At 40.1% G+C, this 137,429-nt stretch overlaps 5 protein-coding genes and 2 long non-coding RNA genes across 7 annotated transcripts in view; 6 read left to right on the top strand and 1 right to left on the bottom strand.

Moving 5' to 3' along the window:
- The first annotated feature begins 16,816 nt into the window (after nucleotides 1–16,816).
- Nucleotides 16,817–85,508, top strand: LOC109204094 (protein SMG9). Its single transcript, XM_019364297.2, has 8 exons — nucleotides 16,817–16,975; nucleotides 17,743–17,849; nucleotides 17,933–18,040; nucleotides 18,916–19,041; nucleotides 19,133–19,277; nucleotides 19,946–21,446; nucleotides 84,553–84,687; nucleotides 85,144–85,508. Exons 2-6 carry the CDS (start codon nucleotides 17,762–17,764, stop codon nucleotides 20,022–20,024), a joined length of 546 nt encoding a protein of 181 aa, XP_019219842.2. The 5' UTR covers nucleotides 16,817–16,975; nucleotides 17,743–17,761; the 3' UTR covers nucleotides 20,025–21,446; nucleotides 84,553–84,687; nucleotides 85,144–85,508.
- Nucleotides 24,996–26,761, top strand: LOC102083292 (urokinase plasminogen activator surface receptor-like). The gene is made up of 5 exons (XM_005463433.4): nucleotides 24,996–25,344; nucleotides 25,615–25,731; nucleotides 25,809–25,955; nucleotides 26,291–26,401; nucleotides 26,490–26,761. Exons 1-5 carry the CDS (start codon nucleotides 25,299–25,301, stop codon nucleotides 26,690–26,692), a joined length of 624 nt encoding a protein of 207 aa, XP_005463490.1. The 5' UTR covers nucleotides 24,996–25,298; the 3' UTR covers nucleotides 26,693–26,761.
- LOC102075554 (urokinase plasminogen activator surface receptor) lies at nucleotides 53,766–55,474 on the top strand. Its single transcript, XM_019364958.2, has 5 exons — nucleotides 53,766–53,875; nucleotides 54,155–54,271; nucleotides 54,348–54,494; nucleotides 54,833–54,943; nucleotides 55,031–55,474. Exons 1-5 carry the CDS (start codon nucleotides 53,830–53,832, stop codon nucleotides 55,312–55,314), a joined length of 705 nt encoding a protein of 234 aa, XP_019220503.1. The 5' UTR covers nucleotides 53,766–53,829; the 3' UTR covers nucleotides 55,315–55,474.
- A 2,420-nt stretch (nucleotides 85,509–87,928) lies between the features above and the next one.
- LOC102083025 (urokinase plasminogen activator surface receptor-like) lies at nucleotides 87,929–89,479 on the top strand. Its single transcript, XM_005463429.4, has 5 exons — nucleotides 87,929–88,033; nucleotides 88,292–88,408; nucleotides 88,484–88,627; nucleotides 89,001–89,111; nucleotides 89,200–89,479. The coding sequence occupies exons 1-5, from the start codon at nucleotides 87,988–87,990 to the stop codon at nucleotides 89,400–89,402; spliced, it is 621 nt and encodes a 206-aa protein (XP_005463486.1). The 5' UTR covers nucleotides 87,929–87,987; the 3' UTR covers nucleotides 89,403–89,479.
- A 4,599-nt stretch (nucleotides 89,480–94,078) lies between these two features.
- LOC109204065 (uncharacterized) lies at nucleotides 94,079–96,220 on the top strand. Its single transcript, XR_002063649.2, has 3 exons — nucleotides 94,079–94,162; nucleotides 94,667–94,741; nucleotides 95,836–96,220. It is a non-coding gene; the product is annotated as an uncharacterized LOC109204065 (long non-coding RNA).
- A 5,686-nt stretch (nucleotides 96,221–101,906) lies between these two features.
- LOC109204064 (uncharacterized) lies at nucleotides 101,907–104,049 on the bottom strand. Its single transcript, XR_002063648.2, has 3 exons — nucleotides 103,966–104,049; nucleotides 103,387–103,461; nucleotides 101,907–102,291 (listed from the first exon to the last, which is right to left on the bottom strand). It is a non-coding gene; the product is annotated as an uncharacterized LOC109204064 (long non-coding RNA).
- A 28,798-nt stretch (nucleotides 104,050–132,847) lies between these two features.
- Nucleotides 132,848–137,429, top strand: part of LOC102082169 (urokinase plasminogen activator surface receptor) — a 13,068-nt gene continuing 8,486 nt past the window's right edge. Inside the window, exon 1 of the mRNA XM_005466226.4 lies at nucleotides 132,848–133,000. Coding sequence (XP_005466283.1) covers nucleotides 132,955–133,000 — 46 coding nt within the window. The 5' untranslated portion in view covers nucleotides 132,848–132,954. The remainder of the gene's footprint in view (nucleotides 133,001–137,429) is intronic.

The following is a 137,429-nucleotide window of genomic DNA, read 5'->3' as shown; positions in this document are numbered from 1 at the left end:
AGCTGCAAGCAGCGATATGAGGGCCCTCGCACCCCCGGCGCGTCGAGCCAAGCCCAACACCTAAAACCAGCGCTTCGCGATCTGATGTCACATTGATGGAATTCATGCATTTAACCACCAGCTAAATTTCATCTCATTCAACCATTATTATAGTCGTCCCACTAGGTGGCGCTCTAACATTACTGACAAATGGCATAAAAACATTTCCGAGCTCGAGTCTCATCACGCCTGCGACCTTTGGGAGAGATTGGACATTGTGTTTTTGAGCGACAGCAGGTTACTGCTTTTTGCGAGTGATTGAAACTCCACGTGCCGCCATGACCACCCCGTTTCCCTGAACGTAAAAAGCTTCGCAATTTAACATCACAAAGGTCTTTAGATTCCACACACAGGAGTCGCGTAAATCTAATGAAATCCCTTGGAGGAGTTCCGAAAGTATGAGGCCTGAAAAGAGGGGAAAATGTCGCCAAATTTACACATTAATTTTAATGGCTGACTTCCTGTTGGAATTTGGGATATTGCTCCAAGAGACTTTTTTGTACATCTTGATATCTCCAATAAGCTTGCCAGGTTTCAAACTCATACATAAAACACAGAGCAGGGGCTGTTGTTTTGAAATTTTGTAGGGGGCGCTGTGGAGCCATTTTGCGCTGTTCAAGGAAAATGAACATATAAAAATCCCTCATCACATTAGAGGTGTGCGCCAAATTTCAAGACTTTTAAAACTTTTCAAGCCCCTCAAAAGCCACTTCATCTTTCATGGTGAACTGCGTTGCCACCAGGGTGCGCCGTTCAGTTTAGTCACAATTTTCTCACTGAAGCATCAACAGGGACTGATGGTGATATTCACCGCTTTTGAGGTGGCCACGATGAACCTGTGAAAATCAGTACAACAAAATGAAAAGACATGACATTTCCTGTGCCACTAGGTGGCGCTCTACTGTATTCCTGACAATGGGCATATCAATCTGTTCAGGGCGGGTCTGACATCATCCTGTAAAATCTGGTACTGATCAGATTGGATTTCATTGAGTTACACTAATTTGTTTCTTCATGGCGAGACCTCAATGTTCGCCATGCTGCTGGGGTCACACCCTTCAGCGAAAACTCACAGTTTCTCTGTAACCCAAGACCAACTCCTTAAGGCTTTCCTGGAGAAATTTGAGGCTGCAGATGTCACCCATTAACAATACTGTACCCAAAGTGTAAAACATGACATTTCCTGTTCCCACTAGGTGGCGCTGTCCCTGGTGTCAAATATGCAGTTGAAATATGTTCAGGGGTGGAGCCTTATCATATGTGTCCACTTTGGTCAAGGTCGGGACAATGTATGACAGAACCGAGAGGCAATAAGATTTTCATGGCGAGTCATCGAAATTCGCCGTGGCGCCACGGCCTCACAGTAACCCGAAAACTCAAAAGCTCCGCAATTTAACATGGCCCAGGTGTGTAGTTGACACTGACCAAATATGAAGCTTGTACGATGAAATTCCAATGAGGAGTTCGCAAAAGTTCGAGGCATGGAAATGGCAAATTAGAGCCAAAATGTCACCTTCACTTCCAAATGGCGGACTTCCTGTTGGGTTTAGGACATGGCCATAATAGACTTTTTTGTGCGTCTCCGAACGTTAGATATGTGTTCCGAGTTTTATACATGTAGGTCATACCCATCTCGGGGGCTCGCGTTTCTCATTTTTCTAGGTGGCGCTACTGAGCCAATTTTCCCTGGACATGTCTAAGGACATTAAAATACGTAAACTTTCATCGAGTCTCATCACGCCTGCGACCTTTGGGAGAGATTGGACATTGTGTTTTTGAGCGACAGCAGGTTACTGCTTTTTGGCGAGTGATTGAAACTCCACGTGCCGCCATGACCACCCCGTTTCCCTGAACGTAAAAAGCTTCGCAATTTAACATCACAAAGGTCTTTAGATTCCACACACAGGAGATCGCGTAAATCTAATGAAATCCCTTGGAGGAGTTCGTCAAAGTATGAGGCCTGAAAAGAGGGGAAAATGTCGCCAAATTTACACATTAATTTTAAAATGGCTGACTTCCTGTTGGATTTGGGATATTGCTCCAAGAGACTTTTTTGTACATCTTGATATCTCCAATAAGCTTGCCAGGTTTCAAACTCATACATAAAACACAGAGCAGGGGCTGTTGTTTGAAATTTGTAGGGGGCGCTGTGGAGCCATTTTGCGCTGTTCAAGAAAATGAACATATAAAAAGAAATCCCTCATCACATTAGAGGTGTGCGCCAAATTTCAAGACTTTTTAAACTTTTCAAGCCCTCAAAAGCCACTTCATCTTTCATGGTGAACTGCGTGCCACCAGGGTGCGCCGTTCAGTTTATAGTCACAATTTTCTCACTGAAGCATCAAGAGGGACTGATGGTGATATTCACCACTTTTGAGGTGGCCACGATGAACCTGTGAAAATCAGTACAACAAAATGAAAGACATGACATTTCCTGGTGCCACTAGGTGGCGCTCTACGTATTCCTGACAATGGGCATATCAATCTGTTCAGGGCGGGTCTGACATCATCCCGTAAAATCTGGTACTGATCACATTGGATTTCATTGAGTTACACTAATTTGTTTCTTCATGGCGAGACCTCAATGTTCGCCATGCTGCTGGGGTCACACCCTTCAGCGAAAACTCACAGTTTTCTCTGTAACCCAAGACCAACTCCTTAAGGCTTTCCTGGAGAAATTTGAGGCTGCAGATGTCACCCATTACAATACTGTACCCCAAAGTGTAAAATGACATTTCCTGTTCCCACTAGGTGGCGCTGTCCCTGATGTCAATATGGCAGTTGAAATATGTTCAGGGGTGGAGCCTTATCATATGTGTCCTTTGGTCAAGGTCGGACAATGTATGACAGAACGAGAGGCAATAAGATTTTCATGGCGAGTCATCGAAATTCGCCGTGGCGCCACGGCCTCACCGTATCCGAAAACTCAAAAGCTCCGCAATTTAACATGGCCCAGGTGTGTAGTTGACACTGACCAAATATGAAGCTTGTACGATGAAATCCAATGAGGAGTTCGCAAAAGTTCGAGGCATGGAAATGGCAAAATTAGAGCCAAAATGTCACCTTCACTTCCAAATGGCGGACTTCCTGTTGGGTTTGCGTCAATGGCCCAGACTTTTGTTCGTCTTGCATGATACACATGTGTGCCAATTTCATACATGTAGCTAAACGATGTGTTCGTAGGGCTGCATTTAACAAGGCATAGGTGGCGCTACAGAGCCATTTCCCAGTGCTCATATGTAAAACCATTAAAATACAAAATTTTTCACCAGACCTGGCATGTGTGCAAAATTTCAAGAGTTTTGAGCATGTTAAAGCCCTCAAAAAGGCCCTTCTTTGCCTGAATAATAATAATAATAATAATTAAAGCTGCAAGCAGCGATATGAGGGCCCTCGCACCCCCGCGCGTCGAGCCAAGCCCAACACCTAAAACCAGCGCTTCCGATCTGATGTCACATTGATGGAATTCATGCATTTAACCACCAGCTAAATTTCATCTCATTCAACCATTATTATAGTCGTCCCACTAGGTGGCGCTCTAACCATTACTGACAAATGGCATAACAAACATTTCCGACTCGAGTCTCATCACGCCTGCGACCTTTGGGAGAGATTGGACATTGTGTTTTTGAGTGACAGCAGGTTACTGCTTTTTGGCGAGTGATTGAAACTCCACGTGCCGCCATGACCACCCCGTTTCCCTGAACGTAAAAAGCTTCGCAATTTAACATCACAAAGGTCTTTAGATTCCACACACAGGAGATCGGTAAATCTAATGAAATCCCTTGGAGGAGTTCGTCAAAGTATGAGGCCTGAAAAGAGGGAAAAAGTGGCCAAATTTACACATTAATTTTAAAATGGCTGACTTCCTGTTGGATTTGGGATATTGCTCCAAGAGACTTTTTTGTACATCTTGATATCTTCCACAAGCTTACCAGGTTTCAGACTCATACATAAAACACAGAGCAGGGGCTGATTGTTTTGAAATTTTGTAGGGGCGCTGTGGAGCCATTTTGCGCTTTCAAGGAAAATGACACATAAAAGAAAGCCCTCATCACATTGGAGGTTGGCCAAATTTCAAGACTTTTTAAACTTTCAAGCCCCTCAAAAGCCACTTCATCTTTCATGGTGAACGCGTTGCCACCAGGGTGCGCCGTTCAGTTTAAGTCACAATTTTCCACTGAAGCATCATGAGGACTGATGGTGATATTCACCGCTTTTGAGGTGGCCACGATGAACCTGTGAAAATCAGTACAACAAAATGAAAGACATGACATTTCCTGGTGCCACTAGGTGGCGCTCTACGTATTCCTGACAATGGGCATATCAATCTGTTCAGGGCGGGTCTGACATCATCCCTGTAAAATCTGGTACTGATCAGATGGATTTCATTGAGTTACACTAATTTGTTTCTTCATGGCGAGACCTCAATGTTCGCCATGCTGCTGGGGTCACACCCTTCAGCGAAACTCACAGTTTTCTCTGTAACCCAAGACCAACTCCTTAAGGCTTTCCTGGACAAATTTGAGGCTGCAGATGTCACCCATACAATACTGTACCCCAAAGTGTAAAACATGACATTTCCTGTTCCCACTAGGTGGCGCTGTCCCTGATGTCAATATGGCAGTTGAAATATGTTCAGGGGTGGAGCCTTATCATATGTGTCCACTTTGGTCAAGGTCGGACAATGTATGACAGAACGAGAGGCAATAGATTTTCATGGCGAGTCATCGAAATTCGCCGTGGCGCCACGGCCTCACCGTATCCCGAAAACTCAAAAGCTCCGCAATTTAACATGGCCCAGTGTGTAGTTGACACTGACCAAATATGAAGCTTACGATGAAATTCCAATGAGGAGTTCGCAAAAGTTCGAGGCATGGAAATGGCAAAATTAGAGCCAAAATGTCACCTTCACTTCCAAATGGCGGACTTCCTGTTGGGTTTGCGTCAATGGCCCACTGACTTTTTTATTCGTCTTGGCATGATACACATGTGTGCAAAATTTCATACATGTAGCTAAAACGATGCGTTCGTAGGGCTGCATTTAACAAGGCATAGGTGGCGCTACAGAGCCATTTCCCATGCTCATATGTAAACATTAAAATACAAAATTTTTCACCAGACCTGGCATGTGTGCAAAATTTCATGAGTTTTGAGCATGTTAAGCCCTCAAAAAGGCAATCATTTCGTAAAAATAATAATAATAATAATAAATAATAATAAATAATAAAAAGCAGATACAATAGGGCCTTCGCACAGTCAGTGCTCGGGCCCTAATTAAAGCTGCAAGCAGCGATATGAGGGCCCTCGCACCCCCGGCGCGTCGAGCCAAGCCCAACACCTAAAACCAGCGCTTCCGATCTGATGTCACATTGATGGAATTCATGCATTTAACCACCAGCTAAAATTTCATCTCATTCAACCATTATTATAGTCGTCCCACTAGGTGGTGCTCTAACCATTACTGACAAATGGCATAACAAACATTTCCGAGCTCGAGTCTCATCACGCCTGCGACCTTTGGGAGAGATTGGACATTGCGTTTTTGAGCGACAGCAGGTTACTGCTTTTTGGCGAGTGATTGAACTCCACGTGCCGCCATGACACCCCGTTTCCCTGAACGTAAAAAGCTTCGCAATTAACATCACAAAGGTCTTTAGATTCCACACACAGGAGATCGCGTAAATCTAATGAAATCCCTTGGAGGAGTTCGTCAAAGTATGAGGCCTGAAAAGAGGGGAAAATGTCGCCAAATTTACACATTAATTTTAAAATGGCTGACTTCCTGTTGGATTTGGGATATTGCTCCAAGAGACTTTTTTGTACATCTTGATATCTCCAATAAGCTTGCCAGGTTTCAAACTCATACATAAAACACAGAGCAGGGCTGTTGTTTTGAAATTCTGTAGGGGCGCTGTGGAGCCATTTTGCGCTGTTCAAGGAAAATGAACATATAAAAAGAAATCCCGCATCACATTAGAGGTGTGCGCCAAATTTCAAGACTTTTAAACTTTTCAAGCCCTCAAAAGCCACTTCATCTTTCATGGGTGAACTGCGCTGCCACCAGGGTGCGCCGTTCAGTTTATAGTCACAATTTTCTCACTGAAGCATCAAGAGGGACTGATGGTGATATTCACCGCTTTTGAGGTGGCCACGATGAACCTGTGAAAATCAGTACAACAAAATGAAAGACATGACATTTCCTGGTGCCACTAGGTGGCGCTCTACGTATTCCTGACAATGGGATATCAATCTGTTCAGGGCGGGTCTGACATCATCCCTGTAAAATCTGGTACTGATCAGATTGGATTTCATTGAGTTACACTAATTTGTTTCTTCATGGCGAGACCTCAATGTTCGCCATGCTGCTGGGGTCACACCCTTCAGCGAAAACTCACAGTTTTCTCTGTAACCCAAGACCAACTCCTTAAGGCTTTCCTGGAGAAATTTGAGGCTGCAGATGTCACCCATTACAATACTGTACCCCAAAGTGTAAACATGACATTTCCTGTTCCCACTAGGTGGCGCTGTCCCTGGTGTCAAATATGGCAGTTGAAATATGTTCAGGGGTGGAGCCTTATCATATGTGTCCACTTTGGTCAAGGTCGGACAATGTATGACAGAACGAGAGGCAATAAGATTTCATGGCGAGTCATCGAAATTCGCCGTGGCGCCACGGCCTCACGTATCCCGAAAACTCAAAAGCTCCGCAATTTAACATGGCCCAGGTGTGTAGTTGACACTGACCAAATATGAAGCTTGTACGATGAAATTCCAATGAGGAGTTCGCAAAAGTTCGAGGCATGGAAATGGCAAAATTAGAGCCAAAATGTCACCTTCACTTCCAAATGGCGGACTTCCTGTTGGGTTTGCGTCAATGGGCCCACAGACTTTTTTTGTTCGTCTTGGCATGATACACATGTGTGCCAGATTTCAGACATGTAGCTCAAACGATGTGTTCGTAGGGCTGCATTTAACAAGGCATAGGTGGCGCTCTAGAGCCATTTCCAGTGCTCATATGTAAAACCATAAAATACAAAATTTTTCACCAGACCTGGCATGTGTGCAAAATTCAAGAGTTTTGAGCATGTTAAAGCCCTCAAAAAGGCCCTTGTTTTGCCTGAATAATAATAATAATAAAATAAATTAAGCTGCAAGCAGCGATATGAGGGCCCTCGCACCCCCGGCGCGTCGAGCCAAGCCCAACACCTAAAACCAGCGCTTCCGATCTGATGTCACATTGATGGAATTCATGCATTTAACCACCAGCTAAAATTTCATCTCATTCAACCATTATTATAGTCGTCCCACTAGGTGGCGCTCTAACCATTACTGACAAATGGCATAACAAACATTTCCGAGCTCGAGTCTCATCACGCCTGCGACCTTTGGGAGAGATTGGACATTGTGTTTTGAGCGACAGCAGGTTACTGCTTTTTGGCGAGTGATTGAAACTCCACGTGCCGCCATGACCACCCCGTTTCCCTGAACGTAAAAAGCTTCGCAATTTAACATCACAAAGGTCTTTAGATTCCACACACAGGAGATCGCGTAAATCTAATGAAATCCCTTGGAGGAGTTCGTCAAAGTATGAGGCCTGAAAAGAGGGGAAATGTCGCCAAATTTACACATTAATTTAAAATGGCTGACTTCCTGTTGGATTTGGGATATTGCTCCAAGAGACTTTTTTGTACATCTTGATATCTCCAATAAGCTTGCCAGGTTTCAAACTCATACATAAAACACAGAGCAGGGGCTGTTGTTTTGAAATTTTGTAGGGGGCGCTGTGGAGCCATTTTGCGCTGTTCAAGGAAAATGAACATATAAAAGAAATCCCTCATCACATTAGAGCTGTGCGCCAAATTTCAAGACTTTTTAAACTTTTCAAGCCCCTCAAAAGCCACTTCATCTTTCATGGTGAACTGCGTTGCCACCAGGGTGCGCCGTTCAGTTTATAGTCACAATTTTCTCACTGAAGCATCAAAGGACTGATGGTGATATTCACCGCTTTTGAGGTGGCCACGATGAACCTGTGAAAATCAGTACAACAAAATGAAAGACATGACATTTCCTGGTGCCACTAGGTGGCGCTCTACGTATTCCTGACAATGGGCATATCAATCTGTTCAGGGCGGGTCTGACATCATCCCTGTAAAATCTGGTACTGATCAGATTGGATTTCATTGAGTTACACTAATTTGTTTCTTCATGGCGAGACCTCAATGTTCGCCATGCTGCTGGGTCACACCCTTCAGCGAAAACTCACAGTTTTCTCTGTAACCCAAGACCAACTCCTTAAGGCTTTCCTGGAGAAATTTGAGGCTGCAGATGTCACCCATTACAATACTGTACCCCAAAGTGTAAAACATGACATTTCCTGTTCCCACTAGGTGGCGCTGTCCCTGATGTCAAATATGGCAGTTGAAATATGTTCAGGGGTGGAGCCTTATCATATGTGTCCACTTTGGTCAAGGTCGGACAATGTATGACAGAACGAGAGGCAATAAGATTTTCATGGCGAGTCATCGAAATTCGCCGTGGCGCCACGGCCTCACCGTATCCCGAAAACTCAAAAGCTCCGCAATTTAACATGGCCAGGTGTGTAGTTGACACTGACCAAATATGAAGCTTGTACGATGAAATTCCAATGAGGAGTTCGCAAAAGTTCGAGGCATGGAAATGGCAAAATTAGAGCCAAAATGTCACCTTCACTTCCAAATGGCGGACTTCCTGTTGGGTTTAGGACATGGCCATAATAGACTTTTTGTGCGTCTCCGAACGTTAGATATGTGTTCCGAGTTTTATACATGTAGGTCATACCCATCTCGGGGGCTCGCGTTTCTCATTTTTCTAGGTGGCGCTACTGAGCCAATTTTCCCTGGACATGTCTACGGACATTAAAATACGTAAATTTTCATCGAGTCTCATCACGCCTGCGACCTTTGGGAGAGATTGGACATTGTGTTTTTGAGCGACAGCACGTTACTGCTTTTTGGCGAGTGATTGAAACTCCACGTGCCGCCATGACCACCCCGTTTCCCTGAACGTAAAAAGCTTCGCAATTTAACATCACAAAGGTCTTTAGATTCCACACACAGGAGATCGCGTAAATCTAATGAAATCCCTTGGAGGAGTTCGTCAAAGTATGAGGCCTGAAAAGAGGGGAAAATGTCGCCAAATTTACACATTAATTTTAAAATGGCTGACTTCCTGTTGGATTTGGGATATTGCTCCAAGAGACTTTTTTGTACATCTTGATATCTCCAATAAGCTTGCCAGGTTTCAAACTCATACATAAAACACAGAGCAGGGGCTGTTGTTTTGAAATTTTGTAGGGGGCGCTGTGGAGCCATTTTGCGCTCTTCAAGGAAAATGAACATATAAAAAGAAATCCCTCATCACATTAGAGGTGTGCGCCAAATTTCAAGACTTTTTAAACTTTTCAAGCCCCTCAAAAGCCACTTCATCTTTCATGGTGAACTGCGCTGCCACCAGGGTGCGCCGTTCAGTTTATAGTCACAATTTTCTCACTGAAGCATCAAGAGGGACTGATGGTGATATTCACCGCTTTTGAGGTGGCCACGATGAACCTGTGAAATCAGTACAACAAAATGAAAGACATGACATTTCCTGGTGCCACTAGGTGGCGCTCTACGTATTCCTGACAATGGGCATATCAATCTGTTCAGGGCGGGTCTGACATCATCCCTGTAAAATCTGGTACTGATCAGATTGGATTTCATTGAGTTACACTAATTTGTTTCTTCATGGCGAGACCTCAATGTTCGCCATGCTGCTGGGGTCACACCCTTCAGCGAAAACTCACAGTTTTCTCTGTAACCCAAGACCAACTCCTTAAGGCTTTCCTGGAGAAATTTGAGGCTGCAGATGTCACCCATTACAATACTGTACCCCAAAGTGTAAAACATGACATTTCCTGTTCCCACTAGGTGGCGCTGTCCCTGGTGTCAAATATGGCAGTTGAAATATGTTCAGGGGTGGAGCCTTATCATATGTGTCCACTTTGGTCAAGGTCGGACAATGTATGACAGAACGAGAGGCAATAAGATTTTCATGGCGAGTCATCGAAATTCGCCGTGGCGCCACGGCCTCACAGTAACCCGAAAACTCAAAAGCTCCGCAATTTAACATGGCCCAGGTGTGTAGTTGACACTGACCAAATATGAAGCTTGTACGATGAAATTCCAATGAGGAGTTCGCAAAAGTTCGAGGCATGGAAATGGCAAAATTAGAGCCAAAATGTCACCTTCACTTCAAATGGCGGACTTCCTGTTGGGTTTAGGACATGGCCATAATAGACTTTTATGTGCGTCTCCGAACGTTAGATATGTGTTCCGAGTTTTATACATGTAGGTCATACCCATCTCGGGGGCTCGCGTTTCTCATTTTTCTAGGTGGCGCTACTGAGCCAATTTTCCCTGGACATGTCTACGGACATTAAAATACGTAAATTTTCACCAGACCTGACGCGTGTGCAAAATTTCATGAGTTTTCGAGCATGTTTAGGCCCTCAAAAGCCGATTCATTTGCCGAAATAATAATAATAATAATAATAATAATAATAATAATATAATAATAATAATAATAATAATAAGAAACAGAGCAGATACAATAGGGCCTTCGCACTTTTGTGCTCGGCCCTAATTAAAGCTGCAAGCAGCGATATGAGGGCCCTCGCACCCCCGGCGCGTCGAGTCAAGCCCAACACCTAAAACCAGCGCTTCCGATCTGATGTCACATTGATGGAATTCATGCATTTAACCACCAGCTAAAATTTCATCTCATTCAACCATTATTATAGTCGTCCCACTAGGTGGCGCTCTAACCATTACTGACAAATGGCATAACAAACATTTCCGAGCTCGAGTCTCATCACGCCTGCGACTTTGGAGAGATTGGACATTGTGTTTTTGAGCGACAGCAGGTTACTGCTTTTTGGCGAGTGATTGAAACTCCACGTGCCGCCATGACCACCCCGTTTCCCTGAACGTAAAAAGCTTCGCAATTTAACATCACAAAGGTCTTTAGATTCCACACACAGGAGATCGCGTAAATCTAATGAAATCCCTTGGAGGAGTTCGTCAAAGTACGAGGCCTGAAAAGAGGGGAAAATGTCGCCAAATTTACACATTAATTTTAAAATGGCTGACTTCCTGTTGGATTTGGGATATTGCTCCAAGAGACTTTTTTGTACATCTTGATATCTCCAATAAGCTTGCCAGGTTTCAAACTCATACATAAAACACAGAGCAGGGGCTGTTGTTTTGAAATTTTGTAGGGGGCGCTGTGGAGCCATTTTGCGCTGTTCAAGGAAAATGAACATATAAAAAGAAATCCCTCATCACATTAGAGGTGTGCGCCAAATTTCAAGACTTTTTAAACTTTTCAAGCCCCTCAAAAGCCACTTCATCTTTCATGGTGAACTGTGTTGCCACCAGGGTGCGCCGTTCAGTTTATAGTCACAATTTTCTCACTGAAGCATCAAGAGGGACTGATGGTGATATTCACCGCTTTTGAGGTGGCCACGATGAACCTGTGAAAATCAGTACAACAAAATGAAAGACATGACATTTCCTGGTGCCACTAGGTGGCGCTCTACGTATTCCTGACAATGGGCATATCAATCTGTTCAGGGCGGGTCTGACATCATCCCTGTAAAATCTGGTACTGATCAGATTGGATTTCATTGAGTTACACTAATTTGTTTCTTCATGGCGAGACCTCAATGTTCGCCATGCTGCTGAGGTCACACCCTTCAGCGAAAACTCACAGTTTTCTCTGTAACCCAAGACCAACTCCTTAAGGCTTTCCTGGAGAAATTTGAGGCTGCAGATGTCACCCATTACAGTACTGTACCCCAAAGTGTAAAACATGACATTTCCTGTTCCCACTAGGTGGCGCTGTCCCTGGTGTCAAATATGGCAGTTGAAATATGTTCAGGGGTGGAGCCTTATCATATGTGTCCACTTTGGTCAAGGTCGGACAATGTATGACAGAACGAGAGGCAATAAGATTTTCATGGCGAGTCATCGAAATTCGCCGTGGCGCCACGGTCTCACAGTAACCCGAAAACTCAAAAGCTCCGCAATTTAACATGGCCCAGGGTGTAGTTGACACTGACCAAATATGAAGCTTGTACGATGAAATTCCAATGAGGAGTTCGCAAAAGTTCGAGGCATGGAAATGGCAAAATTAGAGCCAAAATGTCACCTTCACTTCCAAATGGCGGACTTCCTGTTGGGTTTAGGACATGGCCATAATAGACTTTTACGTGCGTCTCCGAACGTTAGATATGTGTTCCGAGTTTTATACATGTAGGTCATACCCATCTCGGGGGCTCGCGTTTCTCATTTTTCTAGGTGGCGCTACTGAGCCAATTTTCCCTGGACATGTCTACGGACATTAAAATACGTAAATTTTCACCAGACCTGACGCGTCTGCAAATTTCATGAGTTTCGAGCATGTTTAGGCCCTCAAAAGGCCGATTCATTTGCCGAAATAACAATAATAATAATAATAATAATAATAATAATAATAATAATAATAATAATAATAAGAACAGAGCAGATACAATAGGGCTTCGCACTTGTGCGGGCCTAATTAAAGCTGCAAGCAGCGATATGAGGGCCCTCGCACCCCCGGCACGTCGAGCCAAGCCCAACACCTAAAACCAGCGCTTCCGATCTGATGTCACAGTGATGGAATTCATGCATTTAACCACCAGCTAAAATTTCATCTCATTCAACCATTATTATAGTCGTCCCACTAGGTGGCGCTCTAACCATTACTGACAAATGGCATAACAAACATTTCCGAGCTCGAGTCTCATCACGCCTGCGACCTTTGGGAGAGATTGGACATTGTGTTTTTGAGCGACAGCAGGTTACTGCTTTTTGGCGAGTGATTGAAACTTCACGTGCCGCCATGACCACCCCGTTTCTCTGAACGTAAAAAGCTTCGCAATTTAACATCACAAAGGTCTTTAGATTCCACACACAGGAGATCGCGTAAATCTAATGAAATCCCTTGGAGGAGTTCGTCAAAGTATGAGGCCTGAAAAGAGGGGAAAATGTCGCCAAATTTACACATTAATTTTAAATGGCTGACTTCCTGTTGGATTTGGATATTGCTCCAAGAGACTTTTTTGTACATCTTGATATCTCCAAGAAGCTCGCCAGGTTTCAAACTCATACATAAAACACAGAGCAGGGGCTGTTGTTTTGAAATTTTGTAGGGGGCGCTGTGGAGCCATTTTGCGCTGTTCAAGGAAAATGAACATATAAAAAGAAATCCCTCATCACATTAGAGGTGTGCGCCAAATTTCAAGACTTTTTAAACTTTTCAAGTCCCTCAAAAGCCACTTCATCTTTCATGGTGAACTGCGTTGCCACCAGGGTGCGCCGTTCAGTTTATAGTCACAATTTTCTCACTGAAGCATCAAGAGGGACTGATGGTGATATTCACCGCTTTTGAGGTGGCCACGATGAACCTGTGAAAATCAGTACAACAAAATGAAAGACATGACATTTCCTGGTGCCACTAGGTGGCGCTCTACGTATTCCTGACAATGGGCATATCAATCTGTTCAGGGCGGGTCTGACATCATCCCTGTAAAATCTGGTACTGATCAGATTGGATTTCATTGAGTTACACTAATTTGTTTCTTCATGGCGAGACCTCAATGTTCGCCATGCTGCTGGGGTCACACCCTTCAGCGAAAACTCACAGTTTTCTCTGTAACCCAAGACCAACTCCTTAAGGCTTTCCTGGAGAAATTTGAGGCTGCAGATGTCACCCATTACAATACTGTACCCCAAAGTGTAAAACATGACATTTCCTGTTCCCACTAGGTGGCGCTGTCCTGATGTCAAATATGGCAGTTGAAATATGTTCAGGGGTGGAGCCTTATCATATGTGTCCACTTTGGTCAAGGTCGGACAATGTATGACAGAACGAGAGGCAATAAGATTTTCATGGCGAGTCATCGAAATTCGCCGTGGCGCCACGGCCTCACCGTAACCCGAAAACTCAAAAGCTCCGCAATTTAACATGGCCCAGGTGTGTAGTTGACACTGACCAAATATGAAGCTTGCACGATGAAATTCCAATGAGGAGTTCGCAAAAGTTCGAGGCATGGAAATGGCAAAATTAGAGCCAAAATGTCACCTTCACTTCCAAATGGCGGACTTCCTGTTGGGTTTAGGACATGGCCATAATAGACTTTTATGTGCGTCTCCGCACGTTAGATATGTGTTCCGAGTTTTATACATATACCATCTCGGGGCTCGCGTTCTATTTTTAGGTGGCTATGACAATCTGACATGCTACGGACATAAAATACGTAAATTTCACCGACCTGACGCGTCTGCAAATTCATGAGTTTTCGGCATGTTAGCCTCAAAGCATCATGCGAAATAATAATAAAAAATAAAATAATAAAATAATAATAATAATAATAATAAAAAAAAAAGATACATAGGGCCTTCGCACTTTTGTGCCGGCCTAATAATAATAATAAGAAGAAGAAAACAGAGCAGATACAATAGGGCCTTCGCACTCTCAGTGCTCGGGCCCTAATAATAATAATAATAATAATTAAAGCTGCAAGCAGCGTTATGAGGGCCTCGCACCCCGGCGTGTCGAGCCACGCTCAACACCTAAGACCAGCGCGTCCGATCTGATATCACATTGATGGAATTCATGCATTTAACCACCAGCTAACATTTCATCTCATTCAATCATGATTATAGTCGTCCCACTAGGTGGCGTTCTAAGCATTACTGACAAATGGCATAACAAACATTTCCGTGCTCGAGTCTCATCACGCTTGCGACCTTTGGGAGAGATTGGACATTGTGTTTTTGAGTGACAGCAGATTACTGCTTTTTGGCGAGGGATTGAAACTCCACGTGCCGCCATGGCCACCCCGTTTCCCTTAACGTAAAAAGCTTCGCAATTTAACATCACAAAGGTCTTTAGATTCCACACACAGGAGATCGGGTTAATCTGATGAAATCCCTTGGAGGAGTTCGTCAAAGTATGAGGCCTGAAAAGAGGCGAAAAAGTGGCTAAAATTACACCTTAATTTTAAAATGGCTGACTTCCTGTTGGATTTGGGATATTGCTCCAAGAGACTTTTTTGTACATCTTGATATCCTCCATAAGCCTACCAGGTTTCAGACTTATAAATAAAACACAGAGCAGGGCTGATGTTTTGAAATTTTGTAGGGGGCGCTGTGGAGCCATTTTGCACTATTCAATGAAAATGATCACATAACAAGAAAGCCCTCATCACATTGGAGGTTTGGGCCAAATTCCAAGACTTTTTAAACTTTCCAAGCCCCTCAAAAGCCACTTCGTCTTTCATGGTGAACCGCGTTGCCACCAGGGTGCGCCGTTCAGTTTAAACTCACAATTTTCGCACAGAAGCATCATGAAGGACTGATGGTGATACTCACTGCTTTTGAGGTGGCCACGATGAACCTGTGAAAATCAGTACAACAAAATGAAAGACATGACATTTCCTGGTGCCACTAGGTGGCGCTCTACGTATTCCTGACAATGGGCATATCAATCTGTTCAGGGCGGGTCTGACATCATCCCTGTAAAATCTGGTACTGATCAGATTGGATTTCATTGAGTTACACTAATTTGTTTCTTCATGGCGAGACCTCAATGTTCGCCATGCTGCTGGGGTGACACCCTTCAGCGAAAACTCACAGTTTTCTCTGTAACCCAAGACCAACTCCTTAAGGCTTTCCTGGAGAAATTTGAGGCTGCAGATGTCACCCATTACAATACTGTACCCCAAAGTGTAAAACATGACATTTCCTGTTCCCACTAGGTGGCGCTGTCCCTGATGTCAAATATGGCAGTTGAAATATGTTCAGGGGTGGAGCCTTATCATATGTGTCCACTTTGGTCAAGGTCGGACAATGTATGACAGAACGAGAGGCAATAAGATTTTCATGGCGAGTCATCGAAATTCGCCGTGGCGCCACGGCCTCACAGTAACCCGAAAACTCAAAAGCTCCGCAATTTAACATGGCCCAGGTGTGTAGTTGACACTGACCAAATATGAAGCTTGTACGATGAAATTCCAATGAGGAGTTCGCAAAAGTTCGAGGCATGGAAATGGCAAAATTAGAGCCAAAATGTCACCTTCACTTCCAAATGGCGGACTTCCTGTTGGGTTTGCATCAATGGTCCCACTGACTTTTTTTTTCGTCTTGGCATGATACACACGTGTGCCAAATTTCATACATGTAGCTAAAAGGATGTGTTCGTAGGGCTGCATTTAACAAGGCATAGGTGGCGCTACAGAGCCATTTCCCAGTGCTCATATGTAAAACCATTAAAATACAAAATTTTTCACCAGACCTGGCATGTGTGCAAAATTCCAAGAGTTTTCGAGCATGTTAAAGCCCTCAAAAAGGCCCTTCTTTTGCCTGAATAATAATAATAATAATAATAATAATAATAATAATAAGAAACAGAGCAGATACAATAGGGCCTTCGCACTCTCAGTGCTCGGGCCCTAATAAACAGAGCAGATACAATAGGGCCTTCACACTCTCAGTGCTCGGGCCCTAATTACAATATATTAAATAATCCAAAGTGTTCAGAATACGTTACTCTCATTGAGTAACTTAATGGAATACATTACAGAATACATTTTGGGGCATGTATTCTGTAATCTGTAGTGGAATACATTTTAAAAGTAACCTTCCCAACACTGGGGATTCATTGTTTGATGTTGGTTTAGTGATCGTATTTATTCTTTTCTACAAATAAGGCATGTTTGTACTCTGTGTATAATTCCTCTACAGTCTCTTCAGATCGCTGCCTTCCTGTTTACAGTGTGCCATGTTGTAATTGTGGTTCAAGACTGGTTCACTGATTTGAACCTTTACAGGTAAGTACTTTAGGTCTGCGATGGACCTGTGCTCTCAAGATGGTTGTGATTATAATTTTAAAGCCCCATACTCTCAAAGGAATGCTGAGCATTTCATGCTGTATCTTAAAAGGATATTTGTTTTTGCTTTTTCATAAGCTCAGCAATGTGGTTCTTTCAGTCGGTCTGACATTTTAAACAGGCAAATCCAGACCTGGGTAAAATCTCAGACTACGTGCCCATCTAACATGTGCTGACATTCATTACTTTTAGTACACCACAATCTGTTTGGAATCAGTTCATGACTCATTTTCTTCACACAGCATCATAAAAAAAATAATCTGAGCAACTCTGGCTATGTGATTAAAAACCTTTTCCCTGTGCATAGCATTCTTGCCCAATGCTGAAAAAAGCAGGTTTTCACTGACTTTGTACATAGCTTAAAATGATATCTCTGTAGCAGAAAGCTGCAGTTTTAATCAGCACAAATATTGATATGAATATGTATTGTTTTGGCTTCTTTTGGTGAAACATCGATGTCAGATTACCAAACAATTTTCTTTACCAGGGTTATCACTATGTGACATCTCACATTGGCACAGCAGGAAAATATATTTACATAGTTTCATATGTAAATAGTTACATAGTTACATATGTAACTATCCAAGCAAATTTTACCTGTATTCTTCCCACTCAGCAAAATGATCTAATTCTCATTATTATTACGTCTTGTGACACAAATTGATTCCACAGCTGAAGTTATATCATTGTGTCACCTTTGTGTACAGGTTTCTTCAGACTGCTGAGATGCTGAAACCTTCCACACCGTCTGCAAGCCACGACAGCACTGGCTCTTCAGGCAGTGATGATGGAGCAGAGTATTATCCACATATAGGTGGCTGTTTAATGCTGATGCGCTATATTTGACACACAAACCAATTTTAAGCATGTCGAAGTTTAAATTTCTTTCTCCCCCAGTTTTCCTCCAGAACAAAGCCAGACGGGATGATTTCTGCCCAAGAAATCTGAAGAACATGCATATGGTGGTCGACAAATTAATGGCTCATTCTCACCTCAAATACAAAGGTGCAAAACTACAACAAATTTATGTTTATGTTAATGTTTTATGTGTAAGTAGCAATGAATGCCAGTAAGGGGTCTGGTAGAAGAAAATGAAGACGTTGGGAGATGTTGACATGCAGGGTTTAAAACAGTCTTAATTTTGCAGTTGAATAAATTTGTGGTACTGATACCTTTAACGGGCATAATTTTACAGCATCTTTTGCAAATTACCACATTTTGTTTGGCATCCTCCTTGTGAAATCCAAACGACAGCGAGTCTCATTCCCTTCCTCATCTGAAACTCATGCTGTTGCTTTATTTTTCCCTATCCAGAAGTATATAAACACATATTCTCAGCGCAGGGTAGAAGATTTTCTGGTTGGGGTGGGGTATATTGCCCACCCCTTGGCTGATAGTGTTCCTTTGAGTGTTTTTCTAGCCAGGTATGCTTTTACGCCAGTGTGTTTGGGATCATTCTCACATGATCAGTGTCAGAATTTAATCCTTTTCTGCGTTCGTGACTCTATCAACAAAGCTGGCTGAAATACGTCCCCAAACTGTGATGAGCCTCTACCATGTTATACAAATGGCTGTAGACAATCACTGTTGTACCTCTCTTCTGACCTCCTTCATACATATTAAGAATGATTTGAACCAAAAGTTCCAAATGTGGATTCAGGACTGGTAAAAGGCTCCATCAGGTTTATGGTGTTTCTAGGTGAAAACCTTTTGTTTGCTTTGTACTTATGAGCAATATGACAATATGGCAATATGACTGTTTTATGACTGTCCAAAGGTTTTTAGTGAATGTGTTTCGTTTAGTAGTCCTGTAAACAAAGCAGTACGTCCGAAGTGGATTAACAGGCAGGCAACACCTATAACGCATGCTTTATTCTCAGGAACATTATCCATGCTCGACTGCAATATCTTCCCAGGCCTGGGGCAGGACTATCTGACAACCGAGGTCAATATGTTCTTGCTTCCTGTGCAGGAAAACGACGGGGAGGATAATTTGACCAAAGCAGGTTACAAAAAATGTTTCTTCTCATAAGGTAAAACTCAAGTGACCTCTCGTGTGTTGTGTGAAAAATAAATAAATCTTTGCATGTTGTTTAGGGTCAGGAACATACCCACTGTTCTCTCTGCTCCCCGGCTACAGAGGACACCCGGCCTTTTCCACCATGGTTTCAAAGCTCCGCAGCCAAATACTGGCCATGCCCCGCTGTCAGCTGTCACACACTATTCTCACTGAGAAAAACTGGTAAACATCATATTGTACTATTTATATACAAATGAATAATTATTTTATTCATATTCCAGTATTTAAAAAGTGTAGGTGACTAATCTGTGGGAAAAAAGCAAGACAACCAAGTATAAATGAGGAAGTATATCCTGCACTCAGGTTGAGAATCAATTTTACATTTTAAACTGGTTTTCTCAACAAAGCCATCATAAATGTCATTATTTTTGAACTCCCATAGAAAGAGTTTCTAATCCCTTTGGAAGAAATGCTGAATTTCTATTAGAGACAAAGGGGTCTCTCTGTTCTCTGTTTGTTTTTGTTTTTTAAACTAAAGGAAATGAGCGCTGGTGGTTTGTTGTGAAATAGTTTTCTGAGGCATGGTGCAACCTGCTGCATGTACCTACAAGCACAACACATTCAGAGTGGTGAAAAATATTTCATGCTGTGGGATATCAGGTTAATTTTTTTTTCTCAACATGCTTAACACAATATCAATTGAAAATGAAATACTACAGTGAAAAGAAACATATAATTCCATGCCATATAAAGAAAGTAAAAGTGTTAATAAGTAAGGTTGGTGCAGAAATACATACTATTTGGATTTTTGGTGAAATCTTGAGACATTATTGGGATTTTGTTTAAGTTTATCCCTCCGTTTCCTGTCTTAACTTTCTTTGTTTTCACAGGTTTCACTATGCAGCTCGTATCTGGGATGGTGTGAAAAAGTCCTCGGCCCTCTCTGAATACAGTCGTCTGCTCTGCTGACACGTGTTGAACTGCTCTTATGTACAGTTTTATTTCACTGATCAGATCACACAAAGACAAAAGAAGTGCAGCTGAATGAGATGTTTAAAATAAGAGTCAGTACGAACATCACTGGAGCATAAAATAAATATAATTACTCAGACTTTGAGTCCTGATTGTTAAATAGTGTCCTGGGACTGTCCTCAGGAATTTTGATATTTACAGATAAACTTACAGCCTGTGCAGAGGTGGTGAGCAGGAAAAGAAAGTGTCTTCTCTCAGCAGATCTGTAATAAAAATGCGAGAATAGTTTTTAAATTCAAGTCATTCTTGACTGTGTTTCAGTTTTGATGCACTGATAGTTGAAAATACAGATTTCTGTCTTTTTATTACCTTTTTGAAAAGATAAGGGGAAATATGCAAGTGAATAATACACCACTGAAAACTGGTGTGTCTGGTTTTTATTGATATGTGCTGTAAGGTAGAATGTATGTGGCAATAACGGTTAAATCAGTTTGTGTGGTGGTCAGTAACTTTCATTTCTCATGAATCACAGTCAGTTTTGTTTTTCATTCAGTGCAAGAAATGAAGCTGTCTTCAAGGACTACCACACAGAGTGATTACATGGTTAAAGCATACTCTGCTGACATTTAAAACAGTCACTGGTCATCAAAGACAAAAAAAACAATTTACGTCTGTTCTTAAAGAAAATGATTTGCAGCCTAAATTATTTCAGCAATAGAATTAAACAACTTTACAGAATATTCCTTTAAATATATGATACAAAAATCCATAAAGCAATTTAATAACATTAAAATTTCAAACAAATACACAAAATTAAAAACTAAAACAACATGTTTTCAAACTAGTTTTAATAGAATCCCATCGGGACTAAAAGAAAAACGCAGGAGAGATGTTATTCTAATTTAACAGTGAAGATTTCTAACTAATACCAATTTAATTATTTAGACTCAAAAACAGTGAGTTATAGGTTCTTTGATGTCTTTGCCCAGTTGGTTATTTAACTTTGCAAACAAAAGAAGAAAAGCTACATGGAACACAGAGGTCATATTACAACCTTTAAGAAGCAAAATACGGATGTGTTATAATGTTCACATGAATAAATCTGCAGATTGCAATTTTGTAGTAGATTAATGATGTTGGTACAGTATATTTGCACAACAGTTTTGTACCTGGATTTTAAGTCATTAAAAGCTAGTCAATCCTTCAAGGTAACCAAACCATATTCAAAGTATGAAAAGTTTTATTGTTGGACTAGCCTTCTCTTTGAAATAAAGACTGATGGAACTATGCTTCCGTATTACCGGCTTTAATGAGATATCAGAAGCATCTCTAAAAAGAAATCTAAAAATCTCATTGAGGTCAATATGTTCTTGCTTCCTGTGCAGGAAAATGATGGGGAGGATAATTTGACCAAAGCAGGTTACAAAAATCTTTTCTTCTGATAAGGTAAAACTTCTGAGGCCTGTTGTGTGACAAGTAAATAAATCTTTGCATGTTGTTTAGGGTCAGGAACATACCCACTGTTTTCTCTATTCCCCGGCTGTTAAGGGATTTCTTAGGATTTTAGGATTTTTATTATGTTATGCTTAAAAGTACATTTCATTATCTAAATGTGTTTGCTCTTTCTTATTCAGCTTAACCTCTGCAACTCTGTGCAGACTCCTAAATGGGGAAGTTAACCTCTGCAACTCTGTGCAGACTCCTAAATGGGGAAGTTAACCTCTGCAACTCTGTGCAGACTCCTAAATGGGGAAGTTACACAGGAAGCCTGCAGTTCTATTTTCTCTCTTCCTGTATGTGCTCTCTGAATAAAGACTCTTCCTTTTTACTGCAGCGGTGCGAGTCTCCCTCGACCGTGTACACGTAAACCTGTCTGAGCCTTTTTATTCCGACCTGGGTTGCAATACAGGAAAACTCCTGACATTTCTTGGTCCTTCGAGCCGGATGGGACACAGCGACCTTTGTGTGACCCCACAGGAAAGCCTCATCGAGCCCCAACGTCGTGAGAAGCCCGCGCTGAAGTCTGTCGACAGCTCCTGTCCAGGTACAGGATAAAGTCCAGAGACGTGAATTCGGGTTCTGGCCAGCGTTTTTATAAGTGGTCCACGGCGGTGGGGGTCGATGAGGTAAACCTGAGAGACCGGCAGCAACCAGGTGAATATTAACACTCAGACACCTCGCGTAAAACGTTTAGGCTCGCCCAGAGGGGCTGGTAGCATTCCTAAAAGTAAAGGCTCGCCTGAAAAAGGGCTGGAAGCATTTTTAGAAGGGTTTCTAGAAGTAAAGGCTCGCCTGAAAAAGGGCTGGAAGCATTTTTAGATAAACCTCGTCCATAAAACGTAGTACGCGTTGAAAAGGTATTGTCGTTGTTTTATTTTTGTTGGTGGAATAAGTTGATTTTACAGCACAATAAGGAGGCTGAACTATTCCACTATTTTGTTTGCTGTTGGCCACCCAAGTACTGGTGAAAAGAGAGAAACAGGTTGTGTTGACACCGCTTTCAAGAATAGCTTGAAAGTAGAAGGCCGTGTCAACTACCTCTCTCGATTCTCGTGCCAGAGAAGGTGCCGCGGTTGTGTAGTTGTAAAGTATTAAAAATAAAAGGATTAAAATGGGTAATGAAGCTTCAAAACTCACTGCTGACGAGCAGTGGTTAGAAAAAAAATGTCCAGGTGCCGGACAAATTAGTGCATATAGATGGAGAAATCCAAAGAAAACCTAAATGTCCCACGTGGGAGGGAAAATGCATTGACTAAATTATAAGAAACCCTCCAAGCAGAAATAAATACTGAAAAGGAAGCTAAAAAGAAAACAAAGAGTACACAAGAGTTGTAATATTTTAAAGCATGGAAAGAGGAATGAAGTGGAATAAACAAAAGGTTAAATTAGGGTTAACTTAACTTAAAGTAGAGCTTATCTAGTGATAAGCATGATAATAGGAGATCATAGGAAGGTTAACAACCTGTAAACTGGTATTAACAATGAAACATAGTTGGCATGACGACCGTGCCTAGAATGAATAGAATGCATGAAACCAGATAATTCACACGAAAATATATCAAATAAAAAAGAGAGATGCATAAGGTATTATTATGGCTGTGTCATTGTTCAGCCAAGGAAAATGTCTCCAGCTTGGGGAGGTGTGAAGCTGCAGATTCACACAGACCCGTGATGGATACATAATAAAATATAAACTAATATACTATTGTATATTAGTAGTAAAGTAGTGTATTGTAATATACTATTGCTGTTATAAAAAAGGAAAAACAATACAATGATAACATTAACAATGACATACTATTAATAAGAAGAGGCACCTCAGTCAGTTATGATGTGAGGTGGAAGATTGTTAAAAGTAGTCTGAGTCAAGCTTAAGGTTTGCTCAAACTCAGTACAATGATATATGAGATGAAGGAAATAAGGAAATAACTACACTAATCAGGTGCATAGAGACACTTGACCTGCTTGTAAACCTGTCATCTTAGATGGTTTATAGAGGACACCCGGCCTTTTCCACCATGGTTTCAAAACTCCGCAGCCAAATACTGGCCATGCCCCGCTGTCAGCTGTCACACACTATTCTCACTGAGAAAAACTAGTAAACATCATATCGGTACTACTTATATATAAATGAATAATTATTTTATTCATATTCCAGTATTTAAAAAGTGTAGGTGACTAATCAGTGACAAAAAGGAAGACAACCAAGTATAAATGAGGAAATGCATCCTGCACATTTTAAACTGGTTTGCTTAACAAAGCCATAATAAATGTCGTTATTCATTGAGCTCCCACAGCTTCCCTGTGGAAAAAATGCAAAATATCTATTAGAGATGACAGGGTCTCTGCTTCCCTTTACTTTCAGTGACCACAACCTGCTGTTTTTTTTACAACAGAAAATGAGTGCTGGTGGTTTGTAGTGAAATAGTTTTCTAAGGCATGGTGCAATCTGCTGCATGTACCTACAAGCACAACACATTCAGAGTGGTGAAAAATATTTCTTGCTGTGGGATATCAGGTTAATATTCATCTCAATATAGTTACAACACAGTTTTATTTCACTGATCAGATCACACAAAGACGAAAGAAGTGCAGCTGAATGAGATGTTTGAAATAAGAGTCAGTATGAACATCACTGGAGCATAAAATAAATATAATTATTCAGACTTTGAGTCCTGCTTGTTAAATAGTGTCCTGGGACTGTCCTCAGGAATTTTGATAGTTACAGGTTAAGTTACAGCCTGTGCAGAGGTGGTGAGCAGGAAAAGAAAGTGTCTTCTCTCAGTACATCTGTAATAAAAATGCGAGAATAGTTTTTAAATTCAAGTCATTCTTGACTGTGTTTCAGTTTTGATGCACTGATAGTTGAAAATACAGATTTCTGTCTTTTTATTACCTTTTTGAAAAGATAAGGGGAAATATGCAAGTGAATAATACACCACTGAAAACTGGTGTGTCTGGTTTTTATTTATATATGCTGTAAGGTAGAATGTATGTGGCAGTAACGGTTAAATTAGTTTGTGTGGTGGTTGGTAACTTTCATTTCTCATGAATCACAGTCAGTTTTGTTTTTCATTCAGTGCAAGAAATGAAGCTGTCTTCAAGAACTACCACACAGAGTGATTACATGGTTAAAGCATACTCTGCTGACATTTAAAACAGTCACTGGTCATCAATACACTGATACAAAAATTCATAAAGCATTTTATTAACACTAAAACTTATACTAAATAAACAGGTTTTTAAACTAGTTTTAATAGAATCCCATCAGGACTAAAAAACCCAGCAAAGATGTTATTCTATTTTTACAGTGGAGATTTATAACTAATACCAATTTAATTATCCAGATATAGGTTCTATGAAGTCTATGTACATATATATATATATATATATATATATATATGCAAATTTATGTATTCTGTTTTTCAGTAAGAACATTTATTTACAAATTGAACAAAGGGAGATATCCTCCAAAGATCATTGTTACAAAGGCCCAGTCCTGATAGAGAATTAAGCAATTCAAAAACTTTACCATTCACCTAACTTGAACTGTGGAAAATAAAATAAATACATGGACAAAAAGAATTGCTGCAAAAGTAGGAAACAAACTTAAATTCTGTTTCAAAGGCTTGTTTTTGATACTCAGGTTCTTTCACTGTCAAAGGAAGAGTTAAGGAGTGGTCACAGCGAGAAGACCACTCCCCCAATAAGAATTACTTATAACCTGAACAGAAACTGAACTAAGATTCACTTCTATCTGACCATCACACGATGCAGATCCTTGTGCTGATCCTTGGGATGGTGCTGCTCCCTCCAGGCAGGTTTTTGTTCAGTTATCTGTTCTTTAACATTTTTAAAACAGTAAGTTTTGTAATATTCGATGAAACGTTGTTTTTTTTTAAATCTTTTACAACAAGGATTATTACGTCTTAGTAAAGGGTTGTCTATGTTCTACAAATGATTGTACTAATTATTGTACTGTTTGCCCTCTATTTTTTAAACTGTTTGTTTTAATGAATATTTTAGAATATGTCCATGCATTGGAAGCAAGAAAATTTTTTACTTATCTTTATCTTGGTTTTATCAGCCTGTGCTTTGAAATGTTACGAATGCATACCGGGACCATCAGGAAGCTGCACTCAGACAACAAAAGATTGTCCTTCCAACACTCAGTGTGGATCAGTCAGACTGACTTCATATGCAGGTTTGATTTTTTATAGTTTTTATTTTATTCTTCTGTTGAACTGGTTCAGTTTTCAATGGTTCCTCTTTTTCTTGCAGGTGATTCAAAACTGTTTGACATTAAGGGGAAAAGTTGTGCTGCAGCTGAGGAGTGTGTTCAGGCCTCACTCAACTTTGGAGTTTCTCGAACTCTAATTAACACCAAGTGTTGCACCTCTGAGCTTTGCAACTCTCAAGATGTCCCTGGTAATTTCTATCATGTTTCTTGGTATTTTGAAATGTAATTTCCTGTCCTTGAAACTAAAAAAAAAAAATAATAATAAATTTTTTTATTAAATATGTTGAGAAAGTTTTGAAATGAGTCAAAACCTTTCTCTCAATCGTCGTATTCGCTTGAATAGATGAGGGCAAAATAATCAATCTGTGAAAAGTTTGAGATTGAAAAATCTCAAACAATAAACATACTATTAACATAAACGGTTTTACTTTTGTTTTCTGTTGTTTTTTTCATGCTGATGTTTTTGGCACACAGCTAAAATAAGCAGTGAAACAAATACTACAAATATTTCTGTATTCAACAGAGGGCAGCCTCTCCTCTCCAAATGGGAAAAAGTGCTTCCAATGTGATGGAAACGATTGCGCAAAAACTCTAAACTGCAACGGAAATGAGGACTACTGCATCTCAGCAGCAGGTAACAGGCCGTCAGCATTCAGTGTCTGCATGTTTGTTCTTGTCTGCTCAGAAAAACGTTCAGTGATTCCCTCTTTTCATTTCCTCAGTGACTGCACAAGGGCAAAAGGCGACTCTAAAAGGCTGCGCCTCCAAGGTGATTTGCTCAGGCACGCAATCTGCACAGATCGCAGCAATCACTGGAGCAGAAATCAGCTGCTGCCAGGGTGACCTCTGCAACAGTGCCAGCAGTACAACTGCTGGCCTTCTGCTCTTTGTCACACCGCTGATCTCTCTGGTCTTGTTCTCTTAGCTGATGGAAACAACAACATCACAGCCCAGCTTTTTATATGACTGTCACAATGTTTCCTCCCATTTCACCAGAGCTTAATTTTGTTTTGGGAAATTTTTGTAACTAAACATAATTTTCAGTTTGTGGAAGAAATAAACAAATACATTTCTTAAAATCCTGTACAGATCTCTGTTTTCTTTAAGTCTCAAAAACATTTTGCATGCACATTTAAAAGTTATGGTAAGATAAAAGGAGTCAGTGAGACATTTTCCTAAATTAATAGAAAAGTAAAATACAAATATGCTGGATTTTGACAAATATGTGTAAACAGAATAGCACAGAGTTTGTGAAGGAGTGCTTACAGTGCAAAGTGAACTCATTATTCTTGTCTTCCAAACTGTCACCCACTAACTGCCTTTCAAGTTTGCGTGACTGACACACAACCAGATGATGATGTAGAGTCAAAAGTGTAAATACACTCATCGTAGGCATTAATGGTCCAGCTAGGTTTGGGTGGTTTGCATTTTGTTTGCCGTTTTTATTTACTCTGATAATCTAATATAAACTAATATAAGATTTGTTTGATGGTTCTGACATAAACACACATATAAATACATTCTTAAAATGTATGTGTATGTGATAGTCAATATTAGGGGTTATCAAATTAATAAGACATTTAAAGAAAATATGGCTGAACTAATCTACACTTGCCTAACTTTTATCATAGATATTAGCTTGTTAGATTAAATGTTACTCACTGTTTTAAAGGTTAATGTTGGAAGTGGGTAGAATTAGATGTTATATTTCTCCATCTAATGGACAAATATTTTTATAGTAGGCAGTTTAGACATAGACTTTATTAACCCCACACTGGGGAAATTCACATGTGACAGCACCACATGTGTCAGGAAGAAAAGTGAATTAAAGATATCTTAGAAAAATAAAAAAAAATAAAATAAGAAAAGATAGTGCACAAATAAAGAGCCACAAAAAAACTATAAAGAGTAATTTGTACCATATACAAATGTACATGCTTGTAAAATATACGTGTGTGTTTTAGAAGGTATCTATTGTGTGTATGTGTGTTGTTACATGGTCAGTCACGTTTGTTTCCATCATGGTCCGGGTGAGTTGGCTGTTTTTTCCATGTTCTCACCCCTGGGCGGAGCCTCATCCCTGCCCCTGTTTGCTCACCTTTCAGTGACCCAGGGCTAAAAACAGGCAGTATTAAGGACCCGTGTCCTTATCTATTTCTCAATAGTTTGTCAGCTAAACTGTATTGGTAACAGGCTGCCTTTGCACCTTGCAATTTATGTCTATGATTAATTTACTTCATTCTCCTTGTGCTCACAGTAGTTCCTCAGTTCAGAATTGCCACTGTCTCCCCAGCCTTCTCCTTGCTGCGGCCCCTCTAATATCTCTCTCCCTCTGTTCACAGTGCCACCTGTTTGAGACCTCCACGCTCAGTAGTTTCTCCCGTGTGCCCTTGTTTAAACTTCCACGCCATGCAACCTCTCCTTATGCCAATGTTTCATTTAATGTTTTTGCAGTAAAGCTTGTGTGAGAATCAGTGGCGTGTCTAGAAAATTTTTGTTGGGGGGGCCAGGTAGGGGCACAGATTTGGAGAAGGGTGGCAGATGTAATTGGCAGATAATGTTAAAAAAATTCTACCAACCGTTAACCATAATTCAATAACCCTGTAAACCTAATAACTGAATTAGCTTTTGACTCTTATTAGAATGAGGTTTTAACCACTACATTGCAAAGTTTTTAGATACTGCGTTGATGAAGTACAAGAGATATAATCAGTGCTTTGTCAGTGTTTACTCAGCATTCAAGGACAGCAATATTTGCATAGTATTTTTACTGACATATAGGGCACATATGTTTTGGGCAAAAACATTTTTGAATATTAAAATATGAACATTTTTAACATACAATTGGCAAATTAGCCAATGCAAAACTTTATCTGCCTATTAAAAAAAGAAGATAATCTTCTTACAAACTGGTGTTTGATTTTGAAACGGGAAAAAAGTGGGGAAACAAATGAAAAGACTAACATTTAATGAAACCTGAAAGCAAGTAAATACTTTCTATGCTGCCTTATGGTAAACTTATGGTAATATTGATGTATAAAGAACAACACTGGCTGATGATGAAATACAGTCAGCTGGCACGGTGACACTGTCAGTATTAACCTGCAGGGCTGGACTGGGACAAAAAAGTGGGCATTTTGACCAGAGACCGGCCCACCAGGTATTAAAGCCATAAAGCCTTTGAATGAAAACAAACGCTGTTGTGACAGTGATGTACACTGTCTTTTTGGTATATGTATGATTTCTATAAATTTTATGTCAGATAAAAACTTTGTTCGCAAGATTCAGATAATTATTTAATAAAAGCTAGATATTTTAAATGAGAATAAGTAAGAAAAGTATTTCTTTGTGCCCCTTTTCCCTGTTAATGCCCTACCTGGCCCCCTGGCAAAACTTTGCTAGACCCACCCCTGCACAGTTACCAGCTGTCAGCTACTTAGAAAAGGATCCTGGTGTTATTTGTCTCTCAGAAACAGTTCATAACTTCCCTTCAACTCATTCATGTCACCTAAAAGGTAAACCTGTTTCTCCATCACCTGTTCAGCTCTGATGATTCAGTAAGGACATCTCCTGGTTTCATCTGCATGTTTGCCTCTCACCACATGTCCAAACCGACATCATGACCAGCAGCTTTACAGCTGTGGCTCCAGCAAACCTCAGCTGATACTAGAAATTAATATTAAATAAATTCTAACAACAGCTGATCAAGCTTAAACGTGCTGCTGTTGTTTAGCGCGACATCCGCTGGTTTCCTCTTTCTGGCGCAAAGTGGGCGATAAACAAACAAGAGAAAAGCCGATCAGCTGCTCATTGATCAGTTTCATGATTGAAGTAGCAACAGGAGAGAGAGGGGAGAGAATGAGAGAAGAAGAGGCAGCTGTGCAGCATAAGGACAGAATAAATCCAGCTTTGTGTCTTTTTTTCATTCTAGCTTAAGTCCGGGACAAACTGCGTCTCTCTCACCTCAATAGGAAACGCGTAATATTTTCTCTGAATGAGGGACCATTCCATTTTTTAAGGAGCCATTGGCAACTCTACTAACTAACCTTATGAATAAAATAAAGTTCACTATCACTAACATCACAGCACCCACCCAGCTGTATATAAACTCCATCATGCTAGCTAGTACGCAGTACGAGTTATTGTAACTGACTGTAAAAAGTCAGCACAACGAAAATAAACTCCACCTAAACTTGGTTTATATCTGACCCAGATAGACTGCAGGTCATAACTTGTTACCTGAAGTTCAGTTCACCTGACGCTCGGACTGGCGGCTGCCTCGGGTCTCTCTTCCTCCTGCCTCCCCTTCCCTCATCCACCTGCTGGCCGCTGTGGAAGCTCCGCCATAGCCACCACCAAACAACTGAGTTATTTTTACACATCGGCCAGCATCTGGACTATCCACCACCTCTCATTGTTCATGCCGTTACAAAAAAAATAAATAAATAAGTCATCAGCCCACCGGGCAAATGCCCAGTATGCTCGATGGCCAGTCCAGATATGTTAAACTGTTAATCTTTCGCTGAAAAATTGTTTTCTGCGGTGCTGTCTTTCGTGCTTGGCTCTCCTACCTTTGCTAACATGATGCTCAGAGCGCAGAAGCCGATGCTGCATTCACTTACACTCGGATATCTGAGCTTCACTGTGAAAAAATAATCGTACATTTGATATTTCATTGAATTTTATTGTTTTAGCTTCGGGGTGGCACCTGGGGTGGCCAGTCTGGTTGGTGGGGTGGCCTGTGCCCCCCAGGCCACCCCGCTGGACACGCCACAGTGTGAGAAGAGTAACCTTGGCACCCATGATTGAATCTGCGTGTGGGTCCACATCCATCCTTTGGCCTCCGGGCCCCATTGCGACAGTTTCTCCGATAACAGAATCAGGCTGGGTTTTCACTTTGGGCTTAAACTGGACAACTGCACATAATTTGTTTTGAGAATCACCACACAAACTGATTGCATGGTTAGAGCATACTCTGCTGACTTTTTGAACAGTGATCGGTCATCTAAGAAAATCATTTACAAGTCTGTATAGTGTTGATGATGTTGAAGACGAGGAAACTGAAGTCCTTTGCTTCACTGAAGCAGAGTGATGGCATTCAGGGATTACTGTAGCCTGAGAAAAAATGTTGTCTTTCAACGCCATCAGTTCTGGTTGCATGCGATGTCACCAGGAATTTCAGTCAACATATTCATCATGGACCTGCGCCATAAAAAAATGAGGACGACATGATTACAGACAATTCAGCATAAATGACACCTGTATGAAAGAGAGACTGCTATGTGACAATGAACTTACCTTACACAAAGCCACAGAGATATGTAAATCCACAGAACACAAAACACAAATACAGGCGATGCAGATAGCACCTGTCGTCCAGGGCACATCAGTGGACGCAATAAAGAAAACAAAAGAACAGACATGAATGGGCGGCTGAAACAAAGGCAAAAGAAATAAGAAACAAACAACAAATGAATGTCATAAATGTGGAAATAGGCATGAGCCCCGTCAATGCCCAGCCTGCAGTCTGCCACAAGGTTGTAAAAAGCTAGCCAGTCATTCAAGTCAACCAAATCATATTCAAAGCATGCAAAGGTTTATTGTTGGACTAGCCTTCCCTTTGAAATAAAGATAAATTGCAGCTATCCTTCAGTCTTACCAGCTTTCACAGGATTTCAGAAGAAGCAATATGGAGAAGTCCAAAAACCTCTTCTAGTATCAATATACTGTATATGTGGTGTCGCGGAAATGAGATATAACCGGGGACGGTTACTAAAGTAGTGACAACGCCACCTGGGGGAGGGCGCTACAACCCCAGGACAGATTTCTCTAGCCAATGAGAAGATTGTATTGGCTACCAAAGCTCACAGACTCGTTATTTAAAGGCAGAGGTGAGACAAAGGGAGTTTATAATGCAAAGTTTATTAAAAGAAACTACTAAAACATAACTAAAAGATTAAAAAGGCACCTAGGGTAGCAGGGGTAAGAGAGTAAAATAAATTAAAACCCTTTATTACCAAACGATGATTAAAACAACATACTCCCTGCCACAATGCTACCCTAAAACAAGCACAATATATTAAAAAGAAGCAACTAAACAAAATGGTGGAGACCGGCCACTTGAGGAGGCAACCTACAGGGAGGAGTGCCCAAGGGTGCCACCAATTACTCACCCGTGTGATTTCACAGCAAACCTCACTCACACTAAACTCTAAAGGGTGCAATCTGCCTATGCCCGGTGTGTACACTCGCATGCATCGGGGAGGGGATTCCACCTCATGTGCCTAGCCTCTGAACAAGCGGCCGCACCTCCACTAAAACAATAAAAGAAAAGATAAAACGTTAAACAATCAATAAAAGATCAACATAAAACCAACACATCCCAAGTCACTATACATTATAAAAGTAGTGCATAACAAACAAAACGGCATCTGACAAGACAGCAGCAGTATAATGCACACCTGCAACAAGAGAGGGAAACAGTAGTCAGAGTCCACCCTACTATGCCACAGTATGATAAACAAAGGTCACACTTACCACTCTCTAAGGGCAACTGAGTAGCTTTCCTTAAGAGATATGTGGAGCTCAACTGCCTAGTGCTGCAGCCACCTTAGATTGCCAAGACTGCCAAATGCCTTCTCTCAGTAGTGAAGCGCAGCTGTTTCTTATAGCCAGGTAATTGTCGGCTGAAAGGTGTGGATGTCAGTGGTGCGTTTAGGGACATCATGTAACATCCCAACCCAAAATCTACTTCACTACATATATATTTATATTTTTTGTAAGATGATTTATCTACAAATTGCACAAAGGCTATTGTTGCTCTCTTTAACAGTGAACATCCTGCAAAGATCACTATAACCACCCCAAATGCCCAGTTCTGATAGAGAATTAAGTCATTGCAAAACTTGTAATACCAGTGTATTACCAAGGGAACAGTTCACCCTGCACAGTATTGTTCTGTTGGAGGTGCTTCAGGAGCATGGGGTGTCTAGCCCCTTGCTACAGGCCGTTGGATCCTTATACAACCGTTGCAAGAGCTTGGTCCGCATAGCCAGCATTAAGCCGGACTCACTTCCGGTGGGTGATGGACTCCACCAGAGATGCCCTTTGTCACTAACTCTGTTCGTAATTTTTAAGGGCAGAATTTCTAGGTGCAGCCAAATGGCAGAAGGGTTTCACCTGGGTGGTCTCAGAATCTCATCTCTGCTTTTCACAGATACTGTAGTTCTGTTGGCTTCATCGGGTGATGGCCTTCAGCAAAGGAACTGTTTGCACCCGAGTGTGAAGCAGTGGGAATGAGAATCAGCACTTCCAAATCTGAGGCCATGGCCCTCAGCCAGAAAAGGGTGGAGTGCCCACTCGGGATCAGGGACGAGTTCCTGCCCCAAGTGGAGGAGTTTCAGTATCTTTGGGTCTTGTTAACAAGTGACAGGAGAAGGGAGCGGGAGACCAATAGATGGGACGCTGTACTGGTCTGTCATGGTTAAGACAGCGTCATAGTTCTGGGTATTTTGACCCAGGATTTTGAGTGTCATGCCTTTTTCTATTATTATGTTCTAATTTGTATAGTTTAAGCTTCAGTTAGTTCTGTTTGAGTTCTGTTTCCATATATAATTCGTATCTGTTTAGGTTCCTCCCATGTCTGTGTATCCCCACTATGTTGGTTATAGTGTCATGTGTTGAGTTCTGTCAAGTCCCCTGTGTTCAAGTCTCTCTCACCCTTTGTGTGTTTCAGGGATGCCTTTGTCTCCCTTTGTGTTCCTCTCACTCCCCCTCTCTCGTGTCCCCAGTCTCTCTATCGCTCTGTCTCGTCTCCTCCTCTTGTTTACATGTTTCCCCTTGTGTCTCATTCCGTGCCTCCCCATCTGTCATGCCCTCTGTATGTGTTGCGTAATTGTGTCCATGTCTTGTCTCCCATTCCCACTTTCCAGTTCCCTTGTTAAGTCTGAGTATCTTAGTCTGCCTATTTTCTGTTTTATTTTGACATGTGTTCCATGTTTAATGTCTTTAGTTTAATTTCCACTGTGGTGTCATCTTCATTTGTATCAGCAGTGTCCCCCATGTGTCTGGGTTTAGCAAACCAAATGAAAAAATAAAAATCTACAAGAGCAAAACATCAAACCACAATACAACACATGGCAGACATATTTATATTTGTACCAAGTCCTATAAATAATTAAATAACATAGACTTCAACCACTTATATATAAATTAGAAACACCTTAACCAAACTCTCCTAATCTGGAACATTTGTTTGCTCCAGGAGCTCTTACGCAGGTGATTGAGTTACTTTTGATTATTTGTGCTGCAGCCTGCAAAGGAAGCAACCAGGAAACATGAGTACTGTTAACAAACTTCTCTTAATACATATACAAAGAATTTAGGTTGCAAACAAATATTTTTGGTTTTGGGGTTTTTTTTTTTTTAGTGACACAAAGCAAGTAAAACACGGGTGCACCGCGGGTTTTGGCACATCTGGCCACTGCCTTCAAGCTGGACTTTATAAAGAAACCATGTCAAAGTATTGTGGATAAGTTCAATTCAATTTATTAAACTCTTTCTGAGATGAAGTGCAGCTGCAAAGAACACCCTTTCTCCCATCTGGCTACGGCAAGCAATGAGGTGCGCTTAATGTCTCTGTTAATTTGAGTTTCCATGAAACTACAATAAACAGGTATTTATGTTTCTACACTTTTATTTGCTGGGTTTATTTTGATAACAGTGTTATTGAAAACCATGTCACATGATGGTTTAAGTTATTTAATTTCACTGAATATGTGAGACAAGCTAATATAGCATTATATTTTTATGTTTAAGACACAGTCATGTTTCTAAATGTAATTGCCTTTATTAGGGCCTGAGCACTAAACATGTGAAGGCTTCATTTATTATTATTATTTTTCAGTGAAATGAATAGGCTTTTTGAGGGTTTTAAAATGCTCAAAAACCTGTGAATTTTTTGCCATATTAAATTGCAGAGCTTTTGAGTTTTTGACCTGGCTGTGGCACCACGGCGAATTTTGATCATTCGCCATGAACTTCTTATTTGCGCTCATTCACACATACATTATCTGGACCAAACTTCTCACATATGATAGGGCTCTGCCCCTGAACATATTTCAAGTGCCATATTTGACATTGGGGAGAACGCCACACAGTTGCAACAGGAAATGTGAAGTTTTACACTTTGGGGTACAGTATAGAGTTGGGTGACCCAAGCAGCCTCACATTTCTCCAGGAAAACCTTAAAGAGTCAGTCTTGGATTATTTTGAAAACTGTGTGTTTTCGCAAAAGGGCTTGACCCCAGCAGCATGGCGAACATTGCTGTCTCACCATGAAGAACAAAAATGCTATAACTCAAAGAAATCCAGTCCGATCGCTACCAATAGTCAGAGCGCCACCTAGTGGCAACAGGAAATGTCATGTCTTATACTTCGATGTACTGCTCTTCATAGGTTGATCAGATCCACCTGAAAAGCAGTGAGAATAAACATCAGTGCCTCACCCAGGTTGGTCAGGTCTTAGGGTAGAGGCCTGACAAAGTGCAATACAATTACATGACAAAATCAGTTATCCAGAGCACCCTACCCCTTTCCTGCCTCCACTGCCACCATGTGCCCCATTTACATTTCTGTCCACCCCTTAATATATGCCTGTCTAGAACCAGCCTAGTTCCACAAGCAGTTCACTTAAATACTAGCTAATGAACCTAATAAAGAATCACTAACCAACAAATGTTTCTTTCTCTTTTTTTTTTTTAAATGTAGGTTTTAAATACAAATCACTCAAATTAATACAAATACAGGTAAGGGTAATGGAACCACTGATCTCCATTATACCTCGCCCTTTGTTTTGTACCTTATTACCAGACACAATAAATGGCTCGCCTTTTGTTAAAATCAAGTTTCGTTTCCAAGCTCCATTTAGTATGCATTTGTGGAATGAGAACAGAAGACCCACAGTCTGCTTCTGCTGACTGTGACAGAGAGAGCTGAGTGTAGAAGCGAAGCTCTCAATTTACACATCGATCTACGTCCCTACCCTCACCTATGGCAACGAGCTGTGGGTAGTGATCAAAAGAACGAGATCGTAGATACAAGCAGTGGAAATGAGCTTCCTCCCAAGGTTGGCTGGCCTCTCCCTTAGATATAGGATGAGAGCCAGCCAACTCAACTAAAATTTCTTCTTCCTGACCGTCATACAATGCATGTCCTTGTGCTGATCCTTAGCCCTCTATGTTTTAAACTGTTTATTTTAGTGAATGTTTTAGACTTTTTCCATGCAGTGGAGGCAAGAAAAGTTGATTTAACTCATCCTTATCTTTCATTTATCAGCCTATGAATTGAATACAAATACATAACAGGATTCTTTGGAAACTCTATGCTTTGAGGGCTCTATCAAGTTAGGAGTTTAACTTTAATTATCAGAAAGTAAGTGTGTGTGTGTGTGTGTGTGTGCGTGTGTGTGTGTGTGTGTGTGTGTGTGCGTCTGTGTGTGCGTGAGTGTGTGTATACATACAGGCATACATACATACTCACTTTAAACTGCAATGGAAATGGGGACTACTGCATCTCCACAATTGGTAACATCATTAGGAGGGGAAAAGATGACTGTAAAGAGCTGTGGCTCCAAGCTTATTTGCTCCAACCTGCATAAAGCGTCTCAATTCCACTTTACTTTTATACAGTTAAGTCACAGCAGTGACCACAACCTGCTTCTTTTTACAACAGGAATTGAGCAACGGTGGTTTGTAGCTTACACATGGCAAAAATAGTTTTCTGTGGCACTGTGCAACCTGCTGCATGTACCCTTGAGCACAACATATTCAGAGGGGTGAAAAACATTTCTTGCTGCATGATATCAGGTTAATTTTCTTCTTGGCATGCTCAGTAGCATATCAATTAAAAAATAAAATACTACAGTGAAAAGAAGTATATATATCTACCCAAGATATAAAGAAGATAAAAGTGTGAATAAATAGGGTTGTTGCAGAAATACATACTATTTGGATTTTAGTTCTGTTTTGTTATTTCACCATTATTTTGTAAAATCTTGGGACACTATTTAGATTTTTGAGTTTAATGAACTGTTTCCAGTCTTAAAGTAAGCAAAATAAAGTAAAATTTTATTATATAGCGCCTTTCAAGACAAAGATCACAAAGTGCTTCACAAAGAAATACCAAGACATTTAAAACAAAACAGACAAAAAGTTAACCAAACGCAATTCTTTCTTTGTTTTTACAGGTTTCAGTTTGCAGCTCGTATGTGGGATGGTGTGAAAAAGTCCTCAGCCCTCTCTGAATACAGTCATCTGCTCTGCTCACACACATGTTGAACTGCTGTTATGTAGAATTTTATTTCACTGATCAGATCAGAAAGAAGAAAGAGTCAGTATGAACATCACTGGGGCACAAAATAAATATAATTATTCAGACTTCGAGTCCTGCTTGTTAAATAGTGTCCTTAGACTGTCCTCAGGATTTTTGATAGTTACAGATAAAGTTACAACATGTGCAGAGGTGGTGAAGGTGAAAAAAAATGTGTCTTCTCTCAGCACATGTCTAATAAAAATGTGAGGATGGTTTTTAAATTCAAGTCTTTGTTGACTTGTTTCAGTTTCGATGTACTGATAGCTAACTTGTTTTATAAGGTGAAAACAGATTTCTGTCTTTGTATTACACTTGTAAAAGGAGTAGGGTAAATATGCAAGTGAATAATATACAACTGAAAACTGGTTTGTCTGTTTTTATTTTGCTTTATTTTTATTTTTTATTTTGTTTTTTATTTCTGTTTTTCATTCAGCACAAAAAATGAAGCTTTCTTCAAGAACTTGCTTGGTTAAAGCATACTCTGCTGACAGCTGAAACAGTCACTGGTCATCAAAGTCTGTTCTTAAAGAAAATTATTTGCAGCCTAAAAATATTTCAGCAATAGAATTAAACAACCTTACAGAATATTCTGTGAAATATCTGATACAGAAATCTATAAAGAAATTTAATAACACTAGAATTTCAAACAAATAAACAAAATTGAAACTAAACAGGTTTTTAAACTAGTTTTAATAGAATCCCATCAGGACTAACAGAATAACTTACCCTAGATGTTATTCTACTTTAACAGTGAAGATTTCTAACAAATACCAATTTAATTTTCTAGATATAGGTCCTATGACGTCTATTTATATATATGAGCAAATTTATTTATTCTTTTTTTAAGTAAGAACATTTATTTACAAAGATCATTGTTACAAATGCCCAGTCCTGATACAGAATTAAGCAATAAAAAAAACTTTGCCATTCACTTAACTTGAACTATGTGGAAAATAAAACAAATAAATGGACACAAAGAATTGCTACAAAAGTAGGAAAAAAACTTGAATTCTGTTTCAAAGCCTTATTTTATATTTTAGGTTCTTTCACTGTCAAAGGCAGAATTAAGGAGTGGTCAGAGAGAGAAGACCACTCCCCACAATGAGAATTACTTCTTTTTTTTTCTTTCTTTCTTTTTATATATTTATTGAGATTTTTTGATATAAGAAAAAACAAACAAACAAACAAAACAAACAAAAAAACAACAGACAACACAACAGCAAGGGCTAAAACACACAAATAAGACAAAAGTTTACACTGCAACGACAAAAATACTGCTTCAACACTGGCAATAAACAAAAATAAAACGCTAAGGTGGAAGGCTAAGTTATTAGTGATCGATCAAATAGGACTTTGTTTTAATACATGGTCTAAAAATGGTTGCCACACATCAAAGAAATTACTAAGTTTGTCCGCTAATATATACCTAATTCTCTCCATATGTAGTAGAGCAGTCAGTTCTGTGAGCCACATTTTGAATTGAGGTACAATATCCGTCTTCCAAAGAGTCAAAATAATTTTTTTAGCAATTACCATTTCGAACAAAACTGTGGTTTGTGCAGCAGAGCTAAGGTGTAAAAGGGAAGAGGAAGATCCAAACAATGAGAATTACTTCTAACCTGAACAGAAACTAAACTGAAATTCACTTCTTTCTGACAATCACAAAATGCAGATGTTTGTGCTGATCCTTGTGATGTTGCCTTCTCAAAAGGCAAGTTTTTGTTCAGTTATCTGTTCCTTAACATTTTTAAAACAGTAAGTTCTGTAGTATTCAATGAAACGTTTCCTTACTGAATGCTTCTACAACATGTGTTAGTACAAGGTTTGTGTACCTTTGACATAATTGACGTCTGTAGTCGGGTGCCCTTGTGGTCGGTCTGTTTACGTAGCTCTATTAGCTCGGTAATTTAGACAGTAGGCTGTTGACAGAGTAACGTTAACGTTCGGTTAAAACGGTTAAAACAATGCTTGTGTAGTTGTGTCGAATTGTATGCACTTGTGGGAGTTATATGGTACGTTTAAGTTACTCTGTCTTTCGCAGACAGCAAGATGTAGTTAACCTTAGCATAGCTTCCCGTGAGCTCAAACTCCCCACATGGATTTGGGCAACCAAATAGAAAAGAGCGTGGCTGCTGCTGAGCCGTCGCATGGTCCTCCACCAGCCAAAAAAACTTGCTCAAGTTCTGTGTTGAAGTATTTTACAGTCAGTGCTACAGATAAAACCAGCGTGATATGTAATGTGTGCAAAAGTCATTTCAGCAGAGGCAGAGATATCAAAAATCTGTCAACAACATCTGCTATGCACAATCACATGCACTTAATTTGAGGAGGCAACATGCACTGTGTGTGAGGATGTGGCTTCTCTGACTTCTGTTATCCCTTGTGTGCAGGCTCTCAAGACTGCATTAACAAACTTAAAGACAAATGCGGATGTACAGGCTTTTCCAGAGGCACTTAAAATGTTGACCACATTGCAGTCTTAGTTGGCTCAGCACTTCCAGGCTGTCTTTGATGACTCCTCGGATCATTACTTTAAAGCCACCCTACTGGATCCCCAATTTAAGAGCTTGCCCATGTCACTACTTAGTACATCAGAGTTTGACAGGCTTAAGGCGGATGTGGCTGCAGAGGTGGATGCAGAACTCCAAGCGGATGATGTTTCTGGGGTACCTGAACCTGCCAGTTTGAGACCAGTGGGCCAAAAAAAAAACCTTTTGGGGGTCAATGCACAATCTTGCTAAACCAAAGGCCAAATCTGCCTGATTAGGTGCTATGACCTCCCTTAACATAGTTGAGGACAGCACTGAATCACTGACATCAGATCCTGCAGTGACCTTCTGGTCAAAAATGATGCAGCCACAGCAGGCCCTGGCTCATGTGGCAATGAAATATCTCACCTGCCCCCCAACAGGTGTCTCCTCTGAGAGGATCTTTAGCACAGCAGGAGATATTTGCCGTTTCTCAATTCTCAAGTACGTGAGTACGTACTCGCGTTCTCGGCGAGTACGTACTGGCCGAGAACGCACGGGAGTATGGACTCGCCAAGAACGCGAGTACGTACTCACGTACTTGAGAATTGAGAAACGGCCTTTCGGACGAAATGCATTCTGGGATATTTAGCTGTACCAAGTCCACACAAGTCACCACCGATGCATGCTCGATAAAACGGGCGGAGCGAGAACACATCCGGGACTTTTTTGCGTTCTCGGTTTGATGCGTACTTCGAATTGGAACAGTACTTGGTCTCCGACTGATGACGTATCACGAGTACACGAGAACGCAAGTACGCACAAGTACGCATATTGAGAACCGGCAATTGTGTCTCCACATCGCTCCAGACTGCTCCTCTCACATGTGGAGGAGCTTGTGTTCACAAAATACAACATAGAGAAATTTAACTGAGAGTATGTTGGCAGAAGATATCTTCTTCCAAGTGAAATATGGTTAAGTTATGGTTAACATAAAAAAAAAAACCAAAAAACAAAAAAACGTAAAACACAAAAAAATATAAAATAGTAAAAAAAAAAAGATTAAAACAAAAAAGAAGAAAAAAACATAAGAAGAAAAATAAGAATAAGAAAATAATAAGAAAAATTAGGTTTCAGAATAAAATAAACACTTATGTTAAATTATTGCAGAGTGTCCGTAATCAAACAAACAAAATAACTGAAGTATTTCGCACTGTCTCCAGCTTTCAGATAGACATAACATTAGTAAAGTACACGCGGGGCACACACTGCTTTATTTGTGGGGGGGGGGGGGGTGTTACCTCTTCAAAAGGTTTTGGCACCATTATGTCCGTGATGTATGGGTGGCTGGGAATCCCATATCGCGGCTCGAGTACGCTGAGAAGTCGGCGAAATCCTACGTTTTCCATGACCGACAGTGGCCAGAGCCTCTGTTATTTTAACTGCCTGTGGATTTTCTCTTGACATTTTTCGTCGCTTTTCCAAAACCGGAGTTAAAGTTGGCTATTCTGGTCTTGCGTTAGTCTTAGCAAACTAGGTGTACTCCAGCGCATGATGTGTCCTCAGATGTTTTATTAAATTGTTTGTATTAAACGATGTATTCTCCTTCCCTTCCCTGGACACCTTACCAGTACACAGTTTGCACTCGGCCTTGCTTCTGTCATCTTCACATATTATGAATTAAGTTCACACTGCTGACATTTTGTTTAGCATAGCTACAGTAGCCTCCAGTTTGTTTTATTTATCTGGAGCCTCCAGTCTCACTCGCCTAACCCTGTTCCTGTTTAGCGCGACATGTCCCCCTAGCGGCCATCTTTTAACTTTTACAAGTATGAGTACACACACATTTTATGGTATAGGCCCTCAGTAGCGGTTTTTCATACGGGCGACACGGGCGGTTGCATCGTGGTGGGGGGCGGCATCACGGACATTGGCAAAAAAATAATAATAATTTTTGCTTGTACTCATGCTGCCCCGACATCATGCCAGCGCATATTGGGAATGTACTAGGCACCAATTGGTTTTCTATCGCCCATTTGCTGGGAGTAAGGGCGCCCTCATTTGCGAGGTGCGCCTGCTGCTTGCTGCACAAGGAGGAGAGGGCAGGGCGGCGGGGGATTCTCTGGCTGGAGCAGCATCTAATAACCAACTCGCAAAATAAAATAAAATAAAAACAAAACAAACACGAAAACACCAGACATCATGATACAGGCTTATAATTTGCACCGATGTTTTTTCGAAATTCTGTATGCGAAAAGTGAGCGCGAGAGCCCTCGGTGCGCCTGCTCGCTGCTGAAGTCAAAGTAAACTTTATTGTCATCTCCGCTACATACAGTACAGTATATAGAGAGACGAGACGACGAGGCTCCAGTTACAGCAGTGCAAGTAAACAAACAATAAATATAAGAAGAGTAAGAAAATAAATATACACTTTAGGACTAGTGGTAGAGGGATCAATAACAATTTAAAATTTATATTTTACAGTTTGATGATTTAAAGTCTCACACACAACCTGTCGAAAGGGGAGGGGGGCGGCTTCTTCCAAATAGAGCACATTTCATTCATAATGATGTAAATCCAAACCCATTATGTATTCATGATTTGAATCCTGGCTTGTGCAAATCCCAGAAATAAACCCTAGACAAAGCGAATCTGTGAACTATGTTGTATGTTAGGTTATGTTGTGGTGATCCTCGGGTTGGGGGATTTGTGTTCATGCTGGAGTGCAAAATTAAAACCAATGGAAGATGGACAAGAAAAGTTCAAAGCCATCAGGGGCTCAGTTTAGAAAAAAGAGAAAAGAAGAGGAGGAGAAACGAGCAAAAGATACAGGTAAGCAGATGTGTCATTGGATAATGGCAGGTCATGTATCCTGAAAAAATCATAATAATAATCAGAATACTTTATAGGAAACTATGTGGGTTACAGTTGCTCCAAGAAGAAATGGTAAAAATAGTAACAGTAACAGACTAAACTCCAAACAATACATTGTGTTACAGATTTTACACATTTAAGAAATATCACTAATATATACAGATCACTCAATTATAAATATCAAGGATTAACAGAGGTGATTATAAATAAATATCAAGAAGATTGACAAGAATATTACAGAGTAGAAAAGAGCGTGTGTAAAAAAGGGTGTAGCTATTGCAGTGTTTACAGTGTGTTAGATGGAGGAGTTGTACAGGGAGAAGGCCACGGGCAGGAATGATTTCCTGTGTCGGTCAGTGGTGCTTTTTGGTCAACTCAGTCTCTCACTGCACGTGCTCCTGTGACTAGCCAGCATGTCATGTCATGGAGTGGGTGGGAGGTATTATCCAACATTGTCTTTATCTTGGACAACATCTGCCTCTCAGACACCACCCTAACGGAGTCCAGCTCCATCCCCACAACATAACTGGCCTTATGGATCAGTTTATTTAGTCTGTTGGCATCTGCGACCCTCAACCTGCTGCCCCAGCATGCAACAGCATAGAGGATAGCACTGACCACAACAGAGATACAACGAGATAACATCAATTAGTAGGGATAGTGAAATGTCACTTGGCTATGATAGTAAACAGTAGACACTGATGTAGCTTACTGAATCTTTTGGACTGTGTTCAGCACAATATATTAATTAGTCATTGTCAATTGTTGTCTGTGAAGGTTCTCAGTCATCCAGGTCATCGTAGTCAAAGGAGTTTGCAAAGAAAAGCATCTGGACTTCTTTAAGTTGCTTGAAGACGTTTCACCTCTCATCCGAGAAGCTTCTTCAGTTCTAAGGTCAAATGACTCTCGGCCATTTGACCTTAGAACTGAAGAAACTTGATTTGTCCTATTCTCATTGTATGACGAATTATAATGGCTGTTTGGTAGCTGTTTGCATACTATGCATACTCTCTCTCTTCATATATGTGTGCATCTGTGTGTCTGTTTCTCTGGTGAAATTCAGTATGGTTCCGACAACAGTTTTATGTTAATGGACAATCCTTAATATGTTTTGTGTGTGTGTGTGTGTGTGTGTGGGGGGGGGGGGGCAGAGGGAGTGTTCACCCAGAGCGCCAAACAGGCTAGGACCGCCACTGTCGGCCCTGATACCTGACACCAGTATCGGTATCAGTGCATTCCTAATGGCATATCCATAATTATTATAATAGATATAATTAAATAATACTTACACTATAATGTAAATTAGAAGTGTAACGCAAAAAACTGGATTTTTACACCTATTTTGAATTTTACTCAAGTACAAATACTCCCCCCCCCTTCAACAAATACAAATTCAGAATAAAATACCAGGTGCTTTGCACAACTCTACCTTCTACAAATGATTGTACTATTCATTGTACTGTTAGCTCTCTATTAATATCTCTAACTAATTAAAGAAATCTTTTAGTCATTTTGAAGAAATGAACATTTATTATTGTTTATTTAAATATTTATTTGTTAAATTAATTGAAAATCACAACAAACATAGCAGTGCTTGCTCAGTACATTTTATAATTCGGCTAAGAATGCATTGCAGTAAATTACTTATCAAGTGAAACAGCTTCACTTGTGTCAACAGGGGGAGAAAACAGTATTTGTATCTGAACTACATTGTTTATTACAGTCAGTGGCCAGTAGGAGTCACTGTGTCAATGTGCAGATGGATTGCTCAGCATTTTGTGCTTATTTCATTAATTGGCTTACCTTGGAAATGTGTTGCTTAAAAACTGATGTGCATTGCATCCCAAAGAAGTTTACCAGACAGAGCAGCAGCTGATGGAGCAGTTTAACAACTATTGCAAAAGCAAAAGGGAATATGCAACAGTCTTTGCTCACTTGGTTAAGGACATGCTAAAATGTATCTTCAACACGTGCATTCTATATTAACATTTCAAGATAATTGGCATTTATTTATTTCATTCATTTAATTATTTGCCATATTGTCATATTTGTTTTTCAGTTGGTCATTATGAAACCTTTAAGTTGTGCAATTATTCTACCCTATCCCTAGCATTCAGGGGTGGCTGTACCTCAGGAGGTAGAACAGGTCATATTCAAAGCACAACTATATCTACAGAGCGTATTAAAACACATACATAGACCGAGAAAAAAAAAGACAACTGAAGGTGGGATTGGGATTGTGAAAAAGTCTTCAGCCCTCTCTGAAGAGGGTATTTATGTTTTTGGTAACAAAGAATAAAATCCAGTCTGCCAGTCCAGACAGGCAGAGGTGTCAAAAGTACAGACATTCTGTACTTAAAAAATACTCCAGTAAAAGTTAAAGTACTGATTCAACCTCTTTACTCAAGTAAAAGTGTAAAAGTCCAGACAGTGAAATGTACTTAAAGTAACAAAGTAAAAGTAGCTTTTTGAGGGTGTTTATTTTCAATTCAATTATTTATATACTGTCAAATCACAACAACAGTTGCCTCAAGGTGCCAGCTATTTTTGTGCAAAGGAAACTGAACCATGTGTTTTATTAATGTAATAATAAAATAATAAGTAGAAGGGAATATGAACTTTATTGTTGTCTAAATTTAATTCTAATAAATGTATTCGGCTTGAATCAGTTAAGTAGAACATCAGCAGAGAAAAAGAAGGAAAATAAAAACTAGCCCTATTTTCTGTTGATCACATTGTAGAGGATGACTTTGCCTCTAAACAGGAAAATTCAATTCAATTCAATTCAATTTTATTTATATATCGCCAAATCACAACAACAATAAAGGCGACTATTAGGGCTGGGCCATATTATACCGTTGACGGTAATACCGGTACAATGCTAGGCAACGATAAGAAAATTGTTTGCGGTGTATATGACAATAAACTTCATGAATCTTGAATCCGATGAAAAGGAACGTAGCACATTTTATACAGCCAGTTCAATAAAGTCAGCCACCCTCTGGCTGTGACATTACCCAGCATACATCACCTCCTCCCTAAAATCAATAACCAATACCAAAGTAATACCCTATAATTAATTTATCTGCTGTAATTTTCACTCAGGGAGTTGTTTACTTTGTATAATTTGTTGTGTTCAGTATATCCCACTATTATGTGATTTCAAAAGCATATAAACATACGGCCAACAGGCTCTCGTAGTCTCATTTCTCTCTAACCAACGTTTAGGGAGCTCTATTCAATGATAGTACCCTGCACGTTGATTAATAATCTGGTGTGTTGATAAGTGAAGCAGAGGGACCCTGACCAAGCATCCATTTATGAGTAATGATGAGTAAGGAGTGAGAACATGTTCAACTAGCAAAGCAATTATTCTTTACTGTCCTGTGACTGAAAATGTATTCCTTTTTTGTGTGTGTTTCTTTTGTATTTTGATATATGACTGTTTGGACCATTTCAGCTGTGCACTTGTGAGTGGGCCCTAAACAATGCACTAAAAGTTAGTATTGTGGTATTTTTCTGTCTAAGAACTATAACCGGGGTGTGCTTCTTCTAGTTAATATGAATTTTGTATAGGGCTACAGCTATTGATTATTTTAGTAAACGATTAATCTTTCAATTATTCCATCAATTAATTGGATAAAAATACTTTTTTCTTATTGAGCAATAATAAATATTCAAACGACAAAAAATACAGGTCTTTCAAAATGAACTGCTCATTGGTTTCCATTTTAGAAATCACAGTGTCTGTTGTTTCATCCATCATCTGTTTAAGTTGTCAAAAAACTACCCTCTGTATTTACGTGCCATGTTAATTTTTTTTTTTTTAAGACAACACTTTCTAATAAAATGTCTAATAAAATGAGATAAGCAAGAAAATAAACTAAGGCATAAAAATTAACTCTGCCTTCTTGGAATGCTTTTTGGGCGATCGTGGCTCAAGAGTTGGCAGTTCGTCTTGTAATCGGAAGGTTGCCGGTTCGAGCCCCAGGTTGGACAGTCTCGGTCGTTGTGTCCTTGGGCAAGACACTTCACCTGTTGCCTACTGGTGGTGGTCAGAGTGCCCGGTGGCGCCAGTGTCCGGCAGCCTCACCTCTGTCAGTGCGCCCCAGGGCGGCTGTGGCTACAATGTAGCTTGCCATCACCAGTGTGTGAATGTGTGTGTGATTGGGTGGATGACTGAACGTTTTAAGCGCTTTGGGGTCCTTAGGGACTAAGTAAAGCACTATACAAATACAGGCCATTTACCATTTTGTTTATGTGTTTGTGCATGTTCAAGTGTGCAAGTGAATGAGTGAGTTTCTGTCTGTAAGCCTTTAAAGGAGAGTGTGGTGTGTGCTATGAAGAGAAGCTAAAATAACGGCATTGTGATGTTTACCCTGTGCTCTGATGCAAAGTTTTTGTGCTGCTAAAAACAAGACGTTATGATGTTTTAGACGTTAATTAATAACAATAATATACTGTCCAACTTAAAATCCCTCAGGTCAGTGGCTCAGAGTTTTGCTGGCCCATGTGCATTTTTATTGACTTGTGGAAAAAAAGCTTTAATTTTGATATCTTTTTTAATATTAACACAATTTAATTGAGAAAGTATTTTATATTAGTTCACTTTCAGTCTGAAAAAATGATGAAAACATTGAAATAAGTCTCGTCTATTACACACCATGCCTCACTCATGCTCGCTTCCATGTAAAATAGGATGGCTGCTGTCAGCCTTCAGCGAGCTAATTTAAACATGGTATCGGACTAAGTTTACAGTTCATCTGCGGATTTTAATACAACGTCTGGAAGCTTACTGCAGATTTTTCGCTGTCTAAAACAAATGGCGATGGACGGGGCAGCTACAAAGTTCGCTTGTTCATGTCGGAGTTTGTTGATTAGAGGCTTTGATGAAGGACTCACGCTCGCTTATTCCCAGTGAAGGTTTTAATGGTGAACAGGAACAACAATGCTTTTTTCTTTCACTCTACTTGACCTCAGTCTCTCGGTAACGGCTCTGTCTATTGCTTTTTGCGGTGTGTAAATAGACTCCACGTTAAACTGTGCCAGCGTCGTCATCACTGCTTGTTTATGTGTTTGTGCATGTTCAAGTGTGCATATCAGTGTTTCTGCTTAAAACTGGAGGCTGTGTGGGCATAATGATGTCAGACTTTTTATTCACACGCTGCTCCTACAGACGTTTTTGTTTCAGCTCTGTTTTTAGTCACAAATGTAGGTGCGCACTCCAACACTGCACCTCAAACGAAGAATCGAAGCGAAGAATTTGTGTCGAGAATTTTTTATGATCGAATTATTAAAACTACTGGATAAATCGTTGCAGCCTTAATTTTGTATTCTGATCTAAACAGGAAGACAAGCCGCTATAGTTCTTAATATACTCAATTAGAGAAATGTTTTCACCCAAAGGTTTGTTTTTTTAGAACTTTTTTTTTCTTTTTCTTTCTTTCTTTCTTTCTTTTTTGTAGAATAAAGGACCCTTAAATATATTATGTGCTTTGTCCTGAGCTCATTTTGCAAGACGCCACACATGGTTTATTCTCAGGAACATTATCCATGTTCGACTGCAATATCTTCCCGGCATATGGCAGGAATTTCTGGCAACCGAGGACGACATGTTCTTGGTTTCTGTCGAGGAAAATGATTAGGAAGATAATTTGACCAAAGTAGGTTACAGAAAAGTTTGCTTCTCACAAGTTAAAACGTCTGAGGCCTCTTTGCATGTTGTTTAGGGTCATTAACATGTCCACTGTTCTCCCTGCTCCCCAGGTATAGAGGACACCCTGCCTTCTCCACCATAATTTCAAAACTCTGCAGCCAAATACTGGCCATGCCTCGCCATCAGTTGTCCCACACTACTCTCACTGAGAAAAACTGATAAACATTATAAGCTATTAATTATATATAAAGAATATTTTATTCACATTCCACTATTTAAAAAAATGTGTCTGACAAATCAGTCAAAAAAGTGTGACAACCAAGTATGAATGAGGAAACATATCACACTCAGGGTAAGAATCTCTTTTACATTTTAAATTAGCTTGGTTACAAAAAGGTTACAAAAGTCATCATAAAGATCTTCACAGTGTCGCTGAGCTTATCTGTGAGCTCATGTTTCTCATCTGTGTGGAACAAGTGAAAAAAAAAAATTGCACTGGAGAGGAAGGGGTCTTTCTGTTCCCCTTTACTTTCATACACTTCAATGACAGCAGTGACCGCAACCTGTTTTATACAACAGGAAATGAGCACTGGTGGTTTGTAGTGTAATTGTTTTCTGTGGCATTGTTCACCTTGCTGCATGTACCAGCAAGCACAACACTTCAGAGTTGTGAAAACATTTCTTGCTGTGTGATATCAAGTTAATTTTCTTCTAAACATGCTTAATAGAATATCGATTGAAAATAAAATATTATAGTGGAAGGGAGCATATATATCTCCTCACCATATAAAGAAACTAGTGGTGTGCGATACTGCATATTTTGGTATCGATCCGATACCAAGTAAATACGGGCCAGTATCGCCGATACCAATACCGATACCTATACTTTTCAATAAATAACGTGGATGCCTCATTGAATTGCTAAATCGCAATTAATTTTCATGACCTTAAGTGCTTTTTGTGATTTTTCCTTTTGTATTATTTATTACTTAAAATCCAGGACATAATTAGGAGAAATAATTAATTTATAATTAAATAAAAAATGCTTTATTATTGTGGCGGCTGTGGTCTGCAATGCTGCTGCTGGTGAGATGGACTCACCTGTGTCACCTATGCTTATATCCTTACTCTCATTCCCCTTAATGTATCTGTAACATGCAACTTCTTTCGGTGCTTTGCTACTGGAAACTGGAATCTTACCTTCATTGCATCTACAATCATGCCTCACCGGCTTAAAACCTGTGCGCTGCTTGTGCTGTTGTTGTTTTTGGTGTTGATGTGTACAGCTGGCAGCAGGAGGGCTGCAGCCGTTTAATGTAGGCTACTGTTACAGCAACCGTGTGATCACTGTAAGGGTGGACAGCGCGCGGCTCGGGGTCAGCCGGAGGCTGGCGCGCCAGCGGGACCTGCCAAGCTGGAGATGGAGGTCGAGGTGCGCGGGGGTCCTGTCTGAGGGCGGCATGCTGTCCGCTTCGGCCGTCTGCCCAGCTGCCTCTGAGCCCCGGCTCACTTCCACTCCTGCTCCGCCGCCTCTGCTTGCTATATGGGTGGCCATCAGGCCAGCTCCCGGGCTTCCACTGGAGGCGTGGGCGACCGCCAGAGTGGACACTTCCCCGTCGCTGGGCCGGGACATGGGGCGCCGACGGTCCGGGCCGATTCCCTCGCCTGTTCGCGGGGTGGGGTGAAGCGGGCAAGGGGGTATGTGGCAGGGCGTGTTCTGCGATGCTGCAGGTTTGGTGGTGGTGATGTGTACGGCTGCCAGCGGGAGAGCTGCAGCCGTTGAATGTACTATTACAGGAACCGTGGGATTATTGTAAGAATAAATGATGCGCGAAGCATGAAAATGCCGTAGGGTCTGCCGTGGTGGCGATCTTTTTTTTTTCTTTTCTTTTTTAATCTTAAGTGCACGCAAACCAGTAAACAAATTAAAACAAATACTGTTGATAAACTATAATACAAAAATGGCAATTAACATTCTATACACCAACAAAAACAATATATATTATTAATATGTAAACAACAACCCCCAAAGTGTCTAAGTTACATGACGTGTCAGCGCAACACTGAAACATAAGAGGGGGGGGGCAAAGTGTGCCTGCTCTCCGCTGTCACAGGAGCGGCGAGTCCAGCGACCTGGCTGTTTCGTTTTTGCCGAAAGCACAGCGTAGCAAACAAGCAGAACTCAAAGTAAAGAATCGATCTAACCAGGCTAGTATCGATCCGATACCGATCCCGACTTGGGATCGATACTATCGATATTTGGATCGATCCGCCCACCACTAAAAGAAACTAAAAGTGTCAATAAATTTGTGTAGAAATACATAATATTTGGATCTTTTCTTTTTCTTTTCTGTTTTGTTCCTGTGTTAACTTTCTGTTTTGTTTTTAGAGCATTTAATATGCAGCTTGTACCTTGATTGTGTGAAAAAGTCCTCAGCCCTCTCTGAATACAGCCGACTGCTCTGCTGACACGTGTTGAACTGCTGTTACGTACAGTTTTATTTCACTGATAAGATCACACAAAGACAAATGAAGTGCAGCCTACATGCTGAATGGGATGTTTGAAATAAGATTTAACACATTTTTCTTGTATCAAGATACTTCATTTATTCTTTTTTGTTTGTTTGTTTGTTTGTTTGATTTTGTTCCTGTTCTGTTCCTGCAATCAGAATTGAATCAGAATCAGAGCCAACATATGCATAAAAAACATTCATTAATAAAATTTACTGAACAACACACAGTACTACTATTACAAGGTATGTTTAGAGGAAGCAGCGAACTAAGATAGTGTGTGTCTGAGGGCCTCTTTGTACACCTGTGTGTGGGCGTGCTTGTGTTCAAAAAGTTTCTCCATTAAAATCTCTAATAGTGTGTGTGGGGAGCTACAGCCCTGCTGACAGTGTAGATGAAGCCGATTTCATTGAAGGGATTGAGCCCTGTATGTATATGGTTTGAAATTAAATATTGTTTTATTTTTTAGTTAGAGAAAAGTAAGAAACATTTTGGGCTGCAAAAACATTTTGTGCAAATTACAGATCATTCTATCACTCCCGTACTGGACAAATCTAACACACCTAACACACACACGTGTGTTAGGTGTGTTAGGTGTAACACACATCTAACACACATGTAATTTATTTCATGTATACTGTTGATAATGTTGAATAGAAGGGAAGTGGAGTCCTCTGGTCCGTTGAAGGAGCAGAGGGAGAGAAAGGAGTTGCCCTTCTGCAAAAACAAGCAAGCACTCTTGGTCAGAGTCACTCTCTGGTAATGCTGCTGTGTGAGTGAGTGAAAAGGACAAGTTTGGACAACCTAACAACTTGCCTCATCTGCTTCCAAATTTCGTGCCCAAAAGAAATCCAGGTGTTCAGCCACCATTATTTGGAATGTGTGCACTTTATACAGTGAACTTTAACATTCATATAGGGAGGTCCAGTCTGGTAACTGGGAAGGGGCTGTCATTCGATGTTGTGATGGCACTCATCAACAAAAACGATCACATTTATTGTGATAACTTTTATAACAGCCCGGTACTTTTGCCACCTTTATGACCTAGTTAAAATGTTTTGATGCATGCTCAGTCATCCAGGTAAGTAAATCTCAAAGGGTTGATTCTTCAGTCCCTGAAGAAGTCACTGAAGAAGTCACTTGGATTAGTGATGAAATGTTTCTCCCACTGAAAACACTACGTCCAAATGAACAGAATCAACCTTTTGGGATTTATGACCTGGTGTCTGTAGCATGTGGGAGATTTCAGGACAAAACAAATCTCCACAAGGGACAATGAGATGGATCAGAGAGGGTCCTCTCGTTTTTATCAAGTGGATGGACACAAGGGAGGTGAGTGTGTGCTCAACTCTGCATAGTGCATTCTCAGGGGACACTGAAAAGGATGTACAAGGTTGAAGGAGAACACAGAGCAGTTAAGTTGCCAGTGGCATCAGCTGTAAAGGACTATATCCATTTCTTTGGAGGAGTTGACCTGTCAGACCAGCTAATTAGCTCCTGTTTCTCATAAAAGAAGTGGAACGTGAAAGTGCTGCATCAATTTATTGACATTGATTCACAAACAGCTATTTGCTCAGCAAGGAGCTCTGTGGCAGACTGGAGCAGCAGCCAATGATGCAACAGCATTTCCAGGAGCATTCTGATCACTGAGCTCTGTGGGTGTCCTCACAACCAACCCTGAAGAGCTACCAACACATCCCAGTTGCCATCGTTGAGGGGGCATCTGGTGAAAAAAAAAAAGTCATAGGAAGTGCAGGCTGTGTAGGAAGTGAACACCCTTTGTGTATGAGGCATGCAAAGTGCTTCTGTATGTTATTGTGGACAGGAACTGTCACAGGGCCTATCACACCTCCACCGCAGATACTGAACAGTAACATTCTGTGTTCCTGTGAACAGTCCTGTGTTCCTGTGACACTTGAGTTTGATTGCAATATTGTATATAATTTTTTTTATGTTTGTTTGTTGTTATGTTGCTAAATTTTGCACAATATGCATTTTATTCATTTTTGTTTTTGCTACAGTTTGCAAAAATGAGTGCATCTCAAAAATGAAGTCATGAAAACACTCAAAATAAATGTTATGTAGTTTAAAAGGACTTTGTGCAACTGTTTTTTCATTGACAGTTTTGAGGTATGTATCTTTGGCCTTTCCTGTATCAAGAAAAATATGTGAAAAACAAAAACACTTTTTTCATTTTTATGTGGTTTATTGCACTTTTTTTTTTTTTTTTTTTTTAGCAATTTCTATAGTTACTGTGGATTTATTACACAGATTTTATTAAAATTTGGTGTATGACAGTTGTGTTGATGTACAGAAAGATAAAATACTCTAAAAATGGCACCACAGCCATGTAAAAATATAACGATAAGCTCTGATGGACTTGTTCTAAAGTAGGCTTACAACGCATGAAAAAGTACAGGGAGCACAGAGGTCACATAATGATCTTGTTTTAAAGAAGTAAAATATGGATGTGTTATTATGTCCATTTGAAGAATTCTGCAGATTGTGATTCTACTAGTAGACTAGTGATGTTGGCACAGTAAATTTGCATGACAGTTTTTGTACCTGGATTTTAAGTAATTAAATTTGATTAGTGGCTTATCCAAAAGCCAGCCAGTCATTCAAGTGAACCAAATCATGTTCAAAATATACACAGTTTTATTGCTGGACTAGCCTTCTATTTGAAATAAAGATTAATGGCAGCTATGTTTCATTCTTACCAGCTTTCACAGGATCTCAGAAAAGCAATACAGGGAAACCAAAGCTAAAGAAAAAGTCCAAAAAGCTCTATAACTATTAATATATATATTTATATTTTTTGTAAGACAATTTATTTACAAATTGAACAAAGGCTGTTGCTGCTATCTCTAACGGTGGACGTGCAAAGATCACTGCTACAAAGGCCCAATCCTGATAGAGAATTAAGCAATTCTAAAACCTTATGATAAACTATACTTGAACTATGTGGAAACTGTGAAAATGTGGAAAATGAAATAAAGTAAAAATAAGTAGAAAACAAAATTAGATTTGGTTTCAAAGTCTTTTTTTGATAGTTAGGTTGCTTTACTGTCAAAGGCAGAATTAAGGAGTGGTCAGACAGAGAAGACCACTCCCCACAATGAGAATTACTTATAACCTGAACAGAAACTAAACTAAGATTCACTTCTATCTGACCATCACATAATGCAGATCCTTGTGCTGATCCTTGGCATCGTGCTGCTCCCTAAAGGCAAGATTTGTTCAGTTATCTGTTCTTTAACATTTTTATGAAAGTGAGTTCTGTAATATTCAGTAAAATATTTTATTTTTTAATGCTTTTACAATACGTTTTATTACAACCCATCTGAAATTTGTCAACCTTCTGTCAACCTTAAAATGATTGTACTTTTTATTGTTCCGTTAGTCTTCTATGTTTTTAATCTGTTTATTTTAGTGAATGTTTTAGAATTTGTCCATGCAGTGAAAGGAGTAAAGCTGATTTAATTCAACTTTATCTTTGTTTTATCAGCCTGCGCATTGATATGTTTTGGCTGCATACCTGGACTCTCTGGAAGGTGCACTCAGACAACAAATTATTGTCCTTTCAGTACTCTGTGTGGTTCAATCAGAGTGACTTCATATGCATGTATGATATTTTATGGTCCTTGTTTTACTATTCTTTTGAATTGGTTCAGTTTTTAATGGGTCCTCTTTGATTGCAGATGGTTCAAAAGTGGCTGATATTAAAATGAAAACGTGTGCTGTGGCTGAACAATGCGTTGGGGGCTCAATCAACTTTGGTGTTGCCCAAACTCGAATTACCAGCAATTGTTGCACCTCTGAACTTTGCAACTTTCAAGATGCCCCTGGTAATTTATGTAACTTCCTGTCATTGAAACTCACATTTTGTATCATGACCTGTCTTTTTAAATAAAAAAAGACTAAAAAACACATTTTTTTAATTAATCATGTTGAGAAAGTTCCAACGTGAGTCAGGCCAAGAGAGTTTGCTCAGGGCAAAATAATCGATCTGGGAAAATTTTGTGACTGAATTAGCACAGAGAAGAAAACTCAAACAATAAACATATTAATAACATGTATGTGGGTTTTTTTCTTCAGGTTGGTGTAGTCTGATGTTTTTTGGCACTGCTTATTTTGGCAAAATAAGCAGTGAAAAAAATATCACATATATCTCTTTGTGTCACAGAGGGCAGCATCTCCTCTCCAAATGGGAAAAAGTGCTTCCAATGTGATGGAATTGATTGCACAAAAACTCTAAAATGCAATGGAAATGAGGACCACTGTATCTCAACAGCAGGTAACAGGCCTACAGCATTCAGTGTTACCATGTTTGTTCTTTTCTGCTCAGAAAATGTTCAGTGATTCCCTCTTTTCATTTCCTCAGTGACTGTAGAAGGGAAGAAGGTGACTGTAAAGGGCTGCGCCTCCAAGCTGATTTGCTCAAAGACGCAATCTGCACAGATCTCAGCAATTATTGGAGAAGAAATCAACTGCTGCCAGGGTGACCTTTGCAACAGTGCCAGGATGACAACAACATCACAGCCCAGCAGGACAACTGCTGACACAACAACAACAACATCACAGCCCAGCAGTACAACTGCTGGGACTACAGCTGTTGGCCTTCTGCTTTTTGTGACACCGCTGATCTCTTTGGTCTTGTTCTCTTAGCTGATGGAAACAACAACATCACAGCTCAAATTTACTTCTAAACTTCACAATGCCTTCTCACGTATCTCCAGAGCTTAAAAAAAAATAGAAATTTATGCATCTAAACATTATTTTGAGTTTTTGGAAAAACATAAATGAATACATTTCTTAAAATCCTGTATGTATCTCTGTTTTCTTTAAGTCTCTAAAACATTTTGCACTCACATTTGAAAGTTACAGTAAGAATGAAAGGAGTCAGTGAGACATTTTCTCAAATAAATAGAAAAGTAAAATACAAATATAGTGGATTTTGACTTATGAAATGTGTACGAGAATCGCACAGCTAGTGGAGGAATACTCATTATTCTTGTCAGCTACAAATTGCATTGCAAGTTTGCAACTGACACACAAAGAGATGATGATGTACAGTCAAAAGTTTAAATAAAATCGCCCTCTGCATTAATCTAAATTGTACTTTTAGGCTTTTGATGACAGTTTTAAAACAAAAATAAATTCTTTGGCATGCCAAAGAAACTTACAAAATATCTGTTTGTCTGATTTTTCTTTTTATCTTTTTAAACATATATACACACATATATATATAAAATACACACACACACACACACACACACACACACACACACACATATACATAAATAAAGAGTGCTATTTTACATACTTTAAGTACATTTTCAAATGGTATTGTCTTTAAATATTAATAATAGAAATTTCAATATAAGGTGCAGTTTTTCCTCTTAAAAAACGCAGAAACATAAAAGGTTATTTAACCAGCTTCATCTTTAAACTCTGAGTAACCTTAGCCAACATTATTGTGTACATTAGGCTAAAACAGTGTGATCATCGAGCATTTTAGTGCAAAAAAATAACAAACTCATTGGACTCACAATACCTCCGTGTTTATTTACTGTTTGTCCCTTTCAGCCAGTTACTTAGACAAACTAGCCTGTCCACATTTTCAGAGATCAAGGCAGCTCTCTTTTTTGTTACTATGTGACCTGCAAGTGAGAACAGTCTCTCACGTGTGACAGAAGTGGCAGGACTAATCAAATACTTGCGGGCCAGGTCAGACAGCTGTGGGTGGGTCCCTCCTCGACTGGGCCACCACTGCAGTGGGCAGTCTGTCTCGCTGATAGTGGAGTCTGCTCTGTACAACCTTTGTTACCAGAGATGGGCTGTAATCTGATTACTTTTTTCAAGTAACGAGTAATGTAAGGGATTACTATTGCAAAAACGGTAATTAGATTACCGTTACTTTCACGTAGGAACGCTGCGTTACTGTGTTACTAAAACCGTGATTTTTTGCGAGAACGTCTCATGACAGTGATGTAAGCGAGTGCGACGTTCGTGACAACAGCTGTGTGCAGATCAACAATGGACAGTGCGGGAGAGAGTATGAGCGTGCAGCGTTTAAAGCGTGGAAGTACTGACCTTACTTTGAGTTTAATTCCATAAAAAGTGACAAAAACATTAGCGTCCGCTGTTCACTGCGTGGGAAGAAAACTTCTTTTTACAGCGAAAAAACCCCTAAACTTCCAAGCAAGCACCGAGTGCGCTACGACGTAATGTGAAATTCACAGAGAAACTCGCGGATTCTTCAACTGACCGCTGCGGCACACCTGCACCAGGGTAAACCTCCGCCTACCCCAGTCCTGCTTTACAGGTGAAAATAGAGCAACAGGACCGCTAGTCTTTGATTTTATTTATTTTCTGCTGTGTTTTACTTTCATCTATTTGAAAGACTGAGTGTAAACACAAAAAAATATTTTATTTTATGTGCTGGAATGTGCAGAAAATAGCTTTAAATGTTAAACAAATTTCTTCCAGTCAGAGAATGTTGCATATAATTAAGTTTTTGCTTGATGCATAAAGTTAAAAGATTTAAAGTTTAAAGTTTTAAAAAGAGACATTTCCATTTGATTACATTTTGTATGACGGATTATGCAGAAAAAGTAGAATTGGGCTGAAAGATCTATCGCTTTATCACCTATTCAGGTTGTAAATCGTGTTTTTAAAAAGTAACTAAGTAACTAAGTAATTAATTACTTTTGAAAATAAGTAATTAGTAAAGTAACGGGATTACTTTTTGGGGGAGGTAATCAGTAATTAGTAACTGATTACTTTTTTCAAGTAACTTGACCAACACTGTTTGTTACACAGGGCTTCCTCATCTGAATCAGAGTGTGAAGACAACGAAGAGAGAAGGAGGCTTTTTGTCTTTGCTGGCTCCTTTGTGGTGGCATCTTTACACTGTTCCTGCAGCAGGGCCGCAAGGCTGGTCCAAACTTCTTCTCGCTCTCCCCTTGCAAGACACTTAAAATCCTTAAAGCATAGGTCAAGCACAGTAACTATCTTGAGCCACTGATGGTTGAGTGTAGCAAAACATCAGGATAAGTCCTTTGTGAAGGCAGTCTTAAATTTCACCATGTAGTTTGAGTCATCATCGGAAACCTCCGTGGTGTGATGCAGGTGGCAGAAAGTAGCTAAAACCACTGAACATGAGACATGTCTCACCACTAGAAACTCAGTCACAAACCTGTAGTAGACAAGAAAGTAATTACTAATCTACACAATAACTGTCAACTATGGAGCTTTTTGAAGAAACAATAACAATAAGTTAAAAAATAGTTTTATTTTCCTCCATGGCTCAAGGACAGTCACCAGCTTTTGGATTTTACCAGCTCTGATGGAGTTAAAATGACTCGCTTGTGCTTTTGTTTGTCTAACTGGAATATCTTTGAACATCAGGACCTGGAAATGTTCACAGACAGTGTTTTCTGCTACATAAAACACTGCATAGACATTGTTACAGTAAGCAAATGTATCTGGGCTTATCCCAACCAAAAGCCCTGAATGACCTGGGAGGTCCAGCAGCTGCTGAAGGAGAGGAACATCGCTTTCATGTCTGGTAACAGGGACCACAACACCTCGACCCAATCCAACCTGAAGAGAGGCATCAGAGAGGCATCAGAGAGGCCAAGGGGGACTATAGGAGGAGGACTGAGGACCATCTGGAGAGTAACAACAGCCGGCAGGTGTGGCAGGGCATCCAGCATCTGACAAACTTGTGCTTCTAAACTATTCTTTACAGCAGCACCTTTTCTCCTTCATTTTCGATCGCAAACATATACCCATGCACACTGACATGTGCACACGCACACTCATATACATGCACTCACACATACACGCGCGCCCAACTTTGCATTGGGACAGCCTGGTTGCATAATATTCAAAAATTAATTTAAAAAAATCATTCATAATCATCTTTGATAGCTGATGCCAAACTTTCAACTCATTCTTCCTCTGGGCCACCTACTGTACACCTCAGGCAGGTGTCGTCTCTATCATTTGCAATATTCGTCCAAAATTATAGGACAGTTGCTCAAACTCAATACAGCCAAGACAGTACAATAATGTCATTTTTAAAAAAAATCATTAAAAATCATCTTTGATAGTTGACCGCAATCTTATAAACAATACATTTGCATAATGACAATGTCATAATGCATATATACTGTTTATAAGATTTGGGAAACCTGCAGTCAGCTGAGACTGAAGAAGTCACTTAGGTGAGTGATGAAATGTTTCTCCCACTGAAAACGCTATGTCCAGATGAACAGAATCAACTTTACTTACCTGGATGATTAAGAATGCATCAAGTCATAATTTTCAAAAATTCATTAAAAATTATTCTGGATAGTTGAAGCCAAACTTTCAACACATTTCTCCTCTTGTATACCTTGTACTTCTGTACTTCTGTGCCAAAGTTCATCTCTATCCACTGCATCAAAAATTATTCAAAATTAATTTAGCAAAAATGCTGCTGAGAGTCATGGCAGAGACTAGAAGGAGACAGCATATTGGCTTGTCTTCACTGACTCCCTTTTAAATCCAGAATTTAATTTTGAAACCTTTTCCTCACATACAACGTCTTGAGCAATCCGGCCCTATTTTATATTAAAGTCCGCACAGCACCATATCTCTCTCTCTCTCGCTATATGTATATATATATATATATACATATACATACATATACATATATACATATATACATATACACATATACATATACACATATACATATATATATATATATACACACCAGAGGCCTGGGAGCTTGAGGGTCCTGAGCAGTATCTTAGCTGTTCCTAAGACTGCGCTCTTCATCACTCAACGATCCTTCTATCGTACTTGGGGCTTGGTGCTCAATCTCGGGTGGGGTAATGATATCTTCCTCCTGACCTGTCGACCTGCCTCCCCCTTGCTGTAGCATGGGTGTTGTACCTCGTCAATCTCTAGCTGTGAGAGCAGTCACTTCTTCCGCATGTTGGAACACTGAGCTACTAGTTGTTTCATCAATGTGGATGTTGGGTATGGAAGATTCCATAGGTCCCTCATCCTATTCATGTAAACCCTTCAGCCATGGTTACTTGCGTAGTAGCATTCCAACAAAGCCCTATTTTTGTCTCTTGCACACCGATGCCTTCTTGTTCCAGTAGCCCACTTCTCATCAGGGTGTCCTGCTCCCTCAACACCTGACGCGGACCTTGTTGATCCGGGCGACGTCTGAGCCGGCATGACTTCATACGTATCTGTCTCACACATGTCTGCGGTAGGCTTAGCATAGGTGGTCTAGCCTTAGGACCCCTGGCGGGAAATGAACTCGCAACTGCCGGTCCAGAGGCGTATAGTCTTACCCCTATATATATATATATATATGGAGAGAGAAAGAGAGAGAGAGAGAGAGAGAGAGAATGCATAGTATGCAAACGGCTAACAAACAAACATTATAGATGGCTAACAAACAAACATTGAGAATAGGACAAAGCCACAATGGCTAAATAATACTGTCCTGAACACAGTCCAAAATATTCAATAAGCCACATCACTGTCTACTGTCCATCTACTGTTTACTTTCATAGCCAAGTGACTAACAAATGTAAACAGAATTTTTCACTATCCCTACTAATTAATGTTATCTTGTTGTATCTCTGTTGTGGTCAGTGCTATCTTCTATGCTGTTGCATGCTGGGGCAGCAGGTTGAGGGTCGCAGATGCCAACAGACTAAATAAACCGATCCACAAGGCCAGTAATGTTGTGGGGATGGAGCTGCGCTTCCTTAGGGTGGTGTCTGACAGGCGGATGTTGTCCAAGATAGAGACAATGCTGGATAATACTTCCCACCCACTCTATAACGTACTGACTAGTCACAGGAGCACGTTCAGTGCGCGACTGAGATTACCAAAAAGAACCACTGAATGACACAGGAAATCATTCCTGCCCATGGCCATCTCCCTGTACAACTCCTCCATGTAACACACTGTAAACACTGCAATAGTTACACCCTTTTTGCACATGCTCTTTTCTACTCTGTAATATTTTTGTCAATTTTCTTAATATATTTATTTACAATCACCTTTGCTAATTCTTGATATTTATAATTGAGTCATCTGTATACATTAGTCCTATTTCTTAAATGTGTAAAATCTTTAACATATTGTATTGTTTAAATAGCTTAGACTGTTACTGTTACTGCTTTTACAGTTTCTTCAACTGTAACCCACATAATTTCCTTAGGGATTAATAAAGTATTCTGATTCTGATTATTTCAGGATATATGACCTCTCATTCTCCAGTGACACATCTGCTTACCTGTATCTTTTGCTCATTTCTCCTCCTCGTCTTTTCTCTTTTTTCTAAACTGAGCACCTGATGGCTTTGAACTTTTCTTGTCCATCTTCCACTGGTTTTACTTTTGCACTCCAGTATGAACACCCATCCCCCAACCTGAGGATCACCGTAACATAAACTAACAGACCTACACCTTAGTGCACAGATTCAGTTTGTTTAAGGTTTTTTTTCTGGAGCAGCCCAGGAAAAAAATCATTAATACATAATGGACTTGGATTTACAACATTATGAATGAAATGTGCTCTATTTAGAAGCAGCCCGCCCTTTTTCGACAGGTTGTGTGTGAGACTTCAGCACGGCAGCAGCAGCAAGTAGGCACAGCGACGGCCCTCGCGCTCACTTTTCGCGGATATGTGTCTGATAGAATTTAGAAATGTCTATACCATGATGTCTGGTGTTTTTGTGTTTGTTGGTTTGTTTTTACTTTGTTTTATTTTGCGAGCTGGTTATTAGATGCCGCTCCAGCCAGCCAGAGAAATCCCCCCAAAATTCAAGTCTTCTTTAAGCTGATTTTTTTTTTATCTCACTCAACGTAAATGTAGCATTCCAGCGTTACTGCAATTATTATTCGTGTGGTGAACCTAAATTATTTTCTCTCAAAATGGTCTCTCAAAACACAAAGTTATTGAGTTACACAACGGCTCTTTCAGGATCACCTGAATGAATGCAGCTACTGTTGGCTTCTCTGTACTTTTTGGATAAAACTACACCTTCATGCAAGGTAACATATTAATTTTTCATATAACCAATTGTGTATTTCTCTATGAGCTGAGAGCACTGCTAGAAGCTTGTAACAGTTTTTTGAACTTTTGGTGGTGTTACCATTCTCTTCTCTGCTGAAATACTAGTGTTTTGACAATATAGACAGGTCTTTTCAAAAGCGCCTTGTTTTAGAGGACAAATTATGTAGCCGCCAACTTTTAAGTGCTCGGAGCATGTGCTAGCTTATTAGCAGCTAGCCAGCGGCCATGTGGTCAATGAAGGATGATGTCCTAAGGCTTCATCAAACTTCATTCTTACTGTTTTCTTTTTATAATCTAATAATGTGGCATTCTGTGTTTGTTATTATATAATGCCATATTCTAGTAGAAAGTATTGTTTTGAGGTGTCTTTAACAGCACTGCATAGTTTACTGAGGGTGTATAAAATTGAGTTGAAAAAACAAATTCATTTTGTCATTATTTCAATAATTAAATTTGTTTTCTGGTAATTAAAATTATGAGTTCGTTGAACTTAAAATAATCATTTCAACGCGAAGACAATCTAGCTCAAATTCATTCATTTTGTGTTCAGAATCAGCCTGTGCTGTTTTAGGATAATTTTAAGTTTACACAAAGAAAATCCAATTCTTTTGACATTTTTTAATTACATTTATGAACAACTAACAAAATTTGTGTTCTTTGAAAGAAGGATCTGAATCTGTTTTTCGAGTGTACATCTCTATATTTAAGAAAATGTTTTCTTTAAAAAATAAAATGTAATATAGCACATAAATCAAAGGGTTTGTTTTTTAACAAATGAAACAGATGATAGAGGAAACAAATTTTGTTCGCAATTTCTACAGTGGAAACCAATGAGTAGTTCATTTTGAGAGACCTGTATTTTTTTTTGAGTGCTCAGACTAAGTAGACAAGCACTATATAAATACCAGTCTGTTTACCTAAGTCTTTCTCATCTGATTAATCGATAACGATTAAACACTTAATCTGTGTTTGTGATAGTCAATATTATAGCTTATCAAATTGATAGGAAAAATAAATAAAATCTACACTTGGCTGACTTTCATCATATGCATTAGCTGCTGATTTATTTCTTTACAATCTAGATAATTTTGTTTCCATATTTTACTCCATTTTTAGTCCCTGCTTTACAGGTTAATATTGGAAGAATGTAAAATTAAATTTCTTGGGATTTGGAGGCAACTCCTAAGAGTTTATCGCCATCTAATGGACAAATATTGTTAAAGCAGGCAGTTTAAACATAGACATGAACTTTATTAATCTTAACTTTATTAATATTAATCTGGGGAAATTCACATTTTCTAGAACCAAAGGGGTAAGGCACACAAGTTAATTGAAAATATAATATATAGGAAAGGTTTTTCATCCTCTGGTGAGAAACTTCTGAACCATGACATGTTCAGATTTAAAAAGGTATTGGCCAATGAGAAATGGAGTGTTGCAAGTTGTCAGAGTTAGTCTATAATAACTTAAAGATATCTTTTAGTTATTTAGAAGGAAATAACATTTATTCTTGGTTATTTAAACATTTATTTTGAATTAATTGAAAATCAAAAAAACAGTGTGTTTTCTCATTATATTTTATGATTTGATTGACTGATTGATTGATAATACTTTATTTATCCCAAGGGAAATTGTTTTAAAGGCTGCCAGACAATCCGACACCATCATGAGCACCCCTTCTGACCATACATAGAATACACAAACATAACATTGGGAAAACAGGTCAGAGCAATGTTCCCTCTAATTTTTCATGTGTCTGAGCGAACACACAAACTCCCTGAGCGGTCCCTTGGACCACTCTGAGCAACATTAGACGTGTGCACTGTGGTCACGCCAGCATCGAATCCCTCCAAGTTACATGGTTTATTAAAATAATCAAATGACAGCATTTACATTTATGTTAGACTACTTTTAATTAAGTGCTTTAGCCCACTTACAATGAAAATTTAAAAAAAAAATCTTGTTCATGACCTGTGTAGTATGTTAACACTATTGAAAGTAAAAATAACTTTAACTCCAATCTTGAAGACACAACTATCTTTTTTTTTTTTTTTATAAAGCTCTGAGTGGTATTATGAGTATGAGTCTGTGGTCTGAGAGAGAGTCCTATAACTCTCTGTCTGCAAAATACAGTATATAATGACCAGTGTTAGGCAATTAATTATATAGTTACTTCTTCAAAAAAAGTAACTGAGTTTTGCAAACAACAAAGTTTTTTGCAGCTATTTACCTAAAAAATTTTAAATAAACATTTCAAACTATTTACAGAACAACAAAGCAAAAGTCAACAGTCCTCCAGCTGATGCAGGTGACCTTGAAGGAGAGGAGCAGATAGTTAAAACACAGTCCTGTTAGCAAGGAGAATTGTTGTTCTGGCCAGTCTTGGCCTTGGGTAGCCGCATGAAGGAGATGGTTGGTTGGGGTTTGAAAGAAGAACTGCATTCCAATTTTGCAGTTGATCTCAATGTCGATCACTGGTCACAGGTCTCTCAATTCCCATTGCAGAGCCATGAGCTTCTCCAAGATGTTATCCATAATGTGCTCAATAAACACAGTCTACTCATGGTTTGCCCATCGTCAATCGTGTCGGCCAGCCTTGTGGGGTCGTTCAATGTCCTCCACTGAGATTGTTGCCAAGCACACGAAGCAACCGACCATCGCGTATCCGGCAGCAAACTTCTCTGCAGGACAATCAGCCTCTCCTGAGCCCAGGCTTCTCTTCGAGAATAGGGTGTCACTTTCATTAAGGGACCAGTTGATAAGCCAAGGAGGAAAGATAAGGGAGGGAGTTTGAAAAATGATGCGTCCGCCTCCACCGAGAGCCAAGAGAATTTGGCACTCGGTGTAGTGCATTGCACTAAATTACTCAGCAAGTGAAACATTCTCAAACATATTTTCTGAAGAATATTATTTGTAATATTATTTTGTGGCCAGTAGGTGTTAGTGTGCAGATGGGTTTCAGAATCACAAACTCTTCCTTTGCCCATCACTACGTCACATACTGTGGTCTGTTGGTGAGGTAATCGACGTATGCAGTAATGCGACGGTTGACTCCTGCTCCTTACACCTTCTCCCTCAGCAGTGTCTGTTGGATTTTATTGAAAGCACCAAATAAATTTAAAAAAAAAACCTGACCCTCAGTACTTCCAGTGCTCTGGTCACCAGAGGTCGTAAGTGGCTGAGGATGGTCCTCTTTGGGCTTAGGTTAGGCTCTCGGTTGCGCTCTCGGTTGCGCCGTAAGATGGCTGCACCGACGAGAGCTCCCAGTCATCTCAGCAAAAATGTTATTATTTATTTTGTACTGCTTTCTATTTCTGTGCGCACAGCGCGATCATACACTCGGTATGACAGACAAACGCTTCTGGAGCTACGTTCGTCAGCCAGTTCGGACTTTACAGCGGGTTTCGACTCCGTGGACGCTCTGCTGCCTGGGATCCTTTGTTTACTTGCGCGACGTCGAGGGAAAACAAAGAGGGGGAAACGCGCCGGAGTTTTGTGCCGAACGCGACAGAGAAACAGCAAGCCACCTCTCCCCAGCATCCTGCTCGCGAATCTCCAGTCTCTGGACAACAAACTTGACGAGCTGCGTGCACGGATTAAACACCAACAAGACATCAGGAACTGCTGCGTTCTGGCCTTCACAGAGACATGGCTGGAGCCCAGCGTCCCCGACTGCGCCATCACGCCGAATGGATTCACTGTTTACCGGGGAGACCGAACGAAGGACTCAGGCAAGAAAAGGGGAGGAGAGGTGTGCTTTATGGTTAACTCTTTGTGGGCTAGAGATGCGTGTATCTTAAAAACTTACTGCTCTCAGAGCCTCAAGCTACTGACCATTAAAGTCAGGCCTTTTTACCTCCCGAGGGAGTTCAGCTCAGTTCTCCTTTCAGCTGTTTACATTCCCCCACACGCTGATAAAGCTACGGCTATGGACGAACTGTATGACATCATTATTGGACTTGAGAACAAAAACCCAGAAGCTGCCTTTATTGTGCTGGGAGACTTCAACAGAGCCAACATGAAGAAGGTTCTCCCCAAATACTATCAGCACATCTCCTTTCCCACAAGAGGTGATCAAACACTGGACCATTGTTACACTCCATTCAAAGAGTGCTACAAACCCCTCCCCCGCCCAGCTTTTGGTAAGGCAGACCATTGTTCCATACTGCTGCTGCCTGCATATAGACAAAGACTGAAACAGGTAAAACCAGTTTCCAGGGTTATTTACAAATGGGACAGTGAGGCTGAGGAGGTCCTGCAGGACTGCTTTGAGACAACTGACTGGCAGATATTTGTGGATGCAGCTGATGGCAACATCAATGAACTCACAGACTCTGTCATTGGATATATTGGAAAGTGCATGGATGATACCATCACTAAAACCACCGTCCGCATATATCCAAATCAGAAACCCTGGGTAAATAAAGACGTTCGGGCCAAGCTAAAAGTACGGGCCTCTGCCTTCAACTCCGGGGATGCTGATGCATATAAAGCAGCCAGGTATGACCTCCGAAAGTCCATAAAAAAGGCCAGAAAGGACTACAGGGACAAAATGGAGTCCAGCTACCACAGCTTTGACACCAGGTGACTGTGGAATGGACTGCGCTGCATCACTGACTACAAGAAGGTCAACACAGTCAGTGTTCAGCCCACTGCATCTCTCGCAGACGAGCTTAACAACTTCTATGCTCGTTTTGATGCAGACAACAGAGAGCAGATCCTCTACCCTCAGGAGGATAGTGAGGCTGCAACTTTAACTCTGAAAACAGAAGCTGTGAGATGGACCTTTAAAAAGGTCAATCCTCACAAAGCTCCAGGACCGGACGGCATCCCAGGCCGGCTACTCAGAGTGTGTGCAGACGAGCTGGCAGAGGTGTTCACCAACATCTTCAACCTCTCCCTGAGGCAGTCAGTGGTCCCCACGTCCCTCAAAGCATCCACCATCATTCCTGTTCCCAAAAAATCAGTGGTCTCCTGTCTGAATGACTACCGTCCTGTTGCACTGACATCCGTCATCATGAAGTGCCTGGAGCGGCTGGTCAAAGGTCACATCTGCTCCTCTGCTCTTCAGTTCGCCTATCGGACAAACAGAGCCACAGAGGATGCCATCGCCCTGGCAACGCACACCACCCTCACTCACCTGGAAAAAGAGAATACATATGCAAGGATGCTCTTCATCGACTACAGCTCGGCATTTAACACCATCATCCCCTCAAAACTTGCCACGAAGCTCGTCGACCTTGGGCTGGGAACACCAATCTGCAGATGGATCCTAAACTTCCTCACAAACAGGCCCCAGGTGGTGAGAGTTGGTAAGCACACCTCCTCATCACTCATCCTAAACACAGGTACGCCCCAGGGTTGTGTGCTTAGCCCCCTCCTATATTCCCTGTTCACACACGACTGTGTTGCTAAATATGAGTCCAACATCATCATCAAGTTTGCGGACGACACAACCATCATAGGCCTCATCACAGACAACGACGAGACAGCCTATAGAGAGGAGGTGATGGCACTGTACGAGTGGTGTCTGGAAAATAACCTGACTCTCAACATCAGCAAAACCAGAGAAATGATAGTGGACTACCGGAAACGACCAGTCAGAGAACACCAGCCCATCCACATCAACGGTGTCAAGGTCGAAAGGGTCAGCAGCTTCAAATTCCTTGGAGTCAACATCACCGAGGACTTCTCCTGGACCCTTCACACAGACACTGCTATCAGGAAAGCTCGCCAGCGGCTTTACTTCCTGAGGAGGCTGAGGAAGTTTGGCATGAACGCCAACATCACCTCAAATTTCTACAGGTGTGCAATCGAGAGCTTGCTGACGAGCTGCATCACAGTTTGGTACGGAAGCTGCTCTGCCAGCAGCCGGAAATCACTACAGAGGGTGGTGAAGGCAGCAGAGCACATCACTGGCACGAGGCTTCCTGCCATTCAGGACATTTATCTCCAGCGATGCCTCCGTAAAGCACACAGCATCATCAAGGACCACAGTCACCCAGCACATCAGCTCTTCTCCTTGTTACCATCTGGCAGACGTTACAGGAGTCTGTCTGCTCGGACTACAAGACTTAAAAACAGTTTTTACCACCAAGCCATACGACACCTCAACCACAACACTTAAACACACACAACACAGTCCACAGGATGCACTCAGAAGCTACCCTGCAGCTTCACAAGTACTCTGTTTAATCTGCACTGGTCACTCCACTTTATTGTTATTGATATTTATATTTAAGAGTGCAATACTGTAATTTTCTGCTGCTCATTCCTGTGCAATATCCCATCTGCAACCCCCCCGGTCATATTTCTTTTCAAGATTTTCTTATTTAATCACTAGTGTACATATATTTATATTTATAGATACATATATATTTAGTCATCTTTTCTCTTTTATCACGTCTCTGTAATATTTTGCTCTTTACTATTTTTCTATTTATTTTTTTATTATTTTATTTTATTATATTTTCTTCTACTGTACCATGCTACTGAGTGACTGCTGCTCGTCAAACACATTTCATTGCAATGTTGACCCTGTGCTAACTTGCATATGACAAATAAAACTGAAAACTGAAACTGTGGTGCTGTTTTTGCACTGAAACCACACATGGAGTCTTCCACAGGACAATGACCTTCCCCAGACTAAGGTTCTGATTAAAAAATAGTAAATTGAAAAGAAACAACTATATCAGCACACAATACTTAAACAGCCAGATAGACAAAGAGAAAGAAAAACAAGGAAAGGTGATATTAGGTAGGGTTAATGAAAAGATACATAACATTTTTATATTTCTTTCTTTCATTTGTTGTTAATCAACATTATTTTGAAAAATCTTGGGTCATTACTGGTGTCTTTTAAAGCTTATTACTGTTTCCTGTCTTCCATCCATCCATCCATCCTCATCCGCTTTATCCGAAGTCGGGTCGCGGGGGCAGCAGCCTAAGCAGAGAAGCCCAGACCTCCCTCTCCCCAGCCACCTCCTCCAGCTCATCCGGGGGAACACCAAGGCGTTCCCAGGCCAGCCGAGAGATATAATCTCTCCAGCGCGTCCTGGGTCTGCCCCGGGGCCTCCTCCCGGTGGGACATGCCCGGAACACCTCACCCAGGAGGCGCCCAGGGGGCATCCTTGTCAGATGCCCGAACCACCTCAACTGGCTCCTTTCGATGTGGAGGAGCAGCGGCTCTACTCTGAGCCCCTCCCGGATGGCCGAACTTCTCACCCTATCTCTAAGGGAGAGGCCAGCCACCCTTCGGAGGAAGCTCATTTCTGCCGCTTGTATCTGCGATCTCATTCTTTCGGTCACTACCCACAGCTCGTGGCCATAGGTGAGGGTCGGGACGTAGATCGACCGGTAAATTGAGAGCTTCGCTTTTACACTCAGCTCCCTCTTCACCACGACGGACCGGTGCAGCGTCCGCATCACTGCAGCCGCAGCACCAATCCGTCTGTCGATCTCCGGCTCCCTTCTCCCATCACTCGCGAACAAGACCCCGAGATACTTAAACTCCTCCACTTGGGGCAGGAACTCATCCCCGACCCGAAGTGGGCACTCCACCCTTTTCCGGCTGAGAACCATGGCCTCAGATTTGGAGGTGCTGATCCTGATTCCCGCTGCTTCACACTCGGCTGCGAACCGTTCCAGTGCGAGCTGGAGGCCCCCACCCGATGAAGCCATCAGAACCACATCATCCGCAAAAAGCAGAGATGAGATTCTGAGGCCACCGAAGTGAAAGCCCTCCGCCACTTGGCTGCGCCTAGAAATCCTGTCTTAACGTTCTTTATTGTTTTTTCAGGTTTCACTAATATTAGTATCTGGGATGGAGGGAAAAAGTCTCACAGATGTCTTTCACTTTCACTTATTCAAGTGAAATGCCTACTTAAGCTAAGAGGGAATAAGTGCATACATCAGTAGAACTTGTCTGCATACATTTTATCCTTCCTATCAAAACCTTGTGTTAAGAGTGAGGCACTGCTTGTGGACAAACAGGGGCGTTATAAGGCCTCCAGAGAGTGGAGTTTTCTAACAGAACATCTAGTTCGGTGTTTCCCAACCACTGTGCCGTGGCACATAGGTGTGCCATAAGAAATGATTAGGTGTGGCATGGAGGATTATCTGGTTCCACCTGGTTAGTACTCCAAGCTAGGGGTGGGTTTAAAAAAATCAATTCATCAATTAAAATCGATTCTAACTGGAATAAAACGATATTGATTCATTAAATCCTGAAATCGATTTTTTTTTTTTTTTAACATACATATGTAGTTTGCCGCGTATGAAACTTGCAAGTGGTTAACATGAGGAAGTCACGCGAGAGTTAAGTGACCTGGACGCATGAACCATCATGGCTACTCCCGTGAATGTGCCACCGAGCCTAAAGGCAGATGTCTGGCAATACTTTGGATTTAAGAACTGTGAAGACAGTGAAGAGCCGGACAAAAGCAAAGCCGTATGTAAGATGTGCAAAATGGAGGTAAAGCACTGTGGAAATACCACAAATCTCAGAAATCATTTAACAAGGCATCATCCAGATATCCCGCTAGCAAAAACGGCCGACACCAAGCTACGCTCACTCGAAAAGGCATTTGCAGTGAAGTTGGCATCCACTTCTCCACGTGCCCAAAAAATAACCCAGTCTGTCGCTACTTTCATATGTAAGGATATACGTCCGTACAGCGTTGTTGAAAATGATGGCTTCCAAAACCACATTAATACGCTAGAACCACGCTATGTTTTACCAACACGCAAACATTTGAGTGAAGTGGTAATCCCAAACATGTATGAAAAAGTGAAACACGATGTTACAGCCTCACTCAAGTCAGCAGAGAGAGTCACTATAACCTGTGACAGCTGGACATCCAGAGCAACAGACTATCACCTCGCACCATATCGACCAGGAGTGGAGACTCGTGTCTCATGTCTTACAGACAAGAACCACTGAAGCAAGCCACACAGCAGTTAATTTATCTGAAATTATGTTCAAAGCAATTGAAGAATGGGAGCTTACAAACAAAAATCCAGTCATCGTAACTGACAATGCTGCAAATATGGTGCGAGCTGTGGAAATAACGGGCTGGTTGCACATTGGTTGTTTTGCCCACACACTCAATTTAGCTTCACAAGCAGGACTGAAAGTTCCAGCTGTTGCTCAGCTGCTTGGCCGAGTGAGACGCATAGCATAATTTTTTCATCGCAGCACTGTTGCAAGTCGCAAGCTTAAAGAGAAGCAAAAGATACTGAATCTACCTGCCCATAAGCTTGTGACTGATGGGGTGACCAGATGGAACAGCACGTTGGAGATGCTGGAACGCTTCCTAGAGCAACAACCAGCAATCTCTGCAGCTCTGCTCTCACCTGAAGTGAGGAGAAGTGACAGTAATCTCTGTAGTCTTACAGAGGCTGATATAACTGATGGAGAAGATATAGTGAAAGCTTTGAAGCCGCTGAAAGCAGCCATACTGGTTATGTCTGAAGAAAAGTCCCCGACCCTTTCCATCATTGCACCTCTGCATGCACAGCTGCTGGAGAAGATGATCAGTGTCTCTCACGACTCCTCACTGATTAAAGACCTCAAGACTGCTGTATACGACAACTTGAAGTCAAGGTATGTTTATGAATTCTGTGTATATACCATGAATGAGTGTAACTGTATGGATGCATGTATTACATGAAAATTCTTACTATAGTAAAAAAATATATATATTATGTCAACAGCAAGCCTGCACGCAGCACAGTTCTATTTTATCTCTTCCTGTACGTGCTATGAATAAAGCTATGAATAAAGGCTTCTTTTATTGCAGGGTGCGAGCCTCCCTGAGTCTCACCCGTGTACACGTTAACCTGTCTTAGCGTCTTTATTCTGATCTGAGTTGCAATACAGGAAAACTCCTGACATATTATAAAAATGTTAGTTAAGCCCTCTTGTCTAGTAATAGGCCTTTTGATTTTATATCCATCTATCTATAGATGTTTATATATAAATTATGGAAACAAAGTCGTATATTAATGTTTCTGATCTTGCATGAGTGTATATGTAACCATGCACATGTATATACAACATAATAAACTGATTTAAATGTGCAAAATCTCTTTTCAAGATATGTGGCCTTAAAGGACAAGCTGTACATTGCATCAGCATTAGATCCTCGCTTTAAGGCCCTGCCATTCTTGTCCAAAGAGACCTGTGACAACACATTCTCTCAGTTGGTGTTGGAAGCAGCAGGTTTGGAGAACGTGGACACAGCTATTGTGAGTTACAGAAACAAAAACAAAAAATTATTCTTTTTTGCACTACTTGAGTTAGAATATAAATAGCAATTTCTTTATTAAATAAGTTTTCATTTTTCTACAGCGACAGTCTGATGGTGACACATCTGAGGAAACTGTCCCTGACATCTCTCTTGGTGGTGTTGATGAAGTGGATTATGCCCCTCCAATTAAGAGGTCAAAGGACTCTGCATTAATTTTTCTCCTTGGGCCAGCCTACTCAACACAAACCACAGCACCACAGAAAACACCAACTCAGAAGGCAAAGGAAGAAGTGAATCGATACAGGGACGTTGAGCCTGTTGCACTTTCTGAGGATCCTTTGATCTGGTGGAGGGACCATGAAAGGGAGTATCCTCTTTTGGCTCTACAAGCAAAGCAGTATCTTTCCATACCTGGGACCAATGTTCCTTCTGAACAAGTGTTTTCAACTGCTGGTGACATTGTTACCGCACAAAGGAGCTGCCTGACTCCACAACATGTAGACCAGCTTCTCTTCTTGCAGAAAAACCTTACAGTCTCAAACAAGTGAGGGGGTAGTTATAAATAAGGCTAAATTGCATGAGTTTCACAGAGGTTTTACAATACTGTTCAGTATGTTTTCATTTTTTGAAGTATTTTAAAAGGCAGTTTTTCATTTTCTGATCGGTCAGTTTCTGTCAGTTCACTTGTACACACTGTGTTATCCTGTGTGTCTCCAAAACACAATAGTGGATTTCAGAAAAGCTGTGTGAGACACTAACAGCAAAACTATTTCTCTGAGGTTTTACTGATGTTTACAAAAGATATGTTCTATTTGCACTGGATCCCTGATCCACTTGAAATGTATGTATGAAAATAAATATATACTAATGTTAATTAAAAATTACATTATTGTAACTGTTTAGTATCGGCTTAGAGGGTTCTTTTGACAGTACATATACAAGGTGAATTATCATAATTTTATATATATATATATATATATATATTATGGTTCATATACTAATATTTCGGACTGATTCAAAATCGAATCGAATTGAATCGAATCGTGGATCGAATCGATTCGGGACCTTGTGAATCGGAATTGAATCGATTCTAGAAATCAGTGACGATACCCAGCCCTACTCCAAGCGACTGGCGTGAGTAATGAGCAGAACAATTAGAATTCTCTTCCACTAGAAGGCAGTACAACTACCTGCTCTAATTAAATGGGTTGCCAACTCCCATTAAAACAGAAGAAGATGAAGAAGAAATTACATAATAGTCATGCTGTGAGGGAGACAACACACGGTATAATAGCAATAGATAAATATTTGAAAAGAAAAAGTAGTCATCTGACCTGGGTCCTCAAGAAAATTCCGACCTGCATGAAGGCCCTAGCATGAGTAGTGATCAGAAGAAAGCAAAAATGGTATTCTGGGGACAAACTGAGCCAATTCCGCTATACCTGGGGCGCAGGGAAGAATTATCAATATGCTTTTTGTGATATTTTTGATTGGTGGTGTTTTGTGTGCTTTTTCTAATGTGAAATATGTGCCATGGCTCCAAAAGGTTTGGAAACACTGGTCTAGTTTAACGGAGCGCTGTGTATAGGGCATTCGAAGTAAGTCATTATAGTAAAATGCTTTTTGTTTAGAGAAAATGTGGAATGTTTGCTCAATATAATGCTATATTTGTCTGATAATTACAGATGCATTTCTTTTTTAAAGGATCAGTGTGATTACTTTAATTGAGCTAATCATTAATTTGAAAAAAAAAAAATCACTTGAACAGTTCTTTGGCGGTGATATGGAATAAAAATGTGTGTTTGTTTGAACAGATGTTTTGTATTCAGACCCCAGACCCAAGAAATCAAGGAAAGAGGCGGAAATCAGAGCACAGGGATTGATTTCTTCATCACATAGCAGAGAGTTATCTTCTTGGATATGCAGGTATGAATAAAAAATTTTAGAATAAAAAATGTCCGTCCATCCATCTTCTTCCGCTTTATCCGGAGGCGGGTCGTGGGGACAGCAGCCTAAGCAGAGAAGCCCAGACCTCCCTCTCCCCAGCCACCTCCTCCAGCTTATCCGGGGGAACACCAAGGCGTTCCCAGGCCAGCCGAGAGATATAATCTCTCCAGCGTGTCCTGGGTCTGCCCAGGGGCCTCCTCCCGGTGGGACATGCCCGGAACACCTCACCCAGGAGGCGCCCAGGAGGCATGCTTGTCAGATGCCAGAACCACCTCAACTGGCTCCTTTCGATGTGGAGGAGCAGCGGCTCTACTCTGAGCCCCTCCCGGATGGCTGAACTTCTCACCCTATCTCTAAGGGAGAGGCCAGCCACCCTTCGGAGGAAGCTCATTTCCGCCGCTTGTATCCGCGATCTCGTTCTTTCGGTCACTACCCACAGCTCGTGGCCATAGGTGAGGGTAGGGACGTAGATCGACCGGTAAATTGAGAGCTTCGCTTTTACACTCAGCTCCCTCTTCACCACGACGGACCGGTGCAGCGTCCGCATCACAGCACCAAGCCGTCTGTCGATCTCCGGCTCCCTTCTCCCATCACTCGCGAACAAGACCCCGAGATACTTGAACTCGTCCACTTGGGGCAGGAGCTCATCCCCGACCCAGAGTGGGCACTCCACCCTTTTCCGGCTGAGAACCACGGCCTCAGATTTGGAGGTGCTGATCCTCATTCCCGCTGCTTCACACTCGGCTGCGAACCGTTCCAGTGCGACCTGGAGGCCATCACTCGATGAAGCCAACAGAACCACATCATCTGCAAAAAGCAGAGATGAGATTCTGAGGCCACCGAAGTGAAAGCCCTCCGCCACTTGGCTGCCAGTGGCGTGTCCAGCAGGGTGGCCTGGGGGGTACAGGCCACCCCCCAACCAGACTGGCCACCCCAGGTGCCACCCCGAAGCTAAAACAATAAAATTCAATCAAATATCAAATGTACGATTATGTTTTCACAGTGAAGCTCAGATATCCGAGTGTAAGTGAATGCAGCATCGGCTTCTGCACTATGAGCATCACATTAGCAAAGGAAGGAGAGCCAAGCATGAAACATGGCGGCACCGCAGAAAACAATTTTTGGGCGAAAGATAATGAGGAGAGAATAAATGTCCCGGTAAGTAATATTAAGTTTGTTGAGTTTAGTAAACTTCGGTGAAATTAGAATACCAAGGAAAAAATAACACTTAAAGAATTATTGCAACCGCCGAATATTTCGGACAGTAGGCTACTGGGGGGAGCTAACATAAGAGTTATGAGTTATAAGATATAATCCAAGTCGTAGCATTGCTGTATGGAGCTGCAGATTTGGTTGCAGGTTAATACTGGCAGTGTCACCATGCCAGCTGACTGTATTTCATCATCAGCCAGTGTTGTTCTTTATACATCAATATTACCAAAGTTCACCATAAGGCAGCACTTACATTACACTGTGCGGTCTAGCTAATTTCTCTCATTACTTATCCTATCTGCCAGCTCCATGTTATGAATAGAGTGTAAATCACCCCATGAAATGGCTGTGCCATGTTCAATGCAGGGATGTGCAGTTCTGGTTCTCAAGGCTCCTGTCCTCCCGGTTTCAGATGTTTCCATACTTCAACACAGCTGATTTAAAGAATCATTTACAGACTTGTGCACAACTAGGTGTTTGGGGATTATTTGATTTGAATTGGCTATGTTGGTATAGGTAACATCCAAAACGTGCAGGATAGGGGTCCATGAGGGCCAGAATTTGACATCCCTGACTTCTAGTCAAGGTCATACATCAGGAAAGTTGTTGTTTGTGACATAAGTTTTTGCTTTATTACTTCAGGGCCAACCAGAAGAATAGGAAGAATGAAAAGATCTCAAAATATTGACAATTTCTTCCTTAAGAAGGCTAAAATACAACCAGAAGCAGAGAGCAATGTCACGGAAAGGTGGACTGAGCAGCAGTCATCATTGTCACCTGTGAGTTCTACAAATGAAGGTATGTGTGAGAATGAATAAGGAAAATGCAAGGAAGGGATGTTTTATATTGTCAATTGTTCAACCGATCCTATGGAGGACCAGAAGAGCCACGCGCATCGAAATAAAAATTTCTGTGCTTTAATAATGAATTTTAGAATAAATTCTGCAATTGTAAATTCATTTTTGAATTCCAATTTAATAAACTGCATTTCAAAATCCTTTTTCCAATTGCATTTCAAAATCCTTTTTCCAATTGCACTTTAATAAACTGCATTTCAAAATCCTTTTTCCAGTTGCACTTTAATAAACTGCAGTTCAAAATCCTTTTTCCACTTGCAATTTAATAAACTGCAGTTCAAAATCCTTTTTCCACCTGCAATTTAATAAACTGCAGTTCAAAATCCTTTTTCCACTTGCAATTTAATAAACTGCAGTTCAAAATCCTTTTCCACTTGCAATTTAATAAACTGCAGTTCAAAATCCTTTTTCCACTTGCAATTTAATAAACTGCAGTTCAAAATCCTTTTTTCCACTTGCAATTTAATAAACTGCAGTTCAAAATCCTTTTTTCCACTTGCAATTTAATAAACTGCAGTTCAAAATCCATTTCCCTTTCCTGTTCGCTCTGGGATTAGCTGCTGGATTAGCTGCTGGATTAGCTCTTCGATTAACAACTTGCTGGAGGCTATTCAAATTAGCCACACCGTGGGATGTAAGGAGCTCTCTGATTGGTTGGTTGGACACAGGCTGTCTGCCAGCCTGGATTTTTCTAGCTCAAAGCTTCTCCCTGCTACGAAGCGTGTGTGCTTGTACAAAGGCCGTTCAGCGTCGGGATTTACACTCGGCTCGACACGGATATGTGAAGAATGAAGGGACCCTGCAGCGAAACGGAGAGCCAACCTCTGACTGAGTGCCTGTCTACACATTCTGACCACCTGTTGAAGGTAAGGTGCTAACGTGGCTAACGCTAGCGTCACCGCACGTAGCCCCGTTATTTTAAGATCATCTTAGCTAATGAAAGTTTTACGTCACAGCTGTACGAGCTAGCTACGTGTTTTGTAAGCTGCTGTGCTCTTCACAAATAAAGCTGGAAGCAGCTCAGACTGTTAGAACCAGCACTGAGCCCTGTTACATTTATACGGTGTTAGAGCAATGGCTGCAACCTACAGCCTTTAAACTAGCGATTACAAATGCTGACAGTAAACTCATCAGTCCAGATGTTACCACATTACTCTGTGGTACTTAAGAGTTAAAACAACTGAGACAGGCTGATTAAAATAACAGCTGTCAGTTCTCTCATTCAACATATAAAGACTGGAGATCACACTACTGATTTCAGTTCATTTAATATGTGAGTGCACAGATTCATTCTCAACTGGACATAAATGATGATCAAAGGTTGTATATATGATGAATTCATCAAATCCCAGCCTCTAACACAGTGCGCTGAATCTTAGCTTTGAATGTCCAGTATATTCTAATCAGTGCAATGTAAGCATTCACCGAACCTATAGTATCTACACCTGTGTGGCAAATGTGTGGTAAAGATACAGATAATGAAATTTAATTATTAATACAATATACATCATGAAAAATGAAAGCTGAAATTGATTCAGTTTAGTACTTTTCTCTGTATGCTCTGTGATTATAAAGGCCTTAAATTCTGTGATATATACTGTAAATGATTTTCACAGAGGTCTTAAAGTACTTAAATCACTGCTGATAGTCTGGTTGTTTATATTTTCACATGTTTTTGTGTCTGTAGGGCTGTTTGATGACGATTTGGACTCCTATGGGAGATGAGGACACACCCACATCTGTTCCATACTGCAGCCATTGATGGTGTTACAGCTCTGAGTCAGATTTGGGCCATCAGACGCACACACTGGAAAACCAGCACCTGGACTTCATGCAGGAGAGACGGCCTCAGTGATGGACTCTGCATCCTCTACTTTACCTCTAATCTTTCTTCTTTAACACACAATTAAAATCACTCCAAAAGAGTGTAAACTTACTGAGGAAGTCTCTAACTTGTACACATTTGTACTTTTACTTGTTTTATGAGTTATTTTTAAGAAGAGTAAAGTTATTCACATAAAGTTGTTATTCTTCTGTATTTATTCTTTTGTATCATGTACCACAGTCATACTGAACTTTACAGACCTGGTGAATTGGAGAAAACAAAGATCACACACACATACATACACACACATATCATTCAGCTTCAGCAGTATTTCTATTCATCTTATGAATTTCCAGTCTAATGTCAATTCACTGAGTTCAGTTTTGGTCTTAAACTCCAGAGAATACCACCTGGTTCAACAATCTTTTTATCTGATTATTGGCAAAATGTTTTCTTCTGAAAGAAGAAAACATTTTGGGCTCAATTTCAGCCTCAGGCAAAATTGAGCCCAAAGAAACAACAACAAAGTTTAGTTCCTCTGGATTTTCCATGGAAAATTGTTTTATCACTCATCCAGGTGACTTCTCCAGTGTCACGGATGAGTGATGAATGTATCTCCCACTGGAAACCATTGTGTCCAGTTAAAGTCAATCGACTTTTTTTAAGGAGAGTTGTTAGATGCTGTGCTCATGAGGACAATGGGTTTTAACTTGCAGCACAACACAAAGCTGCCATACTGGATCAACGATCAAAACACTTAATTGAGCAGAATTAAGGCAAAATGTAATATCCTCATATGATGACACATCACACATGATCCAGCATTGTTCTAAGAATGCAAACTTTCTTAATGGAAGTTTCCACAGCTGCCAGAAAGGGACAGATTTCTGGCTGGTCTTAATGAGTGGTCGTTGCTCTCTCGTTTTCTCTGGAATTGCTGCACAGAGGATGTAACACCCATGATAAGCACTGAGGTTTGTGTCCTTGTCAGAAATCAGCAATACTCAGCTTCCAGGTAAGGAAAAGTGGAACCAGAAGATATTCAAATGCATCTCTCCACAGCTGCTGATGAATTCTACAAAAAACAAAGTTTGTTAAAAACATTTGCAGGTGAATCACCACTGATTTATCAGTGACATCCATTTACTCAAAAAATACTGACAAGTGGATAACTAGGATATATAATATCTATATAGATATAATTTCAAAAATGTCCTGTACAAAATGGAACTGTATATGACAAATGTGGTGTGGTGCTTGTGGAATTTTTAACAAGGACCCTACAAAACTTTACAGTACTCATGCTGCCAAACTTTTGACAGCTAGGTGTGCAGTAGGGCTGGGTATCGTCACTGATTTCTAGAATCGATTCATTTCCGATTCACAAGGTCCCGAATCGATTCGATCCACGATTCGATTCAATTCGATTTGAATCTGGGAAATTTTGACAGTCAGAAATATTATAATTCAGATTTCATTGACATATTTTTGTATCTATAAAAAGGAAGCTGACACACGCAAGACTTTATCAAAGGTGTGAGCGTCACAGCAGATGCCTTTGTGTCAAAGTAGCTGAAGATAATACAGAAAAACATGAAGGTGGTTGTCCTCGCCTGGGATTTTATAAAAATATGTATCTGCAGTACATCAAAAACGAAAGAAAACCATTAATCAACATATGAACGTTACCTCTGACGTTACAGCGGTTTTATTAGAGACACGGCTAAGGGTTTTGCATAATTTTAAAAAGTTTAAATTTGTTCAGTATTGAACGGCAGAAATTAGGTTTTCTTTTCGGAAGTATGTAAAACAAAAAAAACAAAACAAAAAAACAGCGGCCGACAGCTCTGTAAACAACAGTAGAGTTGCGCGTAACAAGCAAGCGAATAATGCAGAAAACAGTACAGAGAGAGAGAGAGCTGTGCATGAAGTGTGATTTTATCGTGGGTGAAGCAAAACAGTAAAAGTCAGAGGGAATTCATGACGATGTTTACGTGAAGCGTAGTTTGGATCTTCTTTTGCTGTTGGTTCAGTCAATATTGTTTGGAGAGAGATAAAACTAACAGCTTTAGAATCAGCGCAAAAAGGGCGTGAACACAAAGCGCTACCCGCCGAAACATCAGAATCAGCGAGCTGTCGGCTTTCAGCACCGACCGTGTCCGTGCAGTTGTTGTGCCAGAAAGTGATTGCCGTCTGCGGGAACGCGCGCAGACGCTTAAAGCTGCAGCGCCCGTCGGGTGAGAAAGGCGACATCTCACTGATTCTGATCCACGGGTCCGCGCTGTGTGTTTACGTCCTTGTGCAGAATCCGTGTACCTGCTCTCATTTACTGTCTTAGCTGTTTGGTGGTTGTTGAAATTTTGTGAGGTTTCACCTGAGATTCTGGCGTTTCGGGCAAAATAAATTTATATTAAAAAATCGATTCAGGATTTTAATGAATCGATTTCACGTTATCCAAGCCAGGCAATTTTAATCGATGAATCGATTATTAAAACCCACCCCTAGTGTGCAGTTCCTGCTTTAAATGCATTCAAAATCTAAGTGATAAGAGGCCAGAAATGTTTGAACTCGCTTATGAACCTACATCACTGAGGCCGTCTCTCCTGCATGAAGTCCAGGTGCTGGTTTTCCAGTGTGTGCGTCTGATGGCCCAAATCTGACTCAGAGCTGTAACACCATCAATGGCTGCAGTATGGAACAGATGTGGGTGTGTCCTCATCTCCCATAGGAGTCCAAATCGTCATCAAACAGCCCTACAGACACAAAAACATGTGAAAATATAAACAACCAGACTATCAGCAGTGATTTAAGTACTTTAAGACCTCTGTGAAAATCATTTACAGTATATATAACAGAATTTAAGGCCTTTATAATCACAGAGCATACAGAGAAAAGTACTAAACTGAATCAATTTCAGCTTTCATTTTTCATGATGTATATTGTATTAATAATTAAATTTCATTATCTGTATCTTTACCACACATTTGCCACACAGGTGTAGATACTATAGGTTCGGTGAATGCTTACATTGCACTGATTAGAATATACTGGACATTCAAAGCTAAGATTCAGCGCACTGTGTTAGAGGCTGGGATTTGATGAATTCATCATATATACAACCTTTGATCATCATTTATGTCCAGTTGAGAATGAATCTGTGCACTCACATATTAAATGAACTGAAATCAGTAGTGTGATCTCCAGTCTTTATATGTTGAATGAGAGAACTGACAGCTGTTATTTTAATCAGCCTGTCTCAGTTGTTTTAACTCTTAAGTACCACAGAGTAATGTGGTAACATCTGGACTGATGAGTTTACTGTCAGCATTTGTAATCGCTAGTTTAAAGGCTGTAGGTTGCAGCCATTGCTCTAACACCGTATAAATGTAACAGGGCTCAGTGCTGGTTCTAACAGTCTGAGCTGCTTCCAGCTTTATTTGTGAAGAGCACAGCAGCTTATAAAACACGTAGCGAGCTCGTACAGCTGCGACGTAAAACTTTCATTAGCTAAGATGATCTTAAAATAACGGGGCTACGTGCGGTGACGCTAGCGTTAGCCACGTTAGCACCTTACCTTCAACAGGTGGTCAGAATGTGTAGACAGGCACTCAGTCAGAGGTTGGCTCTCCGTTTCGCTGCAGGGTCCCTTCATTCTTCACATATCCGTGTCGAGCCGAGTGTAAATCCCGACGCTGAACGGCCTTTGTACAAGCACACACGCTTCGTAGCAGGGAGAAGCTTTGAGCTAGAAAAATCCAGGCTGGCAGACAGCCTGTGTCCAACCAACCAATCAGAGAGCTCCTTACATCCCACGGTGTGGCTAATTTGAATAGCCTCCAGCAAGTTGTTAATCGAAGAGCTAATCCAGCAGCTAATCCAGCAGCTAATCCCAGAGCGAACAGGAAAGGGAAATGGATTTTGAACTGCAGTTTATTAAATTGCAAGTGGAAAAAAGGATTTTGAACTGCAGTTTATTAAATTGCAAGTGGAAAAAAGGATTTTGAACTGCAGTTTATTAAATTGCAAGTGGAAAAAGGATTTTGAACTGCAGTTTATTAAATTGCAAGTGGAAAAGGATTTTGAACTGCAGTTTATTAAATTGCAAGTGGAAAAAGGATTTTGAACTGCAGTTTATTAAATTGCAGGTGGAAAAAGGATTTTGAACTGCAGTTTATTAAATTGCAGGTGGAAAAAGGATTTTGAACTGCAGTTTATTAAATTGCAAGTGGAAAAAGGATTTTGAACTGCAGTTTATTAAAGTGCAACTGGAAAAAGGATTTTGAAATGCAGTTTATTAAAGTGCAATTGGAAAAAGGATTTTGAAATGCAATTGGAAAAAGGATTTTGAAATGCAGTTTATTAAATTGGAATTCAAAAATGAATTTACAATTGCAGAATTTATTCTAAAATTCATTATTAAAGCACAGAAATTTTTATTTCGATGCGCGTGGCTCTTCTGGTCCTCCATACGATCCATAGGGGACAAATCGTAATATTTGGGAATAAATAATTAACTAAGCAAATATATGTAGTGTGATACATAATTGGAAAGTAAAACAAAATCCTGCTTTAAATAACATGTTTTTTTATTTAATGAAATCTAATATTTTTATATGATACATTTATACATATAATGTATATTTATATATATTTATAATTAAAATTAAAAAATATATATAATAATTTAAAAAAATTGTTCATATATATATTTATATACTTTGCAACATGTTTTGCCACCCGTCACCGTAACAGGCGGATCCACCTATTCTAAGTCACTGATAATATTTAATGAAGCATAGAGTAGGTACTTGAGTAAATGTTCACTTTCAAAACATAAATATTTTGCAACTGCAAGTGCTGCTGTTTACAAATGTTTTTGTACTTCTTGTCTTCCTAACATGTAACAGAGTCTTATTAAAAGTTCAAGAGGTTTATTTTTGCACAATTTATACTGAAAACATTATCAAAAGAAGGTATAGAAAGTATCTACTTGCTTTCAGGTTTCATTCAAATGCTAGTCTTTTCATTTGTTTCCCCACTTTTTTCCTGTTTCAAAATCAAACACCAGTTTGTGATAAGATTATCTTATTTTTTTAATAGGCAGATAAAGTTTTGCATTGGCATTGGCTAATTTGCCAATTGTATGTTAAAAATGTTCATATTTTAATATTCAAAAATGTTTTTGCCCAAAACATATGTACACTATATGTCAGTAAAAATACTATGCAAATATTGCTGTCCTTGAATGCCGAATAAACACTGACAAAGCACTGATTGTTTCTTTATCAACGCAGTATCTAAAAACTTTGCACTGTAGTGGTTAAAATCTCATTCTAATAAGAGTTAAAAGCGCATTTGGTTATTAGGTTTATAGGGTTATTGAATTATGGTTAATGGTTGGCAGATTTTTTTTTAACATTATCTGCCAATTACATCTGCCGCCCGTCTCCAAATCTGTGCCCCTACTTGGCCCCCCCAACAAAAATTTTCTAGACACGCCACTGTTGGCTGCACCTAGAAATCCTATCCATAAAAATTATGAACAGAATCGGTGACAAAAAGCAGCCCTGGCAGAGCCCATCACCCACCGGGAACGAGTCCCGGTGAGTAAAAAATGTAATGACCTCAAATTACAGAAACAAAAGTCTACATAGTGACTATAAAAACGACTGACCAAGAACAGTCACAGTTATCACAGATGGTTTATTTGAGGTTTTCTTTGGTGTGGGGAGATGTTGACATGCAGGGTTTAAAACAGTCTTAATTTTGCAGTTGAATAAATTTGTGGTACTGATACTTTTATAAATTTACAGCATCTTTTGCAAATTACCACATTTTGTTTGGCATCCTCCTTGTGAGGATGCCAAACGGCAGCGAGTCTCATTCCCTCGCTCATCTGAAACTTGCACTGTTGCTTTATTTTTCCCTATCCAGAAGTATATAAACACATATTCTCAGCGCAGGGTAGAAGATTTTCTGGTTGGGGGTGGGGGTACATTGCCCACCCCTTGGCTGATAGTGTTCCTTTGAGTGTTTTTCTAGCCAGGTATGCTTTTACGCCATTGGCAGTGTGTTTGGCATCATTCTCACATGATCAGTGTCAGAGTTTAATCCTTTTCTGCATTCATAACTCTATCAACAAAGCTGGCTGAAATACGTCCAAAAAATATGACGAGCCTCTACCATGTTATGCAGATGGCTGTAGACAATCACTGTTGTACCTCTCTTCTGACCTCCTTTATACATATCGAGAATGATTAGAACCAAAAGTTCCAAATGTGGATTCAGGAGTGGTAAAAGGCTCCATCAGGTTTATGGTGTTTCAAGGTGAAAACCTTTTGTTTGCTTTGTACTTGTAATATGACTGTTTTATGACATTTTATGACTGTCCAAAGGTTTTTAGTGAATGTGTTTCGTTTAGTAGTCCTGTAAACAAAGCAGTACGTCCGAAGTGGATTAACAGGCAGGCCACACCTATAACGCATGCTTTTTTTCTCAGGAACATTATCCATGCTCGACTGCAATATCTTCCCAGGCCTGGGGCAGGACTATCTGACAACCGAGGCCAATATGTTCTTGCTTCCTGTGCAGGGAAATGATGGTGAGGACAATTTGACCAAAGCAGGTTACAAAAACTTTTCTTTTCATAAGGTAAAACTCAAGTGACCTCTCGTGTGTTGTGTGAAAAATAAATGAATCTTTGCATGTTGTTTAGGGTCAGGAACATACCCACTGTTCTCTCTGCTCCCCGGCTACAGAGGACACCCGGCCTTCTCCACCATGGTTTCAAAACTCTGCAGCCAAATGCTGGCCATGCCCCGCTGTCAGCTGTCACACACTATTCTCACTGGTAAACATCATATTGTACTATTTATATACAAATGAATAATTATTTTATTCATATTCCAGTATTTAAAAAGTGTAGGTGACTAATCTGTGGGAAAAAAGCAAGACAACCAAGTATAAATGAGGAAGTATATCCTGCACTCAGGTTGAGAATCAATTTTACATTTTAAACTGGTTTTCTCAACAAAGCCATCATAAATGTCTTTATGATTTCATGCTGTGGGATATCAGCTTAATTTTTTTTCTCAACATGCGTAACACAATATCAATTGAAAATGAAATACTACAGTGAAAAGAAACATATAATTCCATGCCATATAAAGAAAGTAAAAGTGTTAATAAGTAAGGTTGGTGCAGAAATACATACAATTTGGATTTTTTGTGAAATCTTGAGACATTATTGGGATTTTTTTAAGTTTATCCCTCCATTTCCTGTCTTAATTTTTTTTTGTTTTCACAGGTTTCACTATGCAGCTCGTATCTGGGATGGTGTGAAAAAGTCCTCCGCCCTCTCTGAATACAGTCGTCTGCTCTGCTGACACGTGTTGAACTGCTGTTACATACAGTTTTATTTCATGATCAGATCACACAAAGACAAAAGAAGTGCAGCTGAATGGGATGTTTGAAGAAAGAGTCAGTATGAACATCACTATGGCATAAAGTAAATATAATTAATCAGACTTTGAGTCCTGCTTGTTAAATAGTGTCCGGGGACTGTCCTCAGGAATTTTGATAGTTACAGATAAAGTTACAGCCTGTGCAGAGGTGGTGAGCGGGAAAAGAAAGTGTCTTCTCTCAGTACATCTGTAATAAAAATGTGAGGATGGTTTTTAAATTCAAGTCATTCTTGACTGTGTTTCAGTTTCGATTTACTGATAGTTGACCTGTTTTATGAGGTGCAAATACAGATTTCTGTCTTTTTTTTTACCCTTGTAAAAAGAGTAGGGTAAATATGTGAAAAATATACCACTGAAAACTGGTGTGTCTGGTTTTTATTGATATATGCTGTAAGATAAAGTGTATGTGGCAATAACCATTAAATCAATTTGTGTGGTCGGTAACTTTCATTTCTCATGAATCACAGTCAGTTTTGTTTTTCATTCAGTTGAAGAAATGAAGCTGTCTTCAAGAACTATCACACAGAGTGATTACATGGTTAAAGCATACTCTGCTGACAATTGAAACAGTCACTGGTCATCAAAGAAAACCAAATGTACGTCTGTTCTTAAAGAAAATAATTTGCAGACTAAACATATTTCAGCAATAGAATGAAACAACTTTACAGAATGTATATACAGTTAAGCCCATAATTATTCATACCCCTGCCGAATTTTGACTTAAAGTTACTTTTGTTCAACAAGCAAGTTCGTTTTTGAGCAGAAATGACACAGGTGTCTCCCCAAAGATAATAAGACGATGTACAAGAGGCATCATTGTGGAAAAAAATATTTCTCAGGTTTTATTTATATTTTAGCAAAAAGTATCATGTCCAGAATTATTCATACCCTTCTCAATAATCAATAGAAAAGCCTTTATTGGCTATTACAGCAATCAAACGCTTCCTATAATTGCAGACCAGCTTTTTGCATGTCTCCACAGGCATTTTTGCCCATTCATCTTTAGCAATGAGCTCCAAATCTTTCAGGTTGGAGGGTCTTCTTGCCATCACCCTGATGTTAAGCTTCCTCCACAGATTCTCAATTGGATTCAAGTCAGGACTCTGGCTAGGCCACTGCAAAATGTTAATGTTGTTGTCTGCTAACCATTTCTTCACCACGTTTGCTGTATGTTTTGGGTCATTGTCGTGCTAAAATGTCCACTGGTTCCCAAGGCCAAGTTTTTCTGCAGACTGCCTGATGTTGTTGTTGAGAATCTTCATGTATTGCTCTTTTTTCATGGTGCTGTTTACTGTGATTAGGTTCCCTGGTCCATTGGCTAAAAAACACCCCCAAAGCATTAGGTTCCCACCACCATGTTTGACAGTGGGGATGGTGTTCTTTGGGTTGAAGGCTTCTCCATTTTTATGCCAAATGAAGGCAACATCATTGTGACCAAATAATTCAATTTTTGTTTCATCTGACCATAACACTGAAGACCAGAAACCTTCTTCTTTGTCCAGATGAGCATTTGCAAAGGCCAAATGAGCTTTGGCATGCCTTAGAAGTGCCCGGAGAAGTGGCGTTTTCCTTGGTCTGCATCCGTGGAACCCAACAGTGTCCGTTGGACTGTCTGCCTTGAGACATTGCCACCAGCAGAGCCCAGATTCACCAGAATGGCCTTGGTGGTGATCCTTGGATTCTTTTTCACCTCTCTCACTATTCTCCTGGCCAGCACAGGTTTCACTTTTGGCTTCCGACAACGTCCTCTGAGATTTTCCACAGTGCGGAACATCTTGTATTTTTTAATAATACTTTGCACTGTAGCCACTGGAACTTGAAAACATTTGGATATGGCCTTGTAGCCCATTCCTCACTTGTGAGCAGCCACAATGCACAGCTGCAGGTCCTCAGTGAGTTCCTTTGTCTTAGCCATGAATGTCCACAGACCACCTGCAGAGAGCTGCTGTTTTTCAACTGTTGAGTTGATCAAAACAGCTATTTCCAATTAATCAGGGTAATTAGGATGCTTTAGAACAGCTTTGACTATTTGGAATGGTATGGAACTTTGGATTTTCCCAGAGACTGTGACAGTTTGTAAAGGGTATGAATAATTCTGGACATGATACTTTTTGCTCAAATGTAAATAAAAGCTGAGAAATATTTTTTTTCCACAATGATGCGTCTTGTACATCATCTTATTATCTTTTGTGAGACACCTGTGTCATTTCCAGTCAAAAAATAACTTGCTAGTTGAATAAAAGTAACTTTAAGTCAAAATTTTCCAGGGGTATGAATAAGTATGGGCTTAACTGTATATATATATATATATTTTTTTTTTTTTTTTTTTTAAATTTCTTTTTTCAGTTAAAACATTTATTTACAAATTGAACAAAGGAGGACATCCTCCAAAGATCATTGTTACAAAGGCCCAGTCCTGATAGAGAATTAAGCAATTTAAAAATGTTACCATTCACTTAACTTGAATTATGTGGAAAATAAAACAAATAAATGAATACAAAGAATTCCTACATAAGTTGGAAACTTAAATTCTTATTCAATGGCTTATTTTCGATAGTCAGGTTCCTTCACTGTCAAAGGCAGAATTAAGGAGTGGTCAGAGAGAGCAGACCACTCCCCTTGATGAGAATTACTTATAACCTGAACGGAAACTAAATTAGAATTCACTTCTATCTGATCATCACACAATGCAGATCCTTGTGCTGATCCTTGGGATCGTGCTGCTCCCTAGAGGCAAGTTTTTCTTCAGTTATCTGTTCTTTTGAAGAAAGTTCTGTAATATTCAATGAAACATTTTCTTTTTTAATGCTTCTACAACGTGTTTTAGTACAACCCAGTAAACGTTTGTCTACGTTCTACAAATTATTATACTAATTATTGTACTGTTTGCCCTCTATTTTTTAAACGGTTCATTTTAGTGAATGTTTTAGAATTTGTCCATGCATTAGAAGCAAGAAAAAATGTCACTTATCTTCATCTTTGTTTTATCAGCCTGTGCTTTGAAATGTTACGAATGCATACCGGACCTCTCTGGAAGCTGCACTGAGACAACAAAAGATTGTCCTTCCAACACTCAATGTGGATCAATCAGACTGACTTCATATGCAGGTTTGATATTTTATAGTTTTTATTTTATTCTTCTTTGAACTGGTTCAGTTTTCAATGGTTTGTCTTTGGTTGCAGGTGGAACCAAGGCTGATGTTAAAGTGAAAGGTTGTGCTGCAGCTGAGGAGTGTGTTCAGGCCTCAGTCAACTATGGAGTTATCCAAAATCTAATTACCAGCAAGTGTTGCACCTCTGATCTTTGCAACTCTCAAGATGCCCCTGGTAATTTCTGTCATGTTGCTTGGTATTTTGCAATGTCATTTCCTGTTGTTGAAACTCACATTTTGTTTGAATGAGCAAAATTTGTTAAAATTGAAACGAATATTAATAATAATTTCTTTCTATCAAATATGTTGAGAAAGTTTTGAAGTGAGTCAAAACTTTTCTCTCAGTCATCGTATTTGCTTGAATAGATGAGGGCAAAATAATGAATCTTTTAAAATTTTATGATTGAAACATCTCAAACAATAAATATATTAATAACTTAAATGATTTTTTGTTTTTTGTTTTCTGTTTTTTTTCCAAGCTGATGTTTTTGGCACACAGCTAAAATAAGCAGGGAAACAAATATTACACATATTTCTGTATTTAACAGAGGGCAGCATCTCCTCTCCAAATGGGAAAAAGTGCTTCTATTGTGATGGAACCGATTGCAGTAAAACTCTAAACTGCAATGGAAATGAGGACCACTGCATCTCAACAACAGGTAACAGGCCGTCAGCATTCAGTGTCTGCATGTTTGTTCTTTTTTGCTCAGAAAAACGTTCAGTGATTCCCTCTTTTCATTTCCTCAGTGACTGCAGGAGGGCAAAAGGCGACTGTAAAGGGCTGTGCCTCCAAGGTGATTTGCTCAAGCACACAAACTGCACAGATCCCAGGAATCGGTGAAGCAGAAATCAGCTGCTGCCAGGGTGACCTCTGCAACAGTGGCAGCAGTACAACTGTCAGCCTTCTGCTCTTTGTCACACCGCTGATCTCTCTGGTCTTGTTCTCTTAGCTGATGGAAACAACAACATCACAGCCCAGCTTTTCTTATGACTGTCACAATGTTTCCTCCCATTTCACCAGAGCTTAGAAAAATAATTAAATTTTTGTAACTAAACATAATTTTTGGTTTGTGGAGAAAATAAATGAATAAATTTCTTAAAATCCTGTATGTTTCTCTATTTTCTTTAAGTCAATATTATGGGCTATCAAATTAATAAGACATATAAAGAAAATATGGTTGAAATAATCTACACTTGGCTGACTTTTATCATACATATTAGCCGCTGATTTATTTTTCTAGAACATAGATCATTCTGTCCCCATATTTAACTGCATTTGTTACTCACTGCTTTAAAGGTTAATGTTGGAAGTGGGTAGGATTAGATTTTATATTTTATGTTTTCTCCATCTAATGGACAAATATTTTTATAGCAGGCAGTTTAGACATAGACTTTATTAACCCCACACTGGGGAAATTCACATGTTACAGCACCACATGTGTCAGGAAGAAAAGTGAATAAAAGACATATTAGAAAAAAACAAACAAGAAAAAGGTAGCGCATTGTGGAATTACAGGGATTATTTTACATAACCATCATCTTATCATTGCATTAATTATCATTTCATCGAAGTGTTTATTGAAGCTGTTGGCATTATGTTATAATTTATATTATAGGGGTTATCATAATCAAATATTAACATTTTTATTACAGGTGCAGTTATAACTACTTTAAAATGATTGAGTTAAATATATATGTATCATAACTCATATGCTGAGTATATTGTTACAGTAAAATAGTAGCTGAGCAAAGGCCTGAATGTATTCAGCTTCTTGTGGTATTTGAGTTTGCTTAGTTACAGGTGACGGAAGGATGTCCAGCCCATGGTGACCTCAAAGGCCTTAGATCATCACCATATTCTTAAGAGTATGCCACAAGGAGGAACCTCTATGTTGCAGTTAATTCTTAAAATACATGAATGTTCTGTACATGCAAATTATGTGCTTGTAAACGCAAGAAGGGGCGTTACAATACCCTGATGTTATAAAAGCAATCTAGAGTGTATTTTGGGGAGAGATGTACAACTGTTTTGCAGTTTACACCTCTCCACGCTGCGTGCATTCATTAAAATCAATTGTTTGATTGACCTCTTCTGGACCATCATTGTTTTACTCTCATCCTCAATTTCGGACCCGTAGCATTTGGTGCATTGGCCGAGGGTTGAGGGAGAAAAGGTGGAGGTTGAGACTGAGAGGGTCCAAGGTGCTCAAACAGGCAGACACGAGTCAGTGGTCGAAGTGAGTGGACATAAGCCGGCTTATTCAAAGGTAAGGCACTACCTGTTGAATTATTTCCAAACAGTGCTGAATTGGTTCTGACAAAATTGAAAGTCTACTCACTGAAAATTACTGGTGAAAGTCTGTTTTGATTTTGGTGAAAATCTCATGAGAATTGAAGTTGAAGTAATGATAATGTAAGGTTAAGTGACAGTACTGATTAAAGGAAATGCAGTTGGACTGCTAAGGAAAGAGAATTTAAAGTAGTTGGACTACTGAATTTAGGATATAGGTCATTTGAAATCTGTATATGGTCATACAGTTATAATTGAATATAAAGCTGGGCTTGGACATCAAAAACATAGGTACCCAGCTTGTGTCAATTTGATTGATGACCCTAGCCTTGACCTTTTGACCCCTCCCCTCCCCCACAGGAAGTGTGTAATTTGATCCCCCCCCTCCCCCACAGGAAGTGTGTAATTTGATCCCTAAGCGTGACAAATTGCATCAGCGGCTTGTGTCAAAATCTGATTGATGACCCCTCCCCTCCCCCACAGTAAGTGTGTAATATGATCCATAGTCGCGCCATGAGAAAAAAATAAAAAAAAAGTTTTTAGAGGGAGAATAAAAACAGAGAGGGCGGCGCACTATGCGCAGACAGCAAGATGGATCCTTTCATTCTGCAGCCCTCTGTACTTGGACGGGGAAGAGATCTGCTCTGCGGAGGCCGTAAGCATGGGAGGCAGCAGCGGCGAGTGGTCTTCGTCGATTATCAGCGACACCCCCGTCACCGTCTACAGTAACAGATCGGAAGCAGCCGATGCTCCGCGGAAAGAAGGGAGAAATAAGGAGGTCTTTATGTTTCGCAGCCAGATACCGGCTCCGAGGAGCTTGCGGGGAGAATGGACTCTGCCTATTGAGGGCTGTGGAAAGTGGGGCTACATCTCCGAGTATGACGTATTCAAATACAGCATATTTACTATTGAAGGCCTCGATTTCGACCGTTTGACCCTACCAGAAATACTCCGGAAGTGTCTAGTCATTTTCAGACCTGTTGCTTCATGTTCCATAAGCATGAGGGGAGGGGTACGGTTGCTGAGGAGATCAGAGAGGGAGGGCTCCCAAAGCATAGGGGTGAAGCAGCTGCTGAGTCAGTGCTGTATAGAGAGACAGAGCGGCAGTTAGTTTTCCACAAACTCATAGTTTGAATTCTGTTTCAGTATTATGACAATTTTCTCTGTATTTCTTTTTACAAAAGCGGATGTATTTTACTTTCTTAAGATGCACCGTCGCTTGTAATGAAAAAAGAGTGACTTCCTATTGCCTGTAGAGAACCGTTTCTTTCAATAGTATTTTGCTTTCTTATATGACATGCGCAATAAAAACCTTTAAGATTATCAGCCTAGCAACAAATTGCATTTTTATAGAGCGGGGTGGAGGCAGGCTACACCATCGCTTGTAATGAAAAGAAGAACTTTCTATCCGCTTGTAACCTACAGACCGCCCACCTCATTCGTGTAAAAAATGAATATCCCTTAGTGAATACTTAGGATACTTACTTTTACAATTAAAACACCCTCGGATGAGGTATTTAGGTTTTGTGCAGCCACTCCTTCTCAGACCAAAGTAAAGAGTTTTTCTTCATGTTTGAGCTCCTTTTACATCAGGTTTTCTCATTAGCAGAAAAATAGACAGAAACCCTCAAAGAAAACGGCCTTGTTTTACACACACCAAGGAGGAGTCAACAAAACGTCACCCATAAAAACAACCCCTCTAATCGATATTAGTATTTCTTAATGCTTGTAACCTAGCAAAGTACCGACACCCGTGCAAAGAATTTCATACACATTAAAAACTATTTCATCCTCGGATGAGGTATTTTGGTTTTGTGAGGTAAAGAGTTTTTTCTTCATTTTTTTGAGTTACTTTTACAACAGGTTTTCTCATAAGCAGAAAACTGTGGATAGACAGAAAAACAGAAACCTTAAAAGAAAACGGTCTTGTTTTACACACACACATCGCGGGTCAAGAAGGAGTCAACAAACCGCTCTAGTTATTATCAGTATTTCTTAATGCTTTTAACCTACAGTGTGCCCACATCGTATGTGTAAAGTAAGCCTTAGAGGAAAAAAAGCGCAGCGCACATCTTCAGAAATCGGCCTTACTTAAACAATTAAAACACCAGGTATTTTGGTTTTGTGCAGCCACTCCTTCTCAGACCAAAGTAAAAAGTTTTTCTTCATTTTTTGAGCTACTTTTACAATGGGTTTTCTCAATAGACAGAAACCCTAAAAGAAAACGGCCTTGTTTTACACATATCGAGGAGGAGTCAACAACCCCTCTAATCGTTATTAGTATTTCTTAATGCCTCCAGCCAAGCAAAAGAATTTCATATCGGCCTCAACTCCTTGTACGTGTAAAATAACCCTTAGTGAAAAAAAGCACAGCGCACATATTGAGAACTTGAATAAGTTCCGTCGGTTCATTACCTCCGAGAGATCGGGATGCTTCCTCCATCTCATACCATAAACGTATGAAAAAACCCCCAGAGAATTTATTATTTTGGTAAGAGTGAGTGAGAGAGAGAGAGAGAGAGAGAGCGAATCGAACAAACTTTTCTACAACACGATATACCACTCCGGGTCAGGAGGGGCGATATAGCACGGACCGGTCGAATGACTACGCCGGATGGAACCATAACCGGAAGCGTGGCAGCGAGTTTCCCTTTGACCTTCATCCTGCTCCATGATCAGCCGTTAAAACTTTCCCCAATATTGTAACAACAAAGTTAGTTTTTTAAGATCAGACAGGTCCCAAAACATTCCTCACACACAGTCACTGAATTAGCATCTGTGGCACAAATAAGCTTCAGGGACTGACTTGTTTTTTAGAACCGACCTTTGACACTTGGATGTTGGCTTAATTTTTACACAAAGAGAAATTTGACCCTAATAATAAAAAACATGGTGAATACTTACCTCAACTTTGATGGGTTTTTTTCACAGCTATTTATTTAGAAAAAAGTAAAACAAGGACACAATGCACATTGCAGAGTACATGAATGGGAATTGCTCCTCTCTATACTTAGACGCCTCCCTAACAAATGCCGAGTCATCATCTCCATATTGTGTGTCCCACTTTTCAAGTTTCATTGAAGTGTGCACAAGATGTAAAACAATGTATTAGTTTTTTAAGTCCCTGGTCTAACAAGATGCCATTCATTTAGGAGACTAATCATTTTTTTTATTTTAAATTGTGCTAAGCAGTAACATTAAAAATAAAACATATTAGAACTCATTTTTTTTTGTTGGACACAAGAACAACTCGAGCATCTTTTTTTTCGGGAGCCGGCTTACATGTTTGCCGTGCCCCTGGGGACCAGTGCGAGGTTGTGCTGCAGATGCTGGCGTCCGGACACTCCCACAGCGCAGACTTTGCTATCCGCACAGAGCTTTTCTGGTGTGTCTCATGCAAAAGAGACAATACAGCTCACGGTAAGCCTGTCCTTTATAAATATCTCTTTGATTATTCAAACAGTGTTTAAATTGTGACTCCAAAAACATTTTATCTATGTTAAAATGTATATATTTCAAGTTTTTTAGCTTAAACAGACTCTTGAGCAAATCCGTAATGGCATAACCAGTGTGCAGCCTAATGTACATCGTTTAAGTGTATGTTAATCGGTACATGAAGCGTACCTCTGAAAAGAGTCCATCATTTGTGAATTTACTGATTTGTTTTTTAACCGCAGTTGATGAAATTATTGTAGAAAATGTCTTTAAACTATCGCTGTTCCTACTTATTGAGCTACTTCTTTACTATGTGAATAAACAATTTGAACGAGAAAGGATTTAAAGACACAAAAGTAAAAATTTGTAATGAAATTTATGTGACCGCTCTTCCGACAGAGAGTGAAAATCCAAGAGCTGCTGCAATCCTCTGCATTAATGATCTTTCTGTTTCTCTCCTTGTGTGTGTGTGTGTGTGTGTGCTCACAGAGCGGAGGTCACGGCAAGAGTTCCCTGAGTTGACACGTATGAACCATAAAGTCAGTTTGGACTGAGGAGCAGTCGGTAAACTATATTCAGTGTAGACAAAATTACTTTTTTTATCCAATGCATGCACAAGAATCCAAATCTCTGTATCACAATGATTTTGTTAAAGCCTTATTATTTTATGGGGACAAATCACCGTAGATCATTAATAGGGAACAAAAAAGGAGGATCGCATCAGCAATGGGAGACAGAAGTCTTGACACGTGCTTATAACTTAAAACACAAAAAACAAAAACAGATACAGCCGGTAAGATTTATGGTATAAACCAGACTTTCACAGTCTGCATCTTTACAGGGTTGTTTTTTCTGCTTTTGTTCACTCCTAGTGTGATTAACAAACAACAACCACAGAGCCCACTAACTATTAGCCGCTTTTACCCCTAAACAGTCAGTTGACTGAGAGAAATGCAACCCATTATTGTGAACGCTGAAGGCTCCATAGTCAAACTTATATTTCCTTAACTTACATCCTGTGTTCTGTTTAATCCCTTTGATGGAAAATTGGTTAAACCGTTGCTCAACTTATGTTCGAATGACGGCAGATAATTCTGATGAAACTGACCCGTAAGCACTTTGCAGCTGAGTCGAGGGCTCGTGCACATAAGGTCAGGAGGTGTCCGGCGTGAGTGCGGCCTGACATTCCATTTGGGACAGCTGCCAGACGCATTAGTGCAACCGTGAGCAGCAGCTCCTGTATACTGAACATAAGAAAAGTAATGTGTAATGCTTCTTTTGTTAAAAGCCAAGATTCCAGGGCTCATGCTTATATGGTTCAAAAACAGGTTAGTTTAGCAATCGTGTAACTGTGTCCTTGACCTTTTTAACGGTTTGAGGAGTTGGTTCCCTGGTCCAGATATTTGGGACGGTTCAAATGGCGAGTCTCCAAATGCAAACAAAAGGATATTTTCCACGTTATTTCTTAAATGTGTATAAATGGGATGTCCGATAAAAGTAATAAACGATAAATGTAAATCAGTCTTTTTAACTGTGCAGACTCATTTACAGTGAAAGCGATAAAAAACTATCATGACCTTAAAGAGATTATGAACAAAATGCACTACATTTTGGTTTTTTGCTACATTAACAACTTTTCCATCTCTGATTCTCTGCAGGACCCACACGGACATCAGTTCAGACTGAAATCCAGTTCAGAGGGCACACGCAACATGTTCAAGCTTGCACGGAGGCCTTTCAGTCAATGTAAGAAGATGGTTAAGGCGAGAGATTGCTATTCTGTCTTTTACATCGCTACAAAGGGAGGACTAAATGCCAAAAAAGAGAAAAGTTTTTTAAAAAATGACGCTTTAAAACAGTTCGAGTATCTTTGTGTTTACGGGGAGAAGGGAATAACTGCGGCCGAGCCTCTGAAAAGAGACGGTCGCTTCGCCGATGACCTGGGCTACTTTGAGCTGGTTAACATCAACGACGAACGTAAGACTGAGTGCACAGACATAATTGATTGTCTGGACAATAAGAAATTCCAGATATGTTTTCCACAGGGAGCAGATACGGACGTAGCCATCCCAGGGCAGCAGAAACCTCCACAAGCATCAAATTGTGCAAAGTGCGGCGGTGGAAAGGTTTATTTTCTCCTCTGATAGTAATCATATTAAACATGTCAAGAAAGAAAGAGTATAAAGAAAAATAGTAAATGTGTGTCTAATTCAACTCTTCCTGTGAACCTTATATCATCCTTTAATATGTTTGGTTTTAGAAACTTGAAGAAGCACAGAAAAGATCATCAGACATTAATCTAATCAGTTTTCAGCCTTCATTCATATTGAAAAGTTGAAATCTTCCCTGCTAGACCGAAGTGCAGCGTTTGATACCGTTGCCCATAACATTTTATTACTGCTATTATTAAACGGAGAGTCCTCTTCACACACTGAGGTTAATTATGAAGCTCCACAGGCTTCTGTGCAAAGACCAGTTCTGTTTACATTACACGTGCTTTAGAAGACATAGCGTACATTTTCACTGCTATGCATATGATACCCTCTTTTATCGGTTAAACTGCCGAGATGTCTTAGACACATAATGAGCTTTAATTTTCTGCTTCTAAGTTCAGATAAAACTGAGGTTATTGTAACGGGGTGTAAAAATCTTAGAAACACTGTGGCTAACGAGATCCTTACTCTGGACAGCAATGCCTTGATTCGGCGCATTGTTGTAGTGATTTGGCACATTATAAGTAAAATTGAAACATACAATCCCGTCGCACAACATCAACATTTATTTATATACAAAAATAAAAATGCTTTTTTACAGAAAAGAATTGTAACTTCACAATTCATCACCGATTACGTGGGTACGTTTTTTTTTTTTGTTTGTTTTTTTTAAATGCACTAAATGTAGGATACATTGTTTGGTAAAATGCAGGTTACACGTTTTAAGAAAGAAAAAATCAGTCTTTCAGAGAAAAAATTAGCAGCCACCTTTGTAACACTCTGCGACCAACCGTAGCTGTCCGATTTTCACCATGTCCAACCCTACCAGACTGGCGTATGCCTCGGCGATGGCGTCAAAGACTTTCCTTTCCGATTTCAGTTCGTGCAAGAGAGTCTCCGCCACCATGCGGACTTTGACGTCGTCCATTTTGATGTTGCGAGCAATCAGCAGCCGTTGAATGGACGGAATGAAACGAGGGGTGATAAGTCTTTTTCTGATGCTGTGATAATTTTCAGCGTAAAAATCATCCTCCAAGACTTGCAGACACTCGTGCTGTTTGTGGCGGGGGTGATCGGACTTACATCCGTTGCATTCGTCAGTGAGGTACCTGTTGATTGCTAGGTTGACAAGATGATACACCGCGGTTTTCACAGCGTCGATGAAAAAAGAAGACGCCCAACCGTCAAGCTCGTCGGCTTGCTGCTGGTGCTTCTCCAAGGGGCAATAGTAACCGGGCGTGTCAGGTACTATTGTGCCCTCGTCCGAGGAACTTTCCTCCTCCTCGGTGTGGCGCAGGGCTGTAGAGGCCATACTTCTCTCTGTTTTTGAGCTAAACAAAAAAGGCTCGAAGGAATGAGACGGCGGTCTTCTTTTTAAAATAACAGAAGGGGGCGTGATCTGGAAGTGGGTTGAGCTTAGAGAGCGGGCGGGAGTGGCAGCGATTTTCAAAAAAACCCGTAGAGTTGGCCACTGCGTCTCTTTGGATACAGCTTCTGTTTTGAGGCTGCGAGTTTTTGTTTTTTTTGTTTTGTTTTTTTATTTCACACCCCCCAAAAACACCATTTTTAAAGTTATGTTCCTGCATTGTATTTTTATTTTCTGAAGTCTCATTTCTTCAGGCCACGCCCTCTAATACTCATGATGTCTCTGCGTATCTACCTCTTCACCGAGATCACAACCTGTCAGTTTTTGGCCGGCGGTCATGGGTTCCTTCCAATAATATGACGCGAGACTGGCACTTTATTAAAGAAGGCACAAACACTAAAAACAAAATGGCTTCCTTTTATACTCTACCTACCTATGATATGAAGGCTGTGAGTATGGGGGTTATCTAATCAAAATGAAAACATTAACGTACATTAGAGCACATAACAAACATATACATATTCCCAAAAAACGTACTTTAAACAAATCAATAACATATGCTTCAACCGTTACTATCTAACCACTCTCCCCTAACCCGGCACACTGGTCTGCTCCAGGAGCTCTTAAGCAGGTGATTAAGCCGCTTCCACATCCTGCAAGAAGCAACCGGGACAGGTGACTACTTTTACAAATTCTCTTTTTACATATCTTTAGGTTACCGACAAATGATTGAATGTAAGCTGCTCTACCTTTGACTCTTTTCTGACACAGGTAGGATGGACCTTGTCGCTTCACAAGCTGTCGTTTTAATCCTGCATCCAAAAAACCCCTAATAAGAACCAGTGCGTAATTGTTTTTATTACATTATTTTTAATTCCCAATCAATCAATTCATTAATAAAAATGCAGGAGACCGGGCCTTTGCGATTGCTGCGCCCAAACTTTGGAACAGTTTGCCTCTTGAAATTAGGATCTCCAACACTTGACATTTTTAAAACCCGCTTGAAAATACATTTTTAATCTTTAGCTTTTAATTGTAACAGAGTTTTGTTCTGTACTTTGTCTGTGTTTGATCTGCTTTTTTTTGCTGTGTACAGCATCATGGTCAGCCTGTGTTGTTTTTACGTGTGCTTATGAATAAATTGATTGAACAGAGAAAACACTCAGCTCTAAGCTTTCATTCATGGTGATAACAATCCAACTTTTGGGACTAGCGAGTAAATGTTGCCACGAGAAGCACGGTGATAAGATGTTTGTTTCGCCTGCCAATAAATAGTTATCGGTACTATTTACTTCTCCCCCTCCAAAGGGAGGAAGGAGCAGCAGGATAAATCAAATTTGTGTACTTGTGGTAAAGGGCGTCACCTGTGAAAGGCTGTATTCGAAAAAACATTTGGTTTGCCATTTTTTTGTATTTCAGGCTGGCTTTCCATCCTTAATAGCCAGTGACTGAACCTTGCTCATATAAGCACGGATACTCTGTTATCAGGGCCACAGTCGCATAATCAAATTCTGCACTGGAAGGATGCATTTCGTATTCGATCATTTCTGATACCAAACTATGCAATATATCAGATTTCAGTTTGGTACTAGGATGCAGGACAGTACCATTGTTAAGCAAGGCTCGGTTTCCTTGTTCTAACAGCAGCTCATAATTAAACCCAGGTATATGGAATTTTAGGGGGGGGGGGGGTGCAATGGAAACCAGGGCATTTTTATTAATGAATTGATTGATTGGGAATTAAAAATAATGTAATAAAAACAATTACGCACTGGTTCTTATTAGGGGTTTTTTGGATGCAGGATTAAAACGACAGCTTGTGAAGCGACAAGGTCCATCCTACCTGTGTCAGAAAAGAGTCAAAGGTAGAGCAGCTTACATTCAATCATTTGTCGGTAACCTAAAGATATGTAAAAAGAGAATTTGTAAAAGTAGTCACCTGTCCCGGTTGCTTCTTGCAGGATGTGGAAGCGGCTTAATCACCTGCTTAAGAGCTCCTGGAGCAGACCAGTGTGCCGGGTTAGGGGAGAGTGGTTAGATAGTAACGGTTGAAGCATATGTTATTGATTTGTTTAAAGTACGTTTTTTGGGAATATGTATATGTTTGTTATGTGCTCTAATGTACGTTAATGTTTTCATTTTGATTAGATAACCCCCATACTCACAGCCTTCATATCATAGGTAGGTAGAGTATAAAAGGAAGCCATTTTGTTTTTAGTGTTTGTGCCTTCTTTAATAAAGTGCCAGTCTCGCGTCATATTATTGGAAGGAACCCATGACCGCCGGCCAAAACTGACAGGTTGTGATCTCGGTGAAGAGGTAGATACGCAGAGACATCATGAGTATTAGAGGGCGTGGCCTGAAGAAATGAGACTTCAGAAAATAAAAATACAATGCAGGAACATAACTTTAAAAATGGTGTTTTTGGGGGGTGTGAAATAAAAAAACAAAACAAAAAAAACAAAAACTCGCAGCCTCAAAACAGAAGCTGTATCCAAAGAGACGCAGTGGCCAACTCTACGGGTTTTTTTGAAAATCGCTGCCACTCCCGCCCGCTCTCTAAGCTCAACCCACTTCCAGATCACGCCCCCTTCTGTTATTTTAAAAAGAAGACCGCCGTCTCATTCCTTCGAGCCTTTTTTGTTTAGCTCAAAAACAGAGAGAAGTATGGCCTCTACAGCCCTGCGCCACACCGAGGAGGAGGAAAGTTCCTCGGACGAGGGCACAATAGTACCTGACACGCCCGGTTACTATTGCCCCTTGGAGAAGCACCAGCAGCAAGCCGACGAGCTTGACGGTTGGGCGTCTTCTTTTTTCATCGACGCTGTGAAAACCGCGGTGTATCATCTTGTCAACCTAGCAATCAACAGGTACCTCACTGACGAATGCAACGGATGTAAGTCCGATCACCCCCGCCACAAACAGCACGAGTGTCTGCAAGTCTTGGAGGATGACTTTTACGCTGAAAATTATCACAGCATCAGAAAAAGACTTATCACCCCTCGTTTCATTCCGTCCATTCAACGGCTGCTGATTGCTCGCAACATCAAAATGGACGACGTCAAAGTCCGCATGGTGGCGGAGACTCTCTTGCACGAACTGAAATCGGAAAGGAAAGTCTTTGACGCCATCGCCGAGGCATACGCCAGTCTGGTAGGGTTGGACATGGTGAAAATCGGACAGCTACGGTTGGTCGCAGAGTGTTACAAAGGTGGCTGCTAATTTTTTCTCTGAAAGACTGATTTTTTTCTTTCTTAAAACGTGTAACCTGCATTTTACCAAACAATGTATCCTACATTTAGTGCATTTAAAAAAAACAAACAAAAAAAAAAAACGTACCCACGTAATCGGTGATGAATTGTGAAGTTACAATTCTTTTCTGTAAAAAAGCATTTTTATTTTTGTATATAAATAAATGTTGATGTTGTGCGACGGGATTGTATGTTTCAATTTTACTTATAATGTGCCAAATCACTACAACAATGCGCCGAATCAAGGCATTGCTGTCCAGAGTAAGGATCTCGTTAGCCACAGTGTTTCTAAGATTTTTACACCCCGTTACAATAACCTCAGTTTTATCTGAACTTAGAAGCAGAAAATTAAAGCTCATTATGTGTCTAAGACATCTCGGCAGTTTAACCGATAAAAGAGGGTATCATATGCATAGCAGTGAAAATGTACGCTATGTCTTCTAAAGCACGTGTAATGTAAACAGAACTGGTCTTTGCACAGAAGCCTGTGGAGCTTCATAATTAACCTCAGTGTGTGAAGAGGACTCTCCGTTTAATAATAGCAGTAATAAAATGTTATGGGCAACGGTATCAAACGCTGCACTTCGGTCTAGCAGGGAAGATTTCAACTTTTCAATATGAATGAAGGCTGAAAACTGATTAGATTAATGTCTGATGATCTTTTCTGTGCTTCTTCAAGTTTCTAAAACCAAACATATTAAAGGATGATATAAGGTTCACAGGAAGAGTTGAATTAGACACACATTTACTATTTTTCTTTATACTCTTTCTTTCTTGACATGTTTAATATGATTACTATCAGAGGAGAAAATAAACCTTTCCACCGCCGCACTTTGCACAATTTGATGCTTGTGGAGGTTTCTGCTGCCCTGGGATGGCTACGTCCGTATCTGCTCCCTGTGGAAAACATATCTGGAATTTCTTATTGTCCAGACAATCAATTATGTCTGTGCACTCAGTCTTACGTTCGTCGTTGATGTTAACCAGCTCAAAGTAGCCCAGGTCATCGGCGAAGCGACCGTCTCTTTTCAGAGGCTCGGCCGCAGTTATTCCCTTCTCCCCGTAAACACAAAGATACTCGAACTGTTTTAAAGCGTCATTTTTTAAAAAACTTTTCTCTTTTTTGGCATTTAGTCCTCCCTTTGTAGCGATGTAAAAGACAGAATAGCAATCTCTCGCCTTAACCATCTTCTTACATTGACTGAAAGGCCTCCGTGCAAGCTTGAACATGTTGCGTGTGCCCTCTGAACTGGATTTCAGTCTGAACTGATGTCCGTGTGGGTCCTGCAGAGAATCAGAGATGGAAAAGTTGTTAATGTAGCAAAAAACCAAAATGTAGTGCATTTTGTTCATAATCTCTTTAAGGTCATGATAGTTTTTTATCGCTTTCACTGTAAATGAGTCTGCACAGTTAAAAAGACTGATTTACATTTATCGTTTATTACTTTTATCGGACATCCCATTTATACACATTTAAGAAATAACGTGGAAAATATCCTTTTGTTTGCATTTGGAGACTCGCCATTTGAACCGTCCCAAATATCTGGACCAGGGAACCAACTCCTCAAACCGTTAAAAAGGTCAAGGACACAGTTACACGATTGCTAAACTAACCTGTTTTTGAACCATATAAGCATGAGCCCTGGAATCTTGGCTTTTAACAAAAGAAGCATTACACATTACTTTTCTTATGTTCAGTATACAGGAGCTGCTGCTCACGGTTGCACTAATGCGTCTGGCAGCTGTCCCAAATGGAATGTCAGGCCGCACTCACGCCGGACACCTCCTGACCTTATGTGCACGAGCCCTCGACTCAGCTGCAAAGTGCTTACGGGTCAGTTTCATCAGAATTATCTGCCGTCATTCGAACATAAGTTGAGCAACGGTTTAACCAATTTTCCATCAAAGGGATTAAACAGAACACAGGATGTAAGTTAAGGAAATATAAGTTTGACTATGGAGCCTTCAGCGTTCACAATAATGGGTTGCATTTCTCTCAGTCAACTGACTGTTTAGGGGGTAAAAGCGGCTAATAGTTAGTGGGCTCTGTGGTTGTTGTTTGTTAATCACACTAGGAGTGAACAAAAGCAGAAAAAACAACCCTGTAAAGATGCAGACTGTGAAAGTCTGGTTTATACCATAAATCTTACCGGCTGTATCTGTTTTTGTTTTTTGTGTTTTAAGTTATAAGCACGTGTCAAGACTTCTGTCTCCCATTGCTGATGCGATCCTCCTTTTTTGTTCCCTATTAATGATCTACGGTGATTTGTCCCCATAAAATAATAAGGCTTTAACAAAATCATTGTGATACAGAGATTTGGATTCTTGTGCATGCATTGGATAAAAAAAGTAATTTTGTCTACACTGAATATAGTTTACCGACTGCTCCTCAGTCCAAACTGACTTTATGGTTCATACGTGTCAACTCAGGGAACTCTTGCCGTGACCTCCGCTCTGTGAGCACACACACACACACACACACAAGGAGAGAAACAGAAAGATCATTAATGCAGAGGATTGCAGCAGCTCTTGGATTTTCACTCTCTGTCGGAAGAGCGGTCACATAAATTTCATTACAAATTTTTTACTTTTGTGTCTTTAAATCCTTTCTCGTTCAAATTGTTTATTCACATAGTAAAGAAGTAGCTCAATAAGTAGGAACAGTGATAGTTTAAAGACATTTTCTACAATAATTTCATCAACTGCGGTTAAAAAACAAATCAGTAAATTCACAAATGATGGACTCTTTTCAGAGGTACGCTTCATGTACCGATTAACATACACTTAAACGATGTACATTAGGCTGCACACTGGTTATGCCATTACGGATTTGCTCAAGAGTCTGTTTAAGCTAAAAAACTTGAAATATATACATTTAACATAGATAAAATGTTTTTGGAGTCACAATTTAAACACTGTTTGAATAATCAAAGAGATATTTATAAAGGACAGGCTTACCGTGAGCTGTATTGTCTCTTTTGCATGAGACACACCAGAAAAGCTCTGTGCGGATAGCAAAGTCTGCGCTGTGGGAGTGTCCGGACGCCAGCATCTGCAGCACAACCTCGCACTGGTCCCCAGGGGCACGGCAAACATGTAAGCCGGCTCCCGAAAAAAAAGATGCTCGAGTTGTTCTTGTGTCCAACAAAAAAAAATGAGTTCTAATATGTTTTATTTTTAATGTTACTGCTTAGCACAATTTAAAATAAAAAAATGATTAGTCTCCTAAATGAATGGCATCTTGTTAGACCAGGGACTTAAAAAACTAATACATTGTTTTACATCTTGTGCACACTTCAATGAAACTTGAAAAGTGGGACACACAATATGGAGATGATGACTCGGCATTTGTTAGGGAGGCGTCTAAGTATAGAGAGGAGCAATTCCCATTCATGTACTCTGCAATGTGCATTGTGTCCTTGTTTTACTTTTTTCTAAATAAATAGCTGTGAAAAAAACCCATCAAAGTTGAGGTAAGTATTCACCATGTTTTTTATTATTAGGGTCAAATTTCTCTTTGTGTAAAAATTAAGCCAACATCCAAGTGTCAAAGGTCGGTTCTAAAAAACAAGTCAGTCCCTGAAGCTTATTTGTGCCACAGATGCTAATTCAGTGACTGTGTGTGAGGAATGTTTTGGGACCTGTCTGATCTTAAAAAACTAACTTTGTTGTTACAATATTGGGGAAAGTTTTAACGGCTGATCATGGAGCAGGATGAAGGTCAAAGGGAAACTCGCTGCCACGCTTCCGGTTATGGTTCCATCCGGCGTAGTCATTCGACCGGTCCGTGCTATATCGCCCCTCCTGACCCGGAGTGGTATATCGTGTTGTAGAAAAGTTTGTTCGATTCGCTCTCTCTCTCTCTCTCTCTCTCACTCACTCTTACCAAAATAATAAATTCTCTGGGGGTTTTTTCATACGTTTATGGTATGAGATGGAGGAAGCATCCCGATCTCTCGGAGGTAATGAACCGACGGAACTTATTCAAGTTCTCAATATGTGCGCTGTGCTTTTTTTCACTAAGGGTTATTTTACACGTACAAGGAGTTGAGGCCGATATGAAATTCTTTTGCTTGGCTGGAGGCATTAAGAAATACTAATAACGATTAGAGGGGTTGTTGACTCCTCCTCGATATGTGTAAAACAAGGCCGTTTTCTTTTAGGGTTTCTGTCTATTGAGAAAACCCATTGTAAAAGTAGCTCAAAAAATGAAGAAAAACTTTTTACTTTGGTCTGAGAAGGAGTGGCTGCACAAAACCAAAATACCTGGTGTTTTAATTGTTTAAGTAAGGCCGATTTCTGAAGATGTGCGCTGCGCTTTTTTTCCTCTAAGGCTTACTTTACACATACGATGTGGGCACACTGTAGGTTAAAAGCATTAAGAAATACTGATAATAACTAGAGCGGTTTGTTGACTCCTTCTTGACCCGCGATGTGTGTGTGTAAAACAAGACCGTTTTCTTTTAAGGTTTCTGTTTTTCTGTCTATCCACAGTTTTCTGCTTATGAGAAAACCTGTTGTAAAAGTAACTCAAAAAAATGAAGAAAAAACTCTTTACCTCACAAAACCAAAATACCTCATCCGAGGATGAAATAGTTTTTAATGTGTATGAAATTCTTTGCACGGGTGTCGGTACTTTGCTAGGTTACAAGCATTAAGAAATACTAATATCGATTAGAGGGGTTGTTTTTATGGGTGACGTTTTGTTGACTCCTCCTTGGTGTGTGTAAAACAAGGCCGTTTTCTTTGAGGGTTTCTGTCTATTTTTCTGCTAATGAGAAAACCTGATGTAAAAGGAGCTCAAACATGAAGAAAAACTCTTTACTTTGGTCTGAGAAGGAGTGGCTGCACAAAACCTAAATACCTCATCCGAGGGTGTTTTAATTGTAAAAGTAAGTATCCTAAGTATTCACTAAGGGATATTCATTTTTTACACGAATGAGGTGGGCGGTCTGTAGGTTACAAGCGGATAGAAAGTTCTTCTTTTCATTACAAGCGATGGTGTAGCCTGCCTCCACCCCGCTCTATAAAAATGCAATTTGTTGCTAGGCTGATAATCTTAAAGGTTTTTATTGCGCATGTCATATAAGAAAGCAAAATACTATTGAAAGAAACGGTTCTCTACAGGCAATAGGAAGTCACTCTTTTTTCATTACAAGCGACGGTGCATCTTAAGAAAGTAAAATACATCCGCTTTTGTAAAAAGAAATACAGAGAAAATTGTCATAATACTGAAACAGAATTCAAACTATGAGTTTGTGGAAAACTAACTGCCGCTCTGTCTCTCTATACAGCACTGACTCAGCAGCTGCTTCACCCCTATGCTTTGGGAGCCCTCCCTCTCTGATCTCCTCAGCAACCGTACCCCTCCCCTCATGCTTATGGAACATGAAGCAACAGGTCTGAAAATGACTAGACACTTCCGGAGTATTTCTGGTAGGGTCAAACGGTCGAAATCGAGGCCTTCAATAGTAAATATGCTGTATTTGAATACGTCATACTCGGAGATGTAGCCCCACTTTCCACAGCCCTCAATAGGCAGAGTCCATTCTCCCCGCAAGCTCCTCGGAGCCGGTATCTGGCTGCGAAACATAAAGACCTCCTTATTTCTCCCTTCTTTCCGCGGAGCATCGGCTGCTTCCGATCTGTTACTGTAGACGGTGACGGGGGTGTCGCTGATAATCGACGAAGACCACTCGCCGCTGCTGCCTCCCATGCTTACGGCCTCCGCAGAGCAGATCTCTTCCCCGTCCAAGTACAGAGGGCTGCAGAATGAAAGGATCCATCTTGCTGTCTGCGCATAGTGCGCCGCCCTCTCTGTTTTTATTCTCCCTCTAAAAACTTTTTTTTTATTTTTTTCTCATGGCGCGACTATGGATCATATTACACACTTACTGTGGGGGAGGGGAGGGGTCATCAATCAGATTTTGAGCACACAAGCCGCTGATGCAATTTGTCACGCTTAGGGATCAAATTACACACTTCCTGTGGGGGAGGGGGGGGATCAAATTACACACTTCCTGTGGGGGAGGGGAGGGGTCAAAAGGTCAAGGCTAGGGTCATCAATCAAATTGACACAAGCTGGGTACCTATGTTTTTTTGACATCAATACAGTCGGTTTTGTGGTTTCATAGGATGTCTTTAAAATACAAGTAAATTTCTGTAGAACGGAACTGTGGGAAGTTCTAAGGAAGTGCATTTCTCGGAGGTGACGCTCCCAATTTCCTGAGGACGCTCAGGATTTTCCGTTGGACGGGATAGTCCGATTGGCCATCGTGGAGAACTTGGGAACCTCCAAAATAGCTAGTGGTTGGACCACTTTACCGTTTGGAACGGTTTATGCACTTTTTTTGGGCAGTAAAGCTTGGAGCTTGGGCGTTGGACGCTTTTAAATTTACTTAGGATATTTAGGGATTAGAGCAGATACAGTCTGGAACTGAGACTGTCATTGATTATCAAAAACTTGGAGTTTGTCCCTTGGAGGGTTAATTCAAATTTTGTCTAAATTATGTAGGTTGTGCAATTTAAGGCCTTGTAAATATTATTTAATTTATCAGACGTCTCTGTGTTATAATTTCTATGTTTGTATATAGGCTCTGTCTGCCACGGGCACTGCAGCAGGCTGTTTATTTTGAGAGTGTGTCTGTGTTTATGTAAATGAGATGCCTGTGACATATTTAGAGTGACATTTCCTGTTTACTAATGAGTAACTAATGACTGACTGCAGAGACTGGGTTAAGGACGACTTATATTGGTGTTTTAAGGGAAGAATTGCTTTTATTTCTACTTTGTTGGCATTACGGTTGTTAAATACGATGACTACTTTATGATACATGTCTGTCTCATTTTGCATGTGTGCGAGTGGCTTTCAAATGTAGTTTTGTAATGTAACCTGTACACTCCATGGAGGAAACAGACCATGGAGTTTTGGAAGAAGATAGCAGAGATATGACTGGCTTTACGTTTAGTCTTGTGTTGACTCCAATAACGGATGGTCAGACAGGGCTGGTTGAAACAGAGGTGCGTGTTTGCTGTGAAATAGGGGCCACTGACCATGACTCAAAACACAAAGGCTGTGATATTAAAATTACTGTGAGTAACGGTTTGACTTTTGACTAGGGAAATAATATGCTTACTTTTGGGTCTATGAAGATATTTGACCTTTAGTGATGTTATGAGAGGTTTCAGTTTTCTTTTTCTTTTTTCTTTTGACTTGCTCTTTCTGATCATGGAAGGCATGTCCAAAATACTCGTATGAAAGCGTATTTTGTGTGATTTTAACTGTGTGAATGCTGTCAGTATTTGATTTGAGTGACTGGGTGATTTGTCTGAGTAAGTGAAAAGGGGAAGTCTGAGAGAGAGAAAGGCAGTGCGTGTGAGACGATTTATGGCGTCTGAAAGAGGTTAGAGCATTTAAAAGGTGTGTATGGAATAAAGGAGTGTGAAATATATTTCTTGTGTGATGAAAAGTAGGATGTGCTAAAGTTTGAAAGTGTTTTTAATTCAAGAAAACAAAAAAACAAAGGAGTTAGATTAGTTTGAGGAACAGGAAATATTGCTCTATGTACCGGGGCTGCAGCGACAGGAAATAGTGAACAGGAACTGTGCATGCCCATATATGGGAACTGAGTGTGTACAGAAAGAACACAGAGAGAGAGATTTAACTCTAGGCACATGAAGCAAATGAAGCCTTTAAGAAAAAATGAATATAATACTAATTATATGGTTTAGTGTGTCAATACAGGTGGGCGTCTTTCAACTTTGCAACCTTGAGTTCAGCAGCAGAAAAGTAGATTAAAAGAATTGGGAGAATAAGCCAGTTTTTGGCTCGAAATTGTGCGGCTGGATCTCTCACTTTGTCCCTGAAGCGGAGAAGAAGTTCAAAGGACAGTTAATCGCCTGATGAAGACCGATAGAACATCGTGGACTTGAATACAGCAGGCAAACGACAGTGCCACTGATCCAGTAACACTGATGACGACTGACGACCAGCAGCAGCATGTAAGTGTAATGTAACATGTACTGTGAAAATACAGGCTGGGCAGTTGAACAGTGGGATAAAGAATTGTGGAAGAGCACTGGACATTGAGTGATATTTTGCCATGCTGGGACTTGATCTGAAAGAAAGACTGTAAAGAAACAGAGAAGAAGACAACAGCTGAGTTGAGACTGTGTTTGCTGGAGCTTTGAAGCCCGAACAGGACATTGTGCAGAGAGGACCAGTGAGAGATGAAGCTGGACGAGTTTGACTGCGAGAAGATAGGAGATGATTGGATTGAAAATTGAAACCTGAACTCATGAATTGTTTAGGGACGTCCACCATAGCATAACAAAGAGGTAAACATTAGAAAAGGTAAGAATAATGAAAGAAATAATTGTCATTACCTTAATGAATAGAAAACACACATACAAATTGTTACATGTGAGATTATTTTTGAAATGAATCAGAAGTGAGATAGTTTGAATCTAGAGCTCAGTGAAAAGATGCATAAATTAAATATGAATACATGAAAATGCAATGAATACATAAGGATGCAATGAAGAAAACAGCTTACACTGCATTTACATGACCACATAACGCAAGGAAGAACACGCTTACATACATGGCATAATTGGTATTTTTGACTAGAAAAAGAGAAATGGGTCGTTTAGACGTCCGTGATAATAATGAAAATGTTTTAGTTTGTTATTTTTAGGGGCAAGCAGACCTGGACCAATTCTCCAGATCCAGGAGTCTGAAGAAATTACAGGTTAAGATGAATGGATATGTTAAGGCAAGTTTCTGGTTGAATTGTTTACAGTGTCCAGGAACCTGACAGCAAGCCCTAACTGGTGGTGGAAGACCAGCAGGGCTTTATTTAAGGTGGGAGATCAAAAGTCTGGGTTAGTAATTCGGGGAAGGAGAAAACTGACTCTTTAACTGGAGAATGGGAAAGTGTCTGTGAGACTGTGAAGCCATATATGCAAAATAGCACACACAAACATACGCAATGAAGATCGGCTTGCTACTTGTATGAGTGATAGAATGGTGTGAATGTTGAATAAACTGATTAAACTAGTTTAAAAGGGTGACTTAGGAGTGCTTTTGCACTGAGTGATCAGAACAAGTGATTAGTATAGAAAGAAAATGAAAATAATTGAATAGTGGCATGAGGTTTAAAAAAGTATTTCTTTTGCCAAGTTAAATTGTTGAGATATGGCTGAGTATGGAAAAAGTTTGAGAGCTTGTGTGAATGTGGACAGAGGAGCTTGCTGTGTGTGTGTGATTGAGGCCTTAAAGGAGGGGTAGATTGTTCAGAGGTGCAAACTTGATTAGGAGGTGTATAAATTAGTGTTGACACATTGTTGTAAGGTGTTAGGCTGAATCTAAGTATGGTGAAGTGTCTAAGGGGACATGGTTGTGTGTAAAACGGTGCAGTTTGGACAAGGTTTTCAGTGCGTTGAATGGGTGAAATTTAAGATGGTTTAAGATTTTTTGGGGCTGTTGTTTTTCATTTTAATAGAGGGAGTTTTGATAAACATGGACATGTCTAAAAGGGCCCATAGTTTATATAACAGTGCACTTAGAAAAAACCTGTCAGGTGATTTTGTTTTGTGTTTTGATGAGCTAATAATCAGCTCTCTTTTTCTCATTTTGTTCTAAGCAGGCCTGCAAAAGAGTGGATAACAGCGCTGACAAAGTAAAAGGATTGCCGCGAGCCAATCCAGTCTAAAAGCAGAAAGAACTATTTTCTTAAAAACAAAGTAAAACAAATAAATGAGTTGATGTTGCTGAGAGTGAAGACTGAATATTTGCGAGATAGTCTCCACTGTCAGCAATACCTGATGGTAATGCGTGTGAGTGAATGTGTGTAAATGGATGGTGACTGGACGGACGAGGCAGACCATAGGGTGGACCGACTGGACACTGACAAAAGACTGGACTAAGGTTGGACACATGACTGATAATTGTTCTGTTTTAACTTTTCTGTTATAACACAGGTTGGATGAAGTGGAGAAACTGAGTATAAAAGGTGATGTTCTGGTTAACACACAGGTTTTTGTTTCTAGGACGTTTCAAGGATGCAGGCTGTGGATGGAGCCAAGAAAAGATTTGACATGATGATTAATTTGATTTCATTCCTTAAATACAGGTTTGAAGGGCCGGAGCATGTATGCCTAATATGATAGGACTAACTTTTTCTTTTAATTTCCTAAGCTCGAGTGAAGGATTTTGAGTTTGTAACACATGAGATGTGTCACAAAAAGGGGGGTGTTAATATATGCGATTAGCTACAGGAAATGTGTTCTTTTAGGGTTACTAGGCAAATGTCTACGTGACCTTTGCCTAATAACCTTTGTGATGATAAACTTGTTTACCGACTTGCTCTCTTGTAGAACAGACAGACTTAGAAAAGGGGAACCTCAGCTCTGAGTTCTGAGAATAACTCTGTTAAGTTGACAGGAAACACGTCGAGACAGCAATATAGGGCAAATCTGTTTGAGCTTGTAATTAAATGTGGGACTTGAAAAGAGGAAGTAAATTTGGTACAGGACGTGCTTGAGACGATCAGACGAGAGAAGGAGAAGGTCAGGAATAGTTTAAACTAAGATTGAGAAAGTAAATGGGGTGAAAGGGGGTGTAGCTTCAGGGCAGTTCACAGCTTGGCGTAAACGCAAGGTGCTGTCACACAGCTTAAGCTATTTGGTTGATTTATTTTATGACAAAATAATAAGGAAATATTAAAATATACAACACGTTGAGAAGATCTCTTATGTTATATTTTAGTGTTTAACATGGAAGATGCCTCTCTGGAGCTTCTCTCCTGATGCTACTCCACCAAAAGAAGCTCATTTATAGAGACTATGTCAGCTCCCAAACAGACAACAACAAACCAAGACTAGCAAAAAACAATCTGAATATAAATAATAACAAATAAAGAACAATACAGAATCCAAATCTGAACCAAAGAACAAAATAGTGAAATGTGGATTATTGGGTTTTTCTCTGTATATATGAAGTATTTGTAATGTGTATCTGCTAATGAAGGCTTGTAGAGGCCAGTTTATACTCACAAACAAGTGCTCAGCCAGACTGAAAAACAGGAAGCTTTAGTGCACAAGGCATATTAATAAATATAGACACAAAAAGAGGAACTCCCCATATAAACAACGTTCAAAAATGTGTGAAGTATAAAGTACCGAAATAACACTATATAAGTCACAGCTGATGATTCTAATGTTAGAGAGCTCTTGCAACTGGCGTCTGAGCTGTGCAGAGGTCTCTCTTAAGACAGGTACGTATGTAGGTTAGCATGAGGTTGAGTTAATTTTATACACAATGCATAACTGTGCTTGTTTAGAGTTGATGTTCCGTCCAAACAGGTTTTAAGCTTCACTGGTGAGAGTGTCCAGGTGATACATGTTGAGGGAAGATGAGAACATAGCAGGTGAATTGCATGCACGCTTACAAACACACATGATTTATATATAGGCCAGGCCAGAGGCCTGGACTTGATGTAGCTTTCAACTTTACAGCTCCTAACTTGTAGGAATGGCGGGGAGTGTAATGAATGAATGCAAAACATGCTTACAGACACAATCATGACAGGGGTTTATTTTACAGGGTAAAGGTGGACCACAGGTTGCTTTGTTTCTGCTTAGCAACTACTGAGGTAAAAGGTGTTAAAGATAAATATGCAATAAGTGAACAGGAAATGTGTAAGGGTGAGCCGGGTGAAACAAAATGTTGTAGATAATGGAAACTTGTCTAACGGGCATTAACAGTAACCCTTGCATGTTATGTATATGCTTGAGGCCAAAAGAGGCGTAAATCCAGATAGAAAATTTTGAAGTGTGCTTTTTAGCGGAGATTTAGGCTGACATGGGGATGGTGTGCATTTTACTTGGGTTGTGTTTAATAAGACTAAAAGCGTTGCTCACACACATAAAGAGTATTGAGATTGAATAAAGTTAATATAATGGATAGAGCCCAGAACATGATAATATATAAGTGAAATCAAATGCAATGTGTGATTTCACTTTTATTGGGAAAATAATTAGCCAAGAAATGTGTATTGAACTCTCCACATACTTTGAAACTGCGCAACTCTGAGTGGGCAATGTAATGAAGCAACTGTTACATATTTGCATTAAACTAGCCAACATAGACTCACCACCACATGATGTTGCCCTGCAGCGGGGGCAGAAAATCATTTGCAAACCAGGGATCTTAGGTTGATTATTATATTCTTACTTATGTACACACACACACACAGAAGGGAAAAATTTCAAAACAAAACAAAAAACAACTTCGCTTAACCTGTCAAGCACAGGAGCAAAATAAAAATCTTTTTGGGCTTTGTTAAAATTTCTTTAGTAAAAGTGTAAAAGGCCAAACCTAGGAAGTTCGGCAAACAGGAAAGTTCCTTGAGTATCAGGAGTTAATAGTCAGGAAACATTTCTCACATTAACGCCTTATATCTGACAAATCATTGACTCATAGATGCAGATAGACATACAAGTGCACATACATCCAGATGTGCATTTAGACATTAAAAGTGTAGAGACATGTACACACAGATTGGCAAACCGGTACAGAGTCTAGCTGAAGAGCTTAACAAAGTAGACGTGGCAGTAGGGTTTGTGATTTTGCCTGATATGATATTGTGAACCAACTTTGAATAATGACAGGAACCTGAGATGAACACAGTAAGTTAGTAAGGTGTAGCAGAGAAAGGTTGTTTGTTTTCTATCCCTTACAGGAGAAGATTTCCACTAGAGAAGGACCCAGAAAAGGAGCGGAGATTACCTAAGCATGAAGTGTTTTCAAGTGGGAGCTGGTGTTTTATTGCTGGACCACCTAGAGGACATGAGGTTGTTGTCGGATTAGCTGAGTCAGGGGGCGGCTAGAGAGGGTCAGAGCGAAGGTAGTGGACCTGGGAATGGTGTAGTGACGTCTTTGGAAGACGTCAAAAGGGGGAATTGTGGAATTACAGGGATTATTTTACATAACCATCATCTTATCATTGCATTAATTATCATTTCATCGAAGTGTTTATTGAAGCTGTTGGCATTATGTTATAATTTATATTATAGGGGTTATCATAATCAAATATTAACATTTTTATTACAGGTGCAGTTATAACTACTTTAAAATGATTGAGTTAAATATATATGTATCATAACTCATATGCTGAGTATATTGTTACAGTAAAATAGTAGCTGAGCAAAGGCCTGAATGTATTCAGCTTCTTGTGGTATTTGAGTTTGCTTAGTTACAGGTGACGGAAGGATGTCCAGCCCATGGTGACCTCAAAGGCCTTAGATCATCACCATATTCTTAAGAGTATGCCACAAGGAGGAACCTCTATGTTGCAGTTAATTCTTAAAATACATGAATGTTCTGTACATGCAAATTATGTGCTTGTAAACGCAAGAAGGGGCGTTACAATACCCTGATGTTATAAAAGCAATCTAGAGTGTATTTTGGGGAGAGATGTACAACTGTTTTGCAGTTTACACCTCTCCACGCTGCGTGCATTCATTAAAATCAATTGTTTGATTGACCTCTTCTGGACCATCATTGTTTTACTCTCATCCTCAATTTCGGACCCGTAACAGCATCAATAAAAAAGCCACAAAAAACCTATGAAGAGTAATTTGTACCATGTACAAATGTACATGCTTGTAAAATATACATGTGTATTTTAGAAGGTATCTATTGTGTGTGTGTGTGTGTGTATTGTTACGTGGTCAGTCACGTTTGTTTTGGTCATAATCCGGGTGAGTTGGCTGTATTTTTCCATGTTCTCACCCCTGGGTGGAGCCTCATCACCACACCTGCTTGCTCACCTGTCAGTGATCCAGGGCTATCAACAGGCAGTGGCTGTATCCCAATTCAGGGTCTGCAGCCTTAAAGGCTGCATTTTAAGGCCGATTACGTCACAGTGGCGCGCCGAAGGCTGTCCCAATTCGAAGGCTGCTCAAAATGCGGCCCTGAAATGCGGCCTTCATTTCCCTGAATTTTAAGGCTGTGGCAGTGTAGACTTCGTGGCCCAACATATCCCACAATTCATAGTGCGGCAGTCGGTGTGGATAATTTTGCCGCAGACGGCAGAAGCGGAGCGGCCGAAGAGTAAACTGTTAAAAGTAAGTACTGAATAATATGTCACTCATTTATGTGCAAATGTTTAATAATGAGGAACATTAAAACATTACTGTTGGCCACATGTCGGCAAAGTTATTTGCCATTAGTGATGTTTGTACTTTCAGCATTTACTTGGTTTTAAAGCCTTTAAAATATAATAATACAATAGTTGACCTTAATCTTACACAGAATGTGATGATTTTATGGATAATTAAAGTCAGTCATATATCTACAAACACAACAAGCTGAAAGTCAGTGATGCTGCTCGGTTTGCAGTCCTGAATATCACGGCACAAGCAGGATTCACTGCACTGTTAATGTTAGCTATGTTATATTGCTGCCTCTGTTCGGTGGTGTCAAGCCAAACGGACTTTAACGTGTGTTTGAACGAGCTGACGGTTCACTCGTTAAGCTGAGAGAAAGATGCTTTAATCACAGGAGTCACACATGTGTCCACTGTACCATCTGGGAACTCTTCTTGTTTAGCACTCATAATAACACAAACACTAAATCCTCCTTCTCTTGTGCTGTTTTGTAGCAGTGTGTATAGGGATGGGTATCGAAAACCGGTTCTTGTTGAGAACCGGTTCCCACTGTTTCAATTCCTTGGAATCGTTTGCCATTTTTGCAAACGATTCCCTTATCGATTCCAGTCGCCCCGAATGACGTCACCACGTTGCGGAGCGTCGGAGCGTACCTGGCAGGAAACACGGCGCCTAAGCGGCTCAAACGCTTAAAAGTTTGTTTATACTTTAGGAGAACGGATGACAACAGGGCAACTTGCAATACTTGCAAAGTAGATATTTCATTAAGGGAGGAAACACTACGAATATGCAAAAGCATTTGCTCACAAAACACGTGATGAACTTAAATGAATGTCTTTAATTCCGCTCCGGACTCGTGAATCTCAACCCAGCAGCAGCAGCGGTAACGTTTGCACGTCATCTCCCGTTAATGCGGCAGGTAAATAATCAACTAACAGTGCATATTATGTTAGCACGATCTGCTTTATTACAAAACCTGCCATTGTGCATTTAGGTGACCGTGATGAGAGAGACAGACAGAGTCTGGCTGGCGCTCGCTGGCAGTTGTCGCTGCAGTCAACCGGTAGCGTCTCTTTTCAGGCCTGAATGTCACCGAGCAGTGACTAGTTTGTGGTCAAAACCTTGCAGCCATTTGCCACAGCAGATGGTAAGTGAATGTGTTTAATTGTAGGCAGGGACATTACTGGATATTCTTGTGTAATTGCTACAGAATAATTTATGTTATACTTTGTTATTGCTACAGAAGAATATTTATTTTATTATTTTACGTTTACAATTTTCCCCGGGGACCCTGTGACACCCCATTGAAGAGCCGTAGGCTGTGGATCTCTTAAGATCTCACTGTTGGGTTTGTAAGGCCATGTTACTCCTAAATTTCTATCTTGTTGAAAGAGAAGATATAAAACAGTTCTAAGCTAATCGACCTTAGTGTTCTCCTTTTTAAAAACAAGAATCGATAAGAGAATCGATAAAGAATCGAATCGTTAAACAGAATCGAAAATGGAATCGGAATCGTTAAAATCTTATCAATACCCATCCCTAAGTGTGTACACCTGAGACTGTCACCTGTCTGTCTGTCCTGCACTCTCTCTCTGTTTCTTTCTCTCTGATTGTGGAATAAAAGTATGAACATGTATTTATAAGTTACACTTGTGTTTGAATCCTGCAGCTTATCACACATTTGATTTCCATGTGTGACAACTACAAGTGTCCAGAGTGAGGACAGACTGAGGGACCCACCGCTGCACATCATCTGTGAGGCTTTGCACCCCTGATGATCCACCAGGACAAACTCAGCAGTGTGTGAGGAAGAGGAGGAGGAAGAGCCAGCAGCAGCTGACAGATGGAGAGAATAGACAGACTGTTCCCTGTTTGTGAAGGACTGCTAGAAAAGTTTAAAATAACTAATTGTCTGTCCTGAATCAGTCTTATTAGGTAATGTTCAGATAATTTTATCATCCCAGTGTTTTCAGTGTGGGAGAAAGTACTCAGGGCCTTCAAGTTACACACTATGAAAGGCAGCAACAAGTTTAATATTCAGAAACCTAAAGTATGTATCAGCAGCAGAATGGAGCTAAAAATAAATGTTTGTTTCAGTTCTATGAAGCTTTGAGTATTTTGGATTAGTAGTACTGCTGTGTTTGTTGCATCATATTGCTGTAATTGTTTATATGCTTTATATATTCTGAGGTAAGTTGATCTATAGTGTTACATCATATTCTATAAGGATGTTATGTGTTTGTGTACTTTCTGCCCAGTTTGACCCATTTAGCAGAAGTCAGCCTGTTTAAGGCTCTGATATCTATTCTGTATGACTTAAAGCAGTTATGACATGGTCTGATTTTATCACCCAATAAAGGAATATTTAATATATCAGTCTACTCTTCATTGTATCAGAAACAGTTATCACAGCTCGCACATTTGCTTTTTCCACATATATGTAAGCATTGAGCCAAATTTAGTAATGCCAACATACTGAAGGAACAACATTTGTCTCTTATATATATAATACATCTATATATACACTGTCAGAGATACTTGTCTTTGAGTGAAGATTTAAGGTGATAGGAACTATAAACAACTGCAACTTGAATCTTTACTGAAGCTCAGTATTTGACACAGAGTTCAAGCTCACTGCTGTAATAACTAATCATGATAAATATAATAACTTTAATATTGGCCATATCATATTTACACTGACTTCAGTCTCATGAACAACATTAGCTAATTGTTATTTACTAGCTAATCTTGTATGACTGTTCAGTACAGAAATGAAGCCCAACAATCATGTTTTACAGTCCTGTGGTCTCGGCCTCAGATACTTTTCAAATCACACAAAGCTCGTGTAGAAACGAACAAAATATGTTCTCCTTCATTTCTGTCGACCACATGTTTCCAGCTATCATGGTTGCTTAGCAACCTTGGCAGCGCGACGGAGGCTAGACCGTCCCATTTCACAAGCCTCGCACTTCCAGCCTTAGCGGTCTTTGAGTACGCGGCCCTTGAGGACCGTTGAGGCTGCGTACTTTAAGACTGCAGACCCTGAATTGGGATACAGCCAGTATTTAAGGCCAGCTTCCTTATCTGTTCCTCACTAGTTTGTCAGCTATCCTATGTTGGTAACAGGTCCCCTTTGCGCCTTGCATTTTATGTCTACGATTAACTTACCTCATTGTCCTTGTGCTTACAGCAGTCCTTCACACAGCCACTCTCACTGTCTAGTTTGTAAGTCTACCTGGGCACTGGCCGCCCCTTTTGAAAGCCTCAAGCCACTTCAGGTTTTCTGGACCACACAGCACCCTCTTGCCTTCCTGCCTTCACCACTCTGGATCAGCGGACACATCAGGTTGGACTCCCTTCATGCTGTCATCTCTCTGGACACTCACCCAGCCAATAGGGCTGCTTTCATGCTACAAACTGGGATGTGTTTAAGACTGCTGCCTTGAGGGAAGACTGTTCTGGGGCTTGAGTGCATCAGTGGATACCAGCTACATCAGCATATGCATTGACAATATTGTCCCCACCAAGTGCTATTAAACATATCCAATTTAGAAACCATGGTTGAACTGTGAAGTGTGTTCCATGCTGCATGCATGCTCCACTGCATTTGCCTCTGGTGACACAGGGCTACAAAAAGGCCAGATATGACCTACATAGATCCATCAGGGAAGCCAAGAGGCAGTGTAGATTGAAGCTGGAAGGATACAACAACAACAACAACAACAACAACAACAACAACTCAGAGTCCTGATGCATGTGGCAGGGCCTGCAACACATCACTGATTTCCAGAGTCACAGTCAGCTGCAAAGTGCTACCAGACGAGCTGAATAAGTTCTGCGCTCGCCTTGACACCCTCAACACCAATCAACACAGAGGTATTCTACCAGCAGAGGCAGCATGGAGCTCTTCACTCACTGTGACTTCGGCTGAGGTATGCAAGGTTCTGAAGAGGACTAACCCCCGAAAAGCAGCTGGCCCTAAAAACATCCCCAGCCGTGCTTTGAGGGTACATGCTTCAAGTCCACCACCAGTGCCCCTCCCCAAGAAAAACAACATAACCTGTTTGAATGACTATCGCCCTATCACACACACTTCAATTGTAATGAAGTGTTTTGAGAGGATAGTCATGTCCCATATCAAAGAAGCCATCACGGACACATTAGATCCTCTGCAATTTGCATATCGTAAGAATCATTCTACAGAAGATGCAGTTAATGCAGTCATCTACACAGCCCTCTCACACCTCGAAAATAAGGACACCTATGTTCGAATGCTGTGTACAGACTACAGTTCAGCATTCAACAATGTCATTAGAAACAGACTTGTGGATAAGTGAAACAATTGTCATTTGTGCTTAGGAATATATAATCATTTGTGTGCTCATAAAATATCTTATCCTTATTAGGTTTTATAGGCTTCTGTGTGCAGCTTTGTGCAGAAAGGAAGCTGTCAAGTCTCTATAATTTTCCATCACACACAAGAAACCACAAGTTCCTGCTACTTCTGCTTTTGTACATGTTGGTTTGTTAAAAGGTCATGCTCTAAATGAAGTGACTAGAGATGTCATTGAGAGGTAACCGCCATGTATGGTGTGTCAGAAAGTGTCACACATAGGGATGGGTATTGATAAGATTTTCACGATTCAGATTCCATTTTCGATTCTGTTTAACGATTCGATTCTTTATCGATTCTCTTATCGATTCTTATTTTTTTAAAAGGAGAACACTAAGGTCGATTAGCTTAGAACTTTGTTTTATATCTTCTCTTTGAACAAGATAGAAATTTAGGAGTAACATGGCCTTACAAACCCAACAGTGAGATCTTAAGAGATCCACAGCCTACGGCTCTTCAAAGGGGTGTCACAGGGTCCCCAGGAAAAAAAATTGTAAATGTAAAATAATAAAATAAATATTCTTAACATAACATAAATTATTCTGTAGCAATTACGCAAGAATATCCAGTAATGTCCCTGCCTACAATTAAACACATTCACTTACCGAAAATCGGGGGCATCTGCTGCGGCAAATGGGTGCAAGCCTTTGACCACAAACTTAGTCACTGCTCGGTGACATTCGTCTATCCTGGCCTGAAAGGAGACGCTACCGGTAGACTGCAGCGAGAACTGCCAGCCAGACTCTGTCTCTCTCATCATGGTCACCTAAATGCACAGTAATGGCAGGTTTTGTAATAAGGCAGATCGCGCTAACATAATATGCACTGTTAGCTGATTATTTACCTGCCGTATTAACGGGAGAGGACGTGCAAACGTTACCGCTGCTGCTGGGTTGAGATTCACGAGTCCGGAGTGGAATTAAAAACACAACATTCATTTAAGGTCATCGCGTGTTTTGTGAGCAAATGCTTTTGCATATTCGTAGTGTTTCCTCCTTTAAATGAAATATCTACTTTGCAAGTATTGGAAGTTGCCCTGTTGTCATCCGTTCTCGTAAAGTATAACCAAACTTTTGAGCGTTTGAGCCGCTTAGGCGCCCTGCCAGGTAAATGACGCTCCGCAACGTGGTGACGTCATTCGGGGCGACTGGACTCGATAAGGGAATCGTTTGCAAAAATAGCAAAGAATTCCAAGGAATTGAAACAGTGGGAACCGGTTCTCAACAAGAACCGGGTTTCGATACCCATCCCTAGTCACACACACACTTTGCTTACAGATGCTTGCCTTAAGACTGTCAGGTGGTTAACTGTATTATGTGCAACCTCTGTTGTCAATAAAAGACTGAGGCGGATGCAGAGGAGTTGGAGTTGCTTGGACAGGTGGCAGCACTGCCCTCCAAAGCTCCCCTTGCAAGTAAAACGTACTGTGGTGTCTGTGTTGTTGCTTTCAGTAACAGTTTCTGTTTACCAGCAGGGTTGACTTAAACCCAACAGAAAGCTCTCCACTCTTGGACTAAAATGTGCTATTATGTAGCTCCGAGATAAAGATGTATTTGTATATGTATCAAATGGATGGGTTGTCCAGCATTGGATTTACCAAAGAGTTCAGTCTGTGTGCAATCTTTGCAGATTGGCTGGTATAGTTTAAGTTTGAATGAACTTGTAGGCCTAAGACGATGAAGTCCAGTAATTTCCCTTGCTATTTATGGTATTTGTAATATATTTTACCAGGTATATGATGTTTTGTAAGGAGACCTGGGTCATCGACCCAGAGTTTTTCATTATTATTGTACTTTGATTTTGCCTTTATTTATCATTTCTAGTCTTTTGGTTTTCATTGTCAGAGTTCTGCCTTCTGGTTTCTGTTCTGTGTTCCATAGCGGCTTCATTAGAGGCTTTGATAAAGGACTGCCGCTCCCTTTTCCCAGTGAAGGTTTTAACGGTGAACAGGAAGAGCAATGCTGTTTTCTTTCACTCTACCTGAGCTCAGAGTCTCGGTAATGGCTCCGTCTATTGCTTTTTGCGGTGTGTAAATAGACTCCACGTTAAACTGTGCCAGCGTTGTCATCACTGCTTGTTTATGTGTTTGTGCATGTTCAAGTGTGCATATCAGTGTTTCTGCTTAAAACTGGAGGCTTTGTGGGCATAATGATGTCAGACTTTTTATTTTTATTTAGGGTCATTAACATGTCCACTGTTCTCCCTGCTCCCCGGCTATAGAGGACACCCTGCCTTCTCCACCATAATTTCAAAACTCAGCAGCCAAATACTGGCCATACCCTGCCGTCAGTTGTCCCACACTACTGAGAAAAACTGGTAAACATTTTAAGGTAATAATTATATATAAAGAATATTTTATTCACAATTGACTATTTCAAAAAAAAAATGTGTGTGTGTGTGTGTGTGTGTTTTAGATTGGTTTGGCGTGAGTGTGTGTGTAATTTTGAAGAGTGCGGAATTTATTGACAGGGGGCGCGGTATGAATAAAAAAAAACAAAACAGAATGCTTGGAACTGCTGGCATAATGGAGAAGTTTTTGACGGGGCTCCCACACAAAACGCAAAGCAGAAGATGAAGCATTGCCAAATATGTTTCCAAACCAACTTTCTTCCAGGCCAAAGATGATGAAGCATATCTTGCCTTTGGCTTTACCTGCACAAGTGCCAAGGTCTCCCCAGAAGAACTGGTTTTCCCTGCATTGGGAGCACGCGCTGGGCTGTTAAAATTACGGACAAACAATATCACACATTCTTGATTTTTAGTTCACAAACACTTGTTATAATGACTGACTACTCCTGAAATTTTGGCAACTTTAGCTGTTTATACAGTAAAGTTAACAAACAGTATCCCACAGCTGTTTATGTTTTTGAACAAAGAGACATTTTTTGAAAATGTATTGATAGCAATGTTGAATATTGTTTCACAGGAAAAAACAACTACATGTAAAATAATTACACTCTGGCGCCTCTGCATTTCTAAATGGAGGGACAGTAACTGTGTGTGTATATGTAAGCATGTAAAAACTGAAGATAATAAGATTAATAGTAACAATATTTTGTCTCTATAAGCAATTGTAGAAATTCATCTCATTTAAAAAATAACGTGGCGTACAGCGTGACGTCAAAAAAGGCGCACACCTTTGATGTTGCGTGACGAACTCTGTATTCCTCGTCTACACGTTAACGCAAAAACTGAGTTTTCGAAAATCTCAAACCTGGCAGGAGTTTTTAAGTTTTTGGTGTTTTTGGTTTTTGGTCTCAGTTTTTGGTGATTCACGCCTTTACAGGTGGACGAAAGGCTGCGACAAGCTGCGTTTTCAAAAGCACCCGTGTAGGTGTGGACGTAGCGTAAAAGAGTTAATAGTTTATTTTATTGCTGCCGTATTTGGGGAGGGAGATTTTCTTATAAAACAAAGGGGGGCCTAGCGTTTGGGAACCACTGCTGTAGATGACCATTAGGGGTGCGGCCACCAAGTATAAACAAAAGGATCTGCGGGACTGCCCCTCAGATCTGCTTGTAGGTTGCATGATCTCCCTCTGTGCAGAGGTTCTTTTTAAATAAAAGCATTACAGGTGTTTGTGACTTCAGAGTATTTCTTTTCAGCTGGGTGACAAAAGGTCCGGAGATATAGAGTGAATAGTGTAGTGTGCTCCTGGACTCTCTGACGGAGAGGCCTCAGACAGTCCAGAACAGCAACAACATCTCCAACACCACCACACTGAGCACTGGAGCCCCTCCGGGCTTTGTGCTCAACCCACAGCTGTGCACTCTGCTGACTCACCACTGTGCAGCAATGCACAGTTCAAGCCACATCATCAAGTTCACCGAAGACACGACTGTGGTGGGGCTCATCAGCAAGAATGAAGAGTCAGCATACAGAGAGGAGGTGCTACAGCTAATGGACTGGTGTAGTGTCAACAACCTGTCTCTGAACGTGGACAAAACAAAAGAGATGAAGGTGACTTCAGGAGAGCACGGAGAGATCACTGTCCACTTAACAGTGATGGATCCTCTGTGGAGGTTGTCAAAAGCACCAAATTCCTTGGTGTCCACCTGGCGGGGGACCAGGAGAGGTTCTCCAACAGCGTCTCTACATCCTGCAAAAGCTGAGAAAAGCCCATCTCCCTCCATCAATTCTCAACACGTTCTACAGAGGGACTATCTCGTGTGTCCTGAGCAGCTGCATCACTGTCTGGTATGGTAACTGCACCGTAACTGCAATACCCTACAACGGATAGTGAGAGCAGCTGAGAAGATCATTGGAGCCTCTCTTCCCTCCATCATGGACACTTATAGCACCCTCTCCATCCACAAAGCCACCAGCATCGTGCAGGACCCCTCACACACACCCTTCAGCCTGCTGCCTTCTGGAAAGAGGTACCAGAGCATCCGGGCCCTCACTACCAGACTACAGAACAGTTTCTTCCCCCAAACTGTCAGACTCCTGAACACTCAGTGACTGGAATGACACACACACATGCGCACCTTCATAAACGTGACTACCAAGCAGTTATCTGCAGTATCTCACAGACACACACACCTACAGACACAAAGTTACTTTTGCAAATCTGCAAAATACTGAATATTTACTCAGTATTTTGCAGATTTCCATTGCACTGTCTTGTATCTGTATCATCCTGTTCTGTCTAGTGTTGCACTGTCTTGTCTTTTTTTGTTTGTTTGTTTGTTTTTTTGCAATTTTTGCACATTGGACTTTACGTAGTCCTGTGTTTCTTCGTTATATGTGATATGTAGCACCAGGGTCTCGGAGCAAAGCGGTCTTATTTCACTCTGTACTGTACCACTGTACATGGTTGATGTACAGTGACAATAAAAGCCACTTGACTTGACTTGACTAAGATCGTGTGTCTGAGTACCTGTTTGTACACATGTGTGAGTGTCCTTGTGTTCATAAGGTTTTTCCATTGAAGTCTGTAATAATGTGTGTGGGAACCCACAGCCGTGCTGACAGTGAGGATGAATAGAATAGAATAGAATGCCTTTGTCACTATACAGTTGTACAATGAGATACAGAGCATCTCCTACTCAGTGCAAACATGCTGGGGGGGGGGGGGGGGGGGGGGTGCAGTTCTGCAGCGCTATATACATATGGACAGTATTAACAGAGGGAAAAAGATATATAAAATGTACAAATATACAAGCCGGTTTTAAAAAAAGTAATATGTAATAAATAGTGTTGTGTATATACAGTTGGATTATTGCACATAGAATTGGTATTGCACAGTGGTGGTCCATAGAGGAAGTGGGAAGAAAAAAATTTTGGGGGGGGGCTGTGTTATCGGTGCATGTGTGAGTTCAGGGTGGTTATGGCTTTGGGGAAGAAACTGTTTTTGAGTCTGTGGGTTTTTGTGCTGATGCACCTGTAGCGCTTCCCTGAGGGAACCAGGCTGAACATGTTGAAACCAGGGTGGGAGCTGTCCTTGATAATGTTTGCTGCTCTGCTGAGGCAGCGGGAGGAATAAATGTCCATCAGGGAGGGGAGAGGGCAGCCGATGATCTTTTGTGCTGTCTTGACCACACTCTGAAGCCTCACTCTATCCGCCTTGGTGCAGCTGCCGTACCATACCGTGATGCAGTAGGTTAGCAGGCTCTCAATGGACGAGCGGTAGAAGGTCAGTAGCAGGTTGGAGTTCAGCTTGTACTTCCTGAGGACTCTCAGGAAGTGCAGCCGCTGTTTTTTTGTATTTCATTTTGATCAATTAATTTTAATTTCAGCAGGTGGTATCACACTCAAACAGATTGAACACGGACTGAACAGTGGTAAATCCATGATTTAAACCTCCCTATAACACAAAATATTTTTTTTTCATTGTAAATAGCTGTGTTATACTTGGTGAGACTCTAGAACTTAAAGAAATATACATATTTTTTATTATTAGTAATTGTTTGTATGTACTGTTAACATATACTGTTTTATCAAACAGCCTGAGCTTGTTAATATTAAAAACATTTCACTGTAATTTTCACAATAATTCTAACAATGTTTTGACATTTTGTTAAAATTAAAAGTACGGTATGTTTTAGGTAATTAATATACAGTTGTAAATCGTAAATTCAAATGAAAAAAGCAGGAAAGATTGTCATTCATACAGAGTTATTATGTAAATTGTAGGGTGATTAATTGTAAATAATGTTACAGATTTTTCCTGTTGTTTTCAAAGACAATGTGCCATATTACAGTACATTAATATATTTTCAACATATTAGCAGTGTAAAAATAAAAGCAAATCACCGTTTTTCAATTTACAGAAATGTAATGTCCATATTACAATCAATTACTCTTTTTGATTTAATGGTAATTTACCGTTGCCATTTTACAGTTATTAACTGTAATTTTTATGTACATTTCTTACAGTCTGGGGCCGGTTTGTGAGAAAGTCTTTTATCCAGGCACATGTGAGAGGAGGGAGGCCAAGAGTGACCAGTTTGGTGATGAGGATGTCCGGGATGATTGTATTAAAGGCTGAGCTGTAGTCCATGAAGAGCATTCAGACGTAGCTCTGCCGCTGCTCTAGGTGACTCAGCACAGCGTGGAGGGCTGTGGCGATGGCGTCTTCTGTGGATCTGTTTGCGCGGTATGCAAACTGGTGGGGGTTGAATTCTGGGGGGAGGTAATCCTTGATGTGCTGAAGGACTAGTCTCTCAAAGCATTTCATGATTACCGGTGTGAGGGCCACAGGGCGGTAAACATTCAGGGTGGAGATGGGAGACTTCTTCGGCACTGGGATGATTGTGGCTGATTTTAGACAGGATGGGATGGCTGCCTGATCCAGTGAGAGGTTGAAGAGTCTGGTGAAGATGAGGGTGAGCTGGTGTGCGCATGCTCTTAGTACCTTGCCAGGTACTCCGTCTGGACCGGCCGCCTTCCTGGGGTTCACTGCTAGGAGCACACGTCTGACATCGTGCTCCGTTACAGTGAGTGGAGCGGTGCAGGAACCAGGTGAGGATGAGGATGGGAGCAGGGCTGAGGCAGATGAGTGCTGCTGTTGTGGTGTTTCAAAGTGGGCGAAGAAGCTGTTTATTTCCTCTGCCAGCTGCACACTCAGGTTTCCTGTTTTCACAGTGCTGCCTCTGTGGTTGATGATGTCTTGCATTCCCTGCCACACCTCCCGTGTGTTGTTGCTGGACAGGTGGGACTCGATGTTTCTTTTGTGGTCGGACATGGCTTTTTTAATCCTTCTTTTCAGGTCAGCTCGAGCAGCCCTGTACAGAGCTCTGTCACCTGACCTGAAGGCGGCATCGTGGGCTTTGAGGAGTGAGCGGACCTCGCTGGTCATCCAGGGCTTTTGGTTTGGGAATGGTTTGGGATGAAGCCAATATCAATGATGGATTAACCTATGTATGTGTATTGTTTGTAATTAAATATTGTTTGTTTTTGAGTTAGTAAAAAGTAAGAAAAATTTCATGCAACAAAACTATTTTGTGCAAATTGGGCTCAAATTGTGGTCATAAATATTTTGTACTTGACAGTCAGTAAAGCAACCGTCTAACAGCCAAACCCATCTGTTCTCTGATTGGATTGTTAAATTTGTGATTGACATGACATTGACGAATCAGCTGAAAGGAAGAAAAATTGAGTCAAAATTCGTACTTGCAAGTTGAAAGTCACACACAGTCAGGGAACTTGAGTGCAGAGTTTTACACATAGTTTTTTTGCTTTGTATCTGTAACTAGACCATAACAAACGTGTAACTTGTGTAAATACTTTTTACACACACACAAATTCTCATCTATAGAGACACAAACATAAAATTTTCACATATTGTGGTTTACAAGGTAACAAAACTCAGTTCACAACTATACATTCTGATTTACAAGTAAGGCCCATACTCTCGTGCTGGACAAATCTAACACACCATGTAATTTCTTTTGTGTATAGTGTTGATGATGTTGAAGACGAGGAAACTGAAGTCCTTTGCTTCACTGAAGCAGAGTGATGGCATTCAGGGATTACTGTAGCCTGAGAAAAAATGTTGTCTTTCAAAGCCATCAGTTCTGGTCGCATGCGATGTCACCAGGAATTTCGGTCAACATATTCATCATGGAGCTGCGCCAGAAAAAAACAAGGACGACATGATTACAGACAATTCAGCGTAAATGACACCCGTATGAAAGAGAGACTGCTACGTGACAATGAACTTACCTTACACAAAGCCACAGAGAGATGTAAATCCACAGAACACAAAACACAAATACAGGCGATGCAGATAGCACCTGTCGTCCAGGGCACATCAGTGGACGCAATAAAGAAAACAAAAGAACAGACATGAATGGGCGGCTGAAACAAAGGCAAAAGAAATAAGAAACAAACAACAAATGAATGTCATAAATGTTGAAATAGGCATGAGCCCCGTCAATGCCCAGCTTATGGAGCAGTGTGTCACAAGTGTGGAAAACCACTTCTCCAAGGTATGTAGAGCAGGCACTGAAAAGAGCAGTAGACATATTTAGACATATTTATATTTGTACCAAGTCCTATAAATAATTAAATAACATAGACTTCAACCACTTATATATAAATTAGAAACACCTTAACCAAACTCTCCTAATCTGGAACATTTGTTTGCTCCAGGAGCTCTTACGCAGGTGATTGAGTTACTTTTGATTATTTGTGCTGCAGCCTGCAAAGGAAGCAACCAGGAAACATGAGTACTGTTAACAAACTTCTCTTAATACATATACAAAGAATTTAGGTTGCAAACAAATATTTTTTTGTTTTTTGGGTTGTTTTTTTTTTTTTTAGTGACACAAAGCAAGTAAAACACGGGTGCACCGTGGGTTTTGCCACATCTTGCCACTGCCTTCAAGCTGGACTCAAGTTTATAAAGAAACCATGTCAAAGTATTGTGGATAAGTTCAATTCAATTTATTAAACTCTTTCTGAGATGAAGTGCAGCTGCAAAGAACACCCTTTCTCCCATCTGGCTACGGCAAGCAATGAGGTGCGTTTAATGTGTCTCTGTTAATTTGAGTTTCCATGAAACTACAATAAACAGGTATTTATGTTTCTACACTTTTATTTGCTGGGTTTATTTTGATAACAGTGTTATTGAAAACCATGTCACATGATGGTTTAAGTTATTTAATTTCACTGAATATGTGAGACAAGCTAATATAGCATTATATTTTTATGTTTAAGACACAGTCATGTTTCTAAATGTAATTGCTTATATTAGGGCCCGAGCACTAAACATGGGAAGGCTTCATTTATTATTATTATTTTTCAGTGAAATGAATAGGCTTTTTGAGGGTTTGAAAATGCTCAAAAACTCGTGAATTTTTGCCATATTAAATTGCAGAGCTTTTGAGTTTTTGGCCTGGCTGTGGCACCACGGCGAATTTTGATCATTCGCCATGAACTTCTTATTTGCGCTCATTCACACATACATTATCTGGACCAAACTTCTCACATATGATAGGGCTCTGCCCCTGAACATATTTCAACTTTGAAAACTGTGTTTTCGCAAAAGGGCTTGACCCCAGCAGCATGGCGAACATTGCTGTCTCACCATGAAGAACGAAAATGCTATAACTCAAAGAAATCCAGTCCGATCGCTACCAATAGTCAGAGCACCACCTAGTGGCAACAGGAAATGTCATGTCTTATACTTCGATGTACTGCTCTTCACAGGTTGATCAGATCCACCTGAAAAGCAGTGAGAATAAACATCAGTGCCTCACCCAGGTTGGTCAGGTCTTAGGGTAGAGGCCTGACAAAGTGCAATACAATTACATGACAAAAACAGTTATCCAGAGCACCCTACCCCTTTCCTGCCTCCACTGCCACCATGTGCCCCATTTACATTTCTGTCCACCCCTTAATATATGCCTGTCTAGAACCAGCCTAGTTCCACAAGCAGTTCACTTAAATACTAGCTAATGAACCTAATAAAGAATCACTAACCAGCAAATGTTTCTTTCTTTTTTTTTTTTAAATGTAGGTTTTAAATACAAATCACTCAAATTAATACAAATACAGGTAAGGGTAATGGAACCACTGATCTCCATTATACCTCGCCCTTTGTTTTGTACCTTATTACCAGACACAATAAATGGCTCGCCTTTTGTTAAAATCAAGTTTCGTTTCCAAGCTCCATTTAGTATGCATTTGTGGAATGAGAACAGAAGACCCACAGTCTGCTTCTGCTGACTGTGACAGAGAGAGCTGAGTGTAGAAGAGAAGCTCCCAATTTACCCATCGATCTATGTCCCTACCCTCACCTATGGCAACGAGCTGTGGGTAGTGATCAAAAGAACGAGATCGTAGATACAAGCAGTGGAAATGAGCTTCCTCCCAAGGTTGGCTGGCCTCTCCCTTAGATATAGGATGAGAGCCAGCCAACTAAACTAAAATTTCTTCTTCCTGACCGTCATACAATGCATGTCCTTGTGCTGATCCTTAGCCCTCTATGTTTTAAACTGTTTATTTTAGTGACTGTTTTAGACTTTGTCCATGCAGTGGAGGCAAGAAAAGTTGATTTAACTCATTGTTATCTTTCATTTATCAGCCTATGAATTGAAATGTTACAAATACATAACAGGATTCTTTGGAAGCTCTATGCTTTGAGGGCTCTATCAAGTTTGGAGTTTAACTTTAATTACCAGAAAGTAAGTGTGTGTGTGTGTTGTTAAAAACTCCTAATTCTTTTAATCTTTGGGCTGAAGGAAGGACAATACTCGGTGTATAAATGCTCAATCAACCATTATTTATTTCCATACAATTCAACACTTATGAGCACAAACCATCCGGATGGGGAGACCTGCCTGCAGAGGGTCACAGCAAGTCTCAAAATGGTGACGGGTTACTCAGCTTCTTATAGCCTCTAGTGGCCCCCACCTAGTCGTAAAAGCCTAAACATTCACATTCTTTCTCTCTTACGGCGCCTAAGTTATGACCTCGGCTCCTTGTTTCTCTGCTCTCTGTAAAGGTGGGGGTATGGAATGTGGTCTGTCTCTTCTATTATCGGCACAAGGTCCTCTGCACACAACGTTCTCTTCATGATTCAGCAGTATGAAATGTCAAGAAACCATGTAACACATTCAACAGTGTCGAGTAGTACAGGTCAATCCAAAAGATCTAATGATTTTCACACTCTTTTAAGTCAGAAGTATAATGCAAACTAAAACTACATACTGATCACACACTCTATACTAAGGGGTATAATATGATCTACAGCAGTATCATAATTCAACTACTTTGATTACATATATAAGGTAACATATGATAACAGAATAATCTCACAGTGTGCGCGTGTATACATACAGGCATACATGCATACATACATACATACATACTCACTTTAAACTGCAATGGAAATGGGGACTACTGCATCTCCCTACAGCACTCAGTGTCTGCATGTTTGTTCTCTTCTGCTCAGAGGAACATTCTGTGATTCTTTTTGCTTTATTTCTTCTGTGTTTTTTAGGAGGGGAAAAGATGACTGTAAAGAGCTGTGGCTCCAAGCTTATTTGCTCCAACCTGCATAAAGCGTCTCAATTCCACTTTACTTTTATACAGTTAAGTCACAGCAGTGACCACAACCTGCTTCTTTTTACAACAGGAATTGAGCAACGGTGGTTTGTAGCTTACACATGGCAAAATAGTTTTCTGTGGCACTGTGCAACCTGCTGCATGTACCCTTGAGCACAACATATTCAGAGGGGGAAAAAACATTTCTTGCTGCATGATATCAGGTTAATTTTCTTCTTAACATGCTCAGTAGCATATCAATTAAAAAAATAAAATACTACAGTGAAAAGAAGTATATATATCTACCCAAGATATAAAGAAGATAAAAGTGTGAATAAATAGGGTTGTTGCAGAAATACATACTATTTGGATTTTACTTCTGTTTTGTTATTTCACCATTATTTTGTAAAATCTTGGGACACTATTCAGATTTTTTGAAGTTTAATGAACTGTTTCCAGTCTTAAAGTAAGCAAAATAAAGTAAAATTTTATTATATAGCGCCTTTCAAGACAAAGATCACAAAGTGCTTCACAAAGAAATACCAAGACATTTAAAACAAAACAGACAAAAAGTTAACCAAATGCAATTCTTTCTTTGTTTTTACAGGTTTCAGTTTGCAACTCGTATGTGTGAAAAAGTCCTCAGCCCTCTCTGAATACAGTCATCTGCTCTGCTCACACACATGTTGAACTGCTGTTACGTACAATTTTATTTCACTGATCAGATCAGAAAGAAGAAAGAGTCAGTATGAACATCATTGGGGCATAAAATAAATATAATTATTCAGACTTCGAGTCCTGCTTGTTAAATAGTTTCCTTAGACTGTCCTCAGGATTTTTGATAGTTACAGATAAAGTTACAACATGTGCAGAGGTGGTGAAGGTGAAAAAAAATGTCTTCTCTCAGCACATCTCTAATAAAAATCTGAGGATGCTTTTTAAATTCAAGTCATTGTTGACTGTGTTTCAGTTTCGATGTACTGATAGCTAACTTGTTTTATAAGGTGAAAACACAGATTTCTGTCTTTGTATTACACTTGTAAAAGGAGTAGGGTAAATATGCAAGTGAATAATATACAACTGAAAACTGGTTTGTCTGTTTTTATTTTGCTTTATTTTTATTTTTTATTTTGTTTTTTATTTCTGTTTTTCATTCAGCACAAAAAATGAAGCTTTCTTCAAGAACTTGCTTGGTTAAAGCATACTCTGCTGACAGCTGAAACAATCACTGGTCATCAAAGTCTGTTCTTAAAGAAAATTATTTGCAGCCTAAAAATATTTCAGAAATAGAATTAAACAACCTTACAGAATATTCAGTGAAATATCTGATACAGAAATCTATAAAGAAATTTAATAACACTAGAATTTCAAACAAATAAACAAAATTGAAACTAAGCAGGTTTTTAAACTAGTTTTAATAGAATCCCATCAGGACTAACAGAATAACTTACCCTAGATGTTATTCTACTTTAACAGTGAAGATTTCTAAGGAATACCAATTTAATTTTCTAGATATAGGTCCTATGAAGTCTATTTATATATATGAGCAAATTTATTTATTCTTTTTTTAAGTAAGAACATTTATTTACAAAGATCATTGTTACAAAGGCCCAGTCCTGATACAGAATTAAGCAATAAAAAAACTTTGCCATTCACTTAACTTGAACCATGTGGAAAATAAAACAAATAAATGGACACAAAGAATTGCTGCAAAAGTAGGAAAAAAACTTGAATTCTGTTTCAAAGGCTTGTTTTTGATAGTCAGGTTCTTTCACTGTCAAATGCAGAATTAAGGAGTGGTCAGACAGAGAAGACCACTCCCCACAATGAGAATTACTTCTAACCTGAACAGAAACTAAACTGAAATTCACTTCTGTCTGACCATCACATAATGCAGTTCCTTGTGCTGATCCTTGGGATGGTGCTGCTCCCAAAAGGCAAGTTTTTGTTCAGTTATCTGTTCCTTAACATTTTTAAAACAGTAAGTTCTGTAGTATTCAATGAAACGTTTCCTTACTGAATGCTTCTACAACATGTGTTAGTACAAGGTTTGTGTACCTTCGACATAATTGACGTCTGTAGTCGGGTGCCCTCGTGTTCGCTCTGTTTACGTAGCTCTATTAGCTCGGTAATTTAGACAGTAGGCTGTTGACAGAGTAACGTTAACGTTAAAACGGTTAAAACAATGCTTGTGTAGTTGTGTCGAATTGTATGCACTTGTGGGAGTTATATGGTACGTTTAAGTTACTCTGTCTTTCGCAGACAGCAAGATGTAGGCTATAGTTAACCTTAGCATAGCTTCCCGTGAGCTGAAACTCCCCACGCGGATTTGGGCAACCAAATAGAAAAGAGCGTGGCTGCTGCTGAGCCGTCGCATGGTCCTCCACCAGCCAAAAAAACTTGCTCAAGTTCTGCGTGGAAGTATTTTACAGTCAGTGCTACAGATAAAACCAACGTAATATGTAATGTGTGCAAAAGTCATTTCAGCAGAGGCAGAGATATCAAAAATCTGTCAACATCTGCTATGCACAATCACATGCACTTAATTTGAGGAGGCAACATGCACTGTGTGTGAGGATGTGGCTTCTCTGACTTCTGTTATCCCTTGTGTGCAGGCTCTCAAGACTGCATTAACAAACTTAAAGACAAATGCGGATGTACAGGCTTTTCCAGAGGCACTTAAAATGTTGACCACATTGCAGTCTTAGTTGGCTCAGCACTTCCAGGCTGTCTTTGATGACTCCTCGGGTCATTACTTTAAAGCCACCCTACTGGATCCCCAATTTAAGAGCTTGCCCATGTCACTACTTAGTACATCAGAGTTTGACAGGCTTAAGGCGGATGTGGCTGCAGAGGTGGATGCAGAACTCCAAGCGGATGATGTTTCTGGGGTACCTGAAGCTGCCAGTTTGAGACCAGTGGGCAAAAAAAAAAACCTTTTGGGGGTCAATGCACAATCTTGCTAAATCAAAAGCCAAATCTCCCTCATTAGCTACTATGACCTCCCTTAAGATAGTTGAGGGCTACTTAGTTGAGGACAGCACTGAATCACTGACATCAGATCCTGCAGTGACCTTCTGGTCAAAAATAATGCAGCCACAGCAGGCCCTGGCTCATGTGGCAATGAAATATCTCACCTGCCCCCCAACAGGTGTCTCCTCTGAGAGGATCTTTAGCACAGCAGGAGATATTGTGTCTCCACATCACTCCAGACTGCTCCTCTCACATGTGGAGGAGCTTGTGTTCACAAAATACAACATAGAGAAATTTAATTGAGAGTATGTTGGCAGAAGATATCTTCTTCCAAGTGAAATATGGTTAAGTTATGGTTAACATAAAAAAATATAAAACACAAAAACATAAAAAAACCCCATAAAACACAAAAAAACATAAAATAGTAAAAAAAACCATAAAATATAAAAAAGAATAAAAAAACATAAGAAGAAAAATAAGAATAAGAAAATAATAAGAAAAATTAGGTTTCAGAATAAAATAAACACTTATGTTAAATTATTGCAGAGTGTCCGTAATCAAACAAACAAAATAACTGAAGTATTTGGCACTGTCTCCACACTGTAAAATATAACTTGTTGTTTCAACTTAAAAATATGAGGTAAAGGGCTGCCTTAAAATTTTAAGTTAAGTCAAGAAATAGAGTTTGTTCTTATAACACAACCAATTGTTATCTTAATGAAAAATCACATGTTGTCTAAACTTTCATCTTAGTTTAGTTGACTGAGATTTGTTAGTCAGTTCAACTCCTTTAATTGTCATTTTTACTTGGGAAAACCCTTTCAGCTAAATTAAAATAATTTATTGTTTAAACTCTTGTCCTAGTTCAGTTGACTTGGGTTTTTTAGTTAATTCAAATACTTTAGTAGTTCTTTTAACTTAGGAATCTATTTTAGCTTAACTAACATAATCTGTTAGCTAAGTTGATTTAAGTTTATTAATTAACTGAGCTCCTTAAGGTAGCTGAGTGAACTTGTAAATCAGTTTCATTTTAATTATCAGAGTTGATTGACTGGATGTAAAGAAAAATGTGTATTAAACATCTTAAGTTTTGTTTTGTTTTTTTAGCTTTCTAACATCCATTTCAGCAAAACTACCTGTTAGGTTTATCTTAGATCTCAGGTTTAAATATCTACATTCCTTTAAATTAATTTTCTGTTGTTTACAGAAAAAAAAATAAAACCCCACAGATTCCATTAAAGTCTATCTGATCATTTCATACAGAAAGTTTGTTTTAAGAACATGACAAGACAATTACTCATGAGCACCCAACATTCACCATTTATTGTGCCATCTTAGTCATCTGAGAAACAGAAAAATCAGTGACGTAGCTCATCAGGCTCACAATCCATCAAAACTCAAAGGTTGCTCCCTGTGAAACAATAAATTTGAACTTGGTCTTGAGCCCAGTTTGGGTGAAGATTAAATTCTGACCAATACTCTCGGAGCAGTAGTGATTCTTGTGAAGTAACAACATAAAGTCTGCATTAATGTAATGTATCAACGGGACACTTGCTATTTTAGAAAAGTTATTCTTTACATTTACAAAATTTTTAAACTTCATTGTGCTCAGTCACACCTGTTAGCATAAAACTTGAAATATTAAAATAGTACAAAACCTTTGATAAGTGACAGTAAAGATCAGTTTATAACAAGTAAGACATCAAACTCTTGTATTTGTCTTCGTTTACAATTGCAACAAATTCCACAGAACCAATATCTCTGAAAATGAGTGCATGCTTCTGAAACATTTGATAATATGAATATTTCAGAAACATTAGTTTGAGTCTGCTCAATTGCAAAACAAAGGAAAAACTACTGACTTGCATGAGATAAGCATCTGCAAAGTCCAGCATTATATTGTTGTTCACATAAGTTTTTTAAACCATGAACAAATGAGTAATTGTCTAATCTGAAATGTAAAGTGTAGTCATTTAGTGACATACAAAAGTGAGAATGAGAACTTGCAAGAATAAAAAAACAAACAGTAAAATAAAAACTGTCCTTAACACTAAGGCAATTGTATGCTGTGAGCATACAATTACAGTTCTGCATGGCTTTCTGCAAGAGTCTGTTTCTTAGACCATGCACTGGTGAGATGCACTGCCTTCCACCAATGTTCATTAGGATGTTCTGAATGACTTCAAAGATGTCCTTAAGTTCCTTTGGATAGTCTATGTTGAGGGCAAAAAGAAGGCCCATCAGCATGGAAATGGCACTTGAGACATCCCTCAGATTAGACAAGATTACTGCCGCCTCAAGGACGACCAACACATCGATGATGTCTTCTTCTTTCACCATCGCAATGCCAACTTTCATCCTCTTAGAAAACGTGTCTTCAATACCTGTCGGCTATAAAAGGGTTCAAAGACAAAAAAATAAATAAAATTACACAATTACAATTACACAATATCCCTTGTGCTTAAGAATTCATGTCTTTCCAAAGAAGAGCCATACTGATGCTTTGGATGATGGTGATTGGCTTTGGGTAACACTTATTAGCTGTTAAAGTTTTTTCAGAATGAGATATGCACCCCCATGTTACAAATCCATTTCTTGCTTTAAACAAAGACCATGTTCATAAATAACTGAGCATGTCTTCAATTGCAGAATTCAAACAAAATTTTCAATTTAAATGGTAAATGGCCTGTATTTGTATAGCGCTTTACTAGTCCCCTAAGGACTCCAAAGCGCTTTACACATTCAGTCATTCACACACATGGGTGGATGACTGAATCGTGACTCAAGAGTTGACAGTTCGTCTTATAATTGGAAGGTTGCCGGTTCGAGTCCCGGCTCCGACAGTTTCAGTCGTTGTGTCCTTGGGCAAGACACTTCACCTGTTGCCTACTGGTGGTGGTCAGAGGGCCCGGTGGTGCCAGTGTCCGGCAGCCTCGCCTCTGTCAGTGCGCCCCAGGGTGGCTGTGGCTACAATGTAGCTGCCATCACCAGTGTGTGAATTTAAATCTACTTATGCTAAATATTGGCTGTGCTCTAAACCAAATCTGGCTGAGAATACATGAAATGTGCAAACTGCAGCTACACTACAGGATCAGATTATGGCTCCATAGACAATGCTTCTTTAATCAGTTTATTGATTAGAGTTTATTTTTTCCCCCTATATTAACAGCATGAAAAAAGAGCATATAGACATGGCTGAACAGGTTGCATAATTGGCACTGAATATCAACATCCACCTTTACCCAGCTGCCCAATGACTCTCGGCCAGTAACCTTTAATTGCTTACCCAGTCTACACAGTCTCTTTTCCAGGGTCCAGGACATTTCACCAAAGTATTGCCCCCACAGCTGTAGCAGCCACTGCAGCCCCTTAAATATCCTAATATCTCTGCCA

Source organism: Oreochromis niloticus, linkage group LG11, assembly GCF_001858045.2.
Source record: "Oreochromis niloticus isolate F11D_XX linkage group LG11, O_niloticus_UMD_NMBU, whole genome shotgun sequence".
Taxonomy (NCBI): Eukaryota; Metazoa; Chordata; class Actinopteri; order Cichliformes; family Cichlidae; genus Oreochromis; species Oreochromis niloticus.
This window is presented reverse-complemented; position numbering and strand designations above follow the sequence as displayed.

Excerpts from the sequence above, each read along its gene's own strand:
- LOC109204094 (XM_019364297.2), top strand. The coding sequence starts at position 17,762 with ATGCTGAAACCTTCCACACCGTCTGCAAGCCACGACAGCACTGGCTCT. Across the intron at positions 18,041-18,915 it reads TTCTCACCTCAAATACAAAG|GAACATTATCCATGCTCGAC; the intron begins GTGCAAAACTAC and ends CTTTATTCTCAG. Across the intron at positions 19,278-19,945 it reads ATTCTCACTGAGAAAAACTG|GTTTCACTATGCAGCTCGTA; the intron begins GTAAACATCATA and ends TTGTTTTCACAG.
- LOC102083292 (XM_005463433.4), top strand. The coding sequence starts at position 25,299 with ATGCAGATCCTTGTGCTGATCCTTGGGATGGTGCTGCTCCCTCCAG. Across the intron at positions 25,345-25,614 it reads GATGGTGCTGCTCCCTCCAG|CCTGTGCTTTGAAATGTTAC; the intron begins GCAGGTTTTTGT and ends TGGTTTTATCAG. Across the intron at positions 26,402-26,489 it reads CTACTGCATCTCAGCAGCAG|TGACTGCACAAGGGCAAAAG; the intron begins GTAACAGGCCGT and ends TCATTTCCTCAG.
- LOC102075554 (XM_019364958.2), top strand. The coding sequence starts at position 53,830 with ATGCAGATCCTTGTGCTGATCCTTGGCATCGTGCTGCTCCCTAAAG. Across the intron at positions 54,272-54,347 it reads CAGAGTGACTTCATATGCAT|ATGGTTCAAAAGTGGCTGAT; the intron begins GTATGATATTTT and ends CTTTGATTGCAG. Across the intron at positions 54,944-55,030 it reads CCACTGTATCTCAACAGCAG|TGACTGTAGAAGGGAAGAAG; the intron begins GTAACAGGCCTA and ends TCATTTCCTCAG.
- LOC102083025 (XM_005463429.4), top strand. The coding sequence starts at position 87,988 with ATGCAGATCCTTGTGCTGATCCTTGGGATCGTGCTGCTCCCTAGAG. Across the intron at positions 88,034-88,291 it reads GATCGTGCTGCTCCCTAGAG|CCTGTGCTTTGAAATGTTAC; the intron begins GCAAGTTTTTCT and ends TTGTTTTATCAG. Across the intron at positions 89,112-89,199 it reads CCACTGCATCTCAACAACAG|TGACTGCAGGAGGGCAAAAG; the intron begins GTAACAGGCCGT and ends TCATTTCCTCAG.